This window comes from Phascolarctos cinereus, unplaced genomic scaffold, assembly GCF_003287225.1.
Source record: "Phascolarctos cinereus isolate Bilbo 61053 unplaced genomic scaffold, phaCin_HiC Scaffold_726;HRSCAF=1367, whole genome shotgun sequence".
NCBI lineage: Eukaryota > Metazoa > Chordata > Mammalia > Diprotodontia > Phascolarctidae > Phascolarctos > Phascolarctos cinereus.
In genome coordinates this window covers 424,389,235-424,524,564 of record NW_027556098.1, presented here as the reverse complement: position 1 = coordinate 424,524,564, position 135,330 = coordinate 424,389,235, and the positions used below count along the sequence as shown (strand labels likewise).

The 135,330-nt window shown below is 53.6% G+C and overlaps 9 protein-coding genes across 20 annotated transcripts; 3 read left to right on the top strand and 6 right to left on the bottom strand.

The window, feature by feature from the left end:
• Positions 1-1,484: 1,484 nt before the first annotated feature.
• Positions 1,485-7,647, bottom strand: EMC10 (ER membrane protein complex subunit 10). Of its 3 annotated transcripts, none has more exons than XM_020971974.2 (8): positions 7,505-7,646; positions 6,008-6,065; positions 5,463-5,572; positions 5,260-5,364; positions 4,562-4,743; positions 4,155-4,248; positions 2,343-2,435; positions 1,485-1,641 (listed from the first exon to the last, which is right to left on the bottom strand). In XM_020971974.2, the coding sequence occupies exons 1-7, from the start codon at positions 7,586-7,588 to the stop codon at positions 2,355-2,357; spliced, it is 714 nt and encodes a 237-aa protein (XP_020827633.1). In that variant the 5' UTR covers positions 7,589-7,646; the 3' UTR covers positions 1,485-1,641; positions 2,343-2,354. The 3 variants fall into 3 exon arrangements, with proteins under 3 accessions (XP_020827633.1, XP_020827632.1, XP_020827630.1); XM_020971973.2 differs by having other exon boundaries at positions 2,355-2,435; XM_020971971.2 differs by lacking the exon at positions 2,343-2,435 and having other exon boundaries at positions 7,505-7,647.
• A 115-nt stretch (positions 7,648-7,762) lies between these two features.
• GARIN5A (golgi associated RAB2 interactor 5A) lies at positions 7,763-10,450 on the top strand. Its single transcript, XM_078146439.1, has 5 exons — positions 7,763-8,078; positions 8,294-8,421; positions 8,584-8,714; positions 9,844-10,090; positions 10,181-10,450. The coding sequence occupies exons 1-5, from the start codon at positions 8,039-8,041 to the stop codon at positions 10,181-10,183; spliced, it is 549 nt and encodes a 182-aa protein (XP_078002565.1). The 5' UTR covers positions 7,763-8,038; the 3' UTR covers positions 10,184-10,450.
• Positions 10,451-11,347: 897 nt separating this feature from the next.
• On the bottom strand, positions 11,348-32,029 carry MYBPC2 (myosin binding protein C2). Its single transcript, XM_020971962.2, has 28 exons — positions 31,914-32,029; positions 30,890-30,973; positions 28,391-28,477; positions 27,875-28,023; positions 27,253-27,370; positions 27,046-27,091; positions 26,546-26,605; positions 25,961-26,154; positions 25,693-25,825; positions 24,174-24,298; positions 23,926-24,031; positions 23,488-23,660; positions 22,371-22,536; positions 20,405-20,511; positions 18,420-18,449; positions 17,932-18,071; positions 17,092-17,251; positions 16,819-16,923; positions 16,373-16,561; positions 15,930-16,064; positions 15,594-15,761; positions 15,145-15,233; positions 14,876-15,071; positions 14,296-14,435; positions 13,955-14,114; positions 13,097-13,233; positions 12,653-12,839; positions 11,348-11,493 (listed from the first exon to the last, which is right to left on the bottom strand). The coding sequence occupies exons 1-28, from the start codon at positions 31,930-31,932 to the stop codon at positions 11,483-11,485; spliced, it is 3,414 nt and encodes a 1,137-aa protein (XP_020827621.1). The 5' UTR covers positions 31,933-32,029; the 3' UTR covers positions 11,348-11,482.
• Positions 32,030-34,811: 2,782 nt separating this feature from the next.
• SPIB (Spi-B transcription factor) lies at positions 34,812-40,160 on the bottom strand. Of its 2 annotated transcripts, none has more exons than XM_020971799.2 (6): positions 40,021-40,160; positions 38,405-38,432; positions 37,984-38,056; positions 37,377-37,576; positions 36,957-37,101; positions 34,812-35,888 (listed from the first exon to the last, which is right to left on the bottom strand). In XM_020971799.2, exons 1-6 carry the CDS (start codon positions 40,143-40,145, stop codon positions 35,593-35,595), a joined length of 867 nt encoding a protein of 288 aa, XP_020827458.2. In that variant the 5' UTR covers positions 40,146-40,160; the 3' UTR covers positions 34,812-35,592. The 2 variants fall into 2 exon arrangements, with proteins under 2 accessions (XP_020827458.2, XP_020827457.1); XM_020971798.2 differs by having other exon boundaries at positions 37,377-37,615; positions 40,021-40,125.
• A 2,297-nt stretch (positions 40,161-42,457) lies between these two features.
• POLD1 (DNA polymerase delta 1, catalytic subunit) lies at positions 42,458-56,711 on the bottom strand. 5 transcript variants are annotated; one of them, XM_020971792.2, is made up of 27 exons: positions 56,584-56,710; positions 56,115-56,314; positions 52,902-53,015; positions 52,684-52,824; positions 52,462-52,587; positions 52,212-52,380; positions 51,735-51,816; positions 51,517-51,646; positions 50,937-51,103; positions 50,656-50,760; positions 50,351-50,491; positions 50,147-50,257; positions 49,854-50,045; positions 48,750-48,838; positions 48,547-48,663; positions 48,353-48,466; positions 48,112-48,259; positions 47,026-47,121; positions 46,802-46,939; positions 46,539-46,714; positions 45,432-45,584; positions 45,061-45,163; positions 44,523-44,703; positions 44,149-44,262; positions 43,789-43,841; positions 43,600-43,697; positions 42,458-42,615 (listed from the first exon to the last, which is right to left on the bottom strand). In XM_020971792.2, the coding sequence occupies exons 1-27, from the start codon at positions 56,691-56,693 to the stop codon at positions 42,510-42,512; spliced, it is 3,474 nt and encodes a 1,157-aa protein (XP_020827451.1). In that variant the 5' UTR covers positions 56,694-56,710; the 3' UTR covers positions 42,458-42,509. The 5 variants fall into 5 exon arrangements, with proteins under 5 accessions (XP_020827451.1, XP_020827452.1, XP_020827453.1 ...); XM_020971793.2 differs by having other exon boundaries at positions 44,523-44,655; positions 56,584-56,708; XM_020971794.2 differs by having other exon boundaries at positions 56,580-56,657.
• A 1,349-nt stretch (positions 56,712-58,060) lies between these two features.
• Positions 58,061-62,722, bottom strand: NR1H2 (nuclear receptor subfamily 1 group H member 2). 3 transcript variants are annotated; one of them, XM_020971797.2, is made up of 9 exons: positions 62,381-62,722; positions 61,767-61,866; positions 60,951-61,091; positions 60,492-60,773; positions 60,132-60,403; positions 59,865-60,044; positions 59,400-59,499; positions 58,846-59,054; positions 58,061-58,578 (listed from the first exon to the last, which is right to left on the bottom strand). In XM_020971797.2, the coding sequence occupies exons 2-9, from the start codon at positions 61,822-61,824 to the stop codon at positions 58,528-58,530; spliced, it is 1,293 nt and encodes a 430-aa protein (XP_020827456.1). In that variant the 5' UTR covers positions 61,825-61,866; positions 62,381-62,722; the 3' UTR covers positions 58,061-58,527. The 3 variants fall into 3 exon arrangements, with proteins under 3 accessions (XP_020827456.1, XP_020827454.1, XP_078002551.1); XM_020971795.2 differs by having other exon boundaries at positions 58,061-58,674; positions 62,381-62,717; XM_078146425.1 differs by lacking the exon at positions 60,492-60,773 and having other exon boundaries at positions 58,061-58,674; positions 62,381-62,715.
• Positions 62,723-64,177: 1,455 nt separating this feature from the next.
• On the top strand, positions 64,178-67,344 carry ACP4 (acid phosphatase 4). Its single transcript, XM_078146448.1, has 11 exons — positions 64,178-64,356; positions 64,438-64,536; positions 64,614-64,700; positions 64,792-64,929; positions 65,432-65,530; positions 65,701-65,796; positions 65,885-66,017; positions 66,103-66,185; positions 66,492-66,622; positions 66,890-67,074; positions 67,155-67,344. The coding sequence occupies exons 1-11, from the start codon at positions 64,210-64,212 to the stop codon at positions 67,268-67,270; spliced, it is 1,314 nt and encodes a 437-aa protein (XP_078002574.1). The 5' UTR covers positions 64,178-64,209; the 3' UTR covers positions 67,271-67,344.
• Positions 67,345-73,398: 6,054 nt separating this feature from the next.
• On the bottom strand, positions 73,399-84,635 carry LOC110197834 (venom metalloproteinase inhibitor DM43-like). 3 transcript variants are annotated; one of them, XM_020971875.2, is made up of 8 exons: positions 84,507-84,635; positions 83,558-83,599; positions 82,372-82,650; positions 80,780-81,055; positions 79,822-80,115; positions 76,088-76,378; positions 73,855-74,145; positions 73,399-73,571 (listed from the first exon to the last, which is right to left on the bottom strand). In XM_020971875.2, the coding sequence occupies exons 1-8, from the start codon at positions 84,538-84,540 to the stop codon at positions 73,558-73,560; spliced, it is 1,521 nt and encodes a 506-aa protein (XP_020827534.1). In that variant the 5' UTR covers positions 84,541-84,635; the 3' UTR covers positions 73,399-73,557. The 3 variants fall into 3 exon arrangements, with proteins under 3 accessions (XP_020827534.1, XP_020827535.1, XP_020827536.1); XM_020971876.2 differs by lacking the exon at positions 80,780-81,055; XM_020971877.2 differs by lacking the exon at positions 82,372-82,650 and having other exon boundaries at positions 84,507-84,633.
• An 11,268-nt stretch (positions 84,636-95,903) lies between these two features.
• On the top strand, positions 95,904-131,548 carry LOC110197822 (uncharacterized). The gene is given in 11 exon segments (XM_020971865.2): positions 95,904-96,136; positions 96,688-96,815; positions 97,294-97,361; positions 97,631-97,768; positions 101,149-102,294; positions 102,297-102,517; positions 116,222-116,364; positions 119,081-119,204; positions 122,525-122,651; positions 123,351-123,446; positions 129,709-131,548. Coding segments are annotated over 11 exon segments (3,702 nt in total). The 5' UTR covers positions 95,904-95,941; the 3' UTR covers positions 131,025-131,548.
• The last annotated feature ends 3,782 nt before the right edge of the window (positions 131,549-135,330 follow it).

Here is a 135,330-nt window from a genome sequence, read left to right as displayed (position 1 = left end):
ATGGAGAGAGGGCGAAGCCAAAGTGGCCTGATCGATGGTGGGTCCATTGGATCGTGGCTGACTGCAGCAGCTGCAGGAATGTACCCAGAGAAAGTAAGCTCATTTTTCAGACTGCTAGCCTTGTGGTTCTGTTAAGACCATCCTGTGGATTAGGACTGGCATGTGGCCAGGTGGAAAGACAGCGTCCAAAGAAGCAGCACGTGAAATCCCATTAGAGATCGGGGAGCGCGTCTGCTAAACAGTTCTGATGGGGGGACACTTTAAACCCCAAATAAGCTAAATGTGAGCCCCCAAACAATCCCACTGTTCTCATTACACATAAATCACAAAAAACAAAATTGACTCCATTGTTACATTTCAAATTCCATCAACAAAAAAAACTTGCGGAAATTGTTTTCTCTCCACAGTGGCCTCAGCTTTGCCTCTAGGGCTTCATAGCCCAAGCCACTGGCCATCTGGTCCCTCACAGAGAGCTCACTGACCCTGCCCTAGGGGACCACAGTGAGCATTGGCCCGATCTGGCTCTCGGATTCTGTCAGCCCAGAGGCCCGGCCCTTTCTGTGGCATCACTACAACACACCCACAAGGCTGGCCTCCAGGGAAGGAACCCATTGCCCTTTGGGACAAGCTGCTCCGGCCAAACAGCTACTCCACAGTGCCCCTGACCAGGCCAAGCACACCCAGCTCCTCCACCTGATGCTCCAGGACAGCCTGTCCCCCTCCAGTGCAAACAAAGCAAGACAGCCCTGGGGCAAAGGGGCGCCGGCCCCCAGGCCTGCCCCCACGGCTGCCATCAAGGGGAGCACCCCGACGTCCTCACTGGTCCTTGTACACACCTGCTTTCCCACTCATTTCTTCATGCACGCCAGGCTAATCACTGACAGACAACCCCCCCGGCTTCCCAATGCCCTGAACGTGATCCCATCACCACAGCGACTGCAAAGGCTACCTCAACACCTGCATTTTACAAACTGAGTAAATGGTGCTGGCGCGGCTTCAGCCTGCGCAGGGCCCCTGACTCGAGCTCTCCAGGCCCGGGGACACAGAGGGCGGCCCCCCTGCCCTGGAGGTCCGCAGGATGGGGGAGCCTCAGTGGGGTCCCCGAGGGTCCAGGCCTCCTCCGCCTCACATCATGCAACAGGCTTCTCGGGCCCAGGGAGAAGGTCCTCTATCCCTATTAACCTTTTGCCTACAGTCCTCCCCACTCCTGGCCTGTCGGAGCCTTCTGGGTCCCGTCCCGACGTCTCTGTCCAGCCCCGAGAGACTGTGAGGACAGTCAGTGGGCCGAGGGTCTCTGAGAGCCCCTTGCCTGAGGCCCCAGACACCTTCCGGATCCTGACCCAACTCCCTCGGTAGATGAGGAAACAAGCCCACAAGTCACACCGTCCACCCCTGACTCAATTCAGTCTAGCTCAGTCCACGGGGCCCCTCCCCGGGGAGTGGGCTGGCAGAGCTCAAAAGTGAGAGACAAGAGCCTAGGGGGGCCCAGCTGGAACTGTTTATTTAGTGACAAACTGCTGAACAAATCCACCCTCACCTCCCACTGCCCCCGCCCCCGCCGCCCCCACCCCCTCCCTGGCCACCAGCATCAGGTGCTCCAGACATCATGAGGAACAGGACAATGGGAACGATGTACATCCACTGCGGAGGGCCAGGAGCACGCCGGGAGTACAGGGAAGAACAGGCAACCGGGCAGGAAGGGGGAAAGAGACCAAGAGGAAAACAGAAGCCAGGGAAGAGGCCCCCGATGGAACACAGGCACAGACAGCCAGACACATTCAGGGGAACCCAGAGCCAGGCAGAGAGATTCCCCCCCCCCAGGAGGTGGACATACATGAACACCCAGACAGGGGGGAGGGAAGGAGGGGTGGAGAGGAGGAGGAGAGAGGAGGGAGGGAAGGAAAGAGAAGAGGGAAGGAGGAAGAGAGGGAGGAAAAAGAGGGAAAAAAGGGGAAAGAGAGGGAAGAAAAGAGGAGAGGGACAGGGAGAGAAAGATGGGAGGGTGGAGGGAGAGGGAAGGAGGGGAAGAGAGGAAGGGGGGGAGAGAGGGGGAGAGAGAGAGAGAGAGAGAGAGAGGAGAGAGAGAGAGAGAGAGAGAGAGAGAGAGAGAGAGAGAGAGAGAGAGAGAGAGAGAGAGAGAGAGAGAGAGAGAGATCTGTGAGAACTGGTTTCACTCCCTTTCATCCCCCCCAGCCCCAGGGAAAGAGGGATGGGAGCCTCAGTGTAAGGGAGCAGCAGAGGCAAGCAGTGAGGGAATGGGGGGCCCAGGGTCCCCTATATATCTACAGGAGGGAGGGAGGGCCAGTCCTGGGCGGGGGGAGCAGAGGAGAAAGGTAGGTTACTTGGGTCCTCACTCAAGCCTCAGACGATGGTGCTGGGCCCCGGGCCGGACGCATGGCAGTAAGAAACACGGCGCCCCCCAGGATGAGGTGCCACTGAGAAGGGAGATGGGGAGCGGAGGGTCAGGGCAGCCTGAGGGCCCCCAGCTCTGTCTGGTGTTCTTCCTCCTGCCCCCTCCCCCAGGCAAACTCAGGTATCAGGGGAGCGAGGCCAAGGTAGCCGGGAAATGAGCAGAGGAGGATAAGGAGAGGGGCTAAACTCAAGAGAGAACGGGCAGACTGAACAAAACTGGGGAGAGGGAGGAGAAAGACTGAGACCCCCAAAGGGCCCACGTTGGGCCAGCCCGAGGGCTGAGAGGAGAATCCAGAGGAAAGGAAGGGCCCGGCCACGGGGGCCACACCCGGGGGCTCCAGCTCTCACCAACAGGCTGCTGGGGTTGAAATGGTGGGAAACCTGGAGCTGTAGCCACTCTTACTGATGGTCAGGAAGAGGAAAGCAGGGGCCTGACACCTCCAGAGGGCTAGCACCACCCGTGGGCTAAACTCCCCCAAAAAGGCCTGTCCAGGGCTCTGATGAGGGAGTGATCACCCTCAGGGGGTTGGAAGGCCAAAGAGGAGGCCACATCTGTCTGACTCTTGCTCTCCTGTACTTTCTGCCAAGACTGTTGGACCGGAAAGACTAGAACAAGATGGCAGATGGAGACCAGCTACCCAAGGGAAGCTGGGAGATGGAGCTCCAAGCTCCCAGCTGCCCATGATGAGCTCAAGTCACAAGAACCAGAATAAAAGCATCTCTTGGGGACTGGAAAAGAAGACACACAGGATGTCTAAGAAAAATCTCAGGGGAACATAGGAGAAGACCACACACTGCTGAAGTGACCCTGCGTGAGACGATGGCTGGTGAACAACTAGAAAAGGAAGCAGGCATCCCAGAGAGCCGCCAGCCTTCCTCAAGAGCAGGTCTCGGCCTCTCACCAGATTTCCTTCTTTGATGGTGTTACCAGACCAAAGATTTGGCATAGACCCAATTCACCCACATTTTAGCAAAGCCCACCAGAGAGTCTCGTACTCGGCTGAAAGGCAGCCTTCCGCATGGCTCTCCAGGATGTGGGCACCTTCCTTCCCAACAACCTGAGGCCTCGGTGGAAGATGGAAGCTCCCTGAGGGGAGCAGCCCGACTCACAGGCAGGAGGCTTTTCCCTACTCTGGCAGGGTGGAGAAGAGGGGGCCCTGGATGCTATTCTTGCTCTCCGGAACACGGGCAGTTGAGGAGGAGGGAGGACCAAGAGATGCAGGAGAGCCCAGAGAAGACACAAGAAGCAGGGAGCTCCCCTCTGGCCTGGGGCCTGGGAGCAGAAGATGGTGCTCCCTACCAGCTGGAAGGGCAGGCCCTGGGGGACTGGGCAGGGGCAGAGCCTGGCGCCCTGGCCCTCCCGCTGCTTCTCTCAAAAGCCAAACTGAGGAGAAGAGGCTCAAGTCCAGTGTGACCAAAGAAACGGGGGCTCAGGGAGAGGCAGGGGGAGCCCCAGAGATCAGGGAGGAGCAGGGGTGTGGCCAGGGAGGGCAAGGCCAAGGGGGGCCCGGGGCCCTGGGCAGCCACTCCTGGACATGCAGGGTCCCTCCCCCAACCCCAGCTTCCCTAGGGGCTCAGGGAGAGGCAGGGGGAGCCCCAGAGACGAGGAAGGAGCAGGGGTGTGGCCAGGGAGGGCAAGGCCAAGGGGGGCCCGGGGCCCTGGGCAGCCACTCCTGGACATGCGGGGTCCCCCCCCCAACTTCAGCTTCCTTAAGGGCTCAGGGGAGGGAGGGGGCACTCACATATTTGGCAAAGAAGGACTTCTGCTCCTGGGGGTTCTTGGCCTTCTGGGCTTGTTCCATCTCTAGACGCTCAATGAAGGCGGCCGTCTCTGGGCTGGAGACAGCGAGTGAGAAAAGTGAAAAGAGACCACAGCAGCCTAGAGGAGAGGAGGGGGAGAGGGAGGGGAGGGGGAGAGGGAGGGAAGAGGAGGAGAAGGGGAAGTGGGGAGGAGGAGGGGAAGGAGGGAGAGGGAAGGCAAGAGAGACCCACAGAAAGGCTAGCCCACCCACCTCATAGGACATCCAGGAAAAACCAAAGAACCAAACAGAGGGACAGCAAGTCCTAGCAGACACCAGAGGCAGAGACAGGTGTGCCCCCACCCCGCAGTGGGGGACAGCGGGGAGGACAGCGGGGAGGTAGCCCTCACCCGGGGGCAGTGAGTGGCGGCTGCAGCTGGACTGTGGTGTTGAACAGCTCCAAGTCCACATCTTCCACCTCGTGGCCCCGGCAGCCCCCAGGCTCCGTCACCACCGACAGGCCCACCACGTTGCCAGCCACGTCCACGTGCAAGGTCAGCCGGTCGGAGAGGTGGGACTCCACCAAGGAGCACTGCAGGGGGCAGCCTGATGAGTCCAGGGGCAGGGCAGGCCAGGCTCATGGCTTGCAGGGGGGCAGGTCCCATAGGAGTCACCAGGCCCCTCCCTCTTAGCCCTCCTGGCCCAGCCCTTCCCCCAACCCTGCTCCTTCCCCTGCCCTCCAAGGCACAGACTGCCACACCTGGGGGGGGGGGTCCTGGGGCCTTCCTGGTCCCCCTCCCCAAGGCACAGATGGCCATGGTTTGGGCCAGGGGCAGAGGCAGACCAGAGGGCAGCTCTGCCAGGCTCCAAGGTCAGTAAGTCACTTAGGGTGTGTCTGGGCAAAGCTGTCCACACTCCTCTGATCTGGTGGGGCCCGGATGCGAAGGGTCTCTGGGCTCGACCTCTCAGAGGCAGGGTCTCCCCCTCTGTTAAAAGTGGGGGTCGAAGGCAATGGTCAGCACAGCCCCTGCTGAAGGCTTCCCTGGGGGCTGACTTGGCTGAATCATATTAGAAGTCCCCCAACCCAGCGGGTGGCCCCAGGACTCACCGCGGGGACAAAGGAGGAGACATGGCCAGCCGCCACCAGGCCCTCGACAGCCCCTGGCTTCCGGGGAACCCTGACTCGGTACAGGCCATTCAGAGCTGCCACATCCTGGGGAGAAGGGAAAGGTGAGAAGGGGACCCAGTGACCTCTCCCAGACTCCCCAGGGCCTGCGCCCCCCACCCCGCCTCCCTCCTCCAGCCCCTCACCCGAAGCCTGCCCCGCTCATCCTCTGTCAGCTGCCTCTGGGTCAGGGTGATCGTCCCATCCTGCACATTCCACGTCAGGGAGCCCCGTTTCCGGAAGTGGACGTTGTCATCTGGGGGCACAGGGAGCTCAGGCTCAGAGAACACGGCCCTCCTTGCCGATCAGGCCTCAAAGGAACTCAGACCTGAGCTAGCCCAACTCCCTTGTCCTACAGACAGGGAAACTGAGGCCGGGAAGGGCAAAAACTGGTTCACTGTCACACAGCAAGTCACTGGCGGGTTCCCCTGGGGTGCAGTGAAGGATCTGGGTTTCAATCCTGGGAGAGCTGCCCTTCCCCCCAGATGGGTCACCTCTAAGACTTCATTTTCTAGGTCTAAATAAGGCTGTGTGCTGTGGCCACAACAGTGAGTGCCCCCCAAGATCCTAAGAGTGTCTGGCTTCCCTGGGAAACCCTGTGCCCCTCCCCCTGCCCGCCCCCCCCCACCCTGCACCCTGCCCCAGAGCACCCTCTGCCCCCACCCCATCCCTACTGGTCCCCAGGCCTCACCAGTCTCAAAGGAGTGCTCCAGCAGTAGCCCCGTGGGCCCACAGCCTTCTGCTGCAGCCTGGGGGAGAAGGAGGGAGCCCCAGGTCAAGCACAGTGCCCGAGCTCCACCTCTGGGGACACACAAGCCCCAGACTCTCTGGTTGACTCTCTCCAGCCCCAGGGCGCTTCCTTGGGGTCACTGGTCCCCCCCCCCAGAGGACTGATAGTAAGGGGGGGGGCTTCAGCAGAGACTTCCTGACTGCCTCAGTTTACAAGTGAAGAAACTGAACCCCAAGAAAGCAACTTGTCTGAGGCAGCACAAACACCTGCCGGCAGAGCCAGCCTGGAAGTGGGGCCTCACTATCCGAACCAGTCCAGCCCGAGAGCCGGGGGGAGGAGGAGGACGCTGACCCCCAGGGCTGTCCCTCCGCTGCCTCCTCTGGAACAGGAAGGGGCTGGCCCAGCCTGGGATCACCCCAAGGCCTTCTAGCGTGGGCTGGCCCCACTACTCCAAGGGGCCCCATCACCCCAAGAAGAAAGGAGGGAAAAGGGGGAGGCCCCAGCTTGTCTGAAAAAGGCCCGGCCTGGCACTGTATCTACTGGGGAGGGCAGTGATCAGAGCGGGGAAGGCTTGGGGTTCGCCCTGCAGGGACCAGTTGAGGATTTGGGAGTGGTTGGGCCCAAACACTGCGTGCAGGGGCCCCCAGGGGAGGGCTCCGGGCCAGTCATGGCCAGTCCCCAGACCCCCCACTGGGGGGTCTCAAGCAGAGGGGGACCGCTCCCACGTGGGGTGGAGGTAGGGAGAGAACAGGGGTGCAGAGAAAGTGACCCACGGGGCAGGGGTGGGGTCACGGGCCCTGGGGGGGAGAAGTGGTGGGCAGGGGCTGGCCCCCAACAGACCGCTCTGGAATGACACAAAAACTCCAGGAAGCAGCCTTCAGCTCCAAGGGCCAAGTAGAGTCCCTGACCCGCTCACGCCGATGGGGGTCTGCCCCCGCGAAGTCACCTTCCTAAAGTGAGGTCCGAGCGCCATCCCGCCCCCGGCCCCCAGGAGCTGGCAGAACGCAGTGCTCGGCATTCAGAGCCCCCCCCTTTAGCCCCTTCCTGTTTACCTCCCCCCCATTAGACTGGAAACTCCTCGAGGGCAGGCACAGACTCTGCCCCTGAGTTCCCCCGTGCTTCGCACAACGCCGGGCACACAGTAGGTGCTTAATAAACGGCCGTTAACAGGGATCAGCCCCAGCCCGGGATCTTGCTCCTGGATGATCCCCATCTTCCCTTACCCCCTCCCCCAACCCTGGTGTCTCCTGAACCCAACAGGCGTCTAGTAAATGCCCAGGAAGCCATGGACTTGGGGACCACAGGGCCGAGCCCCGCCTCTCATTTGCATACCGCTGTCAGGCCGGCCCCAGCTCCCCCAGCTCGTTTGCATACCGACGTTCCGCGCGAGCCCGGCCCCCCACATTTGAATACCACAAGCCACCCACGCCTACCTCCCCCGGGCCCGGCAGTACTGACCCCCCGAGCTCCGGCCCGACAGCCACTCCCCTGGACCGCGCCCGGCGCTGCCAGCAGCAGGAGCAACAGCCAGGGAGCCGCCATCGCCGCTGGGCCGCGCTCACGTGACCACGCGCAGGTCACTCTGGGAGAGGGCGGATGCAGCCTCTGCGTCTGCGCCACTCTGCGAGCTCAGTCTTGCTCCTCCCTCTCTGTGACGTCACGCTACTAAATGTGCCTAAAGCAAACCCTGCCCCACCCGGCTCCCGAGGTACGCATGCGCATTGAATCCCAGTCGGGCGTCTACCAGAGTCGAGGCTGCCTGGCCCTCCTCCATGACATCATAGAAACTGGGGCCCCGCCCCCGTCGCCATAGCAACCTAGCAGCGTTCCAGGCCACTACCAGGTGGTGGGAGTGGTCGGGACTTTCCTAGACGTAGGAGGAGCGCGCGCTCCACCGCCTCTGCTCGGTAGATCCCAGCCCACCCCCAGGGCCCCGGGCCCAGCAGCGACCCTCCGCTCACCGAGGCCCTCGAGGACCAGAACGGGGTGAGCATGAAGCCTGGCCCGCGGCTGCAGCAGGGCGTTCGACGAGGTACAGCTGAGGGCGAGGCTGCCTCTGGGGGCTGGAGCGGGTGCCCCGGGGGTGGGGGGTTGCAGATGAGGGCAGGGCCGGCGCTGGAGGGGGACTGGCGTGTAGCCCGTCTGGAGGCTGGAGCGGGCGCCCCCCGGCCCGCCGGGATAGGGAAGATTGCCAGCTCCGCCCCGGGCGGAGGCGGGGGCCTGTGCCTTACTCGGGTCCCTCCGCAGGGGTAAAGGCCGTCCCGAGGCCCCTGCAGTCCACCTACCCCAGGCCCGGCCGCCTGCAGCGCTACCTGTGCAGCGGGGAGTTCGACCAGCTTTGCGACTTCCCCATATTTGAGAGCAACTTTGTCCAGGTGCCGGTCCAGCGGCAGCCCTTACCCCCAGCGAGTGAACCCCCCCAGCGTCCGCACCCCATCTTTATCTGACACCCAGACCTCCCCCCCACTCTCTTCCCCTGGGGCCTCCAGCTCCGGCCTCTCCATCCATGATCTTGACCTGTGACCCTCTGCCTCTAGGTTACTCGGTTCGGAGAGGTAGCCAACAAGGTGACCATGGGTGTGGCAGCCACCAGCCCGGCCCTGGAACTGCCCGACATACTGTTGCTGGCCGGGCCTGCCCCGGGGAAGGGGGGCCTACAACTGTTTGAGTGAGGACCCCCCCATAAAACCAAACCCCCCTCCAGTCGGGCTCACCTAGGGAGGGGAGGAGATGTCCTGACCCCTATGGGCACTTCCCTGGTATACCCCCAGCCCTCAGCTCCTGGGCTCGAAGGCTCCAGGCAGGAAGACCCCACTGCACTCTGGCTCAGCCTCAGTCTCCCTATCTGTAAGATGCCTTGCCAGGTAGCTCGTGAGGTCCAGGAGGCCACACTGAGGAAGCAGCCCGTCGACGGGGCGGTCAGCGTCCTGACCCATCTAACCCCTTTCCCTCATGGCAGATTCTCAGATACGGTCTGCACCCCCCCCCCAAGTCTTCCTGCCTGATAGCCTGCCTCACAGTGGGTGCTCTCCAGCTGTTACGGGGCCCTTCTAAAATGAGCTGGCCGCTAGGGGGCGCCATGGTGTGCCGAGCGCTGGGCCTGGAGTCGGGAAGACTCATCTCCCCGAGTTCAACTCCAAGCCCAGACACTAGTTTTGAGAGCCTGGGCAGGTCACTTCACCCCATTTGCCTCGGTTTCCTTATCTGTAAAATGGGCCGGAGAAGGAAATGCCAAACCACTCCAGTATCTCTGCCTGGGGTCACGGAGAGCCAGGACTGAAATGACTAAGGAAAGCCTTGGAGGAGTTTCTAATGGGGGGACAGTCAGACTAGGGGGATGGCCTGCCCACAGCCCTGTATAAACAGGATCAGCTGGAGCTGAGCACCGAGGAAGTTGGGAAAGGCTGCTTGTGGGGAGGGATGTCGGAGGGGCTGCCTCTGGAGGGGTCGGAGGAGATGTCCACCCTGCAGGAGCTTGCAGCCTAGTCAGGCTGGGGCCTGGGGGAATCATCCATCTAGACATGGAAGGTCCTCAGAGACCACCTAGGCCAGCCCCGCCATTTTACAGATGGGGAAACTGAGGCCCAGGGAAGGGCATGGCTGAGGCGGATTTTGAAGCCAGGTCCTCTAACTTGGGAGTGAATGTTCTTCACCACCCTCCACGTGCTCCCCCATCTGCCTCCCGCCCCCAATGATGAGAATGCAGGGCCTCTTACTGGTGCCTGGGCATGGGAGCGGGTCCCTATTCTCTTGCGCCAGGGCCCCAGCTGATCTATTCTCTGGGGGGAGGGGGACAGGCTCATCCCCCTGAAGTTTGTGGAACTGTACATCCATGATGAGAAACGTCAGCAGCTGAAGGTGAAGCTGTGGTCCGGCCGCACCTTCTACCTGCAGCTCAGGGCTCCGGCCTCCGAAGACCAGGAGTTTGGCCACTGGGTTCGGCTGCTGTATCGACTTCGCTTCCACTCAGACACAAGAGTGCCCTTCACCCAGGCCCCCAGCCCCAAGGCAGAGGAGGAAGGGGCCGTGATAACAGAGGAGAGGGTGAGCTTGGCATGGGCTGCAGGGCACCCGAGTGCTGCCAGGCCCCATCACCCACACAACCTCACCCCCTCTTCCTTCTGTGTTTCCTAGTGAAGGCCAAGACACCCCACCTCTCCATTCTGTGGAGACTCGGTGTGAGATGCTGCTGTCCCTGTTACTACACCTCCCACATGGAGCTCAGACCCCAGATATAGGGCTCTGCCCCCAGTGCTCCAGATGCCACTCCACAGCCGGGCCAGGACACACGCACAGACCACCCTTCCTCCCTCCTGTGGACATGAAACAACCAGAGAGAGACCTCTGTTCCCTGCACAGAGGCAAACAGAATACCAAGTCTAATAAAGATTCCACATGTCAGAACCAAGGGCTGTGCACGCACTTAGCTGGAGCACAGGGCCAAATGTGGGCCCCCCAACAAGGCCATTGTGCCCTCTGAAAACACAACACCCTGGGGGCCAGGATGGAGTTGCAGCAGCACCAGCCGTGGAGTCTGGAATTCCGCCTGCCCTCCATTCGTCCATCCATCCATCCATCCATCCATCCATCCATGTGGTAGGCACCAGCAGCAGAAGTCCTGAACTCCTCCTCCCTCCCTCCCCTCCATTCCCCCATCCATCAATCCATCCATCCATCCATGTGGTAGGCACCAGCAGCAGAAGTCCTGAACTCCTCCTGCCTCCCTCCCCTCCATTCACCCATCCATCCATTCATCCATGTGGTTGGCAAGAGCAGCAGAAGTCCTGAATACCTCCTCCCTCCCTCTCTCCCTCCCTCCCTCCCTCCCTCCCTCCATCCATCCATCCATGTGGTAGGCACCAGCAGCAGAAGTCCTGAATTCCTCCTTTCTCCCTCCTACCATCCATCCATCCATCCATCCATCCATCTGGTAGGCACCAGCAGCAGAAATCCTGAATTCCTCCTCCCTCCCTCTCCTCCATTCACCCATCCATCCATCCGTCATGTGGTAGGCGCCAGCTGCAGAAATCCTGAGTTCCTCCTCCGTCCCTCCCCTCCATTCACCCATCCATCCATCCATGTGGTAGGCACCAGCAGCAGAAGTCCTGAATTCCTCCTCCGTCCCTCCCCTCCATTCACCCATCCATCCATCCATCTGGTAGGCACCAGCAGCAGAAGTCCTGAATTCCTCCTCCCTCCCTCCCTCCCTCCCCCCTCACTCCCTCCCCTCCATCCATCCATCCACTCATCCATCCATCCATCCATCCATCCATCCACATAGCAGACATTGACAACAGGAGCCAGAGTCAAGTCTCGTGTTTGACATAGCCAGTTGGAGGGAGAGGGGTCGCCATGGAGTAGGGTACAGGGGCAGGTTCTTCAGGGTCTCAGCAGACTGAGTGGGGCAGGAGGGGCATTGGCTGCCCTCAGGAAGGATTACTGTGGCACTGGAGAGGAGAGAAAAGGAACAAAGTCGCATGAGCATCATTATCCCCATCTTTCAGATGTTGATACTGAGTCCCAGAGAGGGAGATGAACGGCCAGGTCCCTTGTGGCCCGATTGACTTTCTCTCTGTCTCCACATCTGTGGTTTGATGCCATGGATTTGTGATTGGAGGACCTGGATTCAGATCCTCACGTCACATGTCGTCTCTGGGTCTCTGTTTCCCCATTTATAAGTTAGGGCAGGTCCTTACAGCTCTGAACCTGCCGTCTGCCTGGCTCCTGTGCTCCCCATCCCCAGTCACTCATCTCTGGTCAGTGCTGTCTCCCTGTCAGGGTGATGATTACGATCACACCCCTCCCTGATGTGGCTACCACTGTGGACCACGGGTTCCTGGCTTAGTTCACACCCTATGTCTCCAGCATTCAGGAATTGATCTGAAAGTGGTCCTCCAAGGCCAGGCAGGGCCCTTTGAGGCCATTCTACCACTGAAGAGAGAGGAAGTGGTCAAAAAGCATTTCTTTGGCTTACAGCCAAGAGGCTTGGGTTGGAATCCAAATGCTGCAGAGAACCAACATGGCAAAGAAGTCACTCCAGGCCTAGGTTTCTCCCCCTGTGAAAAGGGGAGCATACCTTCCAAGGTTCTCAAAGAATTATCAGAATACGTGTTATTATCACCAATTATAGCGTTTCTAGAGCACTACGTGCAAAGGATTGTAAATTATCTAATCTGATATTCACAACAAGCCTGAGAGGTAGGTGCTACTCTTTTCTCCCTTTTACAAATGAGGAAACTGAGGCAGAGAGTGGTTAAGTGACTTTCCCAGGATCACACAGTTAGGTATTTGATGCTGGATTTGAACTCGGGTCCTCCAGTTGCCTCTGAAAAAGGACAGAGCTGGAGAGTCCCTTAGAGGTCATCTGGTCCAGCCCTCACCCCATTTGTAAAGGAGGAAACAGGCCTAGAGGTGTTAAAGGGCCTGCCAAAACGGCCCAACCAGTCATTGACGGAGCCAGGATTTGAACCCAGACCCCTTACCTCCAAATCTTCCCCGCTGCTTCTCTGGGGAAGCTTTGCTAGGCACGGGGCCGCAGGCCACCAACCGGAAGTGCGCCAGTCGTGGCCCGCCACACTCAGTGGGCAGCTCCTCCCCCATGCTCACCTCGGACCTCCAGCCTGCATTCGGCCAGTGCCTCGCCCAGCTCGTTGACCGCTCGGCAGGAGTAGGTGCCCCCATCGAAGGGACTTGGACGGCGAATGCTGAGGGTCAGGATCCCCTGCTGGTTGGTCATTATGAACTTGGGGTCTTCGTGAATCTCCATTTGGTTCTTCATCCAGACCACCTTCGGCTGCGGTGAGAGGGAATGGAATGGATCCCTGGAGTGTGAGCTGAAGATGACCTCAGAGATCATGCGCCCTCTACAAATGGGGAAACTAAGGCTCTGGGAGGGGAGCGGCTGGGCCATAGCTAGCGAGTGGCCAAGCGAGTATTCAGTTCTGGGTCCTTGGATTCACTTCGATGCCTTTGTCTGTGACCGAGGAAACCCTCCTCTTCCCAGGTCCTGGTCCTTCTCCTCCTCCCCCAGCCCCCAGTGCCTTTGCCCACCTTGGGATAGCCCCGAACAGCACAGAAGAGGGCGGCCGTGTATCCTGCCACCACAACCCGGTCTAGCAGTGGGGTCAAGAACTTGGGGGCCGAGCGGAAGTCATGTGCCTGAAACTCCAGAGGTTTGAAAGTGATGCCTAGCAAGGACACAGGACGAGAAGGTCACCCGTCTGGCCCCTCCGGGTCTTGGACAGCGACCACCATCCCCTATCCCTTCCCCCACGCCGATCCCAGGACTGAGTAAGGCGGGACCTTGGACAGCGGCCACAGCCTCCCGGCAACTTAGGCAGCCCCTGGCCCCCAACGGCTGCACCCACCACCACGTGTCAGAGGCACGAGACTACTAGGAAAGGTTCCGTCTGCTCCAACCCCCTCCTCCTACATGCGGGGAAATGGGCAGGGACTTGGCCAGGTTGTCTGCACAGAGAGCGAGAGGGGTCAAAAATTCAAATCCAAGCACACAGTCAGTGAGGCACAGGGAAAACTAGGCTGGACTTGCAGACAAGGCTCTGAGTTCTTAACGGTGTGGCTTCCCCCCCAGCCTCAATTTCCCCATCGGTAAGATGGGAGCAATCCCACTTCCACTGCCTTCCTCCCCTGCCAGGAGGTCCCAACAGAGATCCAGTGAATGGGGGAGGAGAGGGGAGCTGGAGGCTGGTCCCGTGGAGCATGTGTGCTGGGACCTGAGCTCTGGTGCCTTCCAGTGGGTCACTCGGGGCTCCCTGGAAGGGGCCAGGAGCGGGGCCTGACCCACTCCATATGTAAATGCTGACTCTGCCCCCTCCCACGCCCCCCGCTGCAGGAGCTGGGGGAGCTGGGGTCAGCCCCCACGCACCCTGTGGGGAGGGCAGACAATACCTGTTTTGAGGATCTTGGCTGTGTTCTTGGACACACCCGGGGAGTCACTGAGCCCACAGATGTTTTCACTAAACACTCGGAAATAGTATTCATTGCCGATGATGAGGTCAGACACCGTGCACTGGGTGGGTCGATTGTGTTCATAAACAGTGAACCACTCCTGGGGGGGGGGTAGAAAGGGCCTGGAGGGATCAGAATTCTGTGCGGTAGGGGGAGCAAGACATCTGGGGGGAGACTCTGGCCAAGCCTTTTGCCCCCCAATTTTCCATCTGTGAAACAAGGAGACCCCAACCAAATCACTACCCCACCCCCCACTGTCCGGGCCTGTGCCCTCCCCTCACCATGGTCTTCTTGTCAGCCTTCTGGACAAAGTAGCCGGTGACCTCACTGTTACCATTGTCCTTGGGGGGCTGCCACTCCACCAGGGCGTTGGAACCCCAGACCTCCTTCACCATCACGTTTTGGGGAGACCCTGCCTTCTCTGGGGAGGGGGAGGAGGGGCTCCTCAATTCTCCTCAAGAGTCCTCCATCGCATCTCCTCTGCCCACTCCTCTATCCCCTTAGGCCCCCTCCCCAGCCCTGAACTGTCCTCCCCATTCCCATCTCCTCCCCATCCCCACCTCTTCACCTTCCCCACTCCCTCCCTCCTCCCCATCCCCACCACTTCACCCCTCCCCACCCCTGTTCCCCTCATCTCCTCCCCTTATTCCCATCTATCCACTTTCTCCTCATCTTCCCTCATCTCTGCCCCCCTCCATTTCTTCATTCCCATCTTCAGCTCTGCCTCTCCAGGCTCCTCTCCTCCTTTCTGACTTGCCTGATTCCCTCTCCCCACCCTTCAGTCCCTTCAACTCCCCTCCTCTCTCTTTCCTCATCCCCATCCTGTCTCCCCTTTTCTCATCCCTCAGGCAGCTCTCGCACCCACAACTCGGATCCGGATGGTGGCCGTGTCTTTCATGTTCTCTATTTGCACGCTAAGTTCATACTCCCCAGAGTCCGACCGAGCTGCCTGACGCACGAAGAAAACGGTATCCATGTCACTGGTCCGGATGTGGACTCGGGATGTGTCCACAGGAGCCCCTCCTTTTGTCCATGTCACCTGGGGCCGTGGCTTCCCCTGTGGATGATGTGAAAGGTAAAGGGATGCTCTGACTCCTGGCCCTCCCTCCCTGGCCCCTGGCCTCCCATACCTGGAAAGGAATGACCAGATTGAGGTGCTCCCCAACCTGGCGAATGTAAGTCTGCCGAAGGTGTCTTGGGAGCCGTATCTTGGGTTGTTCTGGGGGGCGGAACAGGAGTGGGAGGGGGATCAGGATTCAGAGACCAAAGAAGGACACGGACTCCAGCCCACGGTGTCTTAGGTCAGGGGTTACGGGTCAGGAGGTTGACCGTGGCTCACGGTGGCCACTGTCAGTGGGAGGTCAAGGCCGGCCAGTCACTCTCTAGAAGTGTGACTAGTTGTGTCCAATGGGAGGCATCCGTAAGAAGTCAATGGTCACCCACAGGTGACCTCAGTATAGTGCTCTTGGCCTACAGTAGCCAGAGTCAGAGAGTCGGTGGGAGACCTAGTGAGCAGACGTCTGGACACACCTCTGGAGGCCTCTGGTCAGTATCAGTGGCAGGTCAGTGGGTCACTCACGTGCAATCACCCGGATGGTGACCGGCTGGACGAGGGTGGCTGGCTCACTGCGGCCAGCGATGTTGACCCCAACCACGCGGAAGAGGATTCTGGCTCCCGTGGGCAAGTCTTTGACCGTGAAGCCACAGCGCTCCACAGGCTCAGCGTTGGCCACAACCCAGTCTTCAGCTGGGAGGGGGGAAGGAATGCAGGCGGCTCAGGACTCTCCTACAGCCCCTGGCCAAGCCCACCCCCCTCACCATTCCTCTTGATGACTCCCAGACTACAAGGAAACATGGCACCTGGAGGTGGGAACCCCCAGAGGGTCAGGGAGAAGCAGCCTCCCAGGTCACTCACAGCCTTCCAAACAGTACTCCACGATGTAGCCATCGATGCCCCCGGCCCCAATCCTGTCTGGTGGGCGCCACTTGAGTGTGGTGGTAGTATCAGTGACGTCTTCCACTATTAGATGTGTTGGCTTGCTCGTGGGAGCTGCAGGGAGCAGAGGTCATGGATCAGGGGCGAGAGCAGGGGAGAGTGGGAAGGGGTCCAAGAGGTCAGCCAAGGGAGCAGAGAAGGAAGAAAGGAAGGCAGGTGGCCCTGAGGGGACGTGATGGGGTCAGAGTTAGGGTCAGAGGGCCACTGAGTCATGGATCATTGGGAGGGTCTTGGGTTATCCTAGCCTAGTCAGTTAGATAGTCTAACTGGGGTCACTGTGGGGCTCAGCTGGGAAGGACCGGAGAAATCCCCAACCCTCTCACCTTATAGATGAGGAAATTGAGTTGGCGCTCACTCCTTACCAATGGGCATGAAGGGCTTGGTGTTCATGCTCGGCTGGGAGACCCCAATGGCGTTGACAGCAAAGACACGCATCTCATACAAGATGCCCTCAATCATGTTGGTCGACTCATAGGTCGTTTCCGTGAAGACCTCAAAATTCAGCTTCATCCAGCGGTGAGAGCCCTTCTTCTTCCTCTCTATGAGGTACCCTGGAGGGCAATGGAGAGAACAGAGGCACTTGGTGGGAGTCACTGAGGTGCCATGATAAAGCCAGGTGGTCCTAAGCGGGTCTCAGGCCAAAAGGAATCAGAAGCCAGGCCAGGAGGTCACAGGGAAGTTGGGTAGGAGCACAGAAGGTCAAAGGCATCACACAAAGTCCATTTCCTAGGAACCTTTCTCTCCTACTGGCCCATCCTTGAGACCAGCTTGGGCCTGAGCCCTACGGAGGGAGTCCCAGGTGACTCACCGGTCACAGGCTGGCCACCGTCATACTTGGGGGGCTCCCAGACCAAGATGGCCCAGTCCTCCCCCACTGACGTGATCCACACAGCCTCAGGAGGGTCTGGCACATCTGGAAGGAGGGGGAAAAGGTCAGCCCTGTGGAGGCCAAAGCCGTCCCACCATCATTGCCTTCCCCAAGGCCCCTTCTGCCTCCTCCTTCTCCCAGCCCCACAGTCTGCCTCTCCCCTACCACCTGGCCTCTCTCCACCCAGCCCTTCCAAGCCCTTTCCCCACTCACCCACGACCTTGATAAAGACGGAGGCCGTGTCCTCGCCCATGGGGTTGGTGACCTTGATGGTGTACTTGGCCTCATCGGCCCGCTCAGCTCCCTCAATCACAAAGCTGCTGTTGTCTGGCCGCCGCTCCAGTCGGACTCGGCCCTCGGTGTTCGAGAACACCTAGGAAAGGAAGAGGGCGCCAGGTGAGAAACCTTTGATTCTCAGGTCAAGGATGCCAGGAGACTGAATTCAGAAATCCTGACTGTCCTAGTGGGCTGAGGCCTCAGTTTCCCAATCTGACAAATAAGGGAGCTGGACCTGATTGCCAAGCTCCTTTTCATCTTGAGTAGGATGGGATTCTGCAGATGAGGCCCTCCATGGGTGCCTGCACAAGCCTTGCTGGGCCTCAGTTTCCCCATCTTTAAGAGGGAGTTGCACTAACAATCTTTCAAGGCCCTTCCAGCACCAGATTCTAAGGTCCTGGGGAAGGTGGGCAGGAGCTGATTTCCCCTTTCTGCTGACCCAGCAGAGCCCGGGGTCAGGCACGGAACTGGCCGGCTGCCAGGAAGGCCAGTCAAGCCTTGCTGAATTCCCTTGAAAAAGGGGGAAGTGGAGAAAGGGACAGGAGCATCAGAGCTTCTTGGAGGGTCTAGCCCTTCCCTTTCCCCTTTCCTCCCCCTCCCCCTCTCCCTCCCCTCCCCTCCCCCACTCTCCTCCTTCCCCTCCTTTTTGTTTTAAATAGATAAAGAAGCCCAAAGTGAGCAGGGGGCTTGCTCCCCCAGACTCCACAGCAAGTGAGGGGCAGGCGAGGGAGGGAAGGGGAGATGCCCAAGGAAAGAGCCGTCTCCCCTGCCCCATACCTGATCCCCCTTCATCCAGGTGACTGTGGGAGGAGGCTCTCCTGCGATGGCCATATCTAGCCTGAGTTTGTTTCCAGCCACCACAATGATAGTGTTCTCGGAGGTCTTCCCTGAGCAGTCCAAGTGGATCTTGGGGGGCTCTGGGAGCAGACGGGGGCGACAGAGTTGGGTCTTCCTGAGCCCAGGACGCCCAAGGCAGCCTCCCTGCGGGCCCTGAGCACCATCAGGGGCCCCAGCCACTGCTCCTCTTAGAGCAACTGACTCTAGCCCTGACCTTCTTTGGGGACCCACAGATCAGAACCCCCAGCCCACAGTGCTCTCGGGGACCCGGGGATTCAAGAGAGCAGAGGCATCCAGCTCCCTGGCCTTCACTATCCTTGGGCACCCAACCATTCCGCACGGCTCCCAGGCCTCTCAGTCCCCCTCCCTCTGGGACCCAAAAGGCCAGCTCCTCCAGCCCCGCCCCCGCCCAGTTCAGCAGTACATACCTTGCTTGGGCACACAATCGATCTTGATCTCTGGGAGTGAGAGAAAGAGGAAGCTATTAGGAGCTTAGGGCTGGCCCCTGGGGCTTCAGCACCTCCCCATTTCATATGCCCTTGCTGCCAGGCTCGGGATGTAGGGCAGATGAAGACCAGGAGGACAGAGTCCTGAGAGGGAGAGGATAGGGAACTGGGGGGCCCCCTGGAACCCTGGGAACACCCCCTAATGGGGGCCCCCCAGGATTCCTGCAGCCTGTGAAGTGGCCAGGGAAGGCCTTTGCCTCCGTTTGACAGAGAAAGAAACTGAGACCCAGAGAGAGAATGGTTTGCCTGAGATGTGAGGGACTTGCCAATTATTAGCTCTATGACTTTGGTCACCTCTCCACACTCCACTGAGTACTTTTTCTCTAAAATTAAGGGGTTCTGTAATAAAATGACTTCCAGGGCCCCTTCCAATTTAGCATTCTGAATCACAGAATCTGAGCACTGGAAGGGACCTCGGTGACTATCTCCTCTAACTCACATACAAAGCAATGCCCACGATCTATTTCCCCGATATACCGTCCAAGTGGGCAGGGTCCCGTTTGGGCATGAAGCCTTCCAAGGAAAGGAAGCCCCCCTGCCTCTCAAGGCAGCCCTATTCCACTGTAGGGCAGCTCTCATTTTTAGGAAGTTTCTCCTATTCCAGGAGTCGTGATCCTCTTGGCTGCCACATGTCCCCACCCACTCAGCTTGCTTGAGTTTGCAGTCCGCTGAAACCCCCAGACCCTTTTCTGAACAGCTGCTGCCTAATTCTGCCTCCCCATCTTGGACTCCAAATAGATTGTAAGTTCCTCAAAGGCAAGTGCTGTCTTTTATGTCCTTAGCACTTACCCAGGGCCTGGTGCTTAATGAGTGCTTATTGGCTGGCTGACATCAGACTCACAGAATCTGAGATTTGGAAGGGGCCTCGGCAGCAGACTCATGCAAGCCTTCCATGTAAAGGATGGCCACCAGACCATATCCAAGAAGCGGTCTTCCAGTAAGAGCTGGAGAGGGCAGGTCACGCCTCCCAGGCATCGCATCCCACTGGGGAAGTGAAGTGTAAGAGGTCACATTGACCTCTGTTGAATTTCTTTGCCTTTGCTTGCAGCATGGGCCCCTGAGCAGTCAGTCACGTTGGGGAAACCTCCGGTGAGGCCTCTGAGAGTCACATTTTAAATAATTATATATCGGATGATACAGGAAACCAATTCTACTGAAATAGTTATCAAAACACACTTTTTTTTTAAGTTTGCAGATCCCCGTCTAGCCCCTGCTCTCTGGTAAGTATCTTGGGGATTCACATAATATAGCTTTCTCTCTGTCCAGTCCTGCCATTTCTATTACAGTTGCAGGACCCCTGGTCAGTGCATTCTTATCAGCCTGGGTGGAGTTTCTTTCTAGTTCTGTCTTTCTCTGCATCCCCAGCACTTAGCAGGGTGCTGGCACACAGTAGGTGTTTAATAAGGTGTTGATGCCCCATCCCTGGCCAGGAGTCTATCATCCCAGCAGTTCCCATCCCACCTTCCGGTGAAATTGTTCAATTCCCAAATCCATTTTGGGGGAATCCCTTTTCCTCCACGGGCGACAGGGAAGAAAACCCAAACTGCTCCTCTGTGGTATTCATTCTTCACCCAAGACCTCCTAATTGTTGATAGAGCTTGGTGAATTCCTTCCAGAAATGTAGTTTGTGTTCTCCTGCAGCTGCCTCGGACCCGGACCCCCCCTCCTTCTGTGGCCCTGCTCTGGCATTCTTAGAAACGGTCTTAGAAAGCTGGGGTGGGTCCTTTCTCTTATCAACAAGGCCCTGTGATGGGGCATCAGGCACGGGGCTCCAAATCTGGGAACTTGATTCATTGAGGTCACACCCCCATTTGACAGAACAATAAACCAAGGCTCAGTGATGGAGACAGACTGTTCCAAGATCACACAATACTGAGGGACGGAGTTGGGGTGGGGGTTAGTCTCACCCAGGAAGTTGAGCTTGGCTGACAAGGTCAGGGCAAAGCCATCCGGCACAAATGTGTAATCGCCCTCATCCTCAGGATGGACATCATTGATGACCAGCTTGTGGCATCTGGAGGGGAAACATGGACTGTAGGATGCCGGGAATCAGAGCTGGGAGGGAGCTATGCCATCCCATACCACAGATGCAGAGAACCTGAGGACAGGGAGGGGTCCTCCAGTGTCCCTCTCCCTTTGAGTCTTAGACTCCCCCTCCCCCCATGGATGGCCACTACCCCCCCGCCACTGGACACAGCCAGGCCACAGGAGAGGCCACGTGGTTTACATGGAATTCTCAGGACCACAGGGTCCCACCTCATTTACAAGCAGCCCACAGGCAGGTGGGGGAGTGAGGACCCATGTGCAGAACAGCCACATTCCATGGGGTTTAGGCAAATGATTAGGTTTGCATATGACACTGTGATATTTATAACAGGTGAGAGATACCTATGCCCAGGCCCAGAGGCCTTCTCCCTGTGCCCCTCACCCCACCCCTCAGGTTGTGGCCCCCTGGAGCCCCTGGGATGACAGGCTGCTAAGTGGGAAGGGGCCTGAGATCACCGAGGTCTGCTGGGAGTGGACAGGGAGCCAGATGTGGGTCAGCGGTCCCTGCCTCTTACCCTGCCTTGCCGCCCCCACAGGGCTGCTGTAAATATTTCCATTTCTATTTCTATCCCTGCTGACTCTCCCAACAGAGGCAGGACCTGGGTTATACTCGGTCTATCTCCCTGGAGCTGTGCCCAGAGAAGGCACCGATAAATGCCGGCTGACTGGCCAGACTGCTCTGGGCCTTGGTTTCCCCATCTGTAAAGTGAGGGGTTGGACTTGGCACACAGTGTGGGCATGCTTACATAGGTCCAAATGGTTTCCCCATTAGAGCATAAACCCTCTGAGGGCAGAAATGTTTCGCTCCTGTTTTTACATCCCTAGCACCTAACGTAGAGCCTGGCTAACAGTGGGCATTTAGTAAATACTTCCTGACTGATTGATCAATAGGGAACTAGGAGGCACCGAGGATCAGAAAGGCCTGAGTTTAAACTCTCCCTCAGCTTCTTCCTCACTGGGTGACCCTCCTGTCAGCCTCAGTTTTCCCATCTGCAAAGTAGGGATCATGCACAAGAGAATCTTGTAACTGGGCACTGCCTTCCTACAAGCAGGGCCCTAGAGACAGGGATTTCATTGGGACAGGGAATTAATTCCCTGAGGCGATGCAGGTCGCTGCCTTCTCAGGAGCTGCCCGGAGCACTGGAGGCTGGCCATCTGCCCACAGTCACACGGCCAGGACTCCCACCCAGCTGCCAAGGTCAGCTCTCTGGGCTCCATTTTGCACAGGAAGTACCTGAGCCCCGCCAGCCATCGAGGGCAATCAGACTAAGCTTCACCATGGGGTCATTCCCATCCTCCAGGAAGGGGGAGCCTGGCCCCCTTTCTACGCTGGGGCACCGCGGATGGTTAGGAAGCTCTCCGTGACATCAGGCCTCAGCTGTCTCTACTCACCGCACCAGCTTCTGCCCTCTGGAGTCCAACAAACAAGCCCGATCCTTTCTCCCCAGGACAGCCTTTCAATTCCAGAACCCAGCCCTCATGTCCCCTGAGTCCTCCCTTCTCTGGGCTCACCAACGTTCTGCTTGGCCCCGGGGCAGGGCTAAGAGCAGCCAGTGCCAGCTGCAGAAGCAGATGCGGGATCTACACTAGACAAACCCGCGAGCAGTGACAGCTGTGCCCCTGTGGACAGAGTCTGGCTAAACCGAGTGGCCCCAGAAACTCGCCCTGCCCTGTCCGGAGGTGCTCCCTCCCTCTGCACACAGCGCTCGGCCTCCCGGGGCCACCATGCCCAAGGCCTTGGGTATTCTTCCAAAGGATGGGCTGGAAGTTGGGGGAGAAGTGGGGAGAGCCCCCAAGCAGGGGCTGCCGGCCCCTCTCGCCTCTTACCGGCCATCATGGGTGATGCTGATCCTCTTGCTGGGTCGCACTTCCATGCCATTCTTGTACCACTTTCCGGTCACCTTCTCATCAGACACCTCACACTTGAACACGGCCTGCTCGGAAGCCTTCACCGTCAGGTCTGCAATGCCCTGAAGCACTTCCAGCTGCTTCTCTGGAGGGAGGGAGGGAGGGTATGTTCAGGTATCAGCTACTCCTTGAGCCCTGGATGGTCCCAGTGGTGACTGAATGTGCGATCTGCACACATTAGGTGCTTAATAAATGCTTACTAAATTGAGTGGAATTAAACTATCCACTCTTTGGGAGCAGAGATCTGACATAACAGGAGGGCTGTCTCCCTCATAAGTGAGCACAGGGCCCTGTACACAGTTGGTGCTTAATAAATGTGTATGGTTGGGGCAGCTAGGTGGTGCAGTGGATAGAGCACTGGTCCTGAAGTCAGGAGGACCTGAATTCAAACCCAGCCTCAGACCAAACACTTGACACTTACTAGCTGTGTGACCCTGGGCAAGTCACTTAACCCCAATTGCCTAAAAAGCAAAAAAAAAAAGAAAGAAAGAAAGAAAGAAAAAGAAAGAAAGAAAGAAAGAAAGAAAAGAAAGAAAGAAAGAAAGAAGAAAGAAAGAAAGAAAGAAAGAAAGAAAGAAAGAAAGAAAGAAAGAAAAAGAAAGAAAGAAAGAAAGAAGGAAGGAAGAAAGAAAGGAAGAAAGAAAGGAAAAAATGTGTATGGCATGAAATAGAATCCCTCTGCTAGACTATGACCTCCCTGAAGGCAGGAACTTGGTGTTATGTAAAATTCCTGTCTCCCCCAACACTGAGCACAGGGCCCTGTCCACAGTTGGTACTTCATAAATGGTGGTTGAGTTGAACTCAATTGACTAGAAGATGAGGCCTTCTGAATTTCAGCCCCCAGAGGCCCTTTGGGGACCTCTGAATCTTTTCTTCTTCCCCTTGGCTTTGCTGTCCTGGAGGTGGTAGTTGGGAGGGAGCTCCTTACACTGGGCAACCCCAGCTAGGTGCACTGTCCCACCGGACCTGCATGCCACAGCCAAGGCAGACCCCGCTGGCCCAGGCTCCAGCCCCTCCCTGGGAGGGGCCCCCTTACCCTCCACAATGAGATCTGCCTCACACTGGCCACCATTGGTCACGACCATGTAGCGGCCTCTGTCCTCTAGGGTGACCTCCGTGAAAATCAGCAGGTGTTTCTTCCCATTTTTCTTGAAGCGGTAGTGAGCCTTGTAGGAATCCTCCTTGGTCATTTCCACACCGTCCTTCATCCTGGGAGGGAGCAGAGGAAAGGGGAGGCCTCAGATCCAGGGAGCACAGAGGGCATCGGGGCCACATGGGAGATAGGGAATAAGAAGGGGTGTTTGGGGCTCACGGTGAGGGTGTTGGGGCCATTCAGGGTGGGGAGGGGAGTCCCAGGATAGGAGCTGGGCTTGTGCATGGCTTGGGTCCCTGAGGTGCACACTAGTTAGATGTAGAGGGGTCAGGAGCACAGGGAAAAGGCTAGGGACCAGGAAGGAGCCCCAACATCACTTGCCACATGAGCTGGGCTTCCTCCTCTGACACCTCCACCATCATCTCCACGCGGTCACCCACAAAGACCTGCTGGTCCTCCAGGGGTGTGATAATAAGGACTGAGGGCTCTGAGGGGCAGGTGAGGGATGGTCAGTGGCGGGAAGCCCCCCTCAGCCCCTCGGCATGCCCCCTCTGCCTGCCCAAGCCCCCCGATGGTCAGTGCTCCCCTCAGCCCCTTGGCATGCCCCCCCGCCTGTCTGAGCCCCCCACCTTTGACAAAGACCTCTGTGACACACTTCTCATCCTTGACAGCCGCTTCGTAGGTGGCATCATCGTCCAGAGTGCACTTGTTGATGGTGAGAATCCTCTTCTTGCCCACGTTCTCAAACACGTACCTGGCCCAGCCGCAGGGATGCTGAGGGCCCCTCCAGGGGCACCAAGCCCCACCCCTGAGACCCCCTCCCCACCTCCGTTCAGCCTCGTGCTCACTGCAGCCTCTGACATGCACCACTGTACCTCCCAAGGTCCCTTCGGGTTCGGTGTGGGCTTCTCTCACTGCTAAGGCCCCACCCAACTGTAACTTCATTCTGGGGTTAATGAGCAGCTCAAGCCTACTGGGTTCTGTGCTATCACCCCTCTATCAACTCCGACATTCCACATTCTGAGGGCCCTCCAGCTCTGACCTTCCCTGCTCTGACCTTCCCTGTTGTAAGGCCCCTCCAGCTCTGACCTTCCCTGTTCTAAGCTCCCTCCCAGCTCTGACCTTCCCTGTTCTAAGGCCCCTCCATCTCTGACCTTTCCTGTTCTAAGTTCCCTCCCAGCTCTGACCTTCCCTGTTCTAAGCTCCCTCCCAGCTCTGACCTTCCCTGTTCTAAGGTCTCTTCACCTCTGACATTCTCTGCTCTGACCCTTCCTGTTCTAAGGCCCCTCCAGCTCTGACCTTCCCTGTTCTAAGCTCCCTCCCTGCTCTGATCTTCCCTGTTCTAAGCTCCCTCCCAGCTCTGACCTTCCCTGTTCTAAGGCCCCTCCAGCTCTAACCTTTCCTGTTCTAAGGTCTCTTCACCTCTGACTTCCCTGTTCTAAGCTCCCTCCCAGCTCTGACCTTCCCTGTTCTAAGCTCCCTCCCAGATCTGACCTTTCCTGTTCTAAGGTCTCTTCACCTCTGACATTCCCTGCTCTGACCCTTCCTGTTCTAAGGCCCCTCCTAGCTCTGACCTTCCCTATTCTAAGGCCCCTTCAGCTCTGACCTTCCCTGTTCTAAGGCCCCTCCATCTCTGACCTTCCCTGTTCTAAGCTCCCTCCCAGCTCTGACCTTCCCTGTTCTAAGGCCCCTCCAGCTCTGATCTTCCCTGTTGTAAGTCCCCTCCAGCTCTGACCTTCCCTGTTCTAAGCTCCCTCCCAGCTCTGACCTTCCCTGTTCTAAGCTCCCTCCCAGCTCTGACCTTCCCTGTTCTAAGGTCTCTTCACCTCTGACTTCCCTGTTCTAAGGCCCCTCCTAGCTCTGACCTTCCCTATTCTAAGGCCCCTTCAGCTCTGACCTTCCCTGTTGTAAGTCCCCTCCAGCTCTGACCTTCCCCGTTCTAAGCTCCCTCCAGCTCTGACCTTCCCCGTTCTAAGCTCCCTCCCAGCTCTGACCTTCCCTGTTCTAAGCTCCCTCCCAGCTCTGACCTTCCCTGTTCTAAGCTCCCTCCCAGATCTGACCTTCCCTGTTCTAAGCTCCCTCCCAGCTCTGACCTTCCCTGTTCTCCAGGCTCTCCCAGCCTTTGTCACCCCCCCCCCCCGGACTCACTTGCTGCTGTGCTTGATCTCCTGCCCATTCTTGTACCACTTGAGGGGCAGGTCAGGGTCACTGATCTCTACCACCAGCTTAATCTTGCTCCCCTTGTCTACCTGGTAAGCCGGGTCCAGCTTCATTGTGAATGCTGTTGGGACCAAGGGGCTCAGGGACCAGCCCCCCTGAGTTGTGCCTCCCCAGCAGCTCCCCCTCCTCAGCTCTCCCCCTCCCCAGCTCTCCCCCTCCTCAGCTCTCCCCCTCCCTGCCATCCCCAGGCTCTGACCTGAGGTCTTCTTGACCTCGACCTTGGCCTTCTTCAGGCGCTTGAGCATCCCGCGCAGATCGGTGATGCCATACTGGAAGGCTATTCTCTCGTACTCACTCTTCTTGGCGCCTTTCAGCAGCTCCCAGACCTCGGGGGGCAGGCCCAGGTCATCATCATCCTTCTTTTTCTTCTTCTTCTCTTCCACCACCTCCCTGGAAGCCCAGACGGCCAGAGGCTTGGAAGCAGCCGGGAAAGGAGAGGGACATGGGATGGGGAGACGGGCAGGGGAGCGGGGAAGGGAGGAAGAGAAGGGAAAGGGGATGAGGAGGGAAGGGGAGGGGGCAGAAGAGGGGGGAGGGGAGGGGAAGGGGAGGGCCAGGGGAAGGCCAAGGAGGGGGGAGAGGAGGGGGAAGGGGAAGGGGGAAGGGAGGGGCAGATGAACTTCCCTACGAAGAGCCCGGAGCCTGCTAGACCCACCCACCCCCACCCTCAAGGACAGACCCCGGCCCCAGCTGGGGCCGGGAGCCAGCAAGGACGCCAGCAGAGGCAGCGGGGTTCCCGTGGGGCTGCAGAGTAGGCTGAGGGGGCTGCCTGGGGCCTTACCTTTTCTTTAAAAGACCGCTGAAGTCCAGTTCTCCCGCCTTTTCAGGCTTCCCTTCACCTCTGCAGGGAGAGAGACTGTTAGGTAGTGTGTTACAGCACTTTAAGGTTTGCAAAGTGCTGTACAAATCATTAACACGTTTTATTCTGGACAGCCCTGGGAGGGAGGGGGTTGCTGTTATTATGCCCATTTTATAGATGAGGACATGGAGGTCAAATGACTCATCCATGCCCACACAGCTAAATCTGAGGCTGAGACCTGAATTCTGGGCTTGGGGATTCGAGGTCCAGGGCTTTGTGCACCCCACACTCCTAGATGCCTCAGCTCTGGGATTTCCCCTCCTCTTTGGACTTCTTCCCCTCCGCCAGGCCCCAGACCTCCCAGTCGTGGCCATCGACACCCCTGGGGCAGAGTGAGAGGACGTGTGAGGAGATTAGGGGCCAGCGGCACCTGCCACCGTTGGCTTCCTAGGGGGAGAGCAGGGCTGGGGGGGGTCACTCACGAGCGCTTGAAGCTCTCCAGGATGTTACCGCTGTCCTGGCTGGGGACTGAGGATAGGGGATGGGATAGGAGTGAATGAGGGTCCTTCTTTTTCCCCTCCCTCAGGGTCCTTGCCGCCCCTGGACTCTCCCCCATCCCCTCTGCCGGGGACGCTCTTCTCCCACTGGGGCGCCAACATGGCAGCCCTTGATAAGGCATGACATCACACCTTCCACATCGATGTTGAAACTGCAGCTGTCACAGGCATCCTTGGCCTTCACCTCGCACCGGTATTCCCCCCGGTCACCCACAACCACCTTTCTGATCTGCAGCTCGGCCGTGTACACCTGAGTAGACCGGAGAGAGAGCCTCAGGCTTGGTGGCCCAGGCAGGGCCTGAGGGGCCTTGGCATTCTGTCGTTCCCTCGGGAGCCGCTGGCTGCCTCCCCTGCCTGGCCCAGGAGAAGGCCAGTCACTCCTCTCTCAGACTCCTGCAGTCTGCCCTAGGCTTCTGCTGCAGAAATCCCAGCCCCAAATACAGTGTATTAAGCTCAAGACTAAAGCCCAGATCAGCCCCTGCCCTCAGGGGGTTTCATTGCCCTGGGGGAAATGTGTACATAGGGATAGGGACCAGAACTCTGATTCTGTTGGTACTGGGAGTAAGAACATGGCTTAGAGCACTGGCCCAAGGTCACACAGCCAAGTGTGTCTCAAAGGTGGCCCCAGGCTCCCTACCCCACCACTGCTGCTCCAGGCCCCCCCACCCCTCCCGCTTCTGTGGCCCCTCCCTCTCCCCCCACCCCGCTGCCCCAGGCCTGGCCCACCAGCCTCATGGCATTCTGAGGCCCTCACGTTGCTCTGCTGGTCATGGCTCTCCTTGATGCTGAATCGGGCACCACTCTTGCTGCCCAGTTCTAGCCACTTCCCTTTGAACCATCTGATGACAGGCTGTTCGAGGAGCTCCTTCCCGTTCACCTTGGCTGTGATCACCACGTCCTTCCCTGGGCACCAGGGGACAGGATGTCAACCAGGCAATCTCCAAGGTCTAAGGCCTTCCCACCCTGCCAGGCCCCTGGATCCAGGGCTTATCCTGGCTTGGGGGGCCGGGCACCTCAGACACCCAGGTATCTAAGCCGCAGCTTCCTTCAAGGCCCCGGGCATCTGGCTCGCTGGCAGTTCACCCTAGCCCCTGGGGACTCAGGTGGCTAGCCCCTGTACCTCTCTGGGGCACCCAGGTATTCGGCGCCTCAGCCTCTCTCAGCCACCCAAGCGTGGGGGCACCTCGACATCCCATTCCCCAGCCCTTTGGGACACTGGGACCTCCCTTTTCCCCAGCCTCTCCCGAAGCTCAGCTTCAGCCCTCCTTACCTGCCTCTACAGACACAGTATCTGGTTTCTTCAAGAAGATCCCAGTGGGCTCCTCGGCAGTGGGTGACTGGTCCTCAGGGGGCGACTCTAGGTTATAAATGGGCCTTTCACTCTGTGAGTCAGGGGCTTAGTCAGAGAGCCGAGGAGGGAGTGAGGTTACTTTATTTGAGGTGATTCCTGAGACCTGAGAACTGAGGGCACACCTCCCCCCACAGCCAGTTAGTCTAAGTGGCTGCTCCATGCAAGGGCAGGAGATGCAAAAAGAGGCACAAGACAGTCTCTGCCCTCAAGGAGCTTACAATCCCTGACCCACTCCGTGCCTCAGTCTCCTCTGCAGAATGAGAGGGTGGACAAGTCCCTGACCCTCACTCAGCCTGATTTTTCCCTTCTGTAGAATAATGTCCCTGACCTCTGAACTTCAGTTTCCCCGCCTGCAAAATGAGGAGGGTTGGGTTAAACTACAGAATGTTGGGGCGGAAGGGAAGATAAGGAACCGATTTTACATCTGGGGAAACTGAGGGCCAGAGGGCACTGGGGTCATGCTCACAGTCATAAAGCCAGGCAGAGTCAGGATTTCTCCCTCATTCTCTGATCCCCCAGTTTCCAACATTTATTAGGCACTAATGAATCAATCAGTCAAGAAGCACTAGCTCAGTGCCTGGCACATAGAAGGCTCTTAATAAAGGTTTATTGATTGATACAAAGTAACCCAGGGAAGACCACAGGTTTACATACAGGCTGGAGTGAATGCCTACAAGGTGGATACAAGGTAGCTCTGAAGCTACAAAAACAAAAATGCCTCCACCCAGCCTCCGGGAAGCTTTCCTCGGCTAGGCTGGGGGGAGGGGAATGGGCATTATGACTAGAATACCAGTAGTGGACGACCTCAGTGGTCATCGACTCCCCACACAGAAGACCCTCCAGTGATGGGGAGCTCACTACCTCTCGTGGCATCCCATCTCCCTCTTGGTTATCTCTAATTGTTAAGAACTGGCTCCTGACTTCAAGCCTGAATTGGCGTCTTCCCCCCATGGCTCCTTCTGCCTTAATCATTGGATCATGAAGTACTTTGCTAATAATTTCGGCAGAACTTAGTGCATAATTAGGCATCAAATCAGTGGCAGACAGCTAGAGATGAAGGAGGGATGGAGGGGGAGGGGGACTAGAATGGGGAGGACTGAAGGACTGGAGGAGGGGAACTGGGAGAGGCTGGGAAGCAGGAGAACTAGGAGAGGGGAGAAAGACTTGGGGAGGGGAAATGGAAAGCAGAGGAGGAGGGAGAGTGGAAGGAGAGCAGGACAGAGGAAAGGGACCGGGGGAAGGGGACTGGGAGAGAAGAAGGAGAAGGGGACTATGAGGGAGAAAAGAAGGGGGAGGGCACTGGGAGGAAAGGAAGGGGAGATTAGGAAGCTTCCTGGAGCAGAAGGTAGGAAGGCAGGACAGTGCTTGGTATCCAGTGAGCCTCTCTTGGACAGACCCCCGGAGCTCACTAGCTACCTGAGGCCTCTGTTTTTCCATCCTGGGACTCAGGAGCTTAGGAGAGTGCTTGGCAGGGGCACAACCCCCCCCACCCCCAATCAAAGTGGAAAACCAGTGGCCTTTTAATACCAGGACTGGTTTTTCACCTCCCTAACCAGTCACCTCCCTCCACATTCACCCAGGTCTGCTGGATCTCTTCAGAATTTGGTGCAGGGAAGGAGGAGGCAGGGAGGCAAGAGCTCAAAGATCTGGGGGCTGGGGACAAGAGGAATCATGTATACAGGAAATGGGGTGTAGAAATCTATCCTGCCCTACAGGAAAATAGAAGGGGGAGGCGATAAGAGAAGGGAGGGGGTGATAGAAGAGAGGGCAGATTAGAGGAAGGGGTATTCAGAATGCATGCTATCTTGGGGTGGGGGGAGGGGGGAGATGGGGAGAAAATTTGGAACTCAAAATCTTGTGGAAATGAATGTTGAGAACCAAAAATAAATAAATTAATTTTTAAAAAGAGGGGTCGTGGAATCAGAGCATCCTTGATTTAGAGCCAGAAGAGACCTCAGTAGTCATGAAGTCCAACACCCTGGTTTTACAGATGAGGAAACTGAGACCTAGACAGGGGCTCAGAGCCAAGTATCTGAGGCAGGTTTAGGATCTAGGCTTTCTAGAGGTTAGAAGGAGCCTGGAACAATTTGGTTTCCAAAGGTCTCAGGAGCAGGAAGAAAAACTGGGAATAGGGGTCCTCCAAAGTTTGGGGGCTCAGAGAAAGGAGGCTCAGAGGTTTGAGAGGCTCAAGGACAAGAAGGGGAGCCAGGCCCCCCAAATTCAGAGGGAGTCTGTGGAAAGGAGGGTGAGGATTGGGGGAACAGACACTCAACAGTGTAGATGGCTTAGGAACCAGTAGGTTAGAGAGGAGACACAATCTCTGGGCCATGTCCTTGGGGTTCCAGATGGGAGGAGAGCCATATCTGCAGACATCTCTGGGCCAGAGGTGGGGCTGAGGCTGGGCCAGGGGTGTCTCACCACTGGGTGGGGCAGGCGCAGCCTCCTTCTCAGGGGTAGGCTTTTTGGGGACATCCTTAGCTTTGGCAGCAGGCTTCTTGGCAGCTGTGAGGGGAAGGAGGCAGAGAAATGTCGCAGAACCAGGGAGCCCAGGAGTCCTAATCCTCTGGCCCTCATCCACTCCAGGACCCAGGGGTGCTGAGCACAGCCCCTTCCCTTCAGATGTCCCTCAGCACCCAATCCTGGATGGCTCCTCAGACACCTGCTTTCCCTCGCTTCCTCCCCCCAGAATCTTACCATTCTCCAGTGACAGAGGGCAGGGCCAGCAGGATCAGGGAGGATCCCCCCAAATAAAGCCTCTGCTCCTTCCTCATCCCCGCCTAAGCCCAGGCCAACTGGTTTTGACCTTTTCCAGATGGGCTGGCCTGGGGTATAATTAGCTTGATCCAAGGTCAGGTAATTGGACACCCATGTGCTGAGCTCAGCATCCAGCACCCAGCACTCAGGACCCACCCAGCACCCAGTGCCAGCACCCTGCTCGGACCCCCTTCTCCCATTGAGTGCAAGGGAGCTCCTTCTCCCCGATGAGGGGGCCCTTCCCTTACATACAAGGGGGCTCCCTCCTCCTACCAAGAACAGGGGCTCTTTTCCCTACATTTCTTACACAAGGGGGCTCCTTCTCCTCGATGAGGGGGCCCTTCCCCTACATACAAGGGGCTCCCTCCTCCTACCAGGGACAAGGGCTCTTTTCCCTACATTTCTTACACAAGGGGCTCCCTCCCCCCACCCTGGGAAGAGGCTTTTCCTGTGCCAAAGGATCCCTCCCCATCCTAGCCCGAGGATCCTGCTCTTTCCAGCCCTTAGCCTCCAAGCTCCCCTAATTCCACATTTCTTTTTCCTTGCCCCAATCATCTTCCTCTCCTAGACCAGGGTTGTCCTTCCCATGTCCCTTCCAACCCTGGGGCTCCTAGCACTGACAGGGAGCACGCCCCTTCCAGCCTCCCTTTCAGGAAGAGGTTGGGGTGAGGGCTTGGGGGGTCCCCACCTGGTTTGGGCTCCGGCATCTTAGCCTGTGGCCAGTTGGGAACCTTCTGGAGACAACAGGACCTGGGATGGGTGGCAGGGTAGGGTTTTAAGGAGGCTGGAGGCTCCCCAGAGACACCTGACTCAGCTCCCACTCCCCACCCCTTTCGAATTCCCCAGACGTTCTCTAAAGGGCGAGAAATAACAGCTGGGGCGGGGGGGGGGGGCGGGGGGAGGATAGCATGCCTGCCTGGCTCCTGGTGGAGGCCAGCAACAAGATTCTGGTCTCTGAGGCAAGGGGAGGGGAAGGGGGAGAGGGTTTTGAGGGTCAGGACACCTGGGTCTCAGTGGGAGGCCACAGGCAGGGCTGGGGAAGGGGGCACCTGAGTACCTACTGTTTGGGAGCTGTGGAAGCAGGTTACCTTGGTATGGGGGGTAGGGCTGGGATATCAGGACAACTGAGTCCTTGAGGGAGACAGGATTTAGGGTATCAGACCTCTGGCATTCTTTTGGGATAGGGTAGGGCTGGGGGCCCAGCCGCCCAGATTTCTGCAAGTCAGGCATCTTCAGAGAAACTGGACCTCCTGGGGAAACTAAAGCCAAGTCCCCAGGGTCAGTGGGGAGGGCCAGGTTTCTTGGAGTGGGCACCAAGCCCCAGGTTAGCATTGAGGGCTGGCTTGCGCCAAGGTGGCCAGCATTCCAGGGACCCCTCTTTGCCTAGCGGTGACCTGCTTTTTCCAGCTGGGGTGCAGAGAACTTCCTTAGGTTTTCACTGCTGGGGGCCCCACCCCAGAGAAATTTTATCTCAGCCCAGCTGCTGTGGCTAGGCCATCTGGCCTAGGGTGCCCCACCCCCAGGGTCTCCAAGTTTCTACGGTCCTCACCCCCAGCTCCCCAAGGAAGGAGGGAGCCCTGGAGGAAGTGGGAGAGAGAACAGAAGGGCCCGCTGCATGGGCTGCATGCCCAAGACGCATGGGTCCCTTCCTGAGCTGGAGCCTGGGGTAGAGGGTTTGAGGAGCCAGCACTAACTCTGGCCCTGTGTCACCAAAACCAAAACAAACCCCCTTTTAACCTTAACAGGGCTGGCTCGGTGTTTGGCCAATCCAAAGTGGAATGTTTGGTGACATCATCAGTCTCCGATCAGACTCTCTCCGTGCTCAGGCATAGGGGAGCAAGGAATTGGGAGACCAGCGGAGTACAGGGTGGAAAGGGAGGTAGAGCTCATAGCAGGGAGTCTGAGAAGCCTAGGAAGAAGGGGAGACACCCCCAGGGAGACTCTGAGAGAGCCGGAGAGAAAGAGACTGCTGGGGAGGGATAGAGGGAGGGAGGAGAGAGAAGGGGGGGAGGGGAGAAGGGGGAGAGAGAAGTGGGAAGGAGGAGAAGGGGAGAGAGGAGAGAGAGAGAGAGAGAGAGAGAGAGAGAGAGAGAGAGAGAGAGAGAGAGAGAGAGAGAGAGACTGTTGGGGGAGGGATAGAGGAAGGGAGGGGGAGAAGAAGGGGGGGAAGGGGGAAAGAGAAGTGGGAAGGAGGGGGAGAGGGGAAAGAGGGAGAGAGGAAGAGAGAGAGAGGAGAGGAAGAGACCTCTGGGGGAGGGATAGAGGAAGGGAGGAGGAGAGGAGGGAGAGAGAAGGGGGAGGGAGGGGGAGAGGAGAGAGAGAGAGAGAGAGAGAGAGAGAGAGAGAGAGAGAGAGAGAGAGAGAGAGGAAAGAGGAAGAGAGAGAGACTGTTAGAGAGTGGGGGAAGGGGGGAGAGAAGTGGACACGGAGGAGTGAAGGGGGAGGGGCAGAACCAGCCAGACCAGGGTCACACTGCTAGGAAACCACCACTGAAAAAGAGAGACTTGGAGACAGAGATGGTGGAAGGGTCAGAGCAATGGGGAGGAGGATAGAGAAGCATCGATAGGGTAGAGCAGAAGCATCGAGCAGCTAGGTGGCGCAGGGGACAGAGTGCTGGGCCTGTAGTCAGGGAGACTTGAGTTAAAATCTAGCCGTAGACACTTATTAGCTGTGTGACCCTGGACAAGACACTTAACCCAGTTTGCCTCAGTTTCCTCACCTATAAAATGAGCTAGAGAAGGAAATGTCAAACCCCTCCAGTATCTTTGCCAAGAAAACCCCAAATGAGGTCATGAAGAGTCAGACACAGCTGAACAAGAATGCAGAGCGAGTGTGTGGGGGGAGTATCCTGAGGTGTGTGGCCCCAGCTGAGCTCTGGGGGTGGGGCACAGGGGAAGGTCAGACGTTTGGTGGCATTTGCTTGGGTTGATTCAGTGCTGGCAATTTCCAAAAGGAATGCCCCATGTCATGTGTGTTCATCTTTTGTTTGCAGAATTCATTACTTTGTAGGGTGAGACATGACCCCGAAGTACCTGGCAGGAAGGGGCAGGGAGGTTGGTGTCTCAGTGGGGAAGGACGAACTCTGCTTTGGCGGTCCCAGGCTCAGCCAGAGTCCTCCTGGCTTCCCTACAATGGATTCTGAGGCCAGGCTCTCTGAAGCCCATAGGAATCTAGGCCCCTCTGCACACCCCTGACCTGTCCCCTCTCCAGGTGACGTAAGGAGGAGACGTAGGGAGCACTGAGGGAGAATGGCCCCAGAACCAGCTGCGGAGGACTGTGGGAAATCCCCCTCCCCCCAGAGAAAGCTCCAGTGGGCAGGGGTCCCGGAGCCTCAGACTTGGAATGACTCCCAGAGACCCAGATGACAATAAACCCCATCGTCCAGGGAAAGGGCACTCACTACTTCAGAGGCCACCCGTACCACTTTGGGGACCCCAGAACCCTTCAGATCCCAGTATACAACCTCCAAGCCAGACAGAACTCCCTTAGGGAGAAACTGAGGCCCAGAAAAGACAACACACTCAAGATTACACAATGAGTCAGGGCCAGGACTGAAATGTCACCGAAGGAAAAAGCCAGAGAAAACTTAGGGATCATCTCGGGGGAAACCCCTTCTTTTTACACATGGGAAAACTGAGACATGGCCAAGGTTGCACAGCTTAGAGAGAGACAAGCGCCAGAGTAGGTGACCCAGGCAGCCACTGAGGGAGGCAGGATTTGAATCCAGGTTTGACGAGAGCACACACTTCTCCCGTTCTACTCCAGTGCTATATGGCTCCCCCCAGTCCAAAATCTGTCTGAGCCCTTGGCAGACCCTTATGACTTTGATTTCTCCAGGCCTGGGGACTTAGTCCGGAGCTCTGGTGGGGAGGGAGTCACCCAGGCAGGGCAAGACGGTCCCAGCTTGCATCCGCTCAGTGAGAAGGGGCCTGGACCACTGGGCCCTTAGCAGTTGGCGGCTGCAGCCCCTCATGTTTATAGCTAAGCACTCGAGGCCCATCTCCCCCAAAGTCACAGGGCATATCGGGGCTGAATACTCCTGGCCCCCCAGCCCGGGAGTGAGAGGGCTAGAAAGGGGGCTTGCTGATCTCTGGGCAAGGGTTACAGACTGACAGGGGATGGGAGGTGGTGGCGGGGCGGGCCCAGTCTTCCCCCCCCCATTCCCAAGAAGTTCGAGCTGGAATCGTCCTGGGCCAGGGATGCCTGAGGCCCTAAGACAGCCCCAGACAGGGTTTGCCTCTGGCAGAGCCTTCACCGGCTCTGGACTCAGGAGGGCGATCTTGGCCACAGCAGGAGGATCTCTGAGACACCTTGGCTCCCCAGTGCACAGGGGCCCTGAGACACCCGCCCCCCGTAGCCCGGGGCCCTCACGCCCGCCGGGGGGGCAGCAGGGTGCTGTCAAACTGGTACGTGAGTTTCCTCTTGACCTTGCGGATCTCTCCGGTCTTGGCATAGTTGCGCAGGGCCCGGGCCAGTTTCTGGTAGGTCATCCGCTTGCGGTTGCCTTTCTGCTGGCCCCAGCGCCTGGCCAGGGCCTCCTTGTGCTTGGAGGAGAACTGGAACACACCGGCGCCAGGTTCTACCCACCACACGCATTCCCGCATGTCCCCGCGGGTCAGCAGCCCCAGCAAGAACTGGTAGAGACGGAGCTTCTTCCGGGCACCTGGAGAGGAAGAACGGGCCGGCATCAGGCCGGGAGGCCCACTTTTGCATCCTTTGGGGATACCCACCCTCCAGAAGTCGGACAGTCAGCCAATAAGCAAAGGTGTAGTTGTGGCTGCTGCTGGGGGACAGGAAGCAACGAGGATTTCCTCCAAACAATTTTTTCAGACAGATTCTGCAGGTGGAAACCTTGGAGCAAGACACTGGGCAGGGGTACTGAGACTTTGGGGCAGCTTGGGGGAAAGCAGGGCAGGGAGGCGGAGCCGGGGTCCCTCCCACAGTAACTAATTCTTCCTGCTTAACAGATGCGAAACGAAACCCTGTTTACCTGCTAAGAAATGTAAATGCTCTGTGTAAGCACCCATGCAAGTCAGCAGCTTGGACTAAGTGTCGAGGGTCCCCACAGCTTTGCCCCCAAATCTGCCTGTGTCTCCCCCCACCCTCCACGTAGCTTTATAGCCAGAAGGAATCTCAGGATCTTCACGTCTAACATCTTCATCTCATAGGTGAGAAAGGAGACCCAGGGAGGGGGCCTGATTTCCCTGAGGTCACAGAGCTGGGAAACAGGGGAGCTTATTGAGGACCCCTGAGGGCGCAGCAGGACCATATCAACATGACTGTCGTTAGGGGGGACATAACAGCAGGCATATGGGGGGAGGGATTAGCTTTATCTTTATTCTGCCTGGCCCCAGAGGGCGGCACCAGGAGCCATGGGGACAAATTACAGAGACCAATTCTCCCTTGGTGAGAGGAAGAATATCCTGATAGTTATCAAGCAGTGGACTGGGTTGCCTCAACAGGTAGTGAGCTCCCCATCCACAGAGGTCTTCAAGTCAAGGCTGGATGACAACTTAGGGCCATATGCTGTAGCAGAGCACATTCTTGGTCAGCCAGAGGAGGGACCAGATGGCTTTAGAGCCCCCTTCCACTTTTGAGGCTCTGTGATACCCACTTGGAGCAGGCACTTCCTAGGGACAGGACTCTCCCATCAGACTCAGGGCCATCTCCCCTTCCCAGACCAGGGGCTCCCCAAGTCAAGTGGCTTTATTGGCCACCCCCCCCATCATACCTGCATCGGCTCCTGTCCCTTCCCCTCCAGTTGCCAGGGCCTCATCCGACTCACTGTCAGACACCTCCAGGGCTGGGCTATCCACTGGGAACTCCTCATCCTCAGATAAGCCAGGACTGGGGAACTGGGTAAATGAGGCCAGGGGCTGGAGCAGGGAGGGGGAGGTCAGAGCTTGTGGTCCGTGGCTCACCTTCCCTCCTCTCCAGGCTGTACTCCTCAAACCTACCCAGGCTCTCAGTCTTCTGACCCTTTCTATCACAGAGCTGGCAGGGACCTTGGAAATCACCTGATCCAACCTTCTCCCCATCCTCATTTTGTGATGTGCCTGGCCCCAGGTCTGCCAGCTCCAGACTTGCTCTTTGTGTCACAACATGCTGACCTGAGCCCTACACACTTCTTCCCCAGCTCATTCCCCCTCACCTGGCCTCCAAAATCCCCCTCCGGGTAGGTGCTGAGCCCTGGGCCTGGGGCCGGCTCCAGCTGCCCGATGGCGCCATAGCTGACAGGCAGGTAGGAGAGCTGGAGACCCTGGAATTGGCCAAGTGAGGCTGCCGAGGGGTCGAAGGGCTCATAGGCAGTGGCCAGGCTGGGTGGTGGCTCTGTCCAGCCCCACAGGGAGTCTGGGAAAGGCAGGAGAGGGCGCCCTGAAACTTGGCCCCCTGGCACAAAGGGGCAATTGTGGGAAGGAAAGGAAGGTCATCTTTGGCTCGAGCATTTGCATGCATAGGGAGGGGAGCAGCTTAGGAGGAGAGACCTAATGAGGATAGAACAGAGGGAGGAAGGCGGGTGAGGAAATGGGAATCCAGAGGCACAGAGCCTGGCAGAGGGAGGGATGGGTGGGGAGGAGGGGATGGACAGCTGTAGGAAGAGGCGAGTAGAATAGGGGTATGGGGAGGGGATGAAGGGCATTTGGGTGGGGGCCAAGAAAGGGAGAGAAAGCTGGAGGAGTTAGACCCACTGAGAAGGTAGGTGGGTAGTGACCCCTGGGCAGTGGGAGGGCACGGAGGGAGGGGAAGCATGTACTTACCCACCATGCCTTCGGGGTCCGTGTAGCCAGGGTGTTTGCTGCTGTCCAGATCGTAGAAGACTCCATCTGAGTACTGAGGAGAGGCACCAGGAGGGTGGTCATGACAGGAACGTCCCACCGGCCAGAGAGAGACAGAGGAGAGAGAAACGGGGACGGTGAGAGACAGAGAGAAACAGACAAAGTGGGGCGGAGACTGACTGAAGAAATAGACCGGTTGGGGAAACAGGAGAGTGAGGAAGAGGGACGTGGAGAGAGATAAGCGATGGGGTAGACAGGGAGAGACACAAGAAAGGGGGAGACGAGACTGACAGGTAACAGACGAGATCGATCAGTCGATCGGTGGAAAGTTCGTGTGGAAGGAAGAGCCCTCCTTCTAGAGAAAGGATGCTGGGACACTGGGTAACAGGAAGGCAGAACTTACCTGGCAAGAAAAGTGTGAATCCTCCAACCTGGGGAAAGGAGAAAAAGACAGAATGGGGAGAGGCGTGTCACCCCCTGCTCCGGGGGCCTGGCCTGGCACTCACCCACACCCTGGAGCCTCCAGGTCTGGTCCTGAGACCCTCTCCTCCCCAAGTGTCTGTGCCCCTGCACTGGGCTTTCTCCTTCACCTGCGTTCTGGACTCTCCCATGCTCCAGACTCTGGGTCCCCCACGCTCTCATCTTGTTCTTCCTATGTCCTTCACTTTCTCTTGTGCCTTTTCCTTACCCTGCACCCCTCCCCCACGTCCCTGTGTCTCTCACTCTTCGTGATCCCCCTGCTCCCTTCCCCCACATCCTTGTGTCCCCACTGTCCATGACCCCCTGCACCCCTCCCCCACGTCTCTGTGCCCCCCACTCTCCATCGACACTCCCTGCCCCTGCACCCCTCACTCTCCATGGCCCCCCTACACCCCTCCTCACTCTCCATGGTCTCCCTGCATCCCTCCCCCACGTCCCTGTGCCCCTCATTCTCCATGGCCCCCTGTGTACCTCCCCACATCCTTGTGTCCCCCACTCTCCATGCTCCCCGGTGCTCCTCCCCCACTTCCCTGCACCCCTCACTCTCCATGGTCTCCCTGCATCCCTCCCCCATGTCCCTGTGCTCCCCATTCTCTATGGCCCCCCTGTGCACCTCCTTGTGTCCCCCACTCTCCATGGCCCTCCCTGCACCCCTCACTCTCTATGGCTTACATTCTCCCGGTCCATGAATTTGTGTTCTTTCCTCTCGCCTATCTCTTATTCTACATCCCTCCCTCTCCATCTGTCTCCTGTGTCCCTCATGCCCCCCACTTCCTCTGTGCACCTCAATTTTTAAGTCTCTTGTTCTTCCCTGGGTACCCCTTTCTGCCTGTGTCTTGTACGCCTCACTGACTCCCATCTCCTAATCCTCTCCAAACTCTAGCTCACCAAACAGAACTTCATGGGCTCCCGATTTATTTTTTTTGAGAAGGGAGGAAGGAGTTTGGGGGGTGTGGGGAGAGGCTGAGCGGTAGTTAGGGGCTGGCACCCCAGGCTGTACATTGAGGGGTGTGAGCCTAAGCCTGCCCTCCCCCACCCCCAGGGCCCAGCCAGGGACGGGGCTTAGAACAGGAAGGGGGCACGGGGACACTTGCACGGAAATATCCCTGGGGAGATTTGCATGGGCAGGCTGAGGTGGTGAGAGTGTTTGTGGGGTGGGGGTTGGGGTGGTTAGTGAAAGTGGGAGAGAAAGTGAGGAGGGTTTTTGAGGGAATTGACCCCAGCCATGGGACAGTAATGGGTCCAAATAGACCTAGAGGAGAGATTCCAGGAAAGGGATGGAGACGGTGAGTAGAAGCAAGAAAGAGTGACCCGGGCAGGAGTGAAAGGAGAGAGAGATGCGGGAGAGGCAGGAGAGACAACGAGGGAGATGTGGAGAGATGACAGAGATGAGAGAGGCAGAGACAGGGAGCAGAGAGAGACAGGAGACAGGAGGGAGGCACAAGAGGGAGGCCAGAGACAGATGCAGAGACGCATGGAGAGACAGTGGGGAGAAGAGACCTCGCTCATGCACTCAGAGCCTTGGGGGTCCTCACTTACTGTGCAGCCTCCAGCGTGAGCATGGTGGGGCAGGGCTCTGAGGATGGCACAGGGTCTGGGCTGCGTCCTGGCATTGCCATCACCTTATAGCCTGGGAGGGGAGGGGCGGGGCCCAGTGACCTCATCGAAAATCCCCTCAGGGGGGGCCCTGGAGATGGGGGAATTGCTCAACGAGTCATGTGACTGGGGCTGGGAGGGGAGAGCTGGGCACCCGTACCACCAGGGTGGCAGGGTACCTTGGTACTTGAGGAGAGCCAGGGGCCAGGATTCCTAAATCTCCAGGGGCCGCAGGACTGGATTTAGAGAAGGGAGTTGGGGAGAGGCAGATGCCTGGTTTCCTGGGGGAGGGAGATGCCCGAGTCCTGAGGGGGCAAGACTGGGTGCTTGGGTTCCAGAAGCAGGGTTATGTCCTGGGTCTCAGATACCTGGGGCTTTGAGGGGGGTGGGATTACTAGGTTTGACACCAGAATTTTCTCTGTGACTGGAGGGTGGGGAAAGCTGGGGCTGGCTTGTGTTCCCAAGAAAGGCTGTCTGCCATACATGCACTGACCGCTGATGTTGGAGTCCTGGGCCTGGGAGACCAACCAGCGACTTTCTCAGAAGGGGAAATATCTGAACCTCCAACGAAAGGACCGGAGGTCCTGTTAAGACACTGGAGACCTCAAGGGGAGGAGTCCTAAGAGATGGCGTGACTTTGTGAAATCGGGATATTAGGTATGGGAGGGGAGAAAACGGAGCATCAGAAGCAGAAGAATGCTTGGAGATCTCGTGGGCCAACCCCATTTCACAGACGAGCAACTGAGGCCTTGCAAAAAAGGACTGTCCCAAGGTCGTCATCATACATGGAGCCTTGCAAAGCTCATGTGAAAGGGAACTTTGGGCTCACGGGGGGGTGGGTGAGTGGTGGAAGGACGCCCTTGGGCGTAGCATGAGACAGTTGGGCTGGACCTCTGAAAGCCTGCCCAGCTCCGGATCCGATTCTTTCACACCCTCTAGCCCAGACCCCAGAGCCCAGCTTCACTTCACAGGGGACGAGGAGGAGGCCGTAGAGGACACAAGTCGTCTTGTGGTCTAGCTGTGTCTGACTCCTCATGACTCCACTGGGGTTTTCTTGGCAAAGATGCTGGAGCGATGTCATTTCTTTCTCCAGCTCATTTTACAGATGAGGAAACTGAGGCAAATAGGGTGAAGTGACTTGCCCAGGGTGACTCAGCTAATAAAGTGTCTGAGGCAGGATTTGAGCTGGGGAAGATGAATCTCCCTGACTCCAGGCTTGGCACTCTGCTTCGCACCAGGCTCACCAAGAGCTTCACTCAAAACCAGGGACAGGAAGAGAAGCATCACCCCCACTTCACAGATGGCAAATCAGGGCTCTTCCAAGCCCACCAAGCACTCCCCTCCCTCTGGCTGGTGGAGGGGTGGATGGGCTTCATTACCCTGGCTTGGCAAATGACGTCTGCTTCCAGCCTCCATAGGCTGTGATTCTCTGCCCAGGCTTTGCCCCTTCCCCAGGCGAGGGATCCCGACACCCCAATCTCCCACAGCTAGTTAGGCCAGGCCTTCGAGTCACACAACTTGTCTGCCTCAGTTTCCCAGTCTGTAAAATTGGGGCATACCTACCTCCTGGGGTTATTGGGAAGATCAAATGAGATCCTCATAAAGGACTTTGCAAGCCTTGAGGAGCCGTTTAAATATCAGTACTGTCTTGTTGGGTGAGAAGCAACTTAGCCCAGCGGAACGACCGTGCCGGGTGGGGTGCGGGAGAACCTGGGCTCAGTCACTCGCTGTCCCTTCACCCCCAGACCCCCTTCCAGCTGTCAGCCCAGAGGCTGAGGAAGCCGCTGAGGCCTGGCCCCTCCAGGGATTCTGACTCTCTTGGCGTGGGAGGGTCGCGTGCTAAGTCTGGCCACCCTAAGAAAACCACTAGACAGAAGCCGAGGTTCTAGGAGTCTGAAGGGCCTCAGCCCAGTCACGACAACAATGGTGGAGGTGAGCGGGGCTGGATTCCAGGTCCCCTCCTACGTGGTTGGGGTTCACAGCATTCCAAAAGCTGCCCTGAAAAGCCCCTACCAACACTCCTAGCGGAGGGGAGAGGGCGGGTTGGGGCTCCCCCTGCAAGCTAAGGTCTGCTTCTATCCGCCAGGAGACAGCAGGCGCCGTACAATCTAGAGCCCCTCGGGACAATGCCCCAGCCCCCCATCCTAGTTACGTCTGTAGAACACACCTCACAAGTGCTCATCAGCCTCTGCTTGAAGCCCTCTATTGACGGGGAGCTCACTATCTCCAGAGACAGGCCACTTCACATGTGGAGAGCTCCCACTGGTATGAAATCCCTGCCACCCCACCTACACCTCCCTCCCCTGGGTGGCTTCAGGTCTCGGTGGGCAGCGGCCAGCAGGATTCCTCCCTCTACCCTCCCAAAGAACCACACAAGGGGAACCCAAAGCCCACAGCTTTATTGATCCCAACGTCCAAAACCATGTCCTCCATCACCAGGTGGCCGGGCCTGGGGGCCCGAACCGAGCCAGGAGCTGTTCCTGGTCATCCAGATCTTTCTGCACCTTCTTCCTCATGTAGAAGATGGGACAATCTCGGCTGCACGGGGGAGCGGGAGGGAGGCGCTGTCACCCCAGGGCCCAGCCTCCCTCGGCCTCAGCCCCTCTGGCCTGACCTCCGCAGGCACTTGGCATCCGGCCTCCCCGCCCTTGTTCTCCGGGGGACCCAGATGTCCAGGCCCCCAGCCACTATTCCCACTGGGGACTGGGACATTCTTGGCAGCTGATGCCCCTCCCTCCTTGTGGGGCCCCCAAAGCCAGTCCACTCTCCACCCCACTGAACGTCCAGATGCCCCCACCCCCGAGCCCAGCTCTAGCCCTTTCTGAGGGCTACTGGGAGGGGCTAGGCCACCGAGCCCTTCATCTTGTGCCACGCCACACAGGCCGCCACCAGCCTGCAGACCCCGGCAGCTGGTCTCTTATGCTCAGCCCCAGAAGGGAAGACTCGGGTGTCCACCCCCCTTTCCCAGTGGCCAGCGATGGGCCTGAGATTCTGGATGCTGCAGGCTGGGGGTGGGTAACGGTCCCTAGGCTTCCTCCTCACCTGTTCCCAGGACTTTGGCCTCTCTCTAGCTCCCGCCCTGCCTGGCGGTCTCCACCTGGGAGCCAGGTTGTTTGCTTGGCGGGGCCTGGCGGGTGCCGATAAGGCCAGGGCGGGGAGGGAGGAGGTGGCCTGGTGTATATCACCTGTCCTGTCCTCGTCCTGGCTCTGGCGTGGGAACCTGGCTCCCCTGGCCTTTCCCTAGGGAAAGCCCAGCCCCACCTAGCCAGGATGGGGGGGGGGCCGAGGCGATGGGGGGAGGGGGGACAGAGACCTCTGGGGGGACCAGGGAGGCTTGTCACAAGAAATTCCACAGGCCCATGCGATTCAGGACACTGAGGCACAGAGGGCCCAAGGCCTCATCTGGACACAGTGGAAAAGCTGAGTTCCACACCCAACAGTCCAGTCTAGGCTGGCTCCCCAGGGTCTGGAGCAGGGACACAGAGGCTCTGGGGGCGAGGCGGGGTACGGCGGTCCCCGTACCTGGTACAGAGCACATCCTCATGCAGACTGCCCTGGCAGCGCTGGCACTGCGTCCAAAGGCGGGAGAACCGCTCCTCGAGGGCACCCAGGTGTGCCACCTGAGGACAGAAGCAGCTGCTGGGCCCACGGAGGCCTAGGGGGCCGGGTCCGTGCCCCGTCCCCGCCTGGTGGGCCCTCTCACCCCCTCACCTCTTTCTGGTACAGCTCTGACTCCTGGGGAAGGCAGAATTTGCACACAGCTCCTAGAGAGGCAGGGCCCAATCAGGGTCACCACAGGGGAAAGAAAGGGAAGTGGGGGTGTCAGAGACTGACCCAGAGGTGGACACCACCCGATCCAGGCCAGCCTCTGAAAGTCCCCAGAGGATAGAGAACAAGGGAGCATGTGTGCGTGTGGGAAAAACTCCCCTGGGGAAATCCCGGGCGGGGGCCCCGCTCTCCCCCCACTCCCTGCCCTCAGCCCCTGCACCCCGCCCAGCCTGGACACACAAGAAGGTGAGCCTGCTCGCTCCCTGGCTGCCCCCTGGGGAGCGGGAAGTCCGGAGGCCTCACCATGGTGGCTGAGGACAGCCCGACAACCGACGCAGCTGCTCCTGCGCGTGGCGAAGGCGAGGAGCCCCCCAACCTTGGCCGTCAGCACTGTCTTACAGCGAGTGTGCTCACCACCTGGCGGGGGCAGGCAGAGGACACAGTGTGACACCTCAGATCTTGGCCCAGGCCTGAGGCAGCAGCAGGGCTGGGGCCAGGCCTCCCCTGCCTCAATACCTCCTTCCCCCACCATTCAGCATCCCAGTGTTGGCCCAAGCATCTACCCCCCAGCCTGACCCGGGCTCCCCTCCTTCCCCCAGACCCCCAGCCCTCCCCACCACCCGGCCTGGCCCTGCCCTCGCCCCTCAGTCCTTCCCTCCAGCCGGCCTGGCCCTTACGCAGCAGCACGGTCTCGGCCCGGCCCTCGCCCAGAATGGGCTCAAAGATCCTTAGCAGGGGCTTTGCCAGCTGCTGCTCCAGGTAGTACTGTGTGTCGATGGGCAGGTTGTGCTCCAGCACAAACAGGGGGTCCTGGGGGCCAGAGGGGAGGCAGCAGGGCTGCAGCAGAAAGGGCCTGGGCTATGAAGCCCGGGGGACCCGGGTTCAAATCCTGACTCTGATCTCGCAAAACCAGATACACCAACCTCCATGCCCGCCCCCCACGAGCTAGCCAAGAGGTCAGGAGCTGGGGGGACAGCGGGCCGGAGGCCACTGGGTCACGGGGCAGAACGCGCAGCCTGATGGGCGGCCGGCCCGGGGCAGCCACACGAGGCTCCCCGGGCAGCCACCTGGGCCCCGGGAAAGCACCGTGGCCCCCGCCCTCTGCCCCCACTCCTGTGCCGGCCTCCCGGCCCGGAAAGGGGAAGTGAGAATGGGGAGGGCGGCCCAGCCAGGGCCGCAGGTGGTAGCGGGTCTCTCGGGGGAGGGAGGACAGACCTCTGACTTCATGTAGGCCGCGACACCCTTGGTGGCGCCGATTATGACGTAGGGCACTCGGTCCCCCAGGCTGGGGGCGCTGCCGGGATCCCGCTTCCTCATCCTGAGGAGAGACACAAAGGGTCGTGCGCAGCCCCCGCAGCGTGGCTCTGGTGGGTCTGGGGTACAGCCTCCCTCCCCCGCCCTGGGACAACAGGAACAGGCAGGGCCGGGGAGCGGTTGATCCCCACAGGAAGTGGGAGGGAAGCACAGCTGGGCAGGCGAAGGGCGCTATTTCTGGGTCACGCCGACCCCGAGCCAGGGCCGGCTTCTCTGGCCCATCTGGCACCTTCCCTCCCGCCTCCCCGATGCGCTCCCAGCTGCGGCCCGACCTCTCGGCCAGCTCGACGTGGGCCTGCTTCCCCGCATAGTCGGCGGCGGCCCTCGTCAGCTCCTTGGTGATGACGAGCTGTGAGATGTCGACCCGGTTGCAGAGGAGGTCCGAGATGACATCCTGGGCGTGGGCCACCGCGCCAGAGGGGTCGCTGGGGGAGACGGAGAGGAGAGGCCTCAGCCGGCAGGTGGACACTCTGGCCTAGGGCCCGGGGACAGCGCCGTGAGCAGCGCCCGCCCTGGCACTGATGGGGCCTAGGTTCGACTCCCACCCTTGAGAAGTATTAGCTCACTACCTGCGTGCCATTGGGCAAGTCACTGTGTCCCTGGGCCCCAGCTTCCAGCCCGTTGGCCTCCCTCCCAGGCTCCTCTCCACATCACACCCACCAACTGTGGGCATCCTTCAAGGCTCTGTCCTGAGGACTCTCCTCATCACCTCCAGAGAGGTGACTCCCAGTTCCACATATCCAGCCCTAGTCTTTCTCCTAGTCATAGGAAGGACATAGGAGCACGCTAACTAGCCCAATCCCCCTCATTTTACAGATGAGGAAACTGAGGCTGGCCTGCACTATCTCCAGGTGCACTTTCCATCAGCTTCTCAAACCCTACCTCCTCAGCCCTCCTTCCCCCCACTACGCCCCTCCTCTGACTTCCCGACCTCGGCCTCACAGCGAGTGTCACCCCCGAATCCTCACTGCCCCTCACCCCCTTCTGTATCGGTCACTAAATCCTGCTCTTTCTATCTCCAGGATTCACCTGAAACCCTCCCCCAACCTGCTCAGGGCCCCCACTATTGTTGGAATCACCTCCCTAAGGCCCAGAAGGGGATTGTCGCTCTCCTGCTCAAATGCCTCTAGGATGGCCCGGCCTCCTTGGCTTGGCATTCGAAGGCCCTCTGTGGTCTAGGGCCAGCCTCCCTTCCCAGAGCTCCTCCTGCAGCCCTCCCAGGGCCCTCAAGGGTCGACCTGCCTTAGTAAACTGTCGGGGGTGATAGCCAAGCGCACTCCACACCCCCAACTCCTCCTGACCCAAGCTGGGCAGGGCCCAGGGGCGCAGACAGCCAGGTCCCTGGGGGCCCAAACCCTCGGTCTGCACTGACCACTGACCGATCGATGAGGAGGCGCCGCAGCGAAGATGTGACCAGGTTGGCCACCAGCGGGCAGTTGTCTCGGCGGACGGCTTCCAGCCCTTTACAATCCATCTTGTCGTGAGAGTCAGAGCGCGAGGAGAAGAGGAGGCCCGCGTAGCGCTTCTTGCTGATAAGCAGGTATGGGAAGTAGACCTGTTGGTGGGGGAGGAGACTTGGAGGGATGAGACCTTGGAGACCAGGAAGGTTCCCCACTCGATCTCCTCCCCTCCCCCAGGTCACCTTCTCAAACTCCAACCGTATGGGTGAGATGAAGTGGCTGGACACCCAGTCTGCAGCCTCTCGGCCCAGCGCCATTGCCTCTGCCACCGAGGGGACCCCGAAGCGGCACATCACGGAGTCTGTGTCTCCATACACCACCTGTGAGGAAGCCAGCCACCATGGAGGCGCAGCCCGGTTCAGGGAGGCCCCCCCCCCCCGCCGGCCCGCCCCAGCCTGCCGCTCACCTTGGCATCAGCACTGTATCCATTCTCCACGGTGTACTTGGACTCCACCAGCTGCTTAGTTTTCTCAATCATCTGTCGCCCAAACCCAGTGACGCTCTGGGGTGGGGAAGGAAAGGAAAACACGGTGCCCTTCAATCGGCCACCAGCTGGTCCCAGGTTTTATTCCCACATAAAGAGAGGTGGAGCGCAGGGGCAGAGCCAAAACAGTGGGAAAAGGAAGGGACTCAGCGGAGCTCCCCCAAGCCCCCAGAAAACTTTAAATACTGCCGTGTAAAAGGAAGGCACCAGGCTTCCGTGGGCACAAGGCACCTGCCTGGTTTGCCCCGTCCTTGCTACGAGATCCCACCTGCGACGCCATCGGCCGTTTCTTCCAATGGGCCCCGTCTCACCCCAATGTTTCCCTTCTTCTTTTCCTGCCTCTTCCCTTCTGTGTCTCTCCTCTTCTCCATCTTTGCTCTCCATCCACCCCCCCTCTTCCATTTCCTCTCTCTCTTTCCAAATTAGCCACCTCCGGGCCCCCAGTGCTCCCTAGCAAACATTCTCTAACCCCCAGAAGACCAGAGCTGGAGCTGCAGGGACCTTTCGCCATCAGCTGCTCCGATCCCATTTGACAGATGGTGCACCCCCTACCCTCTCTGGAGAGATAACAGGGACCCGAAGATGCCAGCTGAAATGCTGGGAGAGAGACCGTGGGGCCTCTCCTTTGTCTCCATGCCTCCTGGGCCCACCAAGCGGCCACGGAGACCAGGATTATTCAAGCACCGCCAGGCCAGGAGGCGGGGAACGGAGGCTGGCCCCACAAGGGATGCTCCAGTGGAGTCAGAGGACCTGGGTTTGAATCCTGCCTTGAGCACTCATTCTCTGGGTGACCTCGGGCCTTGACCTCTTTGGGTCCCGGCTGGAGATGATCTCTAAGGGTCTTTCAGCTCTACTGTTCTGTGGTCAGTCCTAGCAAAGCAGCTGGGACAGCGGCCCACAACTCATCATCAGGGCCGTCCTCACCCCCACGCCGGTCCAGCCTCCCCTGGGAGTGGAGGGCTCACCTTTCAGGGTCCTGCACCTCCCTGACCTCTCCGCCCGGCTCACCTGAGAGATCTCCACACAGGGCAGCTTCCCAACCTGGGCTCCGGTGAAGCCATAGACCGAGTTGGCGCTAATTTTCAGTGCCAACTGACGTCCATCCAGAACCTGCCGCCGCAGGGGATCAGTTTCTCTGGCCAGCTCTGCCTTGGCCCTGGGAGAGATCAACAGTCAGGGCAGCCCAGGGGCCGGGTGGCAGGAGGGTGGGGGGAGGGAGCAGAGAGAGGGCAGAGGGCTGGATCCCCACCTCTTCCGGGCACTGAGCAGGTTCTCCAAGATCTGAGGCAGAAGGCCCTTCCTCACAGAGGCCTTAACAAACTCATTCCCCGTTGGGGTCTTTATGAACTCGTCAGAGGTCAGGCTGTAAGGGGAGGGCGTCATGTGTCAGGAGAAGGCCCTGGTTTGGCCACCCCAGACCCATCCCAAAGGCAGCCACCCTACCCCAGCTTCTGGGCAGCCCCTGGCCTTAGCAGTGTTGTGTAGCACAGGTTGTGGGCCATCATGATGGATGGGTACAGAGAGGAGAAGTCCAGGGTCGCGATGGGGACATCATAGTACCTGGACCGGGGCACGAGGGGGTGAGAGGTCAGGAAAGTCTGGAGCAGCCCCAGCCTGACTCCACCCCCCCCACCACCTCAGCTCACCCTTTCAGGGGCTCAATCACTGTGGCTCCTGTGAAATCCTCACCCCCCTCAGTCTTCACCACTGGCATCACGAGGCCCTCACGTACCGCCTAGGAGAAGAGGGAGGGGGAATGTGGGGTGGGAGGTGAAGAGTTAGGGAATGGAAGGAGGTGGGGACTGGGAGAAACGAGGAAAGAGGGAAGAGAGAGAGAAGCTGAGGAAAAACTCATAGAGGAGGAGAGCCCGGGATGACAGAAATCCCATCCATGCCATCCCATGGCAGGCCAGAGGAGGAGGGACCTGCCAGAGATGGACCAGGGCACGAGAAACCAAATGAGAACCCAGAGCTCCCCACACCCCGCCCAGCCCTACTCATTTAGCCCCCTGTCTGCTAGAAGAGGCGAGGACAGAAAGATGGGAACTGTCACCGTAACAGGGATGAGAAGAGAGGAGAGGAGTCAGGGGTCAGGTCTGGAGAAGGGACATGGAATCCTTGGGGTCCATAATAGGACAGGGGACAGAATATAGAGGCTAGAGTCCTCCACATCCCAGAATGAGGGATGAAACATGGAGGCCAAAACCCACATGGAAGCTGGAGCCTTGGGATAGAGAAAGACACGTGGATGGGTCCTGGAATCTGAGGATGAGAGATGAATATGGATGGAGGCTAGAACCCAGAGATGGAGGACAAAACATGGATGGAGGCTAGAACCCGGGGGTGGAGGACAAAACGTAGATGGAGGCTAGAACCCGGCGATGGAGGACAAAACATGGATGGAGTCTAGAACTCAAAGATGAAGGACAAAACATAGATGGAGGCTAGAACCTGGGGAAGGGGAAAGAAACGCGGATGGAGGCCGGAATCCAGCGACGGAGGGCAGAACATGGAGGCTGGAATCCTGGAATCAGGAATGAAACCCAGAGCATGTAACCTTGGGATAAGGCATGGAGGCTAGAACTGGGGGACTTAGAGGGTAGGGAATGGAAGGAACTCAGGGATGTGAGGCACGGATGAGGGCAGCAGATCCCCTGGTGGGGGCAGTCCAAGGTAGAGCATGGACTCAGAAGGAAAAGATAAGTGCCTCTATAGGGGCCCAGACCTCCCTCCTCACTGCCCTGGCTGACCTGCCGGAGTAGCTGGGATACGACCTTGACCTGCTGACCCCGAGTGAGCAGGTAGCCAAGGGGGACGCCCGTGACTCTGGCCATCTCCACGGCATTGACCAGGACCATGAGGCGTTCGAGAAGCCGAAGGGGCAGAAAGGCGTCCTTCAGGCAGTATACGGCCAGGCGGCGGCGGGACTGGTCGTTCCCATTCTGGGGCAAGAACGGAGAGGTCAGCAAGGGGCCGGCGGGAGGGATGAAGGAGGAAGGGTGAAGAAACGGACGGGAGCCCGGGCCAGGGAGGTCAGAGTCACCTGCAGGTCAGTGATAATGCTGTGCTGCACATCCTCCTTCTGTTCTCCCAAGAAGTGGAAGCTGACAGCATTGAGGGTGTAGGAGCGAAGCTTGTGCTCTCGAAGCAAGACCTAGCCGGGGATGAGGAGGAGAGGATTTCTGCACGAGGGCCAGAGTGTAGCGGGGAGCGTCTCTCTGGGCCTCTCCTTGAGGGGCACCCCTACCTGCAGCATGTCCATCTGCACCCGCCCAGTCATGCTGACTACTTTGCTGTCTCGTCTGCCCGTCTGCTTGGACTGGAAGGAAGAGTCGCGGATCTGGGAGCGAAGGCCTGAGATCCGGCCCAGGAATGGAAAGGACAAGACCTGGGGAGAAGTGGGTGAGGCATCAGGGCCGGAGAGAAAGGCCCCGCGGCCCCGGGGGGAGGGGTGGAAGAAGGCCACAGACATGCAGGGAACAGAGGAGTAGGAGTGAGGGGGATGTGGCTGAGCAGCCCCTCCCATCCCCAGGGCCCAGCTTCTGCGATCACCTTGAGGGTCTGCGCCCTGGAGATGAGATACGGGAGGTCAAAGTTCTGGATGTTATAGCCGGTTATGACATCGGGGTCCATGGTGCGGACAAAGGAGGCCCAGGCCTGCCAGGATGCAGGCAAAGAGGCTTCAGGATGGCCCAGCACCCGAGGACCCAGAACCACGGCTGTGCCTGCTCCCAGTGGATACCCAACCCGGGGGCGAGAAGGGGGTCAGTCCAGTCATGGTGACCAGTCAAGGGGACGACAGGGTCCAGCAAGGGCCAGAGGCGACGGGTCACCTGAAGAAGGTCTTCTTCGCGCTCAAAGCTGAGGACTTGAGCGCCCAGAATGGGGGCGCAGGGGCGCAAGGTCAGGGCGAGGCGCAGGAAGGGCTCTGGCTCCCCCCAGCGTAGGCCCACAGAACAGATCTGGATCACGGGGTCCCGCTCCGGCTCCGGGAAGATGCCTGTGGGGCACCAAGGGTAGGCCTGTCAACCAAGGTTTTATAACCTCACAGGCTAGTGAGGCGTCACCAGTGGCTAGGCGTGATGAGGTCAAAGCCTGCCTCAGACGCTTCCCAGCGGGGTGACCTCGGCCAAGGCACTGTCCTGCAGCCTCAGTTTTCCTCATCTGCAAAATGGTGCTAACAGCCCCTGCTGTGAGGGGTGTTATGAGGATCAAACGAGACCACATCTGCGGAGGCCTGCGCCGAGCTCAAAGGGCCGTGTGAACATCAGTGTCACCATCACTGCCACTTTGCAGATAAGGAAAGCAGGATCCAAACCTGGGTCTTGCCTCCACCACAGCCAATCCCCTGTGGCCGAGCCTCTTTCATGGGGCCAACCCCCGCAGACTCCCCTCCCAGTGGAGGGCCCAGACCTTTCCTGCCAGCACATTCGATGTCAAAACTCAGCACCCGGAGAGGCGCGATCTGCTGCCACGGCCCCTCCGGAGGGTGACTGACCACGTCTGACCACAGCACATCTGCTTCCAGCTGACACAGTGTGGCCTGGGGAGCAAGCAAGGTGCTCAGAGGAAGCCTGGCCCCCGACGCCTGGGCCCTACCCTTTGCAGCCAGGCCCAACCACCCACCTCACCTTCCCCTCAGTCCTCAGCTGGTACTTCTCTGCGGGGAGCTCGATCCAGTTGCATCCCACAATATCGGTGTCCACCATGAACCTGGGGGCACAGGGTCAGGATCCCACCAGCCGCCCCAGAAGGGCACCTCCCGGCCCCTCCCCCGGGGTGTAAGCAACGGGGCCAGGGGTTCACGGGTCTGGGGCCTCGGCTCCTCACTGTGTTCCAGCCAGGGCCTTTTCCCTTCCTAGGTCCCAGGCCCCGGTGGTCCTTCCAGCTCTAGCGCCTTGAGGACAGAGAGCACGGCCAGCCCCTGCGGCCCGTGACCACAGGCTCACCTGGGGAAGCCACGTGGCCTGCTGGAAGGCGTGGGGTCTAATCATGGAAGAAGGGAAGGGATGGGAGACGAGGAAGGGGCTCAGCGCCCAGGAAGGGGAGAGCGCCTGCACTGCCAGAGCGACAAAGCCGAGGCCAGGCCTGGGGATGGGGCCACTCACCGGATCTCAAAGTCCACGTTGGCTTCGTAGGGTGGGAAGCTGGGGGAGCCGAGGCCAGGCAGCCGCATGCCGTTCTCCAGCAGGCGCCGGGCAGGGGCCATGAGGCGAGGCAGGGCCAGGGTCACCCGCAGAAAGGGCGAGGGGCCCCGACCAATGTAGCCGTACATGCCTGGAGTGGGGAGGATGGGACGGTGAGGGCATTCCCCAGCATCGGCACACCCCCCCCCCCAGCCCCAGGGGGCAGACTTACTCTCACGGGTGCAGAGCTCCACCCCCAGGACAGCGGGTCCCTTCAGCTCCTTGCCCCCTCGCTGCTCCCGGCTCACGGCAGAGTTCAGCTCTCGCTGCAGGTCCCCCAGATGCTCGGGGCCAAAGCCTGGGGAGGGGCACGGTCACCTAGTCACCAGGCGATCCACCCCAAACGTCCTACGCTCATGGCTCAGCCGGGACCCAGGGGCTGATGGTCACTCACCAGTGGGCGCGGGGACGTAGAAGTAGGGGGCAAAGCTGTGGATGTGGCAGCAGACGGAGACTCCGGCATCTGTGACCCCAAAGGCCCGTAGGATGGGGACTGCCTCGGGGGCCCCTGAGGACGGCGGCGACAACGGGGAACCTGTGGAGGCACCCCCGGGCTCAGGGAGAGAAACCGGGGCCAGGGGCCACCCTGCTGGCCGCCTCCTCCCAACTCACCCACGTAGTGGTCAATCTCAAGTTGCTGAAAGACGAGGGCCTGCGTCTTGGGATCCAGGGCTGGCGGGGCAGGCCGGAGCCAGCGAGTGTCCCAGGCAGATGGGGTGAAGTGCCCTGGAAGTGAAAACAATGCCACCGTGGCTCCCAGCCACACAGACGGCCATCTTGAGGGAGGGAGAGAGGCTAAGGTGAGGGGAGCACCAGAGGAGGCTCTGAGGCTGTGCCGCCCTCTGCTCAAACACCTCCAGTGATGGGGAACTCACTACCTCTCCAGGCCCATGCTCTTCTTCCCCCTCCCCCGCTCGCTTCTCTTCTCCAGGTCAAAGCATTCGAGGCAGGGAGCATTTATCAAGTCCCTGACGTGCACAGAGCTTCAAGCTTGGTGCTCAGGGTGCAGGGCAAGAAAAAAAGCATCCTTGTCCTCAAGGAGCTTCTGATCTATTGGAACAAACAACAGGTGTAGACGTTTGCTACTGTTCAGTCCTGTCCGACTCTCCGTGATCTCATCTGGGGTTTTCTAGGCAGAGATCCTGGAGCAGTGTGCCATTTCCTTCTCCAGTTCATTTTACAGATGAGGAAACTGAGGCAAGCAGGGTGAAGTGCCTTGCCCAGGGTCACATAGCCAGTAACTCAGGGAGATGAGTCTTCCTGACTCCAGGCCCGGTGCTCTGTGTGCTGTGGCGCCACCAAGCGGCCCTGGTGTAGACATACAATTACGTATAGAGCATCTCCACACGTCCCTTCACGTACATAGGGAACTCCCAGCTGGCAGACCGCGCCACCCAATCCAGAGACACCAGGCTCCAGAGGGGCCATCCATCCCTAGTCACTGGGCGGCACTCCCACACACAACACATCCAAGGAAATTTGGGTGGGTGGGGGGCTAAGGAAGAGACTCGTGGAAGAGGCAGAGGTGGGCCAGTCTGACCCCCAGAGCGCAGGCAGGGCCGGAAGGGGGCCACCGCATTTTAATGGGATTGGTGACAGCTGAGGGATGGGGCGGTGCAGGGAGCTCAGGGTTGGGCTTGGGGAGAGAACATGAGTTCAGGGTTGGAAGTGTGGAGTTTGAGATGTCCACAGGGCATCAGGGTGGAAAGGCCTAGCGTGTGGCCGTGGAGGAGTAGAGCTTGGGAGCCGGGCAAGGACATGGGGGGTGGGGGTCCAGAGATCCAGGAGACCTCGGCACAGAGACGACCACGGAATCACGGGAGCTGATGAGGCTCTGGACAGACCCCAGGGGTATCCAAGGTTAGAGGGCGTGGTCCAGAGGAGGGCGGCCAAGCACAGAGAGAAGGCCCCTGCCCTCTCCACAGTCCCCAGTGGCTTTGCTCAGTGCTCAGTCTCCAGCGCCTCTCTCTGACCACTCCTCCTCCATCTCCTTGGCTGGATCCCCTCCAGACCACACTCCCTAACCTGGGGCAGCCCCTGGCTCTATCCTGGGCCCTCTTCTCTTCTCCATCCACACTGCTTCACTGGGCTCTTGCCCCCTCCCGTGGATTTAAGGACCACCCCCATGCCAGTGACTTTTAAGTCGACCTTTGTGCCCCAATCTCCCACTGCTGTTCAGACATCTCAAGCTGGATGTCCAGAAGACGTCTACACGCAATCCCACCGAGAATGTATTCTCTTTTCCCCTGAACCTGTCTACCTCCTACCTTCCTTGACTTCGGAGGGCACCCCCACCCCAGGAGCCATCCCAGGCTCCTCAGCTCCCTTTCACGCCCAGATCCAATAGGGCGCCAAGGAGCATGATGTCGGCTCTGCAGCATCTAACCCTGCCCCGCCTGGTGCAGGCCCCATAGCCTCGTGCCTGGACCACGGCAGCAGCTGCTGGGGGGGTCTGCTGCCTCCAGCCTCTCCCCACTCCACCAACGCGCTTGTCCGACCGCATCACCTCCTAGTCACCAATCTCCTGTGGCTCCCAACTGCCCCCACAGTCAAACGCAAAACGCTGCTGGGCCCTCCCGCCTGGCTGTGGCCATCCCTGGGCTCCGGCCACGCTCTGGCCACCCCTGGCCCGGATCGCTCTCCCTCCTGTGCTCCCACTAGCAGCCACCCTGGCTGCCTTCAAGGCTGCCCCCAGATTCCAGCCTGTGGCTCATCTCCCATTGTCTTATTCAGAGGGCAAACGCACGTGTCTGTGTGTATGTCTGCTTGCAGGGGGGCTCCCCCATCCGATGCTAAGCTCCCCGAGGGCAGAGTGCATCTTTTGTGTCTCGCTGAGTCCCCAGAGCCTGGCACTCAGCAGGCGCTTAATAAATGTTGATCGACCGCCAGACTAGCCTGGCACGGTCTCTACCCTCGTACCATCGTGACGCCAGCCCATCGATGCTCTGTGCAGAGGACACGCCACCGCACAGCTCTCGGCCTCACACGTGGGCTCTGTCTGTGTCTTAAGACCCCATCGATCTTTCCGGCTACTGACTCACAGTGAGCTGGGTCCACTGAAACACTCAGAGCCTCTTCTGCCCAGAGAGGTCCCTGATCACCCCCCAGGAGTGTCAGCACACAGAACCCGGGCCTGGAGTAGGCAAGACTTGAGTTCAAATCTACCTCAGGTACTTCCTAGGTGTGACCTTGGGAAAGTCACTGGTCACATGACCTGTCTGCCTCAGTTTCCTCAACTGCAAAACGGAGCTGTTGTGAGGATCGGATGAGGTGATGTCGGTAAAGTGCCCACTGAGCCCCCGCCCAGTCTGATGGCCACTTCTCCCAGCTCCTCCCCCAACCCTGCCCACTCTGGGAGGCTGGGGGACCCGACTTCCAGTGTCTCCCTGAACACAAGGTGGGCCCCGGCCCATCCAGGTGACCTCTGAGGCCTCGGGGCCTGTCGTGACCTGGCCGCTCCCAGGGCTCCCTCAACACGCTAACGCCTTCCTGGCCTTCCCTTCCCGGCCCTGGCCCCCTCTTTCCTCCACTGTTTCCGGTCCGGTGCTAGCTCCCTGCCTCCTGCTCGGCTGCTAAGGGCGTGCTCAGGCCACCATCCCCTCATGGCTCCCTGGCCGGGACCAGCACGCACACTGCTCTGGTGTGACACACCCATCCCTCTAAGAGCAGGGACCGCCCGTTCGGTCCTTCTCTGAGCAACATCTCTGTTCTTGGGTGAGCCGCCTACCATGTGAGGCTGCTGGCGGCGGATGCCTACTGTGTGTGCGGCTGGGGAAGCAGCCCCCTTCCTGGGGGTCACAGGTCAGCTACGGTTGAGGGGCTCACCCTCGGCCCCCTCGGGGGGCAGGTGCAGCTCCTCCTCCTCCTGCTCCTGCAGCCTCCGCTCGGCCTCCATCTCCTCCATCAGCGCCAGCTCCTCCTCAAACTGGGACTGGGGCATCTCGTCCTCCTCGGCCCGGGCCCCGCGGGGGCGCTTGGCCCCGGGCAGCCCCGCACTGGGCGCAGGGCGGCGTTTGTGCTCCATCCTGGGGGGGAGGGGGAGCCTGTGCCACGGCTCCCAGCTCCGTCCTCTCCCAGGCTCCATCCCCTCCCCCCCAATGCTCCATCCCCTCCCCCTCCTCCCCCAGGCTCCATCCCTTCCCCCCCAATGCTCCATCCCCTCCCCCTCCTCCCCCAGGCTCCATCCTCTCCCCACAATGCTCCATCCCGTCCCCCGAGGCCCCCCCCCTGCCCCCCAGGCACCCCCCGCCCCGGCGCCCTCTCCCCCAGAGCCCGCACACACACACTCACTCACTCGTCCGCCGGGTACAGAATTCCGTGTGTCTCTCTCCGCTGCTCGCGTTTCCCGCCACCGGTGCCCGTAGTCCTTTGACCCCTGCGCGCGCAGGTCCCGGGCGGGGCCATGTTGAGTGTGGCCGGGGGCCCGATTGGCCACCCTACGCCTGCGCCGGGGGCGGGGAACTAGGGGCCGCCATGTTGAGTGTGGCGGAAGCTAAAGCCGCGCTTCCCCGGACGGTGCCATGACGTCATCAGATCATCAGCCTCGCCCCCCTGGGGGGGGGAGCAACTGAGGACGAGAGGTGCTTCCGCCCCCTCCCCCCTCAAGGTCACGTAGCTTCCACCCCGAGGCAGCCCGGTTTAGGAGAGCCAGCAGTGCACCTGCGGCCAGAAAAGGCCTAGGCTTGCCACCTGGCTTCCCCGCTGACCTGTGGCAGCCCACCGCCCCTCGGGCTGGGCCCCGGGGTCTGCAAAGCCCCGAGTCCCAGCACCTGCCTCAGTGTCCTCATCTGTGAAATGGGGATGACCTGGCACCCACCTCCCAGGGTTGTTGTGAGGCTCAAATGAGATGTCTCAAGGCGCTTAGGACAGCACACAGTAGGCACCTTGAGAAAAAAGGGCCGAACTGGAGGCTCCCTGAGGCTGGCTCTGATCAAGTCAGTTTCTGGGCCTCAGATTCCCCACCTACAACAAGGGGCCCCTCGTTCAGTTTCAGACACCAGCTGTGGGGCTTAACCTTCGTGGCCCTCACACCCATCTGCCCTTGGTCGCCAACCAGAAAATGAGACACTGACAAAGAGCTCGGGTAACCTAGAATTGCCCAGCCTTAGTCATCGGCCAGCTCTCCCACCGCCCACAAGAAGCCTTCCCTGTTAAGCACCTCCTTGTCATCCCACATAGGTTTGATTGCCCATTTGTGAGATGTCTCCCCACCAGACAGCGAGCTCCCTGAGGCCAGGGACTGGCTTCTGCCTCTTTGTGCATGCCCAGTGCTCAGTACAGGGTCTAGCACACAGTAGGAGCTTGATAAATGTCTGCTGCCCGACAGTGCATTTTTTTTATACACTCCCCCAAAGGAACTGTTTTTGCCTTTCTATTTTCAGTGCCTGGGCATACAGTTAGCTCTTAATAAATGCCTGCAAACTGCCACGGCAGTGTGAAGAACAAAGTACTCAAGAGAACCTCAGAGCAATGTACAAATGTGTTATCCCCTGAAACCTGTCCCCCGTGGAATGCCTTGCCCGTCCCTGGGGTCTCCAAGGAGGAAGCCAAAAGGCCAGGGAACTCCCTGCCTGTCCCTGGGGGCGTCCAAGGAGGCCAGTGAACTCCCTATCCCTGGGGTCTCCAAGGAGGAAGCCAAGAGGCCAGTGAACTCCCTGCCTGTCTCTGGGGTCTCTGAGGAGGCTGAGGCCCCCTGATCTTCCCTCACCAGTCCTGCTCTCCAGTTCTGCCCACGACGGGAGGTAGAAGATTCTGACCAGGACTCACTTAACTCTCTTTGACGTTTTTATTAAGATTTTACTTTGTCTTGTTTATTAAATAAAAGGAGTGGATGGGAAGCCCTCTCACCTCCCTTGGGGCCACAGGAAACAGAGGACCCCAGGACCCGAGGGCCCTGCCCCCCTTGACCCCAGGCGGAGAATCAGGCCACCCCCTTCCCTTCAAGGTGCATTGCGCTGTGTAAGCAGGGGAGGACAGGAAAGGTAAGTGCTGGGGGTCAAGGGTCAATGACCCACCCACCTCTCTCCAGGAAGACAATGTCAGGAGCAGGGCCTTGGGTCACCTGGTGACCAAGGTACCTACTCAGGAGCTCGCCGTGGGCCCTGTGGCCGGAGCCCCGGGCCTGCCGCCGGCCCGTGGGGACCTGGCCGAGCTTGTGGGGCTGCCCCACGCTCCTGCCAGGCAGGGCCCAAGGAGCAGGGGCAGTGCTGGGGACAGGCCAGTGGGAGCTACTCCCCGGTCACTCATGGACATCCCAGATCTCAGACAGCAGCGGAGGGAGTTTCTTGTCCTGGAGGCGCAAGGCAAACACTTGCTCTGAGTGCACAGAGCTCAGCGTCCGCAGGCTCACCAGCTTCATCAGCATCCGTGGGAACCGCAGCTGGTCCTGGTTGGGGGGGGGGGAGGCGTTAGGGCCCAGGCCTCCTCGGGCTAACACCCAGGCAGGAGAGAGGGAAGGGCCATTCTGGGGTGGAGGGCGCGTCTGGGCGCCCCGCTAGCTCGCTATCTGGGATGGAGTGCAGGGACGGTGCGGTCTAGCGCCCCACTAGCTCACTACCTGGGGCATCTTGATGCGGGTGTAGGAGAGCAGGGCCTCCACATAGGGCTGCTGCAGGGCCTCCACTCGGCTTGGCTCCTGCACATTGGGCCGGTCGGCAGAGAAGATGTTGATGGCTATAAGCAGCGCGTACTCCGCGTCGTCCAGGCCCAGCCGCCGCATGGCCCTGGAGAACTCGAAGATGGGGTTGATGAACTCCACCTGCAGGCCTGGGGGTGGAGGCAGAGAGCAGGAGGCTGATGGGCACTCCGAGAGCCCCGCCCGGGCCCATCTGCTGGGAGCACCCCCTGCCTTGACTCAGATACCCCACAGCACACAGCAGGTGCTCACTAGATGCCAACTGCCTTTCTGACTTTGCTCTCCTCTGCTACCTCCTCCTCCCCCACGCTCACAGACCATCTTCTCCCTTTATGCATGGGCCTCGCCCAGAACCCCAGACCTAGAACCGAGGAAGCTGAGTGACACCATCCCTCCTCCCCCCTGCTCTCTGTCCATGGCCCCTAGCCCCCAGACCGCCCCCTCCTCAGGTCCCAGCCCCCAGCCCCGCTCTGAACCTGCTCGGTGGAAGTCGTCCTTGCTGTAGGTAAAGTCCTTCAGAAACGTGATGCATTCCGTCTCATGGTTGTACCGCCGTGCTGTCTCCAGCAACATGATCTGGGGGGAGAGCAGGGAAGTCAGAGCCGGCCCAGCCCAAGTGCCCCAGGGCCCCAGCACACCCCTCTCCGCCTGGCCCACGTGTCCAGTGAGGGGCTTCACCTTCTAGATCCCCCCAACCTGGGCCAATCTGGGCTTGGGTCTCACTATCATATGATGAGAGAGGGTCCCCCCCTCTGACAGTCCCATGATTCCTTTATCCCTCCGGCCCGATTCTGAGGCCCACTGGTCTATACTATGAGAAGTGGGGCTCCCTGAGCTGACCCTGCTCAGTGCCCCACACCCAACCCTGGCCAACATGGAGAAAGCTGGGCTAGGCCTGGCAGCCACCCACCCCCCGGGCCTGGGCCCAGGGCAGGGAGAACCTCGATGGTAGAGGCCTTGAGCAGCGCAATCTGGTCCTCGCGCCCCAGCTGCAAGAAGCCCGGCACCTGCTTGGCAAAATCCACGATTTCTTGCACAGAGATGATGGCCAGCTCCGTGAAGTGGGCGAAGCGCTGCTGCCTCGCGTCCCTTGACTGGGGGTCGGCCCCCAGCGGCCAGGGCTGCAGGAGAGGGGGGGGGTGACTCACATGGGGGCCACGGGGCAAGTCCCAGCCCCCAGCCCCCTACAGGGGCACCCGCATCATTACCGTGACCTTGGGCTGGTCAGAGAACGAGCGCTTGTTACACTGCAGCTGGGCCGCCACAAGCTGCTGGATCATGAGCTTCTGGTCGGGCGTGAGCTGGACGCCGGCAGCCTCGGCGGGGCCCGCTCCTCCGGCCTCCGAGGAAGCGGCCGGCGAGCCCGCGGGCCCGGGGATTGGCCCCCCGGGGGCAGCCGCGGCCCCAGGGAGTGGCCCCTGCACCAAGGGCTGACGCTTCTGGGTCTTCTTCTTGCGGATCTGCTCCTCGGAGAGGACGCCTGCAAGGGAGATGCCGGGCCTGAGCGCAACCCCGCCCCGCACCCGCGTGCCCGGCTGGCCCCGGCGGCCTCCCCGCCCCACACTCACACTGCTCCCGCATGCCCGCCTCGCGGCACTTGCGCAGACGGCACTCCTGGCACTTGCGGCGCATGAAAGCGTTCATGTGGCAGGCCCCGCCCCCGCGGCAGGTGTAGCGCCGGGCACCGCCCCGCACCACGCTGCGCCGGAAGAAGCCTTTGCAGCCCTCACAGCTGAGCACGTTGTAGTGGAAGCCCGAGGCCTTGTCCCCGCACACGCGGCACAGCTCGTGGCCCAGCATCTTGGGGGCCGGGCCCTTCTTGCGCTTGCGCTCAGGCTCCAGCTCCTCCACTGCACAGGGTGCAGAGAGACGGGCAGGTGGGGGAGCGACGGGGGGACACCGGGAGGACCCCAGGGGACGGGGACAGGCAGGGGACTCGGGGACGCGGGCGGGCCCCCAGCGGACAGGGATGGGCGGGGGCCTCGGGGACGGGGCAGGCATGGGACCCCCTTGGCCCAGGGTCTTACCGATGCCGCAGGCAGAACCCTCCCCAGTTGGGACAGCAGGCATGGGGCCATCGGGCTCGGTGCTGGGGGGTCCGGTCCCAGTCATCCCAGGCTCAGGCCCCTCTTCCTTCATGAACTTTGAGGCCCCATCATCATCACCTCCTGGGGGAGAAGGAGAGTGGAGCCGCCTCTTCAGTTCACCTCAAGAAGCTCAGCCGAACAGGGACCCCCTGCCCTGAGCGGGGGGGGGGGGGGGGGGGGAGACAGGACACTGACTGCTGCTGCTTCTATCTAGACTAAGGGTCCTGAGTGGGTGAGGGGCATGGCAGGAGTGAGGACTTTTGAGAAGAGAGAACAAAAGCAAGCGTGCTCCTACTGCGTGCCAGGCCCCAAACTAAGCGCTTTACAAAGAGCATCACAATAACCCGTGAAGCAGGTGCTGTCACGGTCTCCACTTTACATATGAGCATACTGAGGCAAAAGAGAGTTCAGTGACTCACCCAGGGTAACACAGCCATAAGGGCTTAGGGCAGAATCTGAACTCAGATCTTCCTGACTCCAAGCCCTCAGTTCTGTGCACTGTCGTGCCCCCTAGTGACCTCTGGATGGATGAATTTGGCATCCCCAGATCCGAGTTCAAATCCTGTCTGATATTCTGTGACCTTGGGCTGACAATCACTTTCCATCTATAGCTTTAGTTACCACATCTGTAAAATTCGGAGACCCCCACTCAGTCACCCCTAAGGGACCATCTGTAACTGCCAGGGCCTCTGCCACTGAGGGTCTGGTGACTCTCCCTGGATGGTCTGGCTTTGGGCCCCCAGACAAAACACTCACCGGGGGTGGGGGCTGGGGCAGGGGCCACAGGGGTGCCGAGGATCCCGGGGGAAGCCATGGTGGGTCACCGCAGAGGAGCCTTGGTGAAGGAACGGGGAACCTGAGACGGAAACAGAGCCGCTGACGCCCCGCCCCCACCCTGCCCCTCGGCTGTAACCCCAGCCCTCCTGGTATCCCCCCTACTGCTGCAGCCCTGACCCCAGCTCTAGCCCCTCCCCTTGACCTGACCCCAGTCCCAAGCTCCCCGATCCCCCTCCCCCATCCTGACTCCAGCTCCAGGCTCCCCTGATTCCCCCTTCCCCCTGCCCCCATCTTGACCCCAGCCCCTCTCCCCCCATCTTGACCTCAGCTCCAGGCGCCCCTCATCCCTCCTCCCCCGCCTGACCTCAGTCCCCTCCCCTGCCCCCATCTTGACCCCAGTCCCAGGCTGCCCCGATCCCCCTCCCCCTGCTCTGATCTCCTCCCTCATCCTGACCCCAGCTCCAGGCTCCCCTGATTCCCCCACCTGACCCCCCCCACCCGACCCCAGCCCCCCAACCCCTTCCTAACCCCAGCCCCTCCCCTCCCCCAGGCCCCTAGACCTCCCCCCACCGCCCTCTGCCCTCCCCCCTTACCCGGCTCATGGCTGCGCACCGCCACAGCTCCAGCGCCGGGCGGAAAGGCTCCTCTCCGCTGCTGCCCCAGGAGCGTCGCCCGTCTCCCTCACCCCCTGTGCCCCCTGTCCACCGCCCGCGCCCGCCGCCTCCAAGCCGCCCCCCTCCTAGGATCGCCCCGCGAAAAGTAACTTCGCCACTTCTTCCGGCAACCCCAGCCTGGCGTCACTTCCGGCGGGGCTGGGACGGGGCGCACATGATGCACGGCTCAGGCAGACGGGGCGGGGGTCTGCGTGACTTTTCCCCGCCCTGTCCCGGAAGAAGGTCCTGACCGTCCCGGAAGAGCCGGTGTCTGCGCCGGCCCGGGTCAGCGGGCGGACCCGCGCGCAGAAGTTCCGAAGCCCGCTGGGCTGAGACGTCATCTTGGCCCGCCCCTCCCCGCTGCGCAAGCGTACTGGAGCTTCCGGCCACGTGGGGAGCCGCCGCAGTCCGAGTCAAACGGGAGGCTTGCTCCTGTGCCTAACGCCTTCCAGGGCTCCCTGCGCCCGTCGCCGCTTCAGTGTCAGGCGTGGAATCGGGTTTTTAAAGGCATAAAGGGCCATCGGGATCACAAAGGAAAGCAGTTCACCATCCTGAAACGGAAAAAACAACCAACCAGCCAGCCCACACAAAACCCAGCACGGCGGGCCCTGCCCCCGCCCCCCCCAAGCCGGCCCCCCACTGAGCAGCTGTGTGATCTTGGCCAAGTCCCCAGCCCTGGGGGCTCAGTTTCCTCGCCTGCAAAATGAGGAGGTTGGCTTGGGCCCAGAACGACTCCCCAGGATCTGGAGCTGTCCAGTGTGGGGCGGGGTCTTGAGTTGGAGCTGGAGGGCCCCCTCAGGTGGTCCTCAGCGGTTTAGGCAGTGGCGGGCCGCAAGTCCAAATCGGGCACCCCTTCCTCGACTGGAAGCAGCCTCGGTTCCCTGGGGGTCTTCACAGGGCAGAGGGGCCCAGAGCAAGGGAATGCTTGGTTCCAAACAGGCTGGCCTAATGGCCTCTCTGAAAAGTCCCTGCCACGAGCCAGGAGCTGCACTGCAGGACAGTCTCTGCCCTCACGTGGTTCACACTGGACAACACATACGGAGACACCCGTACAACATCTCCACAAAGTTCCCTGGGGGAGGGGAGTCCTGATAACTGGGGAGCCTTGAAGAAAGCTAGGAACGTAAAGACACCGCCCCCCCAAGCCTACACCACCTACACTGATAACTGAGGGATGGGAAGAAGGAGGGCCGGTGCTCACAGCTGTCCTTACAAGCATCCATGCATTGCTATCCACAAATGGTCACACTCGCACCTGGTCATCCACCCCACTGTCCATCTGGATGTCTGTCTGTTCATCTAGATGTCTGTCTGCCTGCCTGCCCATCTATCTGTCTGTCCACAAATCTATCTGAATGTGTCTGTCCGTCTGTCTACCCAGCAGTTTATCTGCCCATCCATCTGTTTATCTGGCTCTTCATGTGTCTGTTCATCAGATGTCTGTCTGTCTGCCTGCCCATTCATCTGTCCATCTGTCTATCTGGCTCCTTATCTGTCTTGTCTGTTCATCTGGATGTCTGTCTATCTGCCTGCCCAGCAGTCTGTCTCTCTGCCTGTTTGTCTCTCCATCTGTCTGTCTGTCTGTCACATGGTTTCACACTGGCTACAGGGAAAGGCTGGGGGTGGCCTCCTGTGCCGATGGGAGCCGTCTGGACTTGAGCCTGTGGGCAATGATTAAGGGTTGGGGGTGGTGGGGAGGTAATGACTGGGTGGGGCAGGCAGGAGGTGGGTGGGAGACAGGGTTGGGGCTGAGTGGCTCAGCTCCCTCTATGAGCTCCGGGAGCAGAGAAGGGCCAGGCAGGATGGGGGGTCACCAGCACCTGAGCTCCCTCACGCTTCTGGTGTTTCTGCTGCCCCAGCTGTCCTGGGGGAGCTGGCCTGAGCCCCCTAGGGGATCCTTGCTTTTTGTGACCTTGGTGAGGCATGTCCCCTGTTTCTGCTTCAGCCCTGGGTCTCCACTGAGCTGACCTTGACTCCAGATCCCCCCATTTTCCCAGGTCTATCGCCATGGTGACCGTGCCCCCCTGGATTCCTACCCCACAGACCCCCACAAGGATAAGGCCATATGGCCCTATGGACTAGGCCAGCTCACCCAGGTGAGGAGGCCAGAGACCCTGGGGGGAGAGGGTGGCCTGGGCTCCTCACTCCCCTAAACCCCGCCGCTCATCTCCAGGAGGGTGTCCAGCAGCAGGTTGAGCTCGGCCGCTTCCTCAGGGCCAGATACGGCAACTTCCTGAACCAGGAATATCGTCGAGACGAGGTAAGGGGAAATCTGGCCTTGGCCAACTGTCTGGCCTCCAGCCTCAGCCCCTGCACCGGCCTCTGACCGGCCTCTTCCCCTCCATCCTCAGCTATATGTGCGGAGCACAGACTACGACCGGACCCTGCAGAGTGCCCAAGCCAACCTGGCCGGGCTCTTCCCAAGGCCTCCCCTCACCCCCGGGTGGATGCCAGTGCCCATCCACACCGTCCCAGCCACTGAAGACAAGGTCAGGGCCCTGGGAGTGCAGGTGGAGGGCAGAGAGAAGTCCTAAAGGGAAAGACACAGGCCTAGAGAGAAGGAAGCCAGAGGAAAAGGGTGGAGGGCCAGAGATGAGGCAGGGGGAGGTGCTGGGGGGGCAGGGACCAGCCTTCTCCTGGCAGTGGGGGGGGCACGCACGGAAGCTGCATTTCAGGGAGGGCATCACAGCTAGAGGGTCCAGAGGCAGAACTAGAACCACCGTAGGGCTGTAGAGCAGGCCCTCTGAGGGGCGCTTAGCTTGGGGCTGTCAAATGGAAAGGGATTCACCAAAGGGAAGAATGAGGAGCAGCAGGGGCTACATGTAGCAGAGGCTTTGGGAGGGAGTGAGCTGCCCATCCCCAGTGGTGCCCATCCCTGGTGGTGCCCGTCCAGAGCAGAGGCTCCATGAGGCCTGCTATGGGCAAGGGGCTGGATTTGCCCTGCCAGGCCCTGCCCAGCGCCGAGGCTTTGCATTTCCATCTCATCTGCAGCTGCTAAAGTTCCGGACCCAGGGATGTCCCCAGTACCAGAAACTTCTGGAGGAGACAGTGGCTGGAGAAGAGTACCAGGCAGCCCTTGAGGGCTGGAGAGTGAGGGGGGAAGGTGTGGGAGGGCAGCATTGGAATCCCGGGGAAGAAATAGTCTGGTCAGGGCAGTGCAAGTGGTCAGGCTCGCATAGGGTCACACTCTAGGGGCCAGAGCTGGGGCAGCTGGGGGGTTCTGGGGCACTCCGCTCCAGCCCGGGGCTCCTTCCTCCCAGGAGTTCCTGATTCATCTGGGGAACCTCACAGGCTTGTCCCTGGCTGACGGGCCCCTCCACAGGGCCTGGAAGGTGCTGGACACCTTGACCTGTCAGGTAGGTCCTCACGCCCACCCTGAATCTGCCTGCTCCTACTCCCCAGCCCTGGACACTCCCCCACCCACTGTGCTACCTTCTTCACTAGCGAGCCCACCGGCTCCCCCTCCCAGAGTGGGCTACCCCAGAGGTGCTCAGGTCTCTGGCCCAGGTGTCAGCCCTGGACGTTCGAGCCCACGTGGGCCCCCCGAGGGCAGAGGAGAAGGCCCAGCTCACTGGAGGTGAGTGGTGGACCAGCACTGACTGGGGGTCCACAGTGGGGAGGACAGGAGGGCCAGACTCCAGGCAGCCTGTTCCCCCCTCCAGGAATCCTGCTCGATGCCATCCTAACCAATTTTACCCAGGTCCAGGCCCGAGGGCTGCCTCTCAAGATGATTATGTATTCAGCTGTGAGTGTGGGGCCAGGGTGGGCATGGGATGGGAAGCCAGGCTGGAAGAGAAGTTGGAGGGTCACAGTGGACCACAGCTCAGCAGGGCCAGGCCTGCAAAGGTGTGAAGGACTAGCTTAAGTAAGCGTGGCCACAGAGGGCAGAGCAGGGGATGGCCGGTAAGGGGGAGCTCAGGGTCCGGGTAGCAGGGAGGCCAATTTCCACAAAATATAGGGAAGCTCCTCAGCCCTGTGTCCAGAAGAGAAGGGGCTGCCTGAGGGAGCGGCCCTTACCACCGAACACTGAGTGCTGGGTTCCCTCCCCCAGCATGACAGCACCCTGCTGGCCCTCCAGGGAGCCCTGGGCCTCTATGACGGCCACCACCCGCCTTATGCTGCTTGCCTCGGGTTCGAATTCTGGAAGCATCTGGGAAAGCCAGAGCCAGAGGAAGAGGAGGGGTAAGCTGGAAGGAGTGGGCCCTGGCTCACAGCCGTCCCCGTGCAGGCCCTCTCCCTCTTGGGGTCTCTGCTGCTCTGGGTGGAGGCAGCAGGGATCCACAGGAGACCCTGGCACCAGGTCAGAGAGCCCCTCTGGCCTCAGTATCTTCCTTTGCCTTGCCAAGCTTAGCTGGACCGTGGGTCTCTAAGGCAGCGGGCAGCTGGAGAGCCGCGAGGGGTGGGGCACAGCCAGGGCCCAGCGCCCCCTCACCCGTCCTCTGTCCCCAGGAACATAACTGTCTCTCTCTTCTATCGCAATGACTCTTCCCGGCCACCCCTGACCCTGGAGCTGCTGGGCTGTCCCTCCCCATGTCCCCTGGGCCGCTTCCGCAGGCTCACCGCCCCAGTCCGGCCGCCCCCGGGGGGGCCTCCCTGCCGCCGCCGCAGCCCCTCCGAGGATGCTGACCCCACAGGTGGGCTTGCCCAGCCGGGGAGGGGGCCGCCGTGGGCTCCAGCTCCTGGCTCACCTGCTTCCTTCCCCTCTCTCCTGCAGGTGCTACGGTGCCCCTGCTGGCAGGGGCTGTGGGGATCCTTGGCATCCTCAGCCTGGGGCTTGGGGCTGTCCTGTGGAGCCGGGGCTCTCCGGGACCCAGGGAAGGCCCGGTCTAAGGGGGACAGACTCCCAGCCTGAGGGTCTACTGGGGACTGGGGGAGAGTACACACATAAACTTTGAATAAGCGCAGCCCTGGGAAGGGTATCTCTGTGTGTGCGTGCGTGTGTTTGGGGGGTGGGGTGGGGGAATGGCCCACCAGGACCTGGACCCTGCTATGGGGGGCATTTTGTGCTCCCAGGGTCCTTCTGGCCCAGGCCCTCAGTCCTGGGCTGACAGTATCGATCCGCTTCTAAATCATCCTTTTCAAGGGTTGAGATCTAATTCACAGGAGCTGAGGCCTAGCAGGGGTAAGCACTCACCTCTGTGAGAGTTTTAATGAATGCTTGTTCACTGGCTGGATGTCACAGGCCAGTGGGGGGGGGGGCAAGTGGCCGGCGGTTTGACCCCCAATCTTAGACCTCGTCAGCCCTGGCCACCCTGCCACACTGGCCCCCAAAGCCTTTCCAGAGACTATTCAGAGCACACAAGTGTGTGACCTTGGACATCCCCCGTTCTGGGACATCTGGGAAGGACAAGTGGGATGGTGTTGGGGGTGCTGAAGCAGGGTTGGGGCACACATTTGTCTTTCTTGGAGCTAAGGTCCTTCAGGCGTCTGCCCTGCCAAATGGCACCAGCCCAACGTGGCCATCATGGCCATTCCCATCCCAATCTCATTTCCACACCCATTCTAGGGGCACGGTGGGTGAGACACTGGAGAAGAGGGGGATGCTGGGGAGGAGGGGAAGTCTCAAGTGTGGCCCAATGCCCTCTGTCCTGCAGTGCTGAGGATGTCCCTCCCTGAGCCCGGTGTTGGTGGGTATCCTGGGTAACAAGTCCGGAGTGCCAGCCCACCGTCCAAGACTCACGGCATGAAAACAGGGCACCAGGGTGAGGAGCAACTTGGCCCACAACCGCCTGTTTTATCTGGGGGAAACAGGCCTGGAAAAGGGCTGCAGCTTGCTGTGTGCCCTCAGAAGGAGCCCCACAGAATCAGGATTTCAGAGTCGGAAAGACCCCTAAGACATCCTTACATCCCACTTTCTCAGTGGACAGACAGAAAAAGTGAGACCCAAAGAGGGTTAGGGACCTGTCCGGAGGCCCAGCAGGGACATGACCAGGCCACCCTCCTCACCCCATCTGGGCACCGCCCTGTGAAGGAAGAGCTGTTTGGGGGCCCCTGCCCCCCCCCAGCTCCAGCACCAGGAACAGGGCCAGCACTTTCTACTGCCTGGGCCTCAGCATCCCCAGTGCAAACTGGACTTCATGTCCTGAAGCCCTCCCAGTCCTGATCTTGTCTGCCCTAGAGTACCCCCTCCCAGCTCTGACATTCCATGCTCTAAGGTTCCCCCCAGCTCTGACATTCCATGCTCTAAGGTTCCCCCCTCAGCTCTGACATTCCATATTCTGACATTCCATGCTCTAAGGTCCCCCCCAGCTCTGACATTCCATGTTCTGATATTCCATGTTCTAAGCTCCCCCCCAGCTCTGACATTCCATGTTCTGACATTCCATGCTCTAAGGTTCCCCCCTCAGCTCTGACATTCCATGTTCTGATATTCCATGTTCTAAGATCCCCCCTCAACTCTGACATTCCATGTTCTGACATTCCATGCACTAAGGTCCCCCCCAAGCTCTGACATTCCACGCTCTAAGGTTCCCTCCTGATTTTAACATTCCATGCTCTAAGGTTCCCCCAGCTCTGACATTCCATGTTCTAAGATCCCCCCTCAACTCTGACATTCCATGTTCTGATATTCCATGTTCTAAGATCCCCCCCAGCTCTGACATTCCGTGCTCTAAGGTCCCCCCCAGCTCTGACATTCCATGCTCTAAGGTCCCCCCCAGCTCTGACATTCCATGCTCTAAGGTCCCCCCCAGCTCTGACATTCCATGCTCTAAGGTCCCCCCCAGCTCTGACATTCCATGCTCTAAGGTCCCCCCCAGCTCTGACATTCCATGCTCTAAGGTTCCCCCCCCAGCTCTGACATTCCACGCTCGAAGGTTCCCTCCTGATTTTGACATTCCATGCTCTAAGGTTCCCCCAGCTCTGACATTCCATGTTCTGATATTCCATGTTCTAAGAGCCCCCCAGCTCTAACATTCCATGCTCTAAGTCCCCCCACAGCCCTGACATTCCATGCTCTAAGTCCCCCCCAGCTCTGACATTCCATGCTCTAAGGTTCCCCCTCAGCTCTGACATTCCATGTTCTGACATTCCATGCTCTAAGGTTCCCCCCAGCTCTGACATTTCCATGTTCTGATATTCCATGTTCTAAGATCCCCCCAGCTCTGACATTCCATGTTCTGATATCCATGTTCTAAGATCCCCCCCAGCTCTGACATTCCATGTTCTGATATTCCATGTTCTAAGATCCCCCCTCAACTCTGACATTCCATGTTCTGATATTCCATGTTCTAAGGTCCCCCCCAGCTCTGACATTCCATGCTCTAAGGCCCCCCCAGCTCTGACATTCCTTGCTCTAAGGTCCCCCAGCTCTGACATTCCATGCTCTAAGGTCCCCCCCAGCTCTGACATTCCATGCTCTAAGGTCCCCCCCAGCTCTGACATTCCATGCTCTAAGGTCCCCCCAGCTCTGACATTCCATGCTCTAAGGTCCCCCCAGCTCTGACATTCCATGCTCTAAGGTCCCCCAGCTCTGACATTCCATGCTCTAAGGTTCCCCCCTCAGCTCTGACATTCCATGTTCTGATATTCCATTCTAAGCTCCCCCCAGCTCTGACATTCCATGTTCTGATATTCCATGTTCTAAGATCCCCCCCAGCTCTGACATTCCATGTTCTGATATTCCATGTTCTAAGATCCCCCCCAGCTCTGACATTCCATGCTCTAAGTCCCCCCCAGCTCTGACATTCCATGCTCTAAGGTCCCCCCCAGCTCTGACATTCCATGCTCTAAGGTCCCCCCAGCTCTGACATTCCATGCTCTAAGTCCCCCCCAGCTCTGACATTCCATGCTCTAAGGTCCCCCCCAGCTCTGACATTCCATGCTCTAAGGTCCCCCCCAGCTCTGACATTCCATGCTCTAAGGTTCCCCCCCAGCTCTGACATTCCATGTTCTGATATTCCATGTTCTAAGATCCCCCCCAGCTCTGACATTCCATGCTCTAAGGTCCCCCCCAGCTCTGACATTCCATGCTCTAAGGTTCCCCCCTCAGCTCTGACATTCCATGTTCTGATATTCCATGCTCTAAGGTTCCCCCCCAGCTCTGACATTCCACGCTCGAAGGTTCCCTCCTGATTTTGACATTCCATGCTCTAAGGTTCCCCCAGCTCTGACATTCCATGTTCTGATATTCCATGTTCTAAGATCCCCCCAGCTCTAACATTCCATGCTCTAAGGTCCCCACAGCCCTGACATTCCATGCTCTAAGGTCCCCCCAGCTCTGACATTCCATGCTCTAAGGTTCCCCCCTCAGCTCTGACATTCCATGTTCTGATATTCCATGTTCTAAGCTCCCCCCCAGCTCTGACATTCCATGTTCTGATATTCCATGTTCTAAGATCCCCCCCAGCTCTGACATTCCATGTTCTGATATTCCATGTTCTAAGGTCCCCCCTCAACTCTGACATTCCATGTTCTGATATTCCATGTTCTAAGGTCCCCCCCATGTTCTGATATTCCATGTTCTAAGATCCCCCCCAGCTCTGACATTCCATGTTCTGATATTCCATGCTCTAAGATCCCCCCTCAACTCTGACATTCCATGTTCTGATATTCCATGTTCTAAGGTCCCCCCCAGCTCTGACATTCCATGCTCTAAGGTCCCCCCCAGCTCTGACATTCCATGCTCTAAGGTCCCCCCCAGCTCTGACATTCCATGCTCTAAGGTCCCCCCACTCTGACATTCCATGCTCTAAGGTCCCCCAGCTCTGACATTCCATGCTCTAAGTTCCCCCCTCAGCTCTGACATTCCATGTTCTGATATTCCATGCTCTAAGGTTCCCCCCCAGCTCTGACATTCCACGCTCGAAGGTTCCCTCCTGATTTTGACATTCCATGCTCTAAGGTTCCCCCAGCTCTGACATTCCATGTTCTGATATTCCATGTTCTAAGATCCCCCCCAGCTCTAACATTCCATGCTCTAAGGTCCCCCACAGCCCTGACATTCCATGCTCTAAGGTCCCCCCAGCTCTGACATTCCATGCTCTAAGGTTCCCCCCTCAGCTCTGACATTCCATGTTCTGACATTCCATGCTCTAAGGTTCCCCCCCAGCTCTGACATTCCATGTTCTGATATTCCATGTTCTAAGATCCCCCCCAGCTCTGACATTCCATGTTCTAAGATCCCCCTCAGCTCTGACATTCCATGTTCTGATATTCCATGTTCTAAGATCCCCCCCAGCTCTGACCCTTTGTGTTTCTAGGCCCCTCCTCTAAGGCCCCTCCATCCCAGCTGAGGGGTCTCTCTGCGAGGAGGCGGGGGAAGGTTCCTCTCCCAGCTCAGGCCTTTGGTGCTGGGGGCACAGACCAGGTCCCGACCCTGCAATGGCTGCAGTTCCCCAAATGGAATCCCCAGATCAGGGTGTAGAAACCAGGATGTTAAGGGGGCTCCATGACCCCAATGGGTGGCGCCATGGAAGAAGCCCTGGGGAGGGGCCACCTTGTCTGTCCTCCATCAGGCAGAATGGGGGTGGGGGGTCACGGAGGGAGCCAAGAGACTCTGGCCACCCCCACCCTGGGGAGGCCCCCTCCCCCAGCCCCCTGAGGGGGAGGGGAGGATGGGGGGGTGGCTCCTCCGCAGCGGATCTTCTCCTAGAGTAAGAAGTGGGGGGCGTCAAAGGAGGTCGTATGGAGTCACCCTGGCAGGGGGTGTTCCCTGAGAGGGGGAAATGGGTGTGTGTGGGGGCAGGGGGCTCTCTCAGGTACATGCGCGTGGCCTGCAGCCTTAGGGACACGGTGGGGAAGGGGGGTAAAATCAAATGACCGCATCCGCCGCGCAGTGAGAGGAACAGAGGGGGCCGGGGGGGGGGGGAAGAGGGCGGGGCCTGAGTGGCTGCATTTTGGCAGGCATTGGCACGATCAGAGAGTAATGAGTGACAGCGCAGGGGCGGGGCTTCCCAGGGATTCCCAATCAGGATAGTTTTTTTTTTTCTCTTTTGTCCTTCCTCGTGTGAGCTGGTGGTGGCGTGGAGAAAAGAGCCAGGCCTAGAGTCAGAAAGATCTGAGTTCAAATCCTGTCTTAGACACTTACTAGCTGCGTGACCCTAACCCCCGTTTGCTTCAGTTTCCCCATGTGAAATTGGGGCTAATAATAGCATCACAGGGCTGCGGGGGGAATCAGACGAGATACTCATCTCGGGGTGCTTGGCACGGGGCTAGGCACACGCTTGTCCCTCGTGGTCTCTGGCTGGGGCAGACCCTCACCCGCTCCTCACAGCCACTCACGGGCTTTTCCCCAAATGCAGGTCACCCCTCGTCCAACACTGCCGCGGCTCCCTGTCACCCCCAGGACCGAGCACTGGACGCTCTGCTTGGAGCTCAAAGCCCCTTATGACCTGCCCCCAAGCCACCCAACTTTCCCGTCCCCTTGCACCGCCCACGTGCTCTTCCATCCACTGCCCCAGCCTCCTGGCTGGGTCCGCCTCTGGGCTCCGGCCATTCCCTCTGGCCGGCCTGCGCTCCCTCCTCCGCTCTGACCGCTGACCTCCCTCGGCCCCACGCCTTGAATTCCAGCCTAGTCGCTGCGGGTCCTCCCAGTGACCCTCTCTGCGTCTCCCCGGGACAGAGACAAGCTTTCGTGTCCCCCGGCTTAGTACAATGCCTGGCATACAGCAAGCGCTGCATAAATGCTTCCTGGCTTGCGAGCGCTTGATGCCCGTTGTAGGGCTCGAACCCTGGCCATGCCGACCTCGAGATGGACCCCACGTCTGGATGCTCACTGCTTTGCACATTAGCGTGAACCCCGGGTCTGGGAAGCGGACTCCTCTTTTTCTCCCTCCCCCAGAAGTCCTCATATTCTCACCCACAGTTATGTCGTTTGGCCTCTGCTCAACCAGGTGGATTGTCCCCTGATTTCTTCCCTCTTTTGGACTCAGTTTTCTCATTTGTCAAATGATGGGGTTGGACACTATCCCTCCAGGGTCCATCCCCACCCCCCCAAAAAAATTTCAACATCTCTCCTATAAACAGCAAATGTATTTATTTTCACAGCCCAAGTTGATTTCTATGGGTGTGATAAAGCTCTTATTTTTGTCATTCTATGTCAGAGGTGTGTTCTCTTGGGCCCTCAGTTTGCAGAGATAATCCAGACAATATTTCACTGGTCCACGTGGCTCTAGTTTTTATAGGATTTTTCCTAAAACAAACAAAAAGAGCAAACCAGCTGAAATTCGGAGCATCTGTATTATCTCTCTTTTACAGATGAGGAAGTGAAGCTCAGGGCCACCATGCGACTTGCCTGTGGTCACCAAGGTAGGAAGCCTCCGTAAAGCTAGTCTAGGCCAGGTAACTCCTCTGCAGAGGAGCCCAGAAAGAAGCGACTGACCTAAGGTCACTCCAAGCTCAACAGCAGCAGGATGGGCATTTGGAGGTTAAATCTTTCCTAATGCCCCAAGTCCCGAGGGCCCCGGAGCTCTCACCTGTCACCGAAATCTCTGCGGGGTCACTGATCTCCGAAGTCAAGATGGGCTTCGTCCAGGTGAGGTAGCGGCACCTGTAACGGCCCCCATCCTGGGGCTTGGCGTTCCTCAGCAGGAAGTCGACCGTGTACTCACTCACGCGCTGATGGGTCACTTCCAGCTCTGTGCTTTCTCCGTCTCTGAAGAGCTGGAAATTGGAATTGGGGACCCGTCCCGAGCAGCGCAGGGCTGCGTCCTTCCCGGGGGTCACCACAGGGCTCAAGGGATGCAGCGTGGGCTTGGGGAAGAGGCCTGTGACAGAGGAGAGCCCCCCAGCCCTGGGCGTTAGAGGTGGAAGGTCTGGCTGGCACTCCATCTCTCCGGGTCTTGGATTCTCAACCTTCCACATGCAGAGCCTCCCCTGGAATGGGTAACTAGGTAATTGGGCAAGCCCCTTTCCCCTTCTGGCCTCAGTTTCCCCACTGGCCCTTAAGAGGGCAGGACTGAGCTCTGCACATGCAAAGGAAGCATCCTGCCCCTGCCCTTGGCAGCACTTTCGCCATCCCTAAAATGACTGAATGATGCCCAAGGTCCTCAGCCAGGCTAGAATCTCATTGTTTGAGTATCTTTGATGTAGTTTCTGTTGATTTCAGGCAAGTCTCTGCCCCCTGGTGGCCTGAATTTGCTGTTGAGTTGTTTCAGTGTGTCTGGCCATTTGGGGTTTTTTTTGGCAAAGCTCCTGGAGGGGTTTGCCAGCTCCTTCTCCAGCTCATTTTACATATGAGGAAACTGAGGCAGACAGGGTGAAGTGACTCGCCTAAGGTCACACAGTCAGTAAGTGTCTGAGTCTGGATTTGAACTCAGGGAGTTGAGTCTTCCTGATTCCAGGCCCAGGGCTCTGTGCACTATGGTGACCCCAGCTGCCTTTTCTGGCTATTGGAGCTGTCCAAAAGTGGCATTCTGGGCTGCTTGAGATGGTGGCATTATCCCTACCGGGCCCTAATCCTTCCTGACCTCTCAGCAGGCTTTGCCATGGTTGTTCACTCTGTCCTCCCTTCCACCCTCTTCTTTGGGTCTTTGTGACTCTCCTCCCCTCTGACTTTCCCTTCTCAGTCTACATTTCTACCTTTCCCCTAATTGAGTCTCTCCTGCCTCACCCCAGCTTTTTTCTTTCTATACTCAGCTCCCATTATCACCACAATTCCAGATTTACAAATCCAATGGGTCTGCATCTCCAACCTTCACCCCGCTGGAAATTTTCATTTGCATGTCCCACAGGCACCAGAAGCTTTAGGTGGCCCAAGCAGAATTGCCTTTGTCCGCCAGCAAACCAGAACGTCCCTCTCTGGCCAGGGCACCACCATCCTTCCAATCCCTTACATTTTCAGCCTTGGGGTCACCGTATCTCCTCCCCTCCCTTTCTTCCCCATCCAAAGCTCAGCATTGGCAGCCCTGTAGCCTGGCATGTATCCACCCCCTCCTCTCTGCCCTGGGCGGCCAAGTGGAGGAGGATGGGCTGGAGGGAGGGAGACCCACCAGGAGTCCACAGCAGGAGTCAGGGCGGGAGAGGATGTGGGTCTGCCCAGGCAGCCCTGCCGGGGAGGCTGGAAGTGGAGCCTTAGACTTTTATCCATCATGGGAGGTCTGGCTGCCCCCTGGTCGGGGGGCTGGGCTAGCTAGCACCGCCTCTGTCCTTCCCATCCTGACCTCCTACACCTACCATTTCACCCTTTAGGTGGGCTGGCAGGGAGGGCAGGCCCAAGGCCCAGGCAGTGAAGCTTCGAAGCTCCAGGGTCCAAGGTCAGGGCGAGACAAACAGTACTGGTCTAGGGTGGTTGGTTGTGGCAGAGATGGTGTTAGAAGAATGTCAAGAGATAGGTTTCAGCTGCTCTTGCCCACAATGCCCCTTCCTCTCTTTCAGACTTGGCCCTAGCATGACAGTGTGTCCTTCTGCGTGTTACTCCCCTGGGGGGGCTTGACTTCAGGACGTTCAGGACACAGATGAGCTTTAAGGTAGCTATGGTAGGGCCTTTCCCTCTCTGGCCTCAGTCTATGCCCTCTGTCCAGCGGACGGTGGGACTACCTGGTCTGGAAGGAGCTGACCCTAGTGGCTCGTGCGACCTCCACAGTGCCAGCGCTGACAGTCCGTGATTCTTCAGCGAGCTAGGACTCACACACCCTTCTCAGCCCTTTGCTTCTTCAGATGTTACGCCCTGTCTGCCCACCTCCCAGAAAGCCCGGCCTGCCCCCTCACCATCAACTTGAACCTCCACATCCTCACTCGCTGGGGACCCGGCGAATGGGGCGACTGTCTCAAAGTAAATGCAGCTGTAATTGCCCGAGTCATAAGCCATGGCGTCGGAGAGGACAAAGTCAGCGCGGGACCCAGCAGGGCTCAGCACCTGCACAGGCTGACGCGAGCCTTTTTTCAGCAGGGCGAACCTCACATTGGGGCGGGCCCCTAGGCACTGAAGCGTCACATTGGTCCCTCGAGAAATCACGGCATCCTGGGGCTGCACTGAGAGCGAAGGCTTGTCCAATGTTCCTGGAGACAGAAAAGGCCACACAATGTTAGCCCCAGGAGGAGTCTGAACATAGAATGCGGAAAATCAGAGCCCAGAGGAGCCTTAGGACACAGAACGCGGAGAGCCAGAACCTGGAGGGACCTCAGGACACAGAACGTGGAGAGTCAGAACCCGGAGGGGCCTTAGGACACAGAATAATAGCATTGGAAGGGACCTTAGAACATAAAACTCTGAAAGTCAGGAAAAAAAGTTTCTTACAATAATGAAATCAAGACCATCTTGTTATGCAGAGCAGGAAACAGAACTTGACCATGAGGCCGGGGCCCATGGAATCTGCAGCAGAGCTGGGAATGGGGTCCAAGACCCTCCCAGTGTTCTCTTACGCAGAACCCTGAGGCTGGGGGTGAGGCCACTGATTCTGGATCATGGACCAGCCCTTGGGATCATAGACAGGACCTTTGAGATCAGCTGACCCAGCACCTTCCCCTTTGATAGATGAGGGTGCAGAGGCCCAGAGAGTTAGGAAAACTGGCCCAGAGTTGCACAGAATAGCTAGGGACAGAGCTGGGATTTGGACCCTGGGGCTCTGCTGCGTGTCCCAGGCTTCTTCCTCTGGGGGAGTGGGGCAGTGTGAAGTCATGAACAGAGTGCTCAGTCTGGAATCAGGAGGACTGGCTTTGGATGCCACCTGGCACACATTCTAGAAGCGTGCCCCTAGCCAAGTTACCATTCCTCGCAGGGTCCTTGCAAAGATTACATGAGATAATGTATGTCAAGTGTTTTGCAAACTTGAAAGTGCTGAATAAATGTGAGCTGCTATCATCACACCACACCGCCACAATTTCGTCCTTAGCTGCTAATCCGATTGATCAATAAGTATTTATTAAGCACTTACTGTCTGCCACCAGGCAAAGAACAGAACTATCCCTTCTCACTAGGATTTTCCCTTCTAATGGGGAAGACAAGCATTTGTAGAATGGATGTAGCAATTATGAGATGAATGAAGACAAATCTTATCCAAAGAAGTGGAGCACACGGTGGTTTGGGGGGGAGGCAGAAGAAAGACATCATGTAGAAGATGAGCTTTCATGGGTGGTAAGCAAGGATGCCCAGATGGCAGAGTGAAGCTCAGGCTGGAAAGACAGGTTGGGGCTGGCTGGGAAGGGCTTTACCAACTGAGCAGAGGGCTTAGGGTAACAGGAAACCAGGGGTTGAACAGGGGAGTCTCATGGTCTGACCTGCACATAAGGAAAATCACTTTGCAGAAGTGGGTGGGATGGCCCGAGCAGAGAGAGACTTGAGGCAGGGAGGGCAATGAGGAGGCCATGGCAGCGATCCAGGCCAGAGGGGGTAGCGGGATGGTTGCCTCAACTCAGGCAGTAGCTGAAGGAGTGGAAGGAAGGGGTCAAAGGGTCAAAATGACAAGATTTGGCAACAGGTTGAATATGTTGGGGGGGGAGGGGGAGGGGAGATGAGGCCAGGACAACGCTGAGATTATCAAGCTGGGAGACTGGAAGGATGGTGGTACCTTTGACAGAAACAGGAAAATCTGGAAGAGGGGAGGTAATTGGTGACACATGACTGAAGCTGGGGGAGAGACTGGGGCTGTCTGTCTGTCTGTCTACTTATCTATCTCTCTGCCTATCTATCTTCCTGCCTATCTATCTATCTATCTATCTATCTATCTATCTATCTATCTATCCATCTATCTATCCATCTATCTATCTATCTATCTATCTATCTATCTATCTATCTATCTATCTATCTATCTATGTTCCTATCTATGTTCTATCTATCTATGTTCCTATCTATGTTCTATCTATCATCTATTTACCTATGTATCTATCTTCCTGTCTGTCTGTCTACTTATGTATCTCTCTGCCTGCCTGCCTGTCTGTCTGTCTGTCTATCTATATATCTATCTATCTATCCATCATCTTTCTAGCTCTCTATCTATCCATCCACCCATATCTGGGAGTAATCTACATAACGATGATAATTTAGCCTGTGGGAGCTGATGAGGGAGGAGGAGAGGGGAGGAGAGGAGAGGAGAGGAGAGGAGAGGAGAGGAGAGGAGAGGAGAGAGAGAGAGAGAGGAGAGGAGAGGAGAGGAGAGGAGAGGAGAGGAGAGGAGAGGAGAGGGCCAAAGGCAGAACCTTGGGGATCATTCCCAGGTAGGTGGCATGGTATGAATGATGGGCTGTGAAAGGCAGTTAAGAAATGGTCAGACAGGTAGGAGGAGAATCCTGAGAAAGCAGGGTCATGGCAACCCAGAAAGAAGGGAACTATCCAGGTGGAGAATGTGGTCAATAGGGTCAAAGGCCAAAGAGAGGGCAGCATGAGAAGAGGTTATCAGATTCGCCCAAATCTTTGCAGAGCGGTGTCTGTTGAAGCCAGACCACAAGGGACAGAGGAGTGAGTGAGAGGGAGGGAAGGGGAGGCAGTGAGCACAGAGGGCTTTTTCCAGGAGTTGGGCCGAGAAGGGGAGGAGAGGTCTAGGGCAGTGGCCTGAGGTAGTTGGAGAGTCCCGTGAAGGGTTTTGAAGCTGGAGGGGGGAGCCCCACCCACACACTTTCTGCCCCTGCCATCTTGACTCTGGAGCTAGACAGCACAGCCTGGGTGGAGAAGACACATCTTTCGAAGGATGGGGCTGGGGAGATCACCATGGGAAAAGCAGCTTAGTTTTGCTCTCCTCGGCCCCAGAGGGCAGCGTTATCTCCGGAGCCGGGACAGCCCACACATCTGACTTTTGGGAGGGCAGGATTCTTCCTTGACCTTTGCAGCAGGAGAGGGCCATCTCTGGCCCCTGGACCCAGACGGCTCCGCAGGAGACAGTGAGGCTGCTGACTGCCCAGCCCTCCTCACTTAAATCCAGTTCCCTTGCATGTCATGGTATCCCCTCCCTGATGGCACGGTCCTCTTTGAGAAGGAAGGATAAACCACAGCAGGAGGGGAACCAGACTGAGAAAGCTGGGGCTGACTCTGTCAGAGCGCTGGAGGTGGCAGAGGCCATCTGAGGCGCTCCAGCCCTGGCAGGAGGTACAGCAGCATCTTCCCTCTTTGGCAGAGGCAGAAACAGGGGCCCTTGAGGCAAAGGGCCTTGCCCCAAACAGCCGGCTGGGGAGCCGAGTACCATGCCATGCACTCTTTGCTGCTGTCCCTGGGGAGCATCGCCCCACGACTGACTTTTGTGTGACCTTGGGCAAGTCATTTCCCAGGCTGGGCCTCAGTTTACTCATCTATCTGTGTCTATCTGTGTGCATGTTGTCTCTCCCATCCAGTATAAGCTCCTGGAGGGCAGGGCCTGTCTTTTACCTTTTTTTGTATCCCCCAGCGCTTAGCACAGCACCTGGCACATAATAGCTGCTTAATCCATATTGATGAATCAGTTGATTGAAGAGCAAGGGGCAGGATGCCGGCCTCCCCAGGACCCTTCCCTGCTCCTTCCCCTGGCCCTGCTCACCTGTGGTCAGGACAAGCTCCAGGGACTCGCTGTCTTCTGACCAGATCAGTGGCCCTTCCCTAAAACGGTAGCGGCAGCTGTATCTGCCCCCAGCCCCGGGTTCCAGATCTTTCAGGTGGAAGTCTATCAGCTGGGGGTCCGTTGAAGACATCATAGGGACAAACACCTCCTCTCCATCTTTCAACAGCTTGAATTCCAGCCCTGAGAACCTTGTCCTGCACCGGAAGGTCACGGAGCCTCCAGGCCTGATGACCAGGTTAACCCACGATTCGAGAGAGGGCTTTGGGAGGGAGTCTGGGTGGGGAATTGAGTCAATCTCATCAGACAGATGCTGCCCTTCATCCACCACCCACCGGACCCACTCTGTGCACCCACTTCTGGTGCTAGTACTGCGGGGTGTGCGCAAAGAAAAGACCCCAGAGTTGCCCTTGCTGAGGGAGGAGAGATCAGGAAAGGTGAAGAGGCTGGTGTCTGTGAGACCAAGAGAGGGGAGAGTGGGCCACAGTGCCAGAAGCTGCAGAGGGCTCAGGGACGAGAGGACTGACAAGTGGGGGTGCCCCCGTGCGGGATGGGAGGGAGAGTCGCCCACGAGCGCCAGGGGGCTCCCACACTCGGAGCTGACCAGTGTGATGTGGCAGCTTCCCATCTGCTAGCCTTCCTCCGCCTGGTCACTCCTCAACTCCCTGGATGTCCTCCTCCTCCCCTCCCCCTCCTCTTCCTCCTCCTTCTTTCTCCCCCTCCTCCCCCTCTTCCTCCTCCTTTCTCCTCCTCTCTCCTCTTCCTCCTCTTCCTCCTCCCCACCTTGTGTCTCAGTCTTTCTGACCTCTCGGGTCTCCCTGAATGCCCCCAAGGCTCTGGGCGCTCCCCTTCCCAGGGTTACCCAGAGGGCTGTGGTCAGAGCAGCATTTCCCTCAGCTGGGCGTGGGCTCCCGTCTGTGCTTGCTTGCCCTGCCCTCACCTGGGATCACAACGTGTACGGTCTCACTGGGTGCTGACCTCACCCTGGAGGCTGTTGTGGGGGGTCGGTACTGGCAGGTGTAGTTCCCAGGGCTCTTAATGATGAAGGTGGTTTCCGGTTTGGGGGTGTGGGAGCTGTCCACAGGACCCTGCTCTCCTTCCTGATACAGGTCAAAGGTCATGCCCAGCAGCCTCCCCTGGCAGTGCAGCTCAGTCTGCAGGCCATGGAGAATCCAAGGGCCTGGCTCAGCCTGGAGGGAAGGTGCTGGGAGGGGCTCTGTTAGGATTGAAAATGTTAGAGCATCTGAGAACATGGAACCTAGAACCTAGAGAGGAGTGGAGAACCTGCAGCCTCAAGGCCACATGTGGCTCTCTAGGTCCTTGGGTGCAGCCTTTTGACTGAGTCCAAGTTTGTCAGAACAAATCCTTTTGTTAAGGGGATTTGTTGTTAAGTTTGGGTTCAGTCAAAGGGCTGCACTTGAGGACCTTGAGGCTGCAGGTTCCCCACCCCTGAAGAATGGCTGAGCTCAGAACCTTAGAACAGAAGATATGGACATCAGAAGGGGAAGGGACCTGAGAAGGCTGCGCGTCTCCTTGGAAGCCATTTCATCCAACTCCTGAATTTTCCCTCTTATTGTTAGGAGGGGCTGGCGTGTCATGTTTTGCTCAAGTAGATTATGTGTGTCCTGTGTCTGTCTAGATGTGGCTGTCAGGGGGGTATTGAATAGATAGTAGTAGTAGTAGTAATACTTTGAGCTTGGGTTACAATATTTTGGTATTCGTTATCAAGACTATTTTTTGCAAGACAGTCACATCCCATTATCTCCTCCTTTAGCACCTTTCCTTTTAAGAAAGAAAAAGTTAAACAAACCCATTCAGTCTTTACATCTGACTGCATCCTAGCCCCTTATTTTACCCTCACGTTGTGTCGTTTTCCTACAGAAAGAACAAGGGGGCAGCGAGGGAGACGGTCAGAGACAGAGACCAAAAGACAGAGAGAGATAGACAGACACAGAGACAGAGAGACAAAGAGAGAAGAGAGAAACAGAGAGGAGGGAGAGACAGAGACAGAGGGAGAGAGAGAAAGAGGGAGAGAGACAGAGAGATGGGGGAGAGAGAGACAGAGACAGAGACAGAGAGAGAGGAGAGAGAGGAGAGAGAGAAGAGAGAGGGAGGGAGGGAGAGAGAGAGAGATGGGGGGGAAAGAGAGAGGAGAAAGAGAAAGAGAAAGAGAGAGAGAGAGAATGCAAATGGGCAGGTGACAGCGGGAGGCATCCTCTGGTTAGTGGCTCCCCTCCCTCTGGTTCCAGGGCCTGGAGCTAGAGATTTCCTAAGACTGGGGGCCCCTGCTCCCCACATCCCTAGGAACTTTCCATGCCTAGTCCAGAGATCAAGCGATGAGAATGTGGGCGGTAGCCTACATCACCTGGTGCAGAAAGGAGAAGGAAGAAGAGTGGAGTGGAGGACAGATGTTGGCAGTGGACATCTGGTGCACTCAGCCTCCTCACCCGCTCTGATCTCCCCACTTCCCACCTGCCAGCCCACTGGGGCAGGGGTCAGAGTTTGGAGACCCACAGCCATCTCCCCACTCACCTGCCCCTGTCACCTCCACTGGGGCACTTATTAGACCCCAGTGGTTTTCTGCCTGTTGGATCCGGCACCGGTAAATGCCCTTGTTGTCAGCTGTCACTGGCCCCAGTGGGAACCTGGCATAGGTTTCAAGGGCAGAAAGGGAAGAGAAAATTTTCCCATCTTTCAGCAGCTGGAATTTCATTGCCAGAGTATTAGTCGCCAGGCACTGGAGGGTCACGTTGGCCCAGGGTGAGGATGGGGATTCAGACTCTATCCAGAGGCGAGGGGTTGTGTCTACAACTGTGAAAGTTCCCAGAGAATTTATTAAGAGTCTACTACCACACTTAGCTTCTATTTGCCTCAGTTTCCTCATCTGTAGAAATGGGGGTAGTCATAGCACACACCTCTCAAGGTTGTGAGGATCAAATGAGTTAACATTTGTAAAGCGCTTAGCAAAATGCCTGGCACATAGTAGGTGCTAAATAAATGTTAGCTATAATTATTGTTGCCACGTGCCAGGCACTGTGCTAAGTATTCGGAGGGATCTTAAGCCATGTAGAATGCATAGACTGTCAGAGATTGGAGAACCTTTCAATACAGAATGGAGAAAGTTGGAGCCGGGACGGGACCTAGAACACAGAATATCAGATTTGGTAGGAAAGGAAGGAAAACCCCCCAAATTCATTGCTTTACAAATATTATCTCTGTTGATACAACTACCTTGGAGGATAGGTGCTATTATTATCCCTGCTTTACCGTTGAGGAAACTGAAGCAGACAGCAGTGAAGAGACTTGCCCTTGCACACAGCTAGTTAAATGTCTGAGGTCAGATTTGAACTTGGATCTACCCAGTGCTGTAGCCACTGGGCTACCTAGTGATTTTGAACTGATTGATTTTGGATTTGGGGCTGGGCAGAGAGGAAAGTGAAGTGAGTGCAGCAGTTGGCCTGGGGGAGTACTGAGGGATAGAGGGTCTGGAGGTCAGGGAAAGGACGAAGTGTAGGTGGAGAGAAAGAGGGAATGCTAGAAAGTTCTGCTTCAGCAGAGGAATTTCTGAATTCTTAATCTGGGCAGGGGTCGTGGTTTCCTGCTGTCCATTTCAGGGTTCCACACACCTGTCCAGCTGTCCCTCCTTCCCCCCTGGCTCCAGCCCTCCCTCCTTCCCCTCTGGCACCCCTGTGGGCCCAGATCTTATGGGCTTGCTCACCTAAGCCTGCCTCTGCCTCCATCCCTGGGTCCAGCCAAAGCCCTGCAGGAGAGAGAGCAGAATCACAGCATGTTTGAATGAAAAGAGAGAATGCCAAGAAAAGCTGATGCAGATAGAGTGTGCTCTGCCAAGGTCTGAGTACCTGTTATTTCATTTTTAGCCTTGGGACCACCTGTGAGACGGGCATTTCAGGAATTATTATCTCCCCATTTTACAGATGATCACACTGAGCCCCAGCAAAGTTTGTAGAAGGTGGTGACACACCATCCTCAGGCTCTGTCCAGCAGCCCATGAGTCGTGAATTAGGGAGTAGAGCACAGTGAACAGGTCAACCACCACCCTAAGGATGTCCAGAATGGGGAGGGAGAAGAGTCTGGTCAGAGCAGGAGGGATGATGGCGGGAAGGGAGAGAAAAGCTCAGAGGTGAGAATGAAGACTGGGCGTAGGAGGAATGAGGCGAGCGGGAGGAGGGGAGCTGGGGGCGGAGGGCGGCTTGGAGGTGGAGCCTGGAGACCCCACGAGAGATGGCCTCTCCTTCCCGGGCCAGATGAGGAGAAGCCAGTCATCCGTAGAGACAGGAGGCATGTGGGGTGTTTGAGGAGGTAGGAGAACGCTTGGAGCTCCGGCTTCGGGAGCAGGCTAGGGATGGCGGGGCGGCAGTGAAGGCGGATGCGGGGGGAGGGGGGGGACGGCCCCAGGCGGTCCCGGTGTGTGTGATGACTTCCTCCAGTGGTGCTTGGGGGCGCACCTGGGAGAGTGGAGAAGGTTGACCGTGGCGGTGCCCCAAGACAGGACGCGGGGGGAGACAGGACAGGGAGAGAAGGATTCAAGGGTGGAGGCCAGCCTGTCATTCATCCACCGGCTCCACCATGGGACCAAGAATGGGGATGGAGAAGCATGAGCCTCTGGCTGAGGAAGCAGCGTCAGAGCAGGGTGCCATCCCACTCACCTAAAAGGAGCAGAATAGTGAGCCGGGCAGCCATGGCTCGTGCCTTCTCCCACCCAACCTGGCTCCGAGGATCTTCTTGGGGCAGGGAGGCTGTGGCCGGGCGGAGGGAATGGTTGGGAAGTCTCTTAAGAGAGCAGAGATGCTCTGGGCTCCCCTCCCCCTCCCCCAGCTCATGCTTCCTTTGGCCAATGGTAACTGTCCCCGTCAGGTCATTCCTCTGGCCAAGGTCACTGTTAGCTCTTCCAGGCCTGGGGAGCCCAGAGTGGCCTGCTGACGCATCGCTATTGCTTCCGCCCCCTCTGGATCTGACCCCCGACTAAACTGCAAATAAGACAAAGTCCATTTTTGACCATCACCCTTCCTCCAAAAAACTCCACGTGATAGAGGAAACAGGGCTGGACTGGAAATCACGAGACCTGGATTCTGATGCTGCCTCCTCCAGGGACTTGCTGGATGACCCTGGGCAAAGCATTTCCTTTTCTTGGCCTCAGTTTGCCTGCCTGTAAAACGACTGGGTTGAACTAGATGGGCTTTACTGAATGTTTCCAACCCTGCATTCACTGTTATTTTTCCAGCAATCCGTGTTCTGTATGAGCACGTGTTCGGTGCTCATGCCTTAGATTCCCAAGACCCTCCCAACACTGGCATTTCTGGAGTCATACCTAGCTCAGTCAATATTCATTCGTTGAGCATCTGCTGTGTGTCAGGAACTGGGCTAAGTGCTGGGATACGAAAAGAGGCGAAAGACAGTGCCTGCCCTCACGGAGGGTTACAGTCTAATGGGGGAGCCTGTATGCAAGCAGCTACGAGCAAATAAATGATATCCAGGCTAAAAAGGAAGGAAATAAGAGAGGGAAGGCAATAGAATTAAGAGGGGTTCAGGAAGGCTCCCTGAGGAAGATGGGATTTTAGTTGGGACACAAAGGAAACCAGGAAGGCTGGTAGGCAGAGATGAGGGGGAGAGTGCCCAGAACCAATAGGTGTGGGTCTTGTTCATGGAACAGCCAGCAGGCTGGGGCAATGGATTGAAGGGTCTGAGGAGGGGAGTGAGGTGTGAGAAGGCTGGGAGGAAAGGAGGAGGGCAGGTGATGAAGAGCTTTGAATGCCAAGCAGAGTGTTTTCTACTTAATACTGGAGGTGATAAAGAGCCACTGGGGGTGACTGAGTAAGGGGTGGCATGATCAGACCCGTGTTTTAGGATGGAGGATGGGCTGGTGTAGGGAAGGACTGGAGGCAGGCAGATCCCCTAGCAGCTACTGCAATAATCCAGGGGTGAGGTGATGAGGGCCTGCCCCAGGGTAGGAGAGAAGGGGGCATATGCCTGCGATGCCGCAGAGGTGAAGTTGCCAGGCTGCTCATGCTCCTGGCTGCTTGGGGAGCGCATGAGGCGATGCCGTTTATGCAATCTTTTTCATGCCAACCACAGTTTGCTGACTCCTTAGCCTGGGCTTTTTTGCTATCTGCAGGCTCAGGGCAGTGCAAGGGAGAGGCACATGGGTGGTGGTCAGGCTAAGGCAGTCACTGATGGGGGGAGGGCCAGGTAATAATAAAATATACTAACTGACACTGCTCTGGCACTGACTGTGTGGCACCACTGCACTAACCGCTTTCCAAATTCAGCTCGTTTGATCCTCACAACAGCCCTGTCAGCTAGTTGCTATTGTTATCCCCACTTTTATAAATGAGGCAAACAGGGTGAAGTGACCTGCCCAGGGTCACAGAGGCGTAAGTGTCTGAGGCCAAACTCAAGTCTTCCTGATGCCGGGTCCGGCACTCTATCCACTGAGCCGTCTTGCTGTCCAAGGCAGGGACACATGTGGGGGTGTGGGCTTAATTGGTGTGACTGAAAGGACAGGGACAATGAGTGATAGTGCAGGGTATCAGGACAGGGAAGAAAAGGGGAGAATGGTTCCAAGGGTCTGAAAGAGACCTGGACGGACACCGAGAGACACATGGAGACAGATTCTGGAAAGTCAGAGACAGACACAAGCAGACAGAGAAAGAGACTGACCCACCGACTACACTGAGACTGAGATTATCTTGAACCATCTAACTATGAGGAATATGAAAAAAGACACAGACTAGTCAGTCATAAATTGGGGGCAAGAGGCATAGACTTTACAGGCATATTCAGAGACAGTCACACAGATAAAGGGGAGACAGACCAGAAAAACCACAAAAGGGACACCCAGAGCCAGAGGCATAGAGGCACACTTGGATGAGGACACAGGACTGTGAGGAGGATTCAGGACAGTGAGACAGATGTGCAGATGAGACTAGTTAGAAGTTATGCAAATAAAGAGTCACAGAGGTCTGAGGCAATCCGGATATGTTACAGTATCCAATCCCAACCTTCCTTAAGCCTGTAGGAAGGCCGGGTGTCACTTAGTTAACTACCCAGTGAGGGAACGCCCTGCAGCTCTGAGCTGCCCGTCAGATGACACTCTGTCACACAGAGCCCAATGGCCTCTTCAATGTCTCTCCCCTGGGCGAGACAGCTTTCCTATAAGGCTGCAGTATCCCTGATGGCCACCAGATGGCACATTTCTTAAACACTTACTGTGTGCTCAAGCCTTGGGGATACAAATGCAGGTCTCTCTCTGAACGGCTCATCTATTCTAGCAGAGTAGAGGACATATTGAGGGAGGGGGCCCAGGAAAGGGCAGTCCATCCTTTGTAGGTAAGAGATGATCATGGTAGTGATGGTTGGATTAAGTTCTAAGAAACAGAGGCGAAAAGGTGTATTCACAGCGGGGCAGAGAGTTGCTAGGTAGACATGAGGATGCGTAGCTCCCGGGGCGCGCGGCTGGGTTCCTCCTAAGACTGGCCTCTGACAGCCTGGCAGTAGTAGCGGCAGAAGTGGGCAGAAATTGCCTGGGACTCGTTGACAGGTACTGCTGCCAATCACATTTCTCAGCATGCAGAAATATGTAAAACCCTAGTTTGTTAAATGCTCAGAGCACAGACCCACAGTATGCAACAGCCATTGGGGTCTGAGCAGCAGTTTCAGTCCCTTCATACAGGTTCTCAGTGGGGTGTATGAGGTGCTCAGGGAGGATTAGCCTCTCTGGTGGGAGGTCTGCTGAGCCCTTCTCAGGGCCTCTTTCTGCCTTTGGGGTCCACCTCTCCCCCAATTCTCACCTGCGTCTCCCAGAAGCTGTAAGGTGCGCAGTGGCCACACCCCGGTAAAACCATCTCGGGGCTAGCCCAGGTGGAGGGTAAGCGACAGGCCTCAAACCTGCTGGTGCCTTGTGGGGATGTCCACCTCAAACATGTGAAGACTTCCCCAGTAGTGAATGAGAATGATTTGTTCCAATGGCCATGAAGGCAGCCGAAGCAGGTGCTGTGGAACTCTGGGAGCTTGTCAGACACCGAAGATGCCAAGTCATCCATTGTATCTCTGGCCATCGCCAGTTGTCCTGATTTTGTCTTGCCACTGGACTTCGAGGACTCAGGAAGAGAGAGGCAGACAACTCTGCATGACTCTGCCTTCCTGAAACCCAATTCATATGCAAATGAAGACACGTTCATGATGTCACTGGTCCTCGGGCTTTGGGGGCCATAGGATGGATGGATATAATGGAATCTTACCGAGGGCGGAAGGGAAGGTAATGATTTATACATTGAAAAGTAGCAGAAGGGGAAGATTTGCGTCAGCTAAAACAACGAACGCTGGGTACGTAGCTGGAATTTGCAGATTACCATTGATGTCAGAGCAAGTTACATGACATCCTTGTCTTAAGCAAACGGTGGTAATAAAGCTGGGCCAATTCCACGCGGGTGGTATTTCTTATATCCTTAGCTGAGTAGGAAGCTGTGTCCAGAGAGGCAGAAGCCAATCAGCCCACAAGGACAGTTTCATTGCCTTTTAGGGAAAACAAATCCCTGTTGTGGGGAAATGGGTGGTAGGGTGCCTTACCTGCTACTGATCAGCAGAGTCACTGAACAATGTCATTTCTGTTGTTCTGTCTTATAAGGAATTCTTAACCTTGATGTGTGGATGAAAGACACTTTGTTTGAAAAGAAATCTGCCCCTCTTTGGGGCCACTGGCCCAATTCACACTGTGCTGGCTGGTTGTGTTCCCCGAGGGTGGCTGACTACTCAGGCTGTCAGTGTTCTAAGAGTAAACCCAAGAATTCCTGGCTTCTAAAATGACCATTTGTGAGCCTCTATCCCTTGTGTTCCTTCCCACGTTGATTAACCAATTGATATCAATAAGCTTTTACAAAGGGATCAGTTATTTTCCCTATGGGATACTTTCTATTTTCTTCTATTTTTTCAGTCTTTTGACTTTGTTTTAACATCTCTTTTAAACTACTGGAGCCAGTAACTTCTGTTTTGTCCACTCTAATTTTCAGTTTTTATGCCTCTTGTGCCAAGCTGTTAATTCTTTTTCCAATTCTTTCTTCCATAGCTCTCATTTCTTTTCTAATTTTTCCCAGTGGACTCATTTAATCCATAAAATAATTTTAAATAATAAAGACTTCTTCCTTTCTTCTAGGAATTCTAGTTGAACTTGGAGCCAAGCTATGTTCTTCTTTGAGGCTTTGTTTAGAGATCTGCTCCTGGCTACATCTGGTCCCTAGTGTTTGCAGATTTTCCCGGCTTCCTTTGCCAAACTAGCCTGGAAATATGACTCACTATATTTTGTTTTCTTGGCTCTACTGATTAGGATTCAGTCTAGTGAGCTTGCTAGATGGGGGAAAGCTTTATTTGCTTCCTCCTACTCCGCCATCTTGTCTGGTCTTGATGGTAGATAGGTAACAACTGCTATGCTGGATTGACTGGTTGGTTTCACACAGAGACTGGTTACATCTTGTTTTCATTAGAAGTAAAAACATACAAAGACACACAGACGCACAAGAAAACACACAAAACCACCCCCTGAATGTTTAATCTGCAAATCTAAGTTACAACAGTGACCATGTTTACCCATTTGGCTACAGCCATCACTCTTCTTCAGTAAACAGGTCCAGCTTGGCTTAGCTCTGTCAGAATGTATCAATGGATTATGGTCAGTGTCTCTGTGAAATTAAGCACAATATGCTTGTCCTTGGAGCTTACTGACAGCTCCCTTGCACCCAAAGTCCAGGTCCAGTAGAGGAGAAGGAATCTCACTGTCATGAAATTCTGTCTTCGACTGTGACAGCAACTAGTGGCTGTTTCCTGGTACAAGCCTGCTCCTGAGCCTTCCAGACTAGCATTAGAGAACAACAGAAAGCCGTTTCTGGGTTGCTTGTAAGCCAACACTGATTTCTTTGTGGGACGCTTGAAAAAGGCCTTAAATGCCTTTTGGGATTTCTTGCCCTACCAATCTTCAATTGGCCCTGAAAAGGCCTTTCTTGACCTTTTGGGTTTGATTCTTTTCAGCCACATGAGTGAGACTGTCGAATGTCTTAGGTGATGATTCACGTATTTCTGACAGCAGCAACAAATCTTAGGAAAGTCATAGCCTTGCCTATGGTTGACTGACACCATCTGGCCTTCCTGGTTCAGATGCTTCCTGGTTCCGTGCTTGCCAGAGGCTCTGGGGAGCTTTAGATCAGCATCTGTGGAACCTGGCCAATGGAACACACTCATTGGCCTCTTCTCACCCTCTTGCCTGATCTTCCCAAAGGTGGTGGATGACACACGATCGTATTCAAGTAATTCATAACTCCATCCTGTCCATACATGACCGGTACCCCTGAGATAACTTAGGACTTATGGTCAAACTGGGAAAATCCTGCTGAGCACATCAAATCTGTTTTTGCTTTCTACTGCTTTGCAACTCTGATCTGACAGTGTGCATAGCATGGTCCTATTCTGTAAACAATGGGCTGTCCAGCAACTACCCTAGGGTATCATGGACTCATGGTATGGTGCATTGACCCACTTTGTTTCTTTTGTTCACTGTCTGATAGTCTCTGCAGATTTGGACTTTCCTAATGCTCTGAACCACCAGCATGGGTGAGGTGCACACACTGAGAGACACTGTAATGATGCCGTCAGAAAGTTTTTTCAAATTGTTTCCAAGGTCTCCATCTCCAAAAGGGCATTGGTCGAGATCACTTTCACAAAGGTCAGGAGTCATTGTGAATCAACCCTCAAGCATACTCCGTATTTCATCATGTAGTAAAAACATGCTGGGGGACAGCTAGGTGGTGCAGTGAATAGAGCTCTGGCCTTGGAGTCAGGAGGACCTGAATTCAAATCCAGCCTCAGACACTTAACACTTACTAGCTGTGTGACCTTGGGCAAGTCACTTAACCCCATTGGCTAGCCCCCGAAAAAAAAAAGCAAAAAAATTAAAAATTAAAAAAGAATCAAAACATGCTGATTCTCACCCTGTATTTTTTTTTCTCAAATGATCCTTTTCTCTGAGAGTTGCTAAGGCTGAAGTTCTCTGGACTCACTTCAGAGAGATAGATAAAGCCTTTATTAAGGCTTCCTATGTCCTAGGCACTGTGCTAAGCAGCAGGAATTTAAATACAGCCAAAAAAGAAAGACAGCCCCCTGCCCCCAAGGGACTTATGTTCTAATGGAGGAAGATTGCACACCAAATGAAAGGTAGAGAGGTAGAAGAAGTGTGGAAAAATAGTTGGGGGAATTGGAGGCTAAGTTAGGTTAGACGTGAACATCACTAGCATGGGTACTTGGCCAAATGGAAGTTATGGAACAGGAGGTTGTAGGTTTCAGGCCTTGCTGACATGAGAAGGCCTCTGGGGCAAAGGTGGGGAAGTGGGTTTGAGAGTCATGGACCAAACTGGGTTTGAAGTGAGCATGACTGGCCTGGATTCTTCCTCTGTAACTAAATGAATCTCTGGTGCCTCTGTCACTGTTGGCTTCTCTTTCCCCCCCATTTAACTCCCCATTCCTTGCTTTGAGCTTAGTGTTGTTTTACTTATGAATAATCCCTTCCTTAATCCACCCTCTGCTCACCCAGCTCCTGCCCTCCCCCCTTTCCCTATCCCTGCTCCCTCCTGTTTCTCTGTTGGGTTGAATATGTTTCATGTCATTTCTTTTCTTAATCCAGTCTAACACTGTCATTTTATTTTTTTTTTAATAAATTCATTTTTAATTGAATTTTAGGTTTTTTTTAATTGGCAAAAATCTCTCCTTCCCATCTTCTGCCCTTCAATTGAGAAAGAAAAACAAAACCCCTATGTATAGTTAAGCAAAACAAATTTCCAAATTGCCCATATCCAAAAATAGTATCTCCTTCTGCACTCTGACCTTTACCTCTCTATCAGGAGGTGGGTGGAATGTTTCATCATGAGTGCTCTGGAAGCATGATTGGTCATCTTGCTGATCAGAATTTCAAGTTTTTCCAGGTTGTTTTTCTTAAAATTTTTGTTTTCATTGTATGCACTATTCTCTTGGTTCTGCTCACTTCCTTCTGTAATATTTCATCCAGGTCTTCCCAAGATCCTCTGAAACCATCCTTTTTACCATTTAAAAAAGCTTTTACATCATTCCTATATGTGTGTATACCATTATTTTCCAACAAATATTGTCCAATTACATATAATTTTTTTTAACATTTATTTTTTAAAATTTTGAGTTCCAAATTCTCTCCCTCTTTCCTGACCTTTCCCCATTCATTGAGAGGGCAAGCAATGCAATATTGATTATATACATGAAGTCATGCAAAATATATTTCTATATCACCCATGTTGCAAAGTAAAACACACATAAACAAGAAAAGTAAAGAAAGCAAAAAAAAAGTATGCTTCTGCACTCAGTTCTCTCCTTGCAGGTGGATAGCATTTTTCATGATGGGTCCTTCAGAATTGTCTTGGATCATTGTACTGACCAGAGTAGCCAAAGCTTTCCCAGTTGATCATCCTTGGTGGTTGTCCTTCGTTCTTGAAGGGGACCAAAATGACATCACTATGTTGGGGTCAAGGTACGGTGTCTCCGATTGTGGCTGATCAGACCACTCCAAGATTGGAAGGCTTTACCACAGGTCAGGCCTGTGGTACAATCCACGTGAACATTTGGAGTCGAGCTGTCTAAATTTGTGCATCTCATGTTTCTTTTGAGTTACTGCAATTCTGCTCTGCCCACAGAGTGCAACACCTTCTTTGACATGGGCACGCCATGCTAGGCAGTCCTGTGCTAGTGTCTCCCATGTCTCAAAATTAATTCCAAAGTTCTTCAGAGAGATCTTAAGAGTGCCCTTCTTCTGACCTTCATGTGAGCACTTGCTTTGTGTGAGTTCTCCATAAAATAAGTCTTTTAGACAAACATACTTTTGGCATTGGAACAATGTGGCCAGTCCATCAGAGTTGCTGCTCTCTGCAGTAGAGTTTGAATGCTTGATTGTTTAGCTCAAGAAAGGACCTCAATATCTGAGACCTTATCTTTCCAGGTGATCTTCAGAACCTTCCTAAGACAATTCAAATGGAAGTGATTCAGTTTCCTGGCATGGTGCCGGTATACTGTCCAGGTTTCACAGGCATACAATAATGAGGTCACCACAACATTATCCTTACAATATTGCTGTTACTGTGTACAGTGTTTTTCTGGTTCTGCTCACATCACTTTGCATCAGTTCATGTAAGTCTTTTCAGATTTTTCTGAAACCATTCCCCTTGTAATTTTTTACAGCATATTAGTATCTCACCACATTTATACACCCTAAAGAGTTCAGCCATTCCTCAGTTGATGGGTACCCCTTCATATTTCAACTGTTTGCCACATTGAAAAGAGCCATACATATTTTTGTATATCCTTATAGAGTTTGTTTTGCTTAGGACTAAGCCTTCCCTTAATCTCTTGTCCCTCTAATTTCCCCTTCTTCCTTCTCCCCTTTCCCTCCTACTTCCTTGTTGAGTGAAATATTTTTCTATTTGTGTGTGTGTGTGTTCTTTCCTCCTTTGACCAGTTCAGATGAGAGTAAGGTTCAAGTGTCAGCTTCCTCCTTGTTTGTATAGACTTCTACTTGCATGCCCCAATAACATGAGACAATTTCCCCCTCCTTCTTCTCCCTTCCCCTTCTGTATATTCCTCTTCCCCTCCCTTGCTTTTCTTCTTTCAAGATCATCAAGAGATGGCAGAACAACTCCCAGGCCTTCTAATCAGACTCCTTCTATGACCCTTGATGGTTCAGAGGTGACACAGATATCATCTCTCCATATTAGAATGTAAACAATTTATTGTTGAGTTTATGACTGTTCCTTCATGTTTACATTTTTAAATATTTCTATCTGACTTCTGTGTTGACACTTCAAAGTTTTTACACAGCTCTGGGCTTTTCATCAGGCAGGCTTGGAAGTCCTCTATTTCATTAGTAATCCATTTTTTATCTTCTGTGTTTAGTTTTGCTGGGTAAATTGTTTTTAGTTGTAACTGTATATCCTTTGTCTTCTGGGATATTTTATTCCAAACTCTGCTCTTTTATAATGGTGGCTGCTAAATTTCGTGTGTGATTTTCAGTACCTGAATTCTTTGTTTTTGACCACTTACAGTATTTTTCCTTTGACTGAGAAGCTCTGGAATTTGGCAATGTTCTTGGGATCTTTCTTTCTTTCTTTCTTTCTTTCTTTTTCTTTCTTTCTTTCTTTCTTTCTTTCTTTCTTCTTTCTTTCTTTCTTTCTTTCTCTTCTTTTCTTTCTTTCTTTCTTTCTTTCTTCTTTCTTTCTTTCTTTCTTTCTTTCTCTTCTTTCTTTCTTTCTTTCTTTCTTTCTTTCTTCCTTCCTTCCTTCCTTCCTTCAATGTATTATTTCTATTTCTACCCAGCCTTTTATTTCTGAGATTTGGGCAGTTTTCTTGAATCATTATTTCTGGGCTCTTTTATGGTAAGTGGGGGTTATGGCTTTCAGGCAATCCAATGATTCCTAAATTTTCTATCCTTGTATTTTTTTCCAGGTCAGTTTGTTTTTCCTTTGAGGTACCTTACATTTTTTTTCCAGTATTGATTTTGTTTTAATGTTTCTTGTTTTCTCATGAAGTCATTAGCTTCTATTTCATCCAGAATGGATTAGAATAATTTCCAGGATATTTGTTCCTTTGGCAAGGTTTTGTCCCATTTGTGCCAACCTGTTAATTCCCTTTTGAAAAGATCAAAATTAATATTACCTCTGGTTTCTTCTGTGTTGATTTCTGCTGCATTGATTCTATAATGTAATTGATTTTATGCTGTATTAATTTTATAACTGAGTCTGCATCTGCCTAAAGCCACCTTGCTGAGCTCAGGAATTTAGCTCTCCTTCTGAGTTATCTATCTATTTCTCTCTCTCTCTCTCTCTCTCTCTCTCTCTCTCTCTCTCTCTCTCTCTCTCTCTCTCTCTCTCTCTCTCTCTCCATCCACGTATCAATTCTATCTATCTATCCATCCAGTTATCTGTCTATCCATGTATTGTTGTTCAGTTCCATCCAACTGTTCAGGATCCCATTTGGGTTTTCTTGGCAAAGATGCTGGAGTGGTTTGTCATTTTACAGATGAGGAAAGGAGTGAAGTGACTTGCCTAAGGTCACACAGCTAGTAAGAGTCTGGGGCCAGATTTGAACTCTAGGCCTGGTACTCTATCCACTGTATCACCTAGCTGTCTCTATGTATGTATGTATGGTATGGTATGGTACGGTATGTATCCATCCCTCTTTCTGTCCATCAATCCATCTATCTTCTCCATCTGTCCATCCATCCAAACATCCATCCATTCCATCCATCCATCCATCCATCCATCCATCCATCCATCCATCCATCCATCCATCCAGCATAGAGTGTGATTTGTGTGAGTGGGGGTAAGCAGCTATGGCCTCCTGCAGAAAGGAAGGGATATGAGATGAAGGGCACTCAGAAGCCAGGTTTGAGGCAGGGCCAGATCCCAAGTATGGGGCACAGAGAGAGAGGACAAAGGCCCGGGGTCTGGAAATGGAAGTGTGTTCCAATGTGTGGCCTAGACTTGCGGGGGGGGGGGGGGGGAGAAAGGGGGAAGGCTGGAACGGGAGGAGGAGGCCATGGTGTGAATGGCTTGAAACGCCAAACAGAGACTATTTTCCATTCCATCCTGGGGTATTAGGGAGCCACTCGAGTTTATGGAGTACCGATGCTGAGACGATCCTGGAGGAGCAGGGGCACGGGGCCTGCTTGAAGGCCTGACAGGCACAAGCTGGGAGTGTGATTGGCAGGTAGGTGTGGTCAGCGAGAGAGAGGGGACAGGCCAGTGAAGGAGGGTTGAGGCGGGGCAGAGGAAACAGAGTCTGGCCTGGGATGGGACAGTTAGCGGGCAGGGAAGCGAGGGATGGGGTTGGGGCATTGGGGGGGGGCGCCGGGAAAGAAAGGGGAAGAGTTCTGTGATTGGAGAGTTGGGGAGCGTCAGAGAGGAAAGCTGAGTTTGTGATTGGGAGCCAAGGGGGGGAGTGGTCCGCGAAAGGGACGGGCCTTTGTATGGAGGGCTGGGGCGGGACCGAGGCGGTGACTGGGCGGGGCTTAAGAAACCCGCCATTGATGGCCGTCATTGGCCGAGAGGTCGCGCCCCGCCCAGCTCCCCCCCCCCCCCGGCCTGCTGCGGCGCCGGCTCCTGCTAGAAAATCTGACGGTCCAGAGGAGTGGCTCCCGGTCTCTTGTGCACTTGTGAGCCTCGCCCGGCCGCGTGGGGTAGGAGGGGGAATGAGGATCCCGGAAAGACGGCCTCGGGCGGGGGTGAGTCAGCGCATGCGCGGGGGCGGAACAGCCTGCCTCTGCGGAAGGGCCTTGAGGCTCCCATACGCGTGGGAGTGTAACATGCGTGTGCGTGTGTGTGTGTCTCGGCCTGACCAGCGTGTCCAGCGCCCCTCTTCCTGATCTGGTCAACTCCCTGGGATAGGCCCCGGAGCACGATCGCGTCACCGGTCACGTGGTGTTTGTTTTCCCTTCTCGGCCCCGCCCCCTCCGGCACGTGCATTCCAGCCCCCTCCCCCACTGCAGCCACCGCGAGGGCGCCCCCACGTGGGTTCCTGGAGGGTAGGGGCGGCTCAGCCTGGGCCTGGCACACAGCAGGCGCCTCATCAGTGGGCCTTCTTCCTGCCCCCTCCATCACCGAGGGCGCCAGGGGAGGCCCTGCCCGTGCCCTGTGCCTGGGTCCCTGGCAGCCGCTCCGGGCACTTCCCGGGCTCTGCCCGCGCCCCCCCCACCTCCGCCCTCTGTGACGTCATCCCCCGGGTCTCCCGCGTGGGGGGCGGTCCCGGGTTCACAGCGGAGGGTTTGTGTTTCAGCGCCCGCTGACGTTCAGGGACGTGGCCGTGGACTTCTCCCGGGAAGAGTGGAGGCGCCTGAGCCCGGCCCAGAGGGCCCTCTACCGAGACGTGATGCTGGAGAACTATGGGAACCTGGGTGGCTGTGGGTGAGCACGCCTGCCCTGTGCGTCCTCCCTGTGCCGGCCGGGGGGCTCTGAAGGGCCTGCGTGGTTCGGGAACGGTGACCGGTGTGGATGGTGGGGGGGGGGCTGGAATCATCGGTGCCCGGGGAGGGTGGGTTTGCTTCATATATCCCCCCCTTGTAAAAGTGGCGCTCCCCTGGGCTGGCCTGAGGCTCTGGCCTCCCTGCACTCTTTTTCCTTCGGTGCACAATTCTCGGAAATGTGCTAAGACTTTAGAAAGGCAAAGACCCCACTGTCGCTGATTTTCTTTCGAGCCCAAAGCAGATGTGACCTCCCCTTGAACTTGGACCCGATACAGCAGGGGGTGGCCGTCTGAGGCCCCTTGTCTCGTCGCTCTCCGTACTTTCTTAGCGTTTGTTTCTTTCCGTGAGGAAGGGGCCCGGCTTGGACTCTGAGGTGGCTTTGTGTCCCAGTCCTTTCTCCTCTCTCTCCCCACGATCAGGGCTTCCAGTGTCCAAACCCGCCATGATCTTCCTGTTGGAGAGAGGAGAAGCGCCATGGATGCCCGAGGTAGGAGCCCCCAGAGGCCCCTGCCCAGGTGAGTGAGTGACAGGTGGGCAGAGGGAAGCCACTGGAAGCAGTCGGTCAGGCGGTCACTCGGGGGCGGCACTCAGAGCCCCCACACCTGTGTGGCACCGGCTTCCTTCCTTATCTCTGACTTGAGGAAAATGCCCTCCAGGCGTCTCTGCCTCCACACATTGGCATTGCCAGAGAAGGAAGCCCATCTTCTCTCTTTCTTGTTTGAGAAAAGGTTTCTAATATTTATTTTTCAATTGCAGTGATTGGTCTTCCCTCCCTTTTTCTCCTCGGTTGTCTTGGGTCAGCGGGAGATAAATGGTCAAAATCTTCCAAAGAACAAACCGTTCCTCAGAATCTCTCGATCTGGAGCTTTGCCTCTAAGAATGTCCGAAAGGGATGTGAGTTCTTGGCGTCTGTTGCTCAGTCCTTAACTGTCCTGTCCAGCTCTCCATGATCCCATCTGGGGTTTTCTTGGTGGAGGTACTGGAGTGGTTGGCCTTTTCCTTCTCCAGGTCGTTTTTACAGATGAGGAAACTGAGGCACACAGGGTGAAGTGACTTGCTTAGGGTCACACAGCTGGTAATTGTCTGAGGCTGAATTAGGATTCAGATCTTCCTGACTCCAGGCCCAATCCTCTATCAGCTGAGCCGCTTTAAAACCCATTTGTACAAATTGGCAAAAATAGTGGCTGTATTGCTGATGGAGTCATGCCACTTTTCTTTGCATTCTTCAGAGAACTTGTAATTGCTCCCTCTTGTTAATTATCATCATCTCATCTACCTCAAGTAGAGGTCCTTTCCCTTCTTTGAACCTCCTTTTTTTCTGATGTAATTTGAAGTTTTTATTTAAAATTTTTTTTTCAGTGAAGACAAATGTATTTTCTTTTTCTTGCTCATCATTCTCCCCTTGGTTGAAGAAAATCATGAAACCCTGCTGACTCTGTCCACTACAGATTTGTGTTGGGTGACCTCACCTGAGTCCTGTTGCAAGGCAGCCCTTCTGATCCTTCCCAGTGACTCAGTGTCACACTCACTACAGTGACCTTTCTGCCCTCCTCCTGCCTTCATGGCTATCTGCTCCTCCCCTTCTCACGGGAGAACATGGTCTTGTGCTTTGGTCTCCTGAGGGGCATTTGGCAACAGCTTCCTCTTCTCCCCTTCTCCTCGCCTCCCATCCCCCAGATGCCTTCTGCTACTCTCTTCTCCTTCATCCCTGTCTCACATGAAGAAGTAACCCTTCTTTTTTTTTAAGGCAAACCCCTCTACCTCCACCAGTGACCTGCCCCATCACAGCTCCTCAAGCAGATTGCCCTTTCCATCAGCCCCACCCTGTCTCTTATCTTCAGTCTCAACTGTCTGCTGGCTGCTTCACTCACTACGGTTTATAAACACACCCATCTCTCCTCCCTGTGCTCAAAAAACACCTTGCTTACTCCATCCATCCCTGCTAGCTATTGTCTCATATCTCCCTTCTCTTTGGTGGCTAAACTCCTCCAGAAGGCTGTCCAAAATGGCACCTCCACCTCTTTTCTCCTCATTTTTTTTTTAACTTTCTGTAGTCTGGCTTCACATCTCTCTGTTTACTGAAATCGCTCTTTCCAAAATTCCAGGGATGTCTTAAGTGCCCAATGCAATGGCCTCCTTGATTAGTACTCATCCTTCTTGGCCTCTCTGCAGTCTTTGACACTTTTGATCCCGCTCTTCTCAACACCATCAGTCTCTAGATTTCCATAACGTCATGCTCCTGTCTGACTGCTCCACCTCTATCTCTTTTGCTAGATCTTTATTCATATCAAGACCACTGAAGACGGGGATCCCACAGACTTGTTCTGGTCCCACTTTTCTTTTCCCTCCGTATTTCTTTGGCTCCCGTGGATTTAATGACCACCTCTATGCTGATGATTCTCAAATATACCTTTCCTGCCCAATCTCTCTGCTGACCTGCACTCTCTCATCTCCAAATGCCTTTAAGACATCTCAAATCGAATGTTGTCGACCTGAAAGTTGGTTAAAGAGGCAACAAACTAGATGATAAATAAATCCATATTGTTTTATTCCCCTAAAGTAGCAGCATGTAACATGTTACATGGAGGCAGAGCTTTAACTCTGACTGAGTCAAGCAATTTTAGCAGCACATTTAAACCCTGACTCAGGATGTCTTTGTTAATTGATAGGCAAATGTCAGATCCAGGATATCTGTGCTTCCTTTACCACCATAGAATATCAAGATAAGAAAAGCCCCCTTATTCAAGGTAGTGTCTGGGTGAAAGGTACCTTAGTGGTCATGAACAGAAGAATGCTCTTGATCAGCTTTAGCTGTTGACACAGGAAGGGGCATTCTCAGCTCACTCAGGAAGAAAAGATCAATTCAGGTTTTTGGCCCTTATTGGGGCTCAATTGATCTTAAATGATGATCAGTGTCCAGTAGATATCTTAAATTCAGCATGTCCAAAATTGAACGCATGTTTCCCTCTAAACATCTTCCCCCTCCCCCCATCTGCTCCCCTGTGACTGTCAAGGGCACCATCCCCCTCCCAGTTCCTCAGGCTCCCAACCTTGGAGTCATCCTGGACTTCTCACTCTCTCCTCCCCCATGGCCAGTACGGGGCCAGGTCCATCAAGAACAGCACAAACTGCTCTGCTGTGGGCAGAAGGTGAGCCACAGTGGATGCCTGGAGCCCTGAAGCCCTAGTCACTGCACTCTCATTCCTTCTGGTCCTTTCCCTAGCTCTTCCTCTGGTCCCTCCTCCTCTCCAGGTGTCTGCATTGTACTCCCCTGACAGAATCACATGCCTTCTTCCCTCCTCTGGCCTCCGGCCAGATTTCCTCCAATAAGCTTTTACCATTCCTTTGCTCCATTTCCTCATGAATTGAGCTTTTTAATTTCGGCTGCTCCCCCCCCACCCCCTTTCATCTTTCCTGCTTCCTTTGCATAAGCCATGCTCATCCATTCTTGGGGTTTAGCCCCCAGGGTGTCAGTGTGACCTGCCCCCTGCAGTGGGTCCTCTGCTTCCCCTGGTTCGTGGCCTAAATTTTGAGCACCATGTCTCTCTCCTTTAAGGCATGTCACCTTCTGGCTGCCTCAGCTGTGCTGACATGCTTTGGGATCTCTTTGTGTTTGCATCACTTCATTTCTCTCGTCACACGTGGTCAATGCTTCCTTTTCTCTGTACTTATAGGGCACAGTATTATTTTATAAACTTTATGCTTTGTACTTTGTTCAGTTATTCAATTTTATTTTTTAAATAGCATATATTTTTTTCCAACCTCAAATTCTTCAAACCTGCTTGAAAAATAAACCAAATTAAGTTCCCACTTGGTCATGTCCACAATGCAAGTCTTTTGTGCATCTAGAGTTCACCAGCTCCATCAGGAGGAGGGTAGCACTGTTCATGTCTTCTCAAATAAATTCACATCAACTTTTCAAAAAAAAAATTTTCAACTTTTTTTTCCACATCAACTTTTTAAGAGACAAAAATTGATTCTGCTAGAGATTTAAGTGTAGAGTACAAAATTTTCTCATCGAGTAATTTTCTGAGCTCCTTCCTTTGTTTCTACCTTTTTACTTACCTGCAAATAGTATATTCTATTAGAAATTGATGTATTTTTGTTCTTACCTTGACAAACATGAAATAAAATGGGCATTTCCATATATATAACCAAACAAAGAGGATTGTGCATGATGCTTAGGATCTTTTATTATGTCTTTTAATTACTTATATTGTGCTTGTGGCTTTCAAGCCTGTCCTAATTTTCTGACACAGTTTTGTTTATTTCAGATTACCTGAGTCCGGACGCTAGATGCAAAACCAAGGATTCACTTTTAACTGAGGGTGTTTGCTCAGGAACATTGGCCCAAGAGAGATTGCCAGTGGATAGTAACTGGTATCCCAGGATGGGAGAAACTGAGGAATGGGAAGGTAGGTTAGGGAGACAGGCAGGCCACCAGGAGAGACAGTTCCAACAAGTGGCAATCACTCTGAAAAAAGCCTTTAATATGGGGAGTGTACCTGAATGTAGCACATTTGTTAGGCGTTTGAACCTGGGGCCAGTCTTTTTTCCACAATGGCGAGGTGACATGGGAGAAAGATTCCATAAGTATGATGCATCTGGAAAGAAAGCCTTTGGCAAAAAATCTAATCTTAATGTACAACATAAAATTCATACTGGAGAAAATCCATTTGAATATGATGTGTGTTGGAAAACCCTCAGGAACAGGGAAGCACTTAGTAAACATCAGAGAACTCACATGGGACTGAAATCTACACAATCTGACAAAAGCTTCAGTGATGATGGAATATGTATTGGGCATCAGAAATCTCACTCTCAAAGGAAACCCTTTGAATGTGGTGAATGTGGGAAATCTTTAACTACCAGAAAAACCCTCACTAATCATCAGAGAATCCACACTGGAGTGAAACCTTTTGAATGTAAAGAATGTGGCAAAGCCTTTCTTCAGAAGGGATACCTTAATAGACATCAAAGAACTCATACTGGAGTGAAACCTTTTGAATGTAATGAATGTGGCAAAGCTTTCTCTATAAGGACATCCCTTATCACCCATCAGAGAATTCATACTGGAGTGAAACCTTTTGAATGTAATGAATGTGGCAAAGCCTTCACTGAGAGGAGCCACCATATTAGCCATCAGAGAATCCGTACTGGAGTAAAACCCTTTGAATGTAATGAATGTCAAAAAGCCTTCACTTGGAGGAGAAATCTTATTAGCCATCAGAGAATCTACACTGGAGTGAAACCCTTTGAATGTAATGAATGTGGAAAAGCCTTGCTTCGAAAGGCACACCTTAATAGCCATCAGAGATCTCATATAGGAGTGAAACCCTTTGAATGTAAAGAATGTGGGAAAGCTTTCTGTGAGAAGACATACCTTATTATCCATGAGAGAACTCACACTGGAATGAAACCCTTTGTGATAAATGTGGGAAAGCCTTCATTTGAAAGGAATATCTCATTACTCACCAAAGAATCCACACTGGAGTGAAACCTTTTACATGTAATGAATGTGGCAAAGCCTTCAGAGAGAGGGGCAACCTTAATAGCCATAAAAGAACTCACATAAAAGTAAACCATTTTAAGCCTTCAGTGAAAGGGACAACCTTAATAACCGTCAGAGAACTCACACTGGATTAAACTATTTGAATGTAGAAAAACCTGCACTAGGAGGAGAAGCCTCATCAGAGAATTCATACTGGAAGGAAACCCTTTCGATGTTGTGAATGTGGGAAAGCCTTTGGTCGGTGTGAAACTTTAATCATCAGTGAATTCACATTGGAATAAAAACTTTAATATGTAATAAATATGGGAAAACTTTTAATGATGGGAGTGGAGCATCAAAAGACTCATCCTAGAGTGAATGAAGTGATAGCATGAAAAGCATGAAAAACTTAAATAATGGAGAGAAAAAAAAATTAAATATAAATACATAATTATTTAAATATAACAAGTAAATAATTTGATCTTTCATTTTTTGTAGTTTCTTGAGTAAAAATGTTTAACATTAACTTTCAGAAGCAGGGTGGTTCTCTTTCCTTCCCTGTCAGCTTTTGAGCTCTTCTGGGCATGTTTTTGAGTGATGATGTTATTGCTATTTTCATGGCTTGTGCATTCCTAGTCCACTTTGATTATTCTGCATCATTTCAGGTAAATAACAGCAGGAAGGAGGAACAGGAAATCCCAGCTGGAGGCACATTTGACCACAGAATTATCCCTGAGATTTGGTTGGATGAAACCCACAGCAGGCACTTGTCTCTGGATGTGAATAACTTAAGGGAAGCAGAGTGGGTGAAAATGGGGCTGTGGCAGCATTGGTCACTTGAGTGTACTCATGTGACAGAACTCCAGTGGCTGGGGGGGGAGAATGTTCAGGTGAAGGTCACAGGAAAGGTGAAACATGAACAGTTTTGTCCTCAGAGCCCACCTGGCCAGGAAGAGGAAAGAGATGAGTGGCTGGGGGAACAAATCTCCCTCCTGACATAGAGAGTGAATGAAGGAATAAAATGATTCCAAGATTTATCAGGTGCTTATTTTGTGCCGAGCACTGCAGTATGTGCTTGGGAACAAAGTAAAGGGGAAATTCTGTACCATTGGAGATCCAGTACATATAGGAGGGTGGAGCTAGCAGGGAGATGTTAATGACTGTTTTCTTACCCAAAGGATTCTGGTTGGTGACTCCCTGCCCATCTAAGCTATGTGGGCAGCAGTGTCCATAGGGAAGGAGGGTTCCAGAGGTCATTGTGGAGCAGGGGCTTTGGCCCAGAGGCTTGTTATATAGTGAGGGGGGCTGCTGTTTTCTAGACATCTTCTGGGCAGCTGATAACTTCCTGGCACGTCTTAATTATGACTTCATCATCCAAGAGGTAGACAAACCCCTTGATAGCAATTGTATTCAGGAAATACTTCTCCCTCATAGGAAGGAACTGATTGCTAGGATGCAAATGGTGGGAACATCCTGGGTAAGCTACATGCTGTCCCAGACAGGTGTTGCAGTGGATTGGGCACTGGGCCTGGAGTCAGGAAGACCCGAGTTCAAATGTGGCTTCAGACATTTATGAGCTGTGTGACCCTGGGCAAGTTGCTTCATCTCTGTTTGCCTCAGTTTCCTCATCTGTAAAAATAGGAATAATAATAATAGCACCTACCTCCCAGGGTTGTTGTGAGGATCAAACCAGGTCATGTTTGTAAAGCGCTTATTATTATTATTATTAATTATTTTACAATTCAGGGAATAGGCTGGCAAAGTTTAATTGACTTTCCCAGTTCACCCACCTAGTGTCTTAGCCAGGAAGCATAATGTTCCTTATGTGAAGTCTAGCACTCTACCCAGTGGTGGCATGCCTCATTAGCATTCATAGTCATCCCACTTCCTTGTTTTCCCCTAATCATCCTTCTGTTCTCTTTAGTCTACTTTGTTTCTTTGAAGTGTTTAACCTCTTTTACCATCGATATAACTGTATCCCTTTAGCCCCCACATTCTCCCCATCAAAGCCCATCTTTCTCGTAACCAAAAAGCAGAGTCAAGCAAAACATAGCCACGTGTTGATCTGCTCTGACCAGCTAGGTCTCTTTATTCACTTCTCTTCCTGGTGAAGTAGGAAGCATGTTTCACCATCTAAAAGCATTATTCCGAGGAAGGCTCCATAGGTTTCCCCAGATTACAAAAGGAGTCTGTGATCCCAAAAATTTAACCCCTAAATTAAAGGGGTAAAGCAAACTAATGAGTTGGTTTTGTGAGTAGTGGAAACTGGTAATACAGGGGAATTGGTGAAAATCTACAGAGGAAGCGGGTATGGCTGTGGCTTTATCCAGCCTGAGGAAAGGAAGTTCAGTGGTATTGCCAAGTTATTAAGAAGTGATCATTGGATGGAAAAGTTTTCTTCAGATGCTTAAGGTTGAGGGGTCAATCCCCACAAGCTTTTCAAAAACACAAACCTGAAAATCTTAACCGGTATTGAGAGCTGGAGAATTGTGCGATGCCTAATCAAGTGTGTGATTTATTTCTGCCTCAGCCAAATAGCTTGTCTCTGTTCCACTGATACCTTGTATTCCTTTGAAATTTGCCTATTCATATTTTTGACCCTTTATCAGTTGGAGAATTTCAACAGAACTTTTCAAGAAATAAATGAAAATTGTCCAGATCTGCTAAAAGCAGAGTGCAAAATAAGGGTTAGAGGAGTTGATCCCTTCCTGAAAAGATCCCTAAAAGATAAAATCCCAGGAATGTTGTAGCCCAAATCCAAAGCTCCCACTTCATAGAAAAATACCTCAATTTGTCTGCATGAAGCAGTTCAAGTACTAAGGAAATACACTCAGGATCACACAAAATTTGACAGCTTTTACTAGTAACCATAAGGGATCTTGGAACACAGAATTCCAAAGATAGCTTTATAGCCAATACAGCTTGCCCTGCAAAGCTGAGCAGAATCCCATAGGGGAAAAAAGTGAAACGCTAATGTGATTGGGGACTTCCATACATTCCTGGTAAAAACACTAGAGCTGATTAGAAACTTTGAAATACAAATGTGGAAGAAAGAGAAAGATTATCACAAATGAACAGTTGGAAGGGGCTTGATAAGAAGGAAGCATCGTAACAGAAAAGCAAAGGGAATGGAACAAACATTTAGCATATACCTACTGTGTGCCAAGCACTGTATAGATACTGCCTCATTTGATCCTTCCAACAACTCTGTGGAGTTGATATTATTATCCCCATTTTACAATTGGAAAAAACTTGAGGCAAATGGTTTAAGTAACTTGCCCAGGGTCACACAGCTAGCAAAGTGTCTGAGTCTGGATTTAAGTGCCAGTCTTCCCTCTGGGACCAGTGCTCTGTCCACTATGCCACTTAGCTGCCTCTAATAGTTAGCAGGGTGGCACCGATATCCACTCAGCACCCTAAGGTCTTCATGGGTCATGGTGTTGAGTGAAACAGGCCAGGAGTGACTTTGTGTTTTGATGATCTTTGATATGGGAAGTGCGCAGCAGTGGAACCTCACTTCACTCTGAAACAGTCAGAATAGTTTGGAATTTACACACAGATGCTAAAAAACAACCCCCTAAAAAATCAACATCACAAAATTAGAAATAAAATACCAACAGAAACAATTCTGAAAAAATCAAAGAAGTGTAAAAAAATTAAAATAAAAATTGAATGTAAAAATTAGCAGCTTTTATGATAAAGCAATAAAATTGACAAACCATTAGCTAATGTGATGTTTTTAAAGAAGAAAAACCAAATTGGTAGTATTAAAATTAAAAAGTAGCACTCAGGAGAAATTAAGAAAGGATATTATTAGAAAGTATTTTTGTTCCACTGTATGCCAATAATACCAATATATTAAAATCCTTATCTAATTATGCCATGGTGAACAGACTCCAGCCTTTTGATTTACAATTTTCTCATTTATAATCTTTAAAAATCTAGGACAGTCACTTTAGAATGAATATTATAGAGTACAATGTCTTGCAGGCATCATTCCCTCAGCTGTTTCTTTGCCTTCAAGAGGTTTCTTCATTACATTTAGTCATTCAGTAAGCATTTACTGAGTGCCTACTATGTGCCAGGCATTGTGCTAAATGCTGAAGATACAAAGAAGGGCAGAAGACAATCCCTGCTGTAGAAGAGCTCACGATGTAGTTGGAGAGACAACATGCAAACAGCTAGGTACATAAAAGTTATATACAGGAAAAATAGGAAATAATGTGGAGAAGGCCCTAAATTAAAGAGAATCAAGAAAGGCTTGTTGTAGAAGGTAGAGTTCTAGCTGGGACCTGAAGGAAGCCAGGGAAGCTAGCAAGAGATGAGCAAGGAGGACTTTCCGTATGTGGGGGTACCAAGACAAAGTATCTGGAGCCGAGAGATGGGGTGTCATGTTAAAGGAGCAGCGAGGCCTGCGTCATTTGATTAGAGAGTATGTGTCAGGATATATAGTATAAGAAGACTGGAAAATGGGTACAAGGGCTGTCTTTTTTTTTTTTTTGGCTAGGCAGTGGGGTTAAGTGACTTGCTCAGGATCACACAGCTAGTAAGTGTTATGTGTCTGAGGCTGGATTTGAACTCAGGTCCTCCTGAATCCAGGGCTGGTGCTCTATTAGAGGGGCTATCTTTTTTTTAAAATTTATTTTATTAATTTACTTTGATTTATCAACAATCATTTCCATATGCTTTTGAATTTAAAATTTTTTCTCCCCCTTCCTCCCCACCACCCTTCCTAAGACAGCGGACAATCTAATATAGGCTATACGTTTACATTCCATTAAACATATTTTCACAATGGTGATGTAAGTAAAAATTAAAACCAATAGGAGGAACCATCAGAAAGAGGAAACAAAACCCAAGGGAAAAAAAAGGTAGCAATTCAACTTTCATAGTTCTTTCTTTGGATGTGGATAGCATTTTCTATCACAAGGCCTCTGGAGATGTCTTAGATCCTTGTATTGCTGAGAAGGATTAAGTTTATCAATATTTAGTCATCGCACAATGTGGCTGTTATCATGTACAATGTTCTCCTGGTTCTGCTCACTTCACTCAGCATTAGACCATACAAGTCTTTCCAGATTTTTCTGAAGCCAACTTGTTCATCATTTCTTATAGCACAATCGTATTCCATTACATTCATATACCACAACTTGCTCAGCCATTCCCCAATTGATAGGCATCTAGGGGGGGCTATCTTAAGAAGAGCTTTGAATGCCAGTCAGGATTTTATATTTGCTTGTGGAGGCGACAGGGAGCCTTTGGAATATATTGAATCGGGGGTGATATGGTCAGATCTGCACTTTAGGAAAATAACTTTGGTGGCTGAATTGAAGATGGACTAGAGTAGGGAGAACTCCAAAAAGGCTATTGCAGTAATCCACGTTTGAGGTGATGAGAGCCTGCACCAGGGTGGGAGCAGTGTCAGAGGAGAGAAAGAGAACATATATATTCAAGAGATGTTACAAAGGTGAAATTGACAGGCTTTGGTACCATGTTGGATATGGGGGCTGAGAGATGGGGAGGAATTGAGGATGACATCTAGGTTGTGAACCTAGGGTACTGGAAGCACTGTAGTACCCTAGGCAGCTACAGGGAAGTTTGGAAGTGGGGAAGGTGTGTGTGTGTGGGGGGAAGATAATGAGCTCTGTTTTGGCCGTATTGAATTTATTTGGTTTTTGTTTGTTTGTTTGTTTGTTTTAGGCAGTGGGGTTAAGTGACTTACCCAGGGTCACACAGCTAATAAGTGTTATGTGTCTGAGGTCGGATTTGAACTCATGTCCTCCTGAATCCAGAGCCAGTGCTCTATCCACTGCATCACCTAGCTGCCCCCATATTGAGTTTAATATGTCTATCAGACATCCAGTTTGAAATATCTAAAGGTAACTCTGAATTGGAGGTGTAATACTGGAGATCGGCAGAGAGGTTATGCCACATAGGTGGATTTGATAGTCATCAGGAGTGAGATGGTAATTAAATCTACATGAGCTGATGAAATTACTAAATGAAGTAGTATAGAGGAATAAGAGAAGGTGGCCTAGAAAGGAGCCCTGTAGGATACTTATGCTTAGTGGACGTGACCTGTATGATGGTGCAGCAAAGGAGACTTAAAAGGAGCAGACATATGGAAGAAGAAAACCAGAGGGAGGAGTATCCTTAAAAACTAGAGAGAAGAGAGCATCCAGGAGGGAAGTGCAATCAACTTTGTTAAAGGCTGCAGAGAGATCAAGAAAAATGAGGTTTGTGAGAAGGCCCATTGGATCTGGCAGTTAAGAGATAATTGGTAACTTTGAAGAGATCAGTTTTGGTGAAATGATGAAGTTGGAAGCCAGATTATAAAGGATAAAGAAGGGAGTGAGAGGAGAGAGAAGAGAAATTGGAGACACCAATTATGAGAGTTTAATCAAGGGATTTAAAGAATCAAACAGTTAAACTGCAAAGGGAAGAAGAAGTATAGGATGATAGCAGGAATGGAAGGATCAAGTGAGGATATTTCAAGGATTGGGAAGATATGGGTATGTTTGTAGACAATAGGAAAGGGGACAGTAGACCAGTAATGCTTGAAGGTAAATTAGAGTGGGGATGACAGAGTGACCAATCTGTTGGGAAAGATGGGATGAAATGGGATCATTTGTGCAGGTAGAGAGGTTTGCTTTAGCTATGAGTAGGGATGAAGGAGGAGATAGTGCAGAAGGCATCAGAGTGATGAGATAAGTTAGAGATAGCTTCCAGCTTCAGTTTTTATTCTGTAAAATATGAAGCAAGGATAAGCTGAAAGGGTGGTGAGAGGGGGAGCCATAGGAGATTTGGGGAGGGATGAAAAGGTTTGTAAACTGTAGCAAGTGGGATAGTGAGTTGATAAAGGAGATAACAGTAGAGGTGCACAAGATATCATGGAAGCAGAGGTGGGAGACATCTCATGAACCTCACTTCCAGTTAGCATTTACATAAGAGTTTAAAATTTTGCAGAGTATTTTGCATATCTTATTTAATTTAATCCTCACAGAAACCCTGTAAGGTGCTTCTATTATCCCCAATTAACAGATGAGGAAACTGAGGTTGTGAGTGGTTATGTGACTTGCATAGGATCACAGAGCTAGCTTGTAAATGTCTGAGGCTGGATGTAAACTCAGGTCTCCCTGATGCCAAGTCCTGGGCTCTGTCTTCTGTATGGTGTACAATCAAATGGTAGAATACACCCACACATATACACATATCAGTCTCAATATAGAAATATGGTAAACTCAAAAGGGAATAGGAGGGGACAGGGACAAAAGAGGGAAAGAGAGACAGGTTTAAAAGTGAGTACAGAATATAAAAGGGAAGTAAAACAATGTTTTAGGAATTTGAAAGAGGAATCAAAAGGAAATGAAGAAATAGTTAAACACTGGCATCAGGGGTAGGGCAAAGGAAGAGAAAAGTGAAAATAAAGAAGAAACAGGTTGTATCATTTATCAGATCATGTGTAGCCAAATTCTTTTGCCACCTTTTTCTTTTTAAAGAGAGGAATGGGAGTAAAGTGAGTAATAAACACAAAAAGACCAAATGGAGGGAAATAGCACACTTAAAAGTCATGATCATGAATGTGAATGGGATGGACTCACCCATAAAATGGAAGAGAAGAGTGGTATTGATTTGAAAACTGAATCCAACAATATGTTGCTTACAAGAAACACACTTGAAATGTAAAGATTCACATAGTGTTTAAAATGAGGGCAAAATCTTTTATGCTTCAACTGTAGTCTTAAGGAAGAAACGTCAAGGTAATAAACACAAGAATAGAGGAAACAAAAATAGTGGGAGTTTTTGAAGGTATGATTTACTTAGAAAACCTTGAGGTGTCAAAAATTAATAGAAACAATAAATTCTGTAAAGTTGTGGATATAAAACAAATCGACCAAAATCTTCGGTCATCCTGGTACATTACTAACAAAACTTGGGAGGAAAAACCTGAAAGAAAAATTCCATTCAAAATCATTACAGAAGACACAAAATATTTGAGAGTGTATCTACTCAGATACATTCAGTAATTGTTTGACTCCAGCCATATAATGCTTCAGAAGTAGGGACAGACCTAAAAAACTGGAGAAACATTTATTACACCGTTTAAACCAGTATAATAAAAATGACAATACCACATAAATTAATTTACTGATTCAGTGTTGTGCTAATTAAACTACCAAAAGATTATTTTATAAAGTGGGAAAAATAATAATGAAATTCATTTAGAGGAAAAAAGTCAAGAAACTCAAAAGGTAATGAGGAAAAAAGTGGAAAGAAACAATGTAAGTACCAGATATCAAACTATACTACAAAACAATCGTTATAACGATTTGGCACCTGCTAAAAAATAGGTTTATCAAAGGAACAGCTTAGGTATACAGCATACAAAAGCAAGTGAGCACAAGTCCATAGTGTTTGATAAACCCAAAGATCCCAAGTAATGGGTTGAGTGCTCACTATTTGAGAAAAACTGCTGGGAAAGTTGTAAAGTAGTTGACAAAAATTAGGTCTTCATCAACATATCCTGCCATATGCCAAGAAAAACTCCAAATGGGTGGATGACTTAAAATGAGGTCTTAGGCAAGTTAGAAGCTCAAGGAAGAAATTACCATTCAGACCTATAGCTACATGAAGAGTTTGTGTCTCTAAATGAGGGAGCGGATCACAAAGTAGAACAGAGAACTTTGACTATATAGAATTGAATGGTTTTGCACAAACAAATTGAAGACCACTAAAATTAGAAGGGAAACATCTTTGCAGATAACTTTCTCCAGTAAAATAAAGGAAAATTAACAGTTTTTCAAGTTCATAACACAGAACCATTGCACAATAGGTAAATGGACAGAGGATATGAACAAGTGGCTTTTAAAGGAAGAAATCCAAGCTATCAATAACCATATAAAAAAATCTCCAAATCACTAGTAATTAAAGCAATACAATTTTAAAATTGTTTTTTAATTTTACAGTTTTATTTTTTCCAATTACATGTAAAAAACAATTGTTAAGATTTATTAATTTTGGGGCAGCTAGGTGGTGCAGTGGATAGAGCACCAGCCCTGAAGTCAGGAAGACCTGAGTTCAAATCCAGCCTCAGACCAAACACTTGACACTTACTAGCTGTGTGACCCTGGGCAAGTCACTTAACCCCAATTGCCTAAAAAAAAAAATTATTAATTTTTAGTTTTCAACATTCACTTCCACAAGATTTTGAGTTCCAAATTTTCTCGCCATCTCTCCCTTCCCCCACCCCAAGATGGCATGCATTCTGAATATCCCTTCCCCCAATCTGCCCTCCCTTCTATCACCCCCCTTCTCTTATCCCCTTCCTCTTCTATATTCCTGAAGGGCAGGATAGATTTCTATACCCCATTACTTGTATATCTTATTTCCCAGTTGCATGTAAAAACTATTTTTTAACATTTATTTTTAAAATTTTGGATACCAAATTCTCTCCCTTCCTCCCTCCCCACCCACCCTCATTGGGAGGCAAGCAACTCAATATAGGTTACACATATATATTCATGCAAAACACTTCCATAATAGTCATGTTGTGAAAAACTTAACTATATTTTCCTTCATCCTATCCCACCTCCCATTTATTCTATTCTCTCCTTTGACTTTGTCTCTCCTCAAAAGTGTTTGCTTCTGATTACTCACTCCCCCAATCTGCCCTCCCTTCTATCATCCCCCCCTCTCTTATTCCCTTCCCCCCATTTTACTATAGGGTAAGATAGATTTCCATACCCAACTGAGTGTATATGCCATTCCCTCTTTAAGCCATATCTGATGAGAGTAAGATTCACTCATTCCTCTCACCTCCCCCTAATTCCCCTCCACTGTAAAAATTTTTTCTTATCTGTTTATGTGAGACAAGTTGCCCCATTCTACCTCTTTCTTTCTCCTTCTCCCAGTATAATCCTCTCTCACCCCTTAGTTTTATTTTATAGGTATCATCACTTCATCTTCAACTCACCCTGTGCCCTCTGTCTATATATATATGTATGTATGTATGTATATGTATGTCTATATATGTGTGTGTGTGTGTATATATATATATATATACACACATATGTATATATGTATGTATGTGTATGTATATATGTTCCCTCCAACTACCCTAATACTGAGAAAGGTCTCATGAGTTACAAATATCATCTTTCCATGCAGGAATGTAAACAGTTCAATCTTAATAAGTCCCTTATGATTTCTCTTTCCTGTTTACCTTTCCCTGCTTCTCCTGAATCTTGTATTTGAGAGTCAAATTTTCTATTCAGCTCTGGTCTTTTCGTCAAGAAGATTTCAAAGTCCTCTATTTTATTGAATTTCCATTTTTTTTTCCCTGGAGGATTATACTCAGTTTTGCTGGGTAGGTGATTCTTGGCTGTAATCCTATCTCCTTTGACCTCTGGAATATTATATTCCAAACCCTGTAGAAGCTGCCAAATCTTGTGTTTTCCTGATTGTGTTTCCACAATACTTGAATTGTTTCTTTCTGGCTGCTTGCAATATTTTCTCCTTGACCTGGGAACTCTGGAATTTGGCTATAATATTCCTGGGAGTTTTCCTTTGGGGATCCCTTTCAGGAGGTGATTGGTGGGTTCTTTCCATTTCTATTTTTCCCTCTGCTTCTAAAATATCAGGGCAGTTTTCCTTGATAATTTCTTGAAAGATGATGTCTAGTCTCTCTCTCTTTTTTTTTTTTAATCATGGCTTTCAGGTAGTCCAATAATTTTTAAATGATCTCTCCTGGATCTGTTTTCCAGGTCAGTTGTTTTTCCAATGAGATATTTCACATTGTCTTCAATTTTTTCATTCTTTTGGTTTTGTTTTACAATTTCTTGATTTCTTATAGAATCATTAGCTTTCATTTACTCCATTCTAATTTTTAAGGAATGATTTTCTTTCTTTCTTTTTTCACATCAGTCATGTTGTAAGGAAGAATTAGAACCAGTAGGAGGAACCACAAGAAAGAGGAAACAAAACTAAACAGAAGGGGAAAAAAAGAGCAAATAGTATGCTTTGATCAGCATTCAAACTCCATAGTTCTTTCTTTGGATGGGGATAGCATTTTCCACCATGAGACCTTTGGAGATGTCTTAAATCTTTTCATTGCTGAGAAGGGCTAAGTCTATCAAAGTTAGTCATCACACACTGTGGCTGTTATTGTGTACAACATTCTCCTGGTTCTGCTCACTTCACCCAGCATCAGTCCATACAAGTCTTTCCAGGATTTTCTGAAGTCTGCCTGCTCATCATTTCTTATAACACGATAGTAAAGAATTATTTTCTTCAGTGAGCTTTTGCATTTCTTTTTCCATTTGGCCAATTTTGCTTTTTAAGGCATTCTTCTCCTCATTGGCTTTTTGGACCTCTTTTGCCATGTGGGTTAATGCATTTCTTAAGGTGTTATTTTCTTCAGTATTTTTTTGGGTCTCCTTTAGCAAGCTGTTGACTTGTTTTTCATGGTTTTCTTGTATCACTCATTTCTCTTCCCAGTTTTTCCTCTACTTCTCTTACTTGCTTCTCAGAATCCCTTTTCAGCTCTTCCATGGCCTGGGACTGATTCATATGTTTCTTGGAGGCTCTGGATGTAGGAGCTCTGACTCTGTTGTCTTCTTCTGGTTGGATGTTTCGAAATTAAGCCTGAGGTTTTTTGTGCTGCTTGCTCACGTTCCCAGCCAATTACTTGACTTTTAAACTCTTTGTTAAGGTGGGGGTCTGCTTCCAGTGTGGAGTGTGTACTGTCCCAAGCTTCGACGGTTTTGTGCAGCTGTTTTCAGAGATACTTGTAGGGACCTGTAAATTTTCGGTTCTTCCAAGGTGGTATGATCAAAGAAGAGGTGTTTATTCCTCTCCTGGCCTGTGCTCTGGTCTGTGAGGGACCACAAGCACTCTTTCCTCCCTTTGAGCTGTGAGGAGGATTCCTGCTCCACTGGCCACAAGCTGTGCCCATGTCAGTGCTCCTCTTCACCCCAGGACCACCACCCAGGACTATGACCTAGATCCAAGCACGGGTAAAGCAAGACAATCCTGCCTCATCACCAGCAAAGAGATCCCTGTAATCCCCCTCTGATCAGCCACCTGATTCCCCCTCCATCTGTGGGCCAAGCGCTCTGGAAGCAGCTTCTGCCTCTGCTGCCCTAGGGCTGTGCCAGGGCACTCTCTTTTCTCACCCAGGTCCAACAGGCCTTTCCTACTGACCTTTTAAGTTGTCTTTGGTGTTTGTGGGTTGAGAAGTCTGGAAACCACCATAGCTGCCCCATGATTCAGTCTCCTGAAGCCTGCTCCAGGTTCACTGAGGCCCTGTCTTTGCCTGCCCAACCCACACTGAACTGTGCTCCTCTCCCAGCCCAGTGCAACAGACCTTTCCCATCAACCATCCAGGTTGTCTTGGGCTGCAAATTTGTTTCATTCTGTCTTTTTTGGGTTGTGCTGCTCTAGAATTTGTTTAGAGCCATTTTTTTACAGGTATTTGGAGGGGTTTAGGGGAGAGCTCAAGCAAATCACTGCTTTTGCTCCACCATCTTGGCTCTGCCCCCTGTAAAAAACAATTTTTAACATTTGTTTTTTAAATTTTTGAGTTCCAAATTCTCTCCCTCCCTCCCTGTCCCCCTCTTGAGAAGGCAAGTTATTTGATATAGATTATACTATGCAGTCATGCAAAACATATTTCCATGTTGGGAAAGAAAACAGACCCAAAAAAATCTCCAAGAAAAATAAAGTTTAAAAAAAGCCTATTTTGATCTGCTTTCAGACTCTTATCAGTTCTTTCTCTGGATGTGGATAGCATTTTTCATCAGAAGTCCTTTGTTTTGGATCCTTGTGTTGCTGAGAAGAGCTAAGTCGTTCACAATTGAGCATCCTTCAATATTGCTGCTACTGTGTACAATGTTCTCCTGGTTCTGCTGACTTCACTTTGCATCAGTTCACGTAAGTTTCTCCAGGTTTTCCTGAAACTATATCCCTCATCATTTCTTATGGAACAGTAGTATTCTGTCACCGTCATATACTGCACTTCATTCAGCCATTCCCTAACTGATGAGCATGCCCTCAATTTCCAATTCTTTGCCACCACCAAAAAGAGCTGCTATAAATAGCATTGTCTATATAAGTCCTTTTCCTTGTTTTTTAAAAAACTTTCTTGGGGTACAATAAAGCAATCCACATTAAAGTAACTCTGAGGTTCCAACCTACACCTGGAGGAGACAGAGGACAAGGAGCACCCTTGTGCACTGTCAGTGGGGCTGCGCCATGGTCCTGGCTTTCTGGAGAGCAATGTGGAGCTACATCCCCAACATCATTAAACTGTGTCTGCCCTTCAGCCCAACTCCACCGCTCACCTGTGTACACACCCACCCAAAGGGGTCAAAGAAACAGGAAAAGCACCCGGGGTGGGCAAAAATAAAGCTGCTCTTTTCATAGTAGCCAGAAGCTGGAAACGAGGGCAGTGCCCACCTAATAGGGAATGGCTAAATGAATGGTGGTATAGGAATGAAATGGAATATGATTTATTATGCCACAAGAAAGGACAACATGGACATTTTCAGAAGACCTCTACGAACTGATTCGGAACCAAGTGAACAGAACAGAACAATTTACACAAGGACAATGTCATAGAAGAAGAATCTCAAAGGACTTTAGATCCGTGGTTAATGTGCTGATAAAGCATGAGCCCAGAGGGCTGGAAATAAATCCTGTGACCTAAGTCCAGCCCCAGAGGCAATGGGTTTAAAATCCCAACAGAGCCTTGCGTTATTGTGTGCTAAGCTGGTCATGGTTGCAGTTAGGACATTATGAGTAAATGGATTCAGGCTGTACTTGGGCCAAGATCTCCTGCGTATTCTTGCTGGGTCAAGACCGTGGTGAGGCAAGCTGGCAGCCGGCTCCGTCTTGGTGGGGCGTTCACACACCTTGCCCCTAAGCAGCGTCAGGAGGACCAAGCCTCTACCGACAAATCTGCCGCAGCGAGGAAATCCCTAAAGAAAGCTGCCCCGGCTGTGTGAGCGTCTTTCATCGGAATGCCTGCGTCACAAGGGAATACCACTGGGTGCTTTGGTGTCTGGGTTCACAGCACTTGGGGTGGTTGGCAGGATTCCCAGGAAGTGGGTTGGGGAGGAGATGTGCACGAAGACCCTCGATGCAGGATGATTCCAAGGGAATGTGTTCGGCACGCATGACGGATTGGTGTGGGCCACTGACAAGAGTCGTGGGACGCGGTGCAGACCGCGCGGGGATTGAGTGCCCCGCAGAGAGATGAAGTCGCCAGCACGCCGGGCACCACGCCCTGTCCGCCGCACCACCAGGCTCCCAGTTCACGGAGGAGAGTAACACCTCTTTGCCTCAGCTTGTCATTTCGCCGGAACCAAAGGGAGTCAAACGCCCAGAGTTAAGACCAGAGCTTGTAATGTGAAAGGTTTGGGGCGCAGGGATGTGCGCCCCAGAGGGAGTGGATTCAGACGAGGAGTGGGAGGCTGCATCTGCAGCTGAACGGGAGGTGGAGCACTGCACACCCTCTGCAGTCGCTCCAGGTAGGCCAGTAGCCGGGCACACCGGGAGCAAGCACACCCGGTCATGAGACGTAGGGACCATCTACCCCCTGTGAGCCAGCTGTAGCAGGCTAGATTCCATGTGCTCCTGGTAGGTGGCTTGATTGAGCGGCAGGGGAGCAGGCGGGGTAAAGTTATCTGGCTCCGAGGCGGAAAAGGTGAGCAGAGCCAGGGCGCCCCCAGCTTTCCCACTGAGACCAGATGCAATTAGATTGGACTATGGGTGGCCAGACCAGGGGTGGGGAGCCTGCGGCCTCGAGGCCACATGTGGCCTTCTAAGTCCTCGAGTGCGGCCTTTGGACGGAGTCCAAGTTTTACAGAACACATTCTTTTATGAAGGGGATTTGTTCTGTGAAGTTTGGGTTCAGTCAAAGGGACGCACTTGAGGAACTAGAGGGCTGCAGGTTCCCCACCCCTGGGCCAGACCCTTCAAAAGAAGATGAGAGGGGGCAGCTAGGTGTGCACCGGCCCTGGAGTCAGGAGGACCCAAGTTCAAGTCCAGCCTCAGACACATAATACTCACTAGCTCTGTGACTCTGGGCAAGTCACTTAACCCCAATTGCCTGACCAAAAAAAAAAAAAACCATGATAAAAATTCCTGCCTTCAAGGAGCTCACAATCTGAGTAGACAACACATAAAGAATTTGGTATATAATACACATACGTATACACATACATATATGAACACAATAAAAATACCCTCACATGTGTGTACCTATGTGTCCATGCACACACATGCATATAGGTAAATGAAATGTAATCTGTAGGGATGGGGGAAATTCAAGACCCCCTGCAGCTTTGAAACAGGTCAGGGAAACTAGAACCTGGCTGTGAGGCCTTAGAAGATCCCAGGTATGGAGCACGGGTAGCGCAAAGACGTGGAGGATGGAAATGGAGTGTCATGTTCAAGGAACAGCAACTAGGCCGGGATGGCTTGATCTTGCCCTGCATGGTGGGGAGGTTGGGAAGGGAGGAGGGAGTGAGGTTTTTTAATACTAAGAGAAGCAATAGCTGTCATTTATAGAGCACCTACATGTGCCAGCTGCTGTCCTAAGCACACTATGATTATTATCTCATTTGATCCTCTTAACAACCCTGGGAGGCAGGAGCTGTTATTATTTTACAGATGAGAAAACTGAGGCAAAATAGGGATTGAGTGACTTGCCCAGGGTCACACATCTGGTGAGTGACTGAGGCTGGATTTGAACTCAGGTCTGGATTTGACTCCAGGCCTAGAGCTCCATCTATCTAGCTGCCCCTTAGCTTGGAATGCCAAACACAGGCGTTTTATTTTCTATCCTGTAGGTAATAGGGAGCCATCGAGGTTTATTGAGTGTGTGTGTGTGTGGGGGGGGGGTGACATGGTGCTTTTAAATGATCTCTTTGGCAGCTGAGGGGTGCAGGGACTGGAACAAACAGGGAGACTGGGGGCAGGCATGTCAACCAGCATGCTACGGTGGACATCTGGGGGTGAGGAAAGAATGGGAAACGGAGAAGTGCACCAGCTCGGTACAAAAGCCTCTTCCAGCCAGGACCCAGGCTGCAGAAGCGGGCAGGAAAGCCAGTGAAGCTAGGCCTGTGACTGGGGGATTAGGAAACTGGGCCTGTGATTGGGGGATTGGGAAACTGGGCCTGTGATTGGGAGATTAGTGATGGGATGGTTTGTGATTGGGGGATTACAGAGCTGGGCCTGTGACTGGGGGATTAGGGATGGGGTGGCCTGTGATTGGGGGATTAGAGTAGGGTAGTGTAGGATAGGTGACCGGGGGGGCGGGGTGAGGAGAAGGGGGTAGGGCTCAACCTGTGATTGGAGGATTAGGGCTCTAGGTCTGTGACTGGGGGATTGGGAAGGAGGAGGGCCTGTGATTGGGAGATTAGAAGGAGGCATGGGGAGTATGGGGGGGCCTGGGCCGGGCTCGACCTGTAATTGGAGAATTAGGGTGGAGGAAGGAGGAGAGCCTGACAGGTGATTGGGGGATTAGGGTAGGTGGGGCTGTCATTTGGAAGGTTGAAGCGGGGTAGAGAAGGTGGCTGAGCCTGTGATTGGTTGCTTTGGCCGGAGGGGCGGCTAGAATGTGATTGGGCAGTGTTGAGGAACGCCATTGATGACTCTGATTGGCCGAGCGATCACGCCCCACCCCTTTCCTGAGTTCGCCTCCTCCGGTTCAGAAATCTGGTCGTGGTGACTGTCAGCCTCTTGTGCGCTCAGGAGCCTCCCCCGCGCTTGCGGTTGGAGGGGATGAGGGCCCCGGAGAGAGGCCTGAGCGCCGGCATCGGGCGGCCATTTGTGGGGGTGAGTTGGCGCATGCGCGGAGGCGGAAAAGCCTGCCTTTGCGGGAGGGTCTTGGGGCCCAGGCCGGGCCGGTGCTCCAGCTCGTTCCCACACGCGCATCTCCGTGTGTTTGTCTAGATGTGCATGTGTACACACAATCACGAGCCCGCGGGAGCTGAAGCGCGCGACTGTGACCCCCAGCACAGACCTGGGGGGGAGGGGATGATGTGAGAGACTGCGCCTGCGCTGGGGTTTGAGTTGTGAACGCTTCAGTGAGGGAGGGTGGAGTGGAGGGGGGGTTCCAGGTGAGACTGAGCATGCGCAGAGACTGACCAGCTGGCATTGGAGGGCGTCTCTTGGGGCGCCTAGGATGGAGGTGAGACTGAGCATGCGCCACCTCTGGCTGATTGGGGGGGGTACCCAGCAGGGGCGGGCTTTGTTGAGAGGCTGGAAGGAAGCCCAAGTTGAGGGCGGGGTGGGAGGTGAAAGCACCTACTGTGTGCCAGGCACTGTGCTAGGTGGTGTGAATACGAGAGAGGAGCTGCCCTCAAGGAGCCCACAATCCAGTGGGGGGAGGGGCGAGTAGAACCTGAGGAGGTGTGAGTTACAGAGCTGACGTCATTCCGCAGGGGGATGAGCGTCTGGGCATCAGGGAAGGGGTGGGGAGGCGAATGGGGTGGGGGATGGTGCTGGTGTTGGGGGGCAGCCTTGGGGAGGGTCTGCATCAGAGTGCTCCCCCTGACCCCCTGTGCGCCTGTGCCCACCAGACGTCCTTGCCTATGTCTCTTCCCCTCTTCCCTTTGTAACTGGTGCCACCACCTACTTTCTTCTCTCTCTTTTCTTTCCCATCTGACCTAGACATGGCCTCTTCCCATCCTCTTTGACCCTCCTCCCCCCAGCTAGTCACCCTCTTCTGACACTAGCTCTAGATTTTGGGGACACTGCTCTCCCCAACTTCTCTTAGTTTCTTGGCTCGATCTTGATCTAGGGCACCCTCTGGGTGGTGGCCAGGGCTCTGTCCCAGCCCGCTTCTCTTCTGGGATCGGCTCCCATGGGTTCAGTTCTGCTGTCTCACTCCCTCCACCTCTCTGGGCCTTGGGCTCCTCATCTGTCTCCTGGGGAGAAGAATAGCAGCATCCTTCCAGGGGTGTTGTGAGGCTCACATGAAAGGTGTCTGGTGCTTTGTGAACCTTCAGGTGCCACGTGGATGTCCTCATCATCGCTGTCCACATTGTTATTGTTACCTGGCGCCTGTCCTGCCCGGGCACTGTCTCTCCATCTCTGCCTTCCTCCTCCCCTGACTTTGTGTCCACAGCCATGTCCAGAAAGGGACTCCTCAGGGGTCACACTCAGCCCATGACCTTGGTGGAAGGAGGGAGGAGCACATTTCATCCCGAGGCCTCTGCGTTCCTGCTTGGTTATTGCACTGACCAGAGTTCTAAAGGCTCTCAGAGCTGTTTGTCTTTACACTAATGGTGTTATTGCATGAGCTGTGCCCCTGGCACACAGTAGGCTGTCTTCAGTCAGTCAGTCACCAAGCATGGCTCACTATGTGCCAGGCATGGGTGTAACTGCTTCACAGAGGGTGTCACTTGTTTCTCACAAGAACTCTGGGAGGTAGGGGCTAGTCTGACCTACTTTTTATACTTGAGGAAACTGAGGCAAACAGGGTGAAGTGACTTAACCAGGGTCACGTCTGAGGCTTGGCTTGAGCTCATGCCTGTGCTCTGTGCACTGTGGTGCTGCCCGCCTGCTGTAATACAGCAAAAGAAACTGAGAAGAAGTCTCATAGGTAGGAGGAGATTGGGGGAGAGAGGGCAGTGTCCTGATGACCAGGAGAGAAGAGGCAGGTGCTCAGCACTGTCAAATTCTGTGGAAAAGTCAAGAAAAACGAAGGTTGAGATAGGCCATTGGATTTGCCAACAGGGAAGGGATCCCAAGGTCAGGCCCTGGGTTCCGAAGAGGAGGTGCCTGTGGCATGGGGCCTTTTCCAGGAGTGTGGCATTCAAAGGCAGCAGAGTCAGTGGGGATGGCAGCATGCAGTGAGGGTTTTTTGAGGCGGGGGGAGGCGTAGACGTGTGTGTTTGTAAGCAGGAGGCACCATCATCTTTGCTGGCAGAAGTAGCCCCTTTTAAGAGTTACTAGCTCTAGTTCTAACCCTAACCCTAACCCCGCGTCTGCTGGCCAGTGGAACACCTTGATTGGCCTTTCCTCATGCTCTCCCCACATCTTTCGAGAGGGACCAAAGTTTGTAGATAGTTCATGCCTTCATAATGTTTATAAATCATTGAAGAGTGCCAGCTGCCCTTGGGATCCCTTTAGCCCGAGGCTCGAGCTGGAGACTCTTAATGAGCTGCTGAAGGATTGTCTCCATCGCATGGAGCCTGTTCTCAGGAGCCACCTTGGTTCTCTTGGTCACTCTCGGGTAGTATTGGGTGCGCCTGTGGCCCTTCTCTGTCTTCTGTGCCACAGCATGGGGGAGGTCACCAGTGATGCTTTTGGCCCAGAGTTCTTTTAAATGGTTTCTGCGGTCTGCCATCTCCATTTTGCAGAGGTCAGGAGCCGTGGAGAGAGGCAAGGCCGCTCCTCAGGCCCATCCCAGGGGCTCCCCTCATGGAGCGGTGACATGCATATTCCCACCTGCCTTTCTTCCTCCAGTGATCCTTCTCTTCCCCTGGCCCTGGGGAGTCAGTCTGACTAATGGTCTCTGCACATCTATGGTGGGGGAGGAGTAATTCCTCCTGCTTTGGGGCACAGGCAGCTGTGTCTCAAAGCCTGGGGCTCCTCAAGGAGTTTTCAATGGCGGGTGTGTCCTCTTTTTCTCCAGTGGGGCAGTTTAATGCTCCTACTTCCTTACCCTCCAGGCCACTTCCAGTCCAGTCTCCTCATGAAATCTTCATTTGTCCTACAGCACAGGCCTGACCATCTTAATAATCTTCTGTGGTTGCCTGTGACCTCCAGGATCAAACAAGAAGTTCTGTGTTTGGAATGCAAACTCTTCACAGCCAGGCCCCTTCCTGCATGTCGGCTTCTTCTTTTGAGCTCTCTTCCGTGTCTGGGAGACCCAGCCAAGCTCCTTTTCGTAGCCAGCCCCTACGTCTTCTCCTCCTTTTCCTTATTCAGTTCTTCCCTTCAGGGCCTTATCTCCATTTCTTTTGGTTTCCCCCAAGGCCTTCCCTCATCTGCTCCTTCTTCCATAACCTTCTCTGACAGATGTCTGTAGTATAAAGAGTGAGCATGGCTTTCTCCAAACCCTCAGTGTTGTATGCCCTGCCCACTCCCTGGGTATCCTGTGGACCAGAGATGGTCCTGGCTGAGCAGGGGTGTGTTTGATGTTTCAGCACCCGGTGACGTTCAGGGACGTGGCTGTAGACTTCTCCCTGGAAGAATGGAGATGCCTGAGCCCTGCCCAGAGGGCCCTGTACAGGGACGTGATGCTGGAGAACTATGAAAACCTGGTCTCCGTGGGTAAGCATGGCCATCTGCCCGCTGGGCATCTCTGCATTACCCCTTCTGTCTGCCTCTGAGGTTTGAAGGGCTCCCCGAGATTTTGCTCGATGTCCAGGGGTGGTGACCAATACTGACAGTAGGGGAGGGTTTAAAATCCATTAGTGCCTAGTGACCGAATGTTTTTGCTCCTCTTTGCTTGATGGAAATCCCATCATTCCCTTGGACTGGCCCTGAAGCTCTGGCTTCCCTTTGTCTAAGGTTCTCGGCCCAGTCCAGGACAAAGACTTCAAGAAATGCCAAGATGCCACTATCCCGGCAGGCCTCAGGTCACAGACTTTCCTTTTGAGCCCAAAGCGATGTGACCTCTCCTTGAACTTGTACCGAATACAGCAGGAGGCAGGGGCAGCTAGGTGGCACAGTGGATAGGGCACCAGCCCTGGATTCAGGAGGACCTGAGTTCAAATCCGGCCTCAGACACATAACCCTTACTAGCTGTGTGACCCTGGACAAGTCACTTCACCCCATTACCTAGCCAAAAAAAAAGAGAGTGGGTAAAAACAAATACAACGGAGGGTGGCCTTCAGAGGCCCCTTGTCCCATCATTCTCCTCATTTTCTTAGCGTTTGTTTCTTTCCCTGAAGAAGGAGGAAGGGCCCAGCTTGGACTCTGAGGTGGCTTTGTGTCCCAGTCCTTTCTCCTCTCTCTCCCCACGATCAGGGCTTCCAGTGTCCAAACCCACCGTGATCTCCCTGTTGGAGAAAGGAGAAGCACCATGGATGCCCCAGGCAGGAGCCCCCAGAGGCCCCTGCCCAGGTGAGTGAGTGACAGGTGGGCTGAGGGGAATTATCTCCTTCTACCAGGCCTTGCTTTCCCCTTAATTTAGTTTTTAAAGTAAATAAAACATGTAGGCATCTTCAAACTAGGGGCATCTAATGGTGCAAGTAGATAGATTGCTAGCCCTGAAGTCAGGAAGACTCATCTTCCTGAGTTCAAATCTGGCATCAGACACTTCCTAGTTGTATGACCCTGGGCAGGTCACTTCACCCTGTTTGCCTCAGTTCCTCATCTGTAAAATGGGGGCACAGTAGAGAAGGAAATGGTAAACTTCTTCAGTGTCTTAGCCAAGAAAACCTCAAATGGGGTTATGAAAAGTCAGACACAACTGAAGATTAATCTTTAGACTAATCAAATTTTTTCCTTCTTGCTGGAATCATTCTTCTTTGTGCCTTCAGAATTTCCTTCCTGGGCATCGGCCATCCCTCCTAGGCTGATTTCCTCGGTAGTGCTTTATCTCTTAAGCTCCTCTGCCAGCCTCCCTCTGAACTCTTTGAAGAGCATTTTCCGCAACTCTGGGCTTCTTTTCTGACGAGGCCCGGATTTCCTCTTTGGTGTTCCAGACCCCAGGAGGAGGTTCTCATCATTTCTGCCCCTAAAACCAGTTTCTCCTTGTTCTAGAAAATCAACCTGAGAGTAGAATTTCCCTTTTCTTGGTCACTCCGACTTTTGGTGAGTGAACCTATGCTGAGTGAAAGCAGGACATTAGAAACTGCTCTGCTTTGGGCAGAAGCATGTCTAGAGCCCCGATGCCATCCTCACCAGCTCTCATGCTTTCTGGTCCTTTTCCTAGCCCCTGCTCTGGTCCCTCCTCCTCTTCAGGTGTCTGCATGGTACTCCCCTGACAGAATCTTCCCTCTTCTGGCCTGCAGCCAGGTTTCCTCCAGTAAGCTTTTCCCATTCAGTTTCCTCATGAATTCAGCTTTTTCATTTCCCCCAACCCTCAATGCCTCCTTCAGTATCTCCTGTTTTCTTTGCATAAGCCACGCCCATGCATTCTTGGGGTTCAGCCCCCAGGCTTCCCCTGGAAACATGGCGTCTGTTTTAATGTACGTCGTCCTCTGAATTCCTGGGTGTCCAAGCTGTTGGTCTACCTTCGTCCTCATATTCTGTGTACTCTGATTTAGGGGTTGGGGGGGGTGGACAGAGGCTCCCCATCCTCTTGTATTTTAAGCCCTTTTCATCCTTTTGGGAACAGCATGCAGAGCATCCTTTGCAAAGTCAGCCAGCTGCAGGCCAGCGTGCTGTGGTCTTGTATCTTAAGCCTCGGGGTAGAAACCCAAGTGCCATTCTCAGAAACCATCTTTGTAGCCCGGCGGCCAGACCACATCTTGTCTCGTTCCTCCTGGGCCTCAGTGGACAGCAGGAAAGAAACTGCAAGCAGTGTCCCCCACCCCCAGCCCCTTCTCCAGTCTTCGCTAAGGTTTTGGGCCCATTGGCAGCACTTGCTAAGCGCCTTCCACTGCCTCGGCCGCGCTGAAGGGCTTGTGGCTTCATCCGTCTCTCCACGTGTCTGTCAGTGCTTCCTTTTCTCCATACTTTTAGGGCACAATATTATTTCCTTAACTTTATGTTTTGTACGTTGTTCAATTATTTTTCAATTTTATTTTTTAAATTTATGAGCATTTGTTGTTTTCTCCCTCCAACCTTGATCAAAGACAACGAGAATACTGCCCTTCTAACCAGTCAGTCAGAATAAGTCCCTCCGTTGGCCACGTCCAAAAACGAGCGTCTTTGTCTCCGTCTCACTCTTGCTCTTTCCCGTCCCTGTCAGGAGTGGTCAGCATGTCTCCTCATCGGCCCCCTGGAGCCCTGGTCGGTCATTACGCTGAGAAGAGTTCAGTGCAGTCAGATTCGGTCACATTTGTCTGATGTCACTTTTTCACTCATTCTCTAGTTTATAGACACCCTCCCAGATTCTCACTTTTTGTCCACCTCAGAAAGAGCTATTTTTGTCCATCTTTAGTGTTTGTTTTGCTTAGGACAAATCCCTCCTATAATCTACCCTTCCTCTAGTTATCCCTCTGCCTTCTTCCCTTTCCATCCCAGTACCCAACTCTGTCTCTGCATGTGTGCGTGCGTGTGTATATATGTGTGTGAATGTGTGTGTGTGCGCATCCTTCTTTCAACCAGGTTGGATGAGAGTGAGATCCAGGTGGTAGCCCTTCCCCCCTTGTTCTTGGGCACCCTGATTATGTGATTCATTTTTCCTGTGCGTGTTTTCTGCCTTCTCCCCCAGTGCTTTCCTCTTCCCCACTCTTTTCTGAACCCCTCCCCCTGCTCAAGTGATCCCCTTCCGTCCCCGTCTCCTTCAGCAGATCACCCTGCTCTGGCATCCCCACTGTAGCTCTTCTTTTCAGTCTCTCCCTCTCTCTTGGCTCCTTCCCTCCCTCATCCTGACAAAGCCCTCACTGGGTCCTTCCATCCCTGCTTTCTCTTCTGCTCTTTGTAGCTAAACTGTTCCAAAAGGTGGCCTACCGTTGGTACCTCCACCTTCTCTCCTCTCATTCTCTCAGCCACTTACAGCCTGGCTTCTACGCTCGTCACTCCACCTGGAGCGCTCTCTTCAAAATCACCAATGGTGTCTTAGTTGTCCAGCCCAGGGGCCTTTTCTGCGGCCTTGGGCACTCTTGGCCACCCTCCTCCTTGACGTTCTTTTCTCTCTAGGCTTTCCAGACTCCCACTCCCACGCCCGGTTCTCTTTCTACCTCTCTGGCCTCTGCTCCTTTGCTGGCTCCTCCTCCAGGCCTCCCGGGTTCTGGCCTGGGCCCTCTGCATTACTCCATGGGGTGATCTCTCAGCTCTCGTGGTTGAATGACCCTTTTATGCCGATGTTGCTCAGATCTACCTTTCCTGCCCCAATGTCTCTGCTGACCTCCAGTCTCCCATCTCCTGACTGCGTTTCAGACATCTCAAGTTGGACTGCCAGCAGACATCTTAAACTCACTATACCCCACACGGAACTCGTCATCTTTCTCCTAAACCCTTCCCTCTTACTGTCCTCCCAGTCCCGCAGCCTCACACCCAAGGCGCCATCTTGGAATCCTCACTCTGTCCCCCTGGGTCCAATATGGTGCCAAGACTTGTTGATTTCACCTCTGCAGCATCTCGAGTATGCCTCCTTCCTTCCTCTGACTCTGCCCCACCCTTGTGCAGGCCCTTGTCGCCCCATGCCTGGATTAGTGCCATGGCTGTTGGGGGAGGGGAGTGGAGTTCTGCCTGCTTCAAGTCTTTCCCTTCTCCAGTCCATTTTACATTCAGCCGCCAGCCTTGAGTCTGACCGCGTCGCCCCCTGCTCAGTAAAGACCAGCGCTTCCCTGTTGTCTGTAGGAGCAAGTACAAAATGCTCGGTGGCCTTCCGAGCCTTCCATGACCTTTCTAGTCGTCTTCCATCTTGGATCCAGTGACGCCTCCTGGCCGTCCCACAAACAAGACCCTCCATCCCGCAGCTGCAGGTATTCCCTCGGCTAGCCCCCATGCCTGGAATGCTCTCTCTCCTCTGCTCTGACTGTTGACCTTGCCAGCTTCCTTTAAGTGCCAACTAAAATCCCACCTCCTACAGAAAGCCTTCCCTAACCCCTCTCAATTCTGGTGCCTTTCCTGTGTTAATTATTTCCAATTTATCCTGTGTAGAGCTTGTTTGTACCTGTTTGTTTGCATGTTGCCCATATTAGATTGTAAACTCCTCGAGGGCAAGGACGGTCTTTGGCCTCTTTTTCTGTGTCCTTAGCACCTAGCACAGTGCCTGGCACACAGTGGGCCCTTAATAAATGTTTATTGATTTGTTGATTGCTCATTCATTTTTTCCTTTTTATGTTTCTCTTCACTCCTGTGTTTGAACTTCAGTTTCTAGACGGCTCAGGTCCTTTTGTCAGGAATGCTGGGACATCCTCTCTTTAGATACAAGTCCATTTTCCACCTGCTATTATACTCAGTTTTGCCAGGTAGGTTTTTCTTGGCTATAAGCTTATATCCTTTGCTTTTGGAGTATCATTCCAAGTTCTCTGCTCCTTTATGGTGCTGGCTGCTAAATTGTGTGTGATCCTGACTGTGTGGCTCCTTGGTGCTTGAATTCTCTCTTTCTGATTGCTTGTGACCTGGAAACTCTGGATTTTGGCTATAATGAGCCCATAAGTATTGGTTTTGGAGTTTCTTTCGGGAGGTAACCAGTAGGCTCCTTCTGTTTCCACTTTGTTGTTTGAGATCTGGGCAGTTGTCTTTTAAGATTTCTTGACATATTGTCTCTAGCTTCTTCTTTCGGTCATAGCATTTAGGTGGTCCAGTGATAGGGGCCGATAAGTGGCACAGTGAACAGAATTCTTGCTAAGTTCAAATCCAGCTTGAGACACTTATTGACTGGGGGTGCCTGGGCAAGTCACTTAACCCTGTTGGCCTCAGTTTCCTTATCTGGAAAATGAGCTGGAGAAGGAAATTGCAAACCACTCCAGTATCTGCCAAGAAAACCCCAGATGGGGTCATAAAGAGTCGTACACAACTGAAAAATGACTTTAAAAAAGTCCAGTGATTTTTAATTCTTTTTTCCTCGATCTGTTTTCAGGTCATTTCTTTTTGCTATGATACCTTACATTTTTTCTCAGCCTTTTGACTTTGATTTTAATATTTCTTCTTATTTCATAGAATCATTGCCTTCTATTTGGCCATCCTGATTATCAGGAACATGTTACTTGGACAGGGTTTTGTGTCTCCTGTGCCAGGCTGTTAATTTCCTTTCTAGTTCCTTTTCCATGGCTCTTATTTATTTTCCAGTTTTTTCATTAGTCACTTTCATTCCATTTATCAAAATATTTTGTATCTTTTTTTTTTTAACTCTTGCATCACCTCTCCCAGGAATTTTATTTGTTTGTGCTCAGGTTGTGTTTTTCTGTGAGACTCTGCTTGTGGGAGTTTTGGTCATTCTCTTCTGGGTTTGTGTCTTGAGTGTCTCTGCCGCCATGATAGGTCATTGTGATGGGCTTTTTTGTTTGTTTGCTTATTCTTCCTGCCTACTTCCTGACTTTGGATTTGATGTTACGGCTGGGCTCTGCCGCATTTTTGGAGGAAAAGCTTGGGCTGCTCTTGTTGCTTCTTTCTTGGAGTTTGGGGCATTGTGTGATTTGAGGATCTCAAGACTGTCTCAGACTGAGGACCTGCACACGTTCCCAGTGTCGTCTCCAGGGCACATGAGACCTTGACAAGTTTCTGACCTGGGTTCAGTCTGTATAAGAATTGACTGCTACATGGCTCTTTCCCATTAGCATGTTGCCAAGCTCTGTTGGCTCAAAATTGCAGGATTGTAGGCTCCCCTTGGATCTGAGATTGCTACCTTGGCTATTCCTCCCAGGCTAGGCTAGATGCTGGGGGTGAGAACCTGCTTTGAGCTTCAGGTCTAAGCCACCCCAGTGCTATTGCTGGCTTCTGACCTTCTGTCTTTCTTGGTCCTTCCTACCTGACAATGTCATGCCCTTGTGTAGGTCCCCTTCTCACTCTACTCTTGGTGACTGTAACTGGGGACTGGGAGACACAGCTGTTAGTCAGCAGCTCTCCCCGTCCCAATACCTCGATATGGGTCTGGTGGACCCCTGATATGGATCTGAGACTGCCTCTTGTCCTGGGCGCATGAGTGCTCTGTGTGATACTCTCCTTAGGCCTGCCGTTCTGTCTCCCTGTGCTGCACTGACCTGGACAGATGTGACTTTTGGGGGGACTCCTCCCTCAGGATTTGGTCAGTCTATTTGGAAGGGAGCTGACTGCCGTGCTTCCTGTCACTCTGCCGTCTTGGATCCACCTCATGAACATATACTTTCTAATAGCATCTGTTTCTGAGGGCTTCGTTGCCGTGGAATAGACTTTTTGGTCTAGTTGGCAAGGCCCAGCTTTCCTCTTTGCTCATTTGCCTTTAATCTTACTCCTTAAAAGTTTTCATTTTGCTGAGTACATATGAAGTACCTTTGTCTTTCATGGGAGAGACTTAATAATGAACTTTCCATAAAGCAGTGTCTTTGCTCTAAGACATGGGAGAATGGCTGTGGACACGTTTGTATTGACATTATGTACCTTTATTTTGATCTTAACAAACATGAAATAAAATGGGCATTTCCATGTACATAGGCAAAGAAAAAAGGGATTGTGCATGACACTGAGGATCCTTATTATGTGTATCTTATTCTTCTTTTCAATCACGTATTTATCCTGTATCCCTCAAGCCTGTCCTGTTTGTCTCACAGAGTTTTATTTGTTTCAGATTACCTGAGTTGGGATGCTAGGTGTGAAACCAAGAATTCAGTTCTGACTGAGGGCATTTACCCAGGAACTTTGGCCCAAGAAAGATTGCCAATGGATGGTAACTGGTATCCCAGGATTGGAGAATCTGAGGAGTGGGAAGTTAGGTTAGAGAGACAGGAGGGCCACCAGGAGACAATGACTCTTGGTGGTACATTTGATATGGTGAGTGTCCCTGAGGTAGGTAGGTTTGTTAGACATTTTAACATGGAGCCAATCTTTTTTCCACAATGGAGAAGTGACATGGAAGAAAGATTCCGTAAGTGTAATACATTTGGAAAGAAAGCCTTTGGCAAGAGATTAAATCTTCATGGACAGCCGAAAAGTCACAGTGGAGAAAACTCTTTTGAATGTGATGTGTGTTGGAAAATTTTCTGGGATAGAGAAGCACTTAGTAAACATCAGAGAACTCACACTGGAGTGAAATTGTTTGAACTTAATGAATGTGAAAAAGGCTTCAGTGATAGGGGACCACTTACTGGACAACAGAAATCTTCTGGAATGAAACCATTTGAATGTAGCGAATGTGGGAAATCATTATCTTCAAGGAAGACCCTTACTTACCATCAGAGAATCCACACTGGAGTGAAGCCCTTTGAATGTGATATATGTGGAATAGGATTTATGCGAAAGGAATACCTTATTAGCCATCAGAGAATCCACACTGGAGTGAAACCATTTCAATGTAAAGAATGCGGTAAAGCCTTCTTTCAGAAGGGAAATCTTAACAGCCACCAGAGAATTCACACTGGAGTGAAACCCTTTGAGTGTAATGAATGTGGCAAAGCCTTCTTTCAGAAGGGAAACCTTAATAGGCACCAGAGAACTCATACTGGAGCGAAAATCTTAGAATGTAATGAATGTGGGAAAGCTCTAACTACAAGGAGAACCCTTATTAGCCATCAGAGAATCCACCCAGGACTTAAACCTTTTGATTGTAAAATATGCGGGAAAGCCTTCTTTCGGAGGGGCAACCTTTATAGGCATCAGACGACTCATACTGGAGTGAAACCTTTTAAATGTAATGAATGTGGGAAAGCCTTCCGTCAGAAGGGACAACTTAATAGCCATCAAGGAACTCATACTGGAGTGAAACCTTTTGAATGTAATGAATGTGGGAAAGCCTTCTTTCGAAAGGCACATCTCAATAGGCATCAGAGAATTCATACTGGAGTAAAACCCTTTGAATGTAAAGAATGTGGGAAAGCCTTCAGTGAGAAGACATACTTAATTAACCATGAGAGAACTCATACTGGAATGAAACCTTTTGGAATGTGAAATGTGGGAAAGACATCATTTGGAAGGAATACTTCATTCATCATCAGAGAATCCTCACTGGAGTGAAATCCTTTGAGAGTAACGAATGTGGGAAAAAGTCTTCATTACAGTGACAACCCTTATTAGCCAGCTAGAGGATCCACACCTGAGTGAAACCTTTTTAATATAATGATGTTGAAAAGCCTTCATTTGGAAGAGATCCTGTATTAGCCCTTGGAAGATCTGTAGTGGAGTGAAACCCATGGAATGGAAAGAAGGTAGAACATATTCAGGAGAGAACTCAAACTGGAATGAAATCTTTTGAATGCGGTAGGTGGGAAAACATTCTTTTTGAAAGGAATATCTTATTACCCACCAGAAAATCCACACTGAGTGAAACCCTTTAAATAGAATGAATTTGGGGAAGTTTTTAAGCAGTGAAAGACTTTGGGTTTTCATCAGAAAACTAATGTTGGAGTGAAGACTTTTGAAGGTAGTGAATGTAGGAAAACCTTCATTGACAGGGGAACATTTATTAAACTTCAAGACACTCATACTAAAGTGAATGAATGTGGGGATACATTTGACTAGAGAGAAAACTTTCTAATATGAGAGAATTCATACTGGAGAGAAACTTTTTCAAGTAACTATAAATATATACTTATTTAAATGTAGCAAGTTGAAATGTAATCTTCATTTTTTGTAGTTTCTTGAGTAAAAACATGTAACATTAACTTTCAGAAGCAGGGTGGTCTCTTTCCTTCTCTGTCAGCTTTTGAGCTCTTCTGGGCATGTTTTTGAGTGATGATGTTATTGCTATTTTCATGGCTTGTGCATTCCTACTCCACTTTCGTTATTCTGCATCATTTCAGGTAAATAACAGCAGGAAGGAGGAACAGGAAATCCCAGCTCGAGGCAAATTTGACCACAGAATTATCCCTGAGACTTAGTTGGATGAAACCCATGGCAGGCACTTGTCTCTGGATGTGAATAACTTAAGAGAAGCAGAGTGAGTGAAAATGGGGCTGTGGCAGCATTGGTCACTTGAGTGTACTCATGTGAGGGAACTCTAGTAGCCGGGGGGGGGGGGGGAGAAACAGTGGAGAATGTTCAAGTGAAGGTCACAGGAAAGGTGAAACATGAACAGTTTTGTTCTTAGAGCCTACCTGGCCAGGAAGAGGAAAGAGATGAGTGGCTGGGGGAACAAATCTCCCTCCTGACAGAGAGAGTGAATGAAGGAATAAAATGATTCCAAGATTTATCAGGTGCTTATTTTGTGCCGAGCACTGCAGTATGTGCTTGGGAACAAAGTAAAGGGGAAATTCTGTACCATTGGAGATCTAGTACATATAGGAGGGTGGAGCTAGCAGGGAGATGTTAATGACTGTTTAAGTATAGTGTTTACAAGCTGGGTGGAGGGCAAGGCTCTGTGGTAATTGGGGGCATCATCTATAGAGATGGCAGTGCCTGGTAGTCTGATGGGCATAGTGTCATTGCAGAGGTAAGGCCAGGCTTTCTTCCATCTTACCCAAAGGATTCTGGTTGGTGACTCCCTGCCCATCTGAGCTATGTGGGCAGCAGTGTCCGTAGGGAAGGAGGGTTCCAGAGGTCATTGTGGAGCAGGGGCTTTGGCCCAGAGGCTTGTTATAATAGTGATGGGGGCTGCCATTTTCTAGACATCTTCTGGAGCTCTCTCTCTACTAAAAGCAGAGCAGCTGATAACTTCTGGCATGTCTTAATCATAACTTCATCATCCAAGACTTGAAGAAGCCAACGATGAGAAATTCTATTCTGGAGATGGTTCCCACTCCTAGGGAGAAACTGCATGTGCAGGGGTCAAATGGTGGATACATCCTGTGAGACAGGAGAGCAGGCTGGGAAAGGTTCATTGAAATGCCCTGAATCACTCAACTAGTAACAGATTTAGATATGTACTTACATTTCTCACCTAAAAGCCAGCACTCTACTGTTAAAAAAGAAAAACCAAATTGCTTGTATCAAAAATGAAAAAGTATATATCAGAAGAAATTAAAAATAAGGATGTTATTAGAAAGTGATTTTTGTCCAACTAGATGCAAATTAAACTGATAAATTTATTTCTTAATGTTTCTGTAATGTCTAGATTTGACTTTAAATATACTTAGGTTATTTTTAACTTTTAATACCTAGAAGTCATCCATTTGAAATTTTTTTGTTTTTAAAAAAGTTTTATTGATATTTTTGTTTTTTACATCATTGTAGTTTTCCCCAGTTTCCTTCTCCCTCTACTTCCTAGATAGCCATCCAGTATAACGAATAGTATTTTTTTAAGGACAAGAGAAAAGAGAAAATGAACACAACCATTTCATATGATGAAAAGGTCAAAATGTGTGCAATGTGTGACACCTGTGGACCTCCCAACTTCTTGGAAGGATGGGTTAGGGGTGTCCTCTCATATCTTTTCAAGTCCTGCTTGATCTTTATAATTTTGCTGTATTCCAAGATTTTTGGTGTTGTCTTTTTCATTTACATCGTTGTAGTTGGTGCTGACTTCACTGCATCAGTTCATAAAGCTTTTTTCTATGCTTCTCTGTATTCATCACACACATCATTTCTTACAGTGCACTAGTACTCCTTTCCATTCACGTGTCACATTTGTTTAGCCATTTCCCAGTTGTTGGTCATCTGCTTTGTTTCCAGTTCTTCTCACGAAAGGTGGTGCCATAAATATTTTGTTGTGTATGGCAGCTTCTTAGCAATGGCTTCCTTAGCATATAAACGCAGGGATGGAGTCTCCAGTTCAAAGGCTACAGGCATCTTAGTCACTTTATTTGCATCATTCCAAATTGCTTTCCAAAATGGTTGTACTAATTTACAGCTCTAGCAGCAATGTATTAGTGTGCTCATCCTCCCCCAAATGCTCCAGAATGGTGCCATTTTAAAAAATCCTTTTTGCCAATTTGTAGGTTGTGAGGTGAAACTTCAGGGTTTTTCTAATTATTAGTGATTTAGATTATTCTTTCATGTGGTTGTGGATATTTTGCAGTTCCTCTTTTGAGAATTATTTGTTCATATCCTTTGACTATTGGGGAATGGCTGTTAGAGAACATATGTATATTATATATATAAAAACAAATATGTTTTCATATATATTTGTTATACTGGATGGCTGTCTAGGAAATAAGAGGGTGAAGGAAACTGGGGAAAACTACAATGATGTAAAAAATATGCTATAACATTGTATAGGATAATCATATATGAGTATATAATGTATGGTAACATAATAAACATAAAATTACAGTAATTCTAAGTATATGACAAACATATTAAGTGTAAATATATAATTGCATGTCTGTGTGTATATACACATGTGTACATATACACAGACATACACACCCTCATCACCATTCCCTAACAGTTAAGTGGTCAGAGTGAGAGTGTGTGTGTGTGTGTGTGTGTGTGTGCTTGCATGGGTGCATGTGTGTATATTTGTGTGCATCTTGAACACCACCTACTGCTCAGATCACAGACCACATCATTCCTTCAGTCATTTCACTGCCCTCAAGAGTCCTCTCAGTGCTGGGATCCAGTAAGGTAGCAGTTCTGTGTCTGCGCTTTTCAAAAGCTGATTTCCTCCTTTTGCAGAAGTTCTTGTTACACTGTTTTCAGCAGCCAAGGTGTCCTGAGCATGGTGTGGATGCCCTTCCTGAGTCTGATGTGAATTCAAACAGAAGACTGTAAGGCCAGGCTCTCCTGCCCAAATTATGCCGGTTGTAGGGCTGCATAACCCCAAGAGAATACAGAGATACTGAAGAAAGGGGTTCATATGGGCTTGGTTGTGAATAGGTTTTATCAGGGTCGATTGGGTTGTTTGAGGGAGTTTCCTCACAAGAGGCAGTGGGACAGAGTAACATTGGGGATCCAACCCCAGGCCAGGTCAGGTATTATATAGAAGCAGAACAAGGAAGGCAGAGTGTTGGGATGGCCCAGGGTCGCTTAGAAGTGGCTTACCTGGAAGAAATGAAATGAGATGCAAATTGTGATAGCGAGGGAGGAAAAATTGGCACCTTTGAACAGATAGTGGACTTCACCCAAGAACTGTCTGCTCTCAAAATGTTCAGTGCTGTCTGACCTCATGTATTTCTTGGTAGAGATACTGGAGTGGTTTGCTATTTCCTTCTCCAGCTCACTTTACAGATGAGGAAACTGAGGCAAAAAGGGTGAAGTGACTTGCCCAGGGTCACACAGCCAGGAAGTGCCTGAGGCCAGATTTGAATTTAGGAAGATGAACTGTTCTGACTCGCCTAGCACTCTATCCACTGGCCACCTAGCCACCCTCCAGATTAGA

Coding starts and splice junctions, on each gene's coding strand:
- GARIN5A (XM_078146439.1), top strand. CDS start 8,039: ATGAAGCCTGGCCCGCGGCTGCAGCAGGGCGTTCGACGAG. Junction 8,079..8,293: donor GCAGCAGGGCGTTCGACGAG/GTACAGCTGAGG, acceptor GTCCCTCCGCAG/GGGTAAAGGCCGTCCCGAGG. Junction 8,422..8,583: donor TTGAGAGCAACTTTGTCCAG/GTGCCGGTCCAG, acceptor CTCTGCCTCTAG/GTTACTCGGTTCGGAGAGGT.
- NR1H2 (XM_020971795.2), bottom strand. CDS start 61,824: ATGGCTTCCCCCGGGATCCTCGGCACCCCTGTGGCCCCTGCCCCAGCC. Junction 60,404..60,491: donor GGCGGGCATGCGGGAGCAGT/GTGAGTGTGGGG, acceptor TCTCCCTTGCAG/GCGTCCTCTCCGAGGAGCAG. Junction 58,675..58,845: donor CCCGCATCAAGATGCCCCAG/GTAGTGAGCTAG, acceptor CCCCCCAACCAG/GACCAGCTGCGGTTCCCACG.
- ACP4 (XM_078146448.1), top strand. CDS start 64,210: ATGAGCTCCGGGAGCAGAGAAGGGCCAGGCAGGATGGGGGGTCACCAG. Junction 64,701..64,791: donor AGGAATATCGTCGAGACGAG/GTAAGGGGAAAT, acceptor CTCCATCCTCAG/CTATATGTGCGGAGCACAGA. Junction 65,797..65,884: donor TGGACACCTTGACCTGTCAG/GTAGGTCCTCAC, acceptor CTTCTTCACTAG/CGAGCCCACCGGCTCCCCCT.
- LOC110197834 (XM_020971875.2), bottom strand. CDS start 84,540: ATGGCTGCCCGGCTCACTATTCTGCTCCTTTTAG. Junction 82,651..83,557: donor GGAGGCAGAGGCAGGCTTAG/GTGAGCAAGCCC, acceptor GAACTTTCACAG/TTGTAGACACAACCCCTCGC. Junction 81,056..82,371: donor AGTGGAGGTGACAGGGGCAG/GTGAGTGGGGAG, acceptor CAATCCTAACAG/AGCCCCTCCCAGCACCTTCC.
- SPIB (XM_020971799.2), bottom strand. CDS start 40,145: ATGAGGTCACTGGGCCCCGCCCCTCCCCTCCCAGGCTATAAGGTGATG. Junction 38,057..38,404: donor ATTCACACTTTTCTTGCCAG/GTAAGTTCTGCC, acceptor GCCTCTCCTCAG/TACTCAGATGGAGTCTTCTA. Junction 37,102..37,376: donor AGGGGGATTTTGGAGGCCAG/GTGAGGGGGAAT, acceptor TCCCTGCTCCAG/CCCCTGGCCTCATTTACCCA.
- EMC10 (XM_020971971.2), bottom strand. CDS start 7,588: ATGGCGGCTCCCTGGCTGTTGCTCCTGCTGCTGGCAGCGCCGGGCGCG. Junction 5,573..6,007: donor GGAGCACTCCTTTGAGACTG/GTGAGGCCTGGG, acceptor CTGTGCCCCCAG/ATGACAACGTCCACTTCCGG. Junction 4,249..4,561: donor CCGCCACTCACTGCCCCCGG/GTGAGGGCTACC, acceptor CGCTGTCTCCAG/CCCAGAGACGGCCGCCTTCA.
- MYBPC2 (XM_020971962.2), bottom strand. Junction 28,478..30,889: donor TGCGCCTGCCCCACCCAGTG/GTGAGACACCCC, acceptor TTTATAACCTAG/AGTCGCCCCCTGAGGACCAG. Junction 18,072..18,419: donor CGATTGTGTGCCCAAGCAAG/GTATGTACTGCT, acceptor GTCTGCTCCCAG/AGCCCCCCAAGATCCACTTG.
- POLD1 (XM_020971792.2), bottom strand. CDS start 56,693: ATGGCCCCGCCCGGGACCTGCGCGCGCAGGGGTCAAAGGACTACGGGC. Junction 52,381..52,461: donor GGAGCTCTGCACCCGTGAGA/GTAAGTCTGCCC, acceptor TCCCCACTCCAG/GCATGTACGGCTACATTGGT. Junction 45,164..45,431: donor CACGTCGAGCTGGCCGAGAG/GTCGGGCCGCAG, acceptor GTCTCTCCTCAG/GATGAGGAAGCGGGATCCCG.